The sequence below is a fragment of the Cibotium barometz genome, chromosome 29 (genome assembly GCF_041138505.1).
Source record: "Cibotium barometz isolate CiBa-2024 chromosome 29, ASM4113850v1, whole genome shotgun sequence".
NCBI classification, from domain to species: domain Eukaryota; kingdom Viridiplantae; phylum Streptophyta; class Polypodiopsida; order Cyatheales; family Cibotiaceae; genus Cibotium; species Cibotium barometz.
Genome location: NC_141074.1, coordinates 27,406,684 through 27,549,923, shown reverse-complemented (window position 1 = coordinate 27,549,923; position 143,240 = coordinate 27,406,684). Strand labels below are relative to the sequence as shown.

The 143,240-nt window shown below is 43.0% G+C and overlaps 1 protein-coding gene, 1 long non-coding RNA gene and 1 pseudogene across 7 annotated transcripts in view; all 3 read right to left on the bottom strand.

Annotated features, from left to right (window-relative positions):
* Positions 1 to 7,796, bottom strand: part of LOC147621999 (uncharacterized) — a 45,785-nt gene extending 37,989 nt beyond the window's left edge. The window contains exon 1 of the long non-coding RNA XR_015269629.1: positions 7,619 to 7,796. This is a non-coding gene — a long non-coding RNA (uncharacterized LOC147621999). The remainder of the gene's footprint in view (positions 1 to 7,618) is intronic.
* Positions 7,797 to 29,044: 21,248 nt separating this feature from the next.
* Positions 29,045 to 121,768, bottom strand: DCL1 (dicer-like 1). Of its 5 annotated transcripts, none has more exons than XM_086823033.1 (23): positions 121,538 to 121,768; positions 118,892 to 119,075; positions 118,702 to 118,804; positions 91,905 to 93,055; positions 90,494 to 90,607; positions 90,182 to 90,392; positions 89,603 to 89,997; positions 89,285 to 89,516; positions 67,121 to 67,293; positions 66,885 to 67,007; positions 66,579 to 66,739; positions 66,129 to 66,362; positions 65,668 to 65,818; positions 65,370 to 65,552; positions 53,062 to 53,217; positions 52,878 to 52,973; positions 32,305 to 32,933; positions 32,119 to 32,219; positions 31,757 to 31,950; positions 30,545 to 31,489; positions 30,291 to 30,455; positions 29,816 to 30,207; positions 29,045 to 29,700 (listed from the first exon to the last, which is right to left on the bottom strand). In XM_086823033.1, exons 4-23 carry the CDS (start codon positions 92,979 to 92,981, stop codon positions 29,529 to 29,531), a joined length of 5,904 nt encoding a protein of 1,967 aa, XP_086679159.1. In that variant the 5' UTR covers positions 92,982 to 93,055; positions 118,702 to 118,804; positions 118,892 to 119,075; positions 121,538 to 121,768; the 3' UTR covers positions 29,045 to 29,528. The 5 variants fall into 5 exon arrangements, with proteins under 5 accessions (XP_086679159.1, XP_086679158.1, XP_086679162.1 ...); XM_086823032.1 differs by having other exon boundaries at positions 118,715 to 118,804; positions 121,538 to 121,767; XM_086823036.1 differs by having other exon boundaries at positions 31,757 to 31,947; positions 118,715 to 118,804; positions 121,538 to 121,767.
* A 15,006-nt stretch (positions 121,769 to 136,774) lies between these two features.
* Positions 136,775 to 137,375, bottom strand: LOC147621997 (large ribosomal subunit protein eL28y pseudogene; annotated as a pseudogene). The gene has a single exon (XR_015269628.1). The product of XR_015269628.1 is annotated as a large ribosomal subunit protein eL28y pseudogene (transcript).
* Positions 137,376 to 143,240: the final 5,865 nt, after the last annotated feature.

The following is a 143,240-nucleotide window of genomic DNA, read 5'->3' as shown; positions in this document are numbered from 1 at the left end:
ATCTTCATCTAGGACAGCATCATAGATCTATTTAGATCTCATTGTAAACCCATTCATCTAATATAGCTGCATTGCATTGCATTGCATTGCATTGACACTATTTGTCTATCTCTTAAGCATCATTAAGTGCAGTTTAGTTAGCCTAAGGTTGTGTTTATGACGGTCAATCCCTCACATGTCACATTGGTATCAGAGCGTTACAGGGTAACCAGCCTTAAATCATTTTCATTCCATCAGTCATTCAGTCAGACATCATGTTAATCGCTTCCGCACAGTTAAACCCAATTCTCAAAATCTTGCAGGCCATCCTTAGGGATTTTCCCTTAGGTATGCATTAGTAACCCATCCATCTGCATTCTTGCACAGCATATAGGGTTGCACATGGCTTGCATAGCAGACATCTTAGCAGTCAGTCTTGCATCTGCAAGGCATACATGTTTACCCATAAATTCTCTGGGGAAGAATGACATCCATCATCAAAGGAGTACATAAAGTTTTGGGCTTCAACCGGCAACAGCAGGGGGTTTTCTTCCACAAAAGAAGACAGAAGTTTGCTCCAACATCGCCTCAGGAGGTTCAGAGTTTCAGGAACTACGGAGATGGTAGGTGAAAGGATTCCACAGAGACAGGTCAGGTATTTCCACGCAGTTTTAGTAGCATTTGCCATTCAATTCCCGCAGTAGACAAGTCTATGGCTCAAAGGATTCAACTCCTACAGTCAACCTCAATCCTGTTAGAAGTCATCTCCTGTCTAGTTTTATACACCAGGGCCTTTGTTGTGGGTGTGCCCGCCCTTATGAGGTGTTTTCCCATTTTTCCCCACACTCCGTATTTTTCCCCTATTTTTTCCCATTTTTCTGAGGCTTGGGAGGGCTGCCAGGTGATGCCAGGAGCACTCTGAAGCTGGCCGACTGGATCTACATCAGTCGTGGGCTGTCAGAGTGCTGGCCGACTTGTTCTGACTAGGCGGAGGCATCTGTAGCTGGCCGACTGCTATTTTCAGCAGTCGTGGACATTTTTCTCAGTCGTGGGCTTTCCTGATGCTGGCCGACTGCCCTCTAGGGGAGTATATATAGGTCCTTAGCCCCCATACCTCATTTGTATCATATTCGGGATCTTCTTGTGTATATCAGAGCAGAGTTACACGCCTACATCTCTCTCTTTTTGTGCTGTTTTTTCTGCCTGCGTTTTTTGCTCTTGTGTTCCCAGATTTGGTCATCATCTCCGCTGCATATTCTGACATGGTATCAGAGCCTAGGCTCTAGATAGGTCTTGGGATTTGTGTGAGCAAGAGGGGGGCTGTTTTGTGGCTGATTGGTGGACTGTTCTGGACTGTTCGGGAAGAGGAGAAGCAAGAGGAAGGCGGGCTGATTTGCTGGACAGCCACTTGCAGGTATCAGTTCTTCTTTGTTCCCACGCACCCACCCTTTTCAGAGTACATCCCCGCTATGGCAGATCTGTTTGAGATGGCCGAGAGACATGTGAAGATCCCGACACTCCCCACGTTTCCGGTGGACCGTCAGTTGGACGGGAGCAACTACGGCATATGGAAGGTGATGATGGAATCTGTTTTGGAGTCGTACGACCTCGCCGATTTCGTCATTGTTGGTGTTCCACGGCCGGAAGTAGAGGAAGGGGAGTTACCGTCAATCCGAAAGGACCGGGAGGCCCAGACACAGATGTGGGATCGTGTCAACGCCAGGGTCCGTTCGTTTATTTTCCTCAACTGCACACCGCAGGTAATCAATCATGTCAAGCACATGACGCTGGCCAGAGGTATATGGCAGCATTTGGCCTCACTTTATAACAGGGTATCGCCCATGAAGAGGATTTCCTTGGAAGTACAGATGCGGGTTATGAGCCCTACAAAGTCGTCGACGATGTGGGAGCATATTAACAAGCTGCAGGAAGTTCTTCAGGCTGGGAAGGAGATATCGTCAGAGGACATGGCCATCACGTTGCTGTCACATTTGCCCTCTTCGTACTCAGCATTTTACTCCTCGTTGATTACCAGTGGCAGGCTCAGCACCATCACGTGGGAGGAGCTTGTGCCCATGGTCCTGGACCAGGAGGAACGATTCACGAACCCTCCTCAGGGTGGAGGTTCGGAGGCCTTTACTGGCCAACGGTCGAAAGGCCGTAACTCGGGCAAGGGGAAGGCTTCATCGGAGAAGTCTTCTGAGAAGATGTCCGACGCTGACCGCGAGAAACTGAAGGCAGAGAGGACCTGTAATGATTGTGGCGAGAAAGGCCACTACTGGAGGCAGTGTCCCAAGCAGAAGACCGAGAAGGGTGCAGACTCCTCAGCAATCACGAAGACTCCGGCTTTTGTGCACCTGGAGGTGATGGACACAGATGCGTATATCAGAGCAGAGTTACACGCCTACATCTCTCTCTTTTTGTGCTGTTTTTTCTGCCTGCGTTTTTTGCTCTCGTGTTCCCAGATTTGGTCATCATCTCCGCTGCATATTCTGACAAATCCCAGCAGAAGAAGTCAGAAGGGGGCAGTGGTTTCAGTGGAGAAGGATCACCACAGGAGTCGAAAGGTTGCCAGGTATACCACCTAGCAACAGTTTCGCAGAGGGGAATGTCACGTGCACACCCATCAGGTGTACAAGTGGCATGGCATCATCAAGCATTAATCAAGACATTTAAGTATTATTCAGGCATATATCAGCATAAGCATGTATATGGGCATACAGATAGCATCACGTCAGTTCCAAGCATTCCCTTCAGCGTTTCCTTCCCAGGAGACAAGGGAAAGTCAATGGGACAGCAATTCATCCAGCATATAGGCAGCATATTCAGCATATAGTTCATCATTCCTACCTCCTACATAGAGGGAAGCCGGCATCGAAGGGTCGACCTCAGCATTGGAGCAAGGAACAATCCTCATCTTCAGCATTCAGCTCATCCATCTCATCCCAAGAAGGATCTTCATCTAGGACAGCATCATAGATCTATTTAGATCTCATTGTAAACCCATTCATCTAATATAGCTGCATTGCATTGCATTGACACTATTTGTCTATCTCTTAAGCATCATTAAGTGCAGTTTAGTTAGCCTAAGGTTGTGTTTACGACGGTCAATCCCTCACGTCACAACCTTGTATACATGTATATATGTATATGTATATACATGTATACACACACACACACACACATGTATATATATTTATTTTTATTATTACTTATTTATTTATGTGTATGTATGTATGGTTGCTGCCTAGCACAGTCACCTAGGATAGCTAGTCTTGGCTGCCCTTAGGCTACTCTCTTGGTCAACTTTGCCTACCAAACCCCAGTCCCCTATAGCCTCTATTAGGTACTCGCTACAGTCATACACACATCTAAAACATCAGCAATCCACTTCTTGCATCCCCTCTGACACGTCTACACGTGCAATCCTTGACGCCAACAAAATCCTTGTACAACTTCTATAGAGCATCGATTTGATAGAAAAAGAAAAGATTAGAGGCATACATGGGAAATCCAACATCTACGACGCCTAGACATGCACCCCTCTTCAGCCTCTACATTAGGGTTGCTCTGATACCAACTGTAAAGTCCTTCCCTAAATCACACTAAACACAGCTTAAAACCAAGGTTAGTGACTAGTCCCTCTCCAATTCATGAAGTACCAGACTAGCAAACCTCCCAACCGTAGGATTAGTACTTCGATCCACCCCCGAGCTAGGGCTAGGACTCCCAACACAATCCCATAGGCCCATGTCTAACTTCGGCATCCCATACCACCGAAGCCCGCCCACCACAGGCCTTCAACACACCAACGTACGTACTCGCCATGTGCGTGGCATGAGCATGTTTGCTCTCCTGGTCCAAGCCAGACCTTTAGTGGTGCATCCACACAACTACGTCTCATAATAACCCTTATATAGTGATAACTACACCATTAGTAGCTAGCTCGCTATAAAAGGCCATTACCAAGAACCCTAGCAAAGTATCACCCTGTTAATCCCTAATCTTGGATCCCCCTAACCCCATCGAGATTAGTCCCTAATCCATAGATTAGTGTCTACGTACATAACATCAGTATTGTTGGAGTATGCACAAGCGGAAGCATAGACAAGGAAAGAGAGAGAGAGAGAGAGAGAGAGAGAGAGAGAGAGAGAGAGAGCAAAGAAGAGAGAGAAAGAAAGAAAGAATTTATTAACGTCTTCCAAAAGACCGAACTCGGCCTATGAGACAAATTAGTGTACCTGTGTGGGGTATCCTCTGTCATCCCAACAAAATGAAAAAGTACTGAACTGAAAAGCTAAATCTGGGTGTGCTTGAAACTTTTATTATAGCATGAAACTTTTACAATGGCAATAGCCAGCAAGAGAGTGTTGCAGTTGTGCTAGTAGGATTGGGTGATGGAAGTGAACATGAGGAGGCGCCTTATATAGTGATGCAGGGAAGCCGGCCGACTACATGTAGAGCTCACTGACAACCTCACAACCTACTAAAAGGAGAATAAATGGATAAAACTCATAAAATAGGAATGGGCCTAATACACTGAGATGCAAAATATTCTAACACCCCCTCTGTAGCTCAGTGTGCAAGAGTCTGAAGAAGATAAGCTCATGAAGATGCAACCATGGACCCTCCAATACTGTAGATACCGGAATCATCTTGGAGAGAGCACCCACCGACCTGTTTCCTTGAAACACAATGCCACCACGAACAGCAAAGAAATTAGCTTGGCTCCGAATTCCCACTCTGGTATGCAGGGAACTCCAAGAATAGAATGATTAGCTGCCAAGACACATCGTGCCCACTATCCCCGAACAGTGGACTTTGAACACGTCACGTCCAAAAAAAAACCTCGAACAATAAACTTGGAACAGATCCTGTCCAGTCTCTGCTACACCAAAGCTGACCTTGTCCTACCAGATTTTTAATGCTTGGAACTCTGTCTCACGGTTCCCATGCACCAAAAAATGGAGATACTTACAGCCCGCTCTCCTGCCCACAAGCCTCTTGTGGCTGAAGCACATGGGGGAAACTTCATGTATACTAGAGAAGAACACCATCTTGGTCCTCTCGAGCCGAAAGCGCCCTAAGCGCCCTGGGAGCCCTAGATAAGGCACTAGAAGTATCTGTATCACTGTCATGTGTTGCGTCTTTGCCCTTCTTCTGAGATGAAGACTTGCCCATGGTCTTGTCCTTCTTCTTAGACAAACAATCCTTAGACAAATGTCCTCTCTTCCCACATGAAAAGCAACGACCTTTCTTCTGTACTGAAGTAACTACCTGATCAAATTAAGAGACGCCTTGATCTTACCCTGAGAAATGAGGACGAACTCTTCTTCCAAGAGAAGGGAGCTAAGGTCATCAAAATCCAATTGAGTGGTTGTGACCTGGCACCTCAAAGCCTGAGAAACCACATCATACTCTAGAGAAAGCTTGGTGAGGATAAGTGCAGCCAACTGAGCAGAGGACAAAGCAGCACCCATTGCCAGTAACTGGTCATGGATAACCTTGGCCTTCATGAGAAACGACTGCGTAGAACTGCCAACAGGAAATAACAGACAGTAGAGTTGCCCTTGCAAAGTAAGGGCCCACATCAATGAATCTCGATGCATAGAGATCCTCCAATTTGGGCCATACTTGATGTGCACCATTAAGAGTTTACACTGCCAATGAGACCTCATTTGTAATGGTCCACACAAGCACGAAGTGCGCCTTCGAATCATGATCCTCCCAGTCTTGTAATTCAGCAAGGAATTCATCCTCCTAAACCTAGGTCCACCTCCTCGAGTTCTGAGGACGCTCGGCCTTCTTTTCACTGCCTTGAACAATCTCCCACAAACCCTTATGGATGAACCAGATCCGCATATTCAGCTTCCAATGAGCATAGTTGGTTCCGTCCAACTTGTCCTCCTTATTCGTACAAGGGGAAGCCATATCCACAGCAACAAAGTACACAAATCTCAACACTCCAAGACTCCTCTCAAGCACTTTCCAACGAAGCAAGACACGAGGATCAATCAACCCCCTCTCAAAATAGGCATGGCCCCAATACACTGAGATGCACAATATTCTAACAACTATTGCTCGGCACCTGCATGTCTAGACCACCATATCTTTGTGGAACATACTCCAAGTAATACATCCTTTGATACACTGAAGCAAAAACTTTGGCTATTGTCAGTCCAGTTTCTAAGAATATAAGCACTGTAAAGACACACCCACTCGCATATCCTCCCAACGTGACGACAAACCAGATGATATGTCCTGTGATGCCTCCATGACACTAGATAATGAAGAAACTCCACATAATGCAAACAGCAATAGAGAAGAGTCCTCCTATACCAGCCCCAAAACTAAAACAACTGCCACCAAAAATTCTCCACCTAGTGCACACGAAAACTACAAAGACTCCATTAGAGACCTAGCCAAAAACTTCCTATGAAGCACCCATAGTGTATGCTCAACCTAAGAAATGCAAAAAGCTGAGACAGGCACACATGCATCTCCTTCACACTCATCCTCTAGTTCTAAAGAAGCCTCCTCCTCGGACTGCATCTCTTTCACACTCGTCCTCTGGTTCTAAAGAAGTCTTCTCATCGGAATGCTCCTCCAACTATAGAATATTCTCCTGACCAAGATTTAGCAAAACATCCTCCTGTAGAGAAAACTCCTGATCTAAACACTAGTCACCTATGAAAAATCCACATATGGACTACTATCCTTTGCTTCCCAAAGCTCCACATATGCTTGCAAAGGAATGAATCAAATGGAAACCCACGGCTTTCCAAAACTGCTGCATACACTGTAACTGCCAACAGCTCTGGGCGCTAGTATACTCAGACCAACATTTCCCTACCTATTGGGCACCTATGTTTGGTCCTCCCTATGGACACCTCCTGTGAAGTATACTCCACATACTACACCTTGCGATGCAATGATCCACTGACATGTCCTTGTGTGGTGCCATCTGTGCAGAAATCAATTTTGTATGCAGCCAACTCTGTCCATGGCTGTGAAGAATCCTCTTGGCGAGCCTGCTTCTTAGCCACTATCTGCAATAGAGCCTTGAAATCCTTGCACCAATAAAGTTCCCGATTGGAACTACTTGAGTATAGAAGTCCTCCACATAAAGGAAGCTCCAGCAAGTCGACAGACCCGTAGCTCAGTGGTTTAGGGTGTGGACTTGGTGGGTCAGGGCCTAGGTTTGATCCCCACTGATGAGGAGGACCAGTGTGCATGTGGGGGTGTGTAGATGTAGGAACTTTCCCCCAAAAAACAGAGGCTTCAGCAAAGTAGGTGAAACTAACGAGAGAAGAAAAGCAGCTCAGGGACTGGTAAGCAAAGCATTGTGAGGAGATGGCCATTCAACCTATGGCAAAGTCCTTGGACTGTTCTTCACAAATTGTATAAAATAATCAAGGATTCAGTATCCCATTGTAATGTTGAAAATCCAAAAACCAAAGCGCCGGAGAGCACACATATACACATAACTTCAAACAACCACAATTAGAAGTATGCATATCTCTCTCTCTCTCTCACACACACACAGCGACCGACCTGCATATACACATGACTTCAAACAACCAGAAAAAGAAAAATCTCTCTCTCTCTCTCTCTCACACACACACACAGAGAGACCGACCTGTGGCGGTGCCTAGAGCGCAAAACCACAAGAGCGCCATTGTTCGAATCTCTCCTGACATGGCCGCACAGAAGCAGCTCAAAACGTAATGCGTGCGCACAAATCTGGTTAATACAATGGTCCAAATTGTCAAAAAAATGGCACGAGTGTTTCTTTGTTTATGTGAACTGTTTATTTGTTTGGGACTTCCATCATTAATTTTTTGTTTGGTGTGCATATATATATATTTAGTGTTTTTGTTTTTGTTTTGGTGTGCATATATATATATTCAGTGTTTTTCTCAAAAAAGGGCTGGTATATTAATGAAAAAAGGAGGAATCCAAGATACAATTGCCACGTGTCCAACATGCAGTGGACAAGTGGCTGGAGAGAAACGTGTAGTCGCATGTGACTACACGTGTCATCACATGCTATTTGTCTCTCTACTGGCTATCTGTCACTTCCTCTCAATTGAGGCAACTCCACCCTGCATGCATCCTTATCTCTCGTTCGGTTCTGCGCCTGGGGGTGGCTTGATGAGGCTCATCTCTTCACCCTTTCTGGCGCACAGCTACCTCAGCTCGCGGGGATCTGCCTTCATCACGATTTTCCTCCCGGCGAGAACTTGGTGTACTTTGAGAAGGTGCTCCTGGTGAGGTGGAGGAGGCAAGCTCTCAGGTAATTTTCTCAACTGAAGGGGTTTTCCTGGTTGTTCTACTTTATTCATTATGCTGACGCCTCGAGGGATGGGAGGCGTCCAAGGTGCGTCTCCTTTGTATGGCGGTCTCCCCGGTCAGCCTGAACCTCTGGTTCTTCTACACAGACTTGCTGGTGGGGTGATGAGATCTGCGAAGCCTCCGCTGAGCTGGACCGCTTCTCGTCCTCCTTCCTAGTGTCGATCGGTCTCCTCTCTCTTCTTCCCCTTGCAAAAGGTCTGCCTAACCGAAGGGTCCTTCTTGCACACCACTCTGAGCGACGGATGGGGCTTGCTGGGGAGCATCTTCTTGCTATTGGTATCACTTCCTCTCCCTTTTTTAAACTACTTCGATCCATGTGCAGGAGCCCTTAATGGGGCCAAAGGGGGATCTCCCTCGGTATTGTACCTTCTTTCATCTTGGTTCACCAGCACGGCAGGAGGCGGGCAGGCATCCTCTCTCAGGTAACGGTTGAGCAAGTTCAGGGTTTCTATGCTCTGATTCTTTTCCCTTCCTTGCAGGTGCATCAAAGGGATGTGGGGCTTTACCTGGTTGTTCGAGTTCGTCCCTTTTGCAGGCTCCCTCAAAGGGACGCTAGAGGACTTTCCATCTATGTGGTTCCTTCTTCTTTCTTGATCCACGAGTCCGACTGGAGGAGGAACAGTCCGACTGGAGGAGGAACAGCATGTCCTACAGGTCACTTGCCGAGGCTTATCCCTCATTGTCTCTGCCTTCTTGCAGGGATCTCGTTGGCATTTATATTGTACTTTGATAGCATCCTGAATCAGAAGTCTATTGTAACCTACTGTGGGGGTTCGCATTGAAAATACTGATTAGAGGCATGATAACTGCATGTAGAACGTCTTTATAGACTACAGATTAAGTCAATTAGTGATCTGTCTTTGGTCATGACTAGACTGATTTTTTCTCTGATTGAGTCCAGTTTGAACTTGGTAAAGTCTGAGGCTTTCTTGTTGTATTTGATTTCTAGCTTTTTCTCAGAGCTGATTAGAGAAGGCATTCTTTTAGACCAGTATCTGCTGCATGTTGTGCTTAAACTAACTGAAAGCGGAGGTCCTTTGATTTCTGGATTGTTGAACGTTGCTGCTATTCTCAGCATCCATGCATGCCATAGATATTCGCTTCTAATGACGTTCCATAGAGTATCTGAACATCCTAAGGCTTCTCCCAGTAAAATCTGTTTCCAGGTTAAAGCTTTGCCCCATTTAGATACTATGTTTTGAAGTAGTTTGAAAGATTGAGAGATGTGCTGGCACTGTAGGAAAATGTGTATATCATCTTCTGGGAGTCCACATCTTGCACATTGATTAGATGTCACATTGAATTTAGCTGCCTTGACTTGGGTCCATAGGGCTCTATAAGCAATGAGCCATGCTAGGCATGACTTCTTGGGGTCAGTGTGGGGGTTCCAGAGGTTCTTGAGGATATTGTACCATTTTTTTCGGTCCCACTGAGTGTTCCATCTACGGTTGAGGGGTAGGTGGATGGGTGGAGCTTTAGTCATCTTAGGGATGGGGAGAAGAGGTTTATTGCCTATCCATTGGTAAGCACAGATGTTGAAGGCGAAGGGGTTGTTTAGCTTCCAGGTCTCCTGCTGATCCCATTTCGAGGTTCTGCTTTGCACGAGGTCCAGCTCAAGGGTCCTGCAGTCGAATTTAGCCACAAGTTCAGCTCTTGAGAGCCAGGTTCCGAGATGTTGATCTCTGAGATCTGCCCAGGTTACAATGCCTCTCTTGTGAAGGTTTAGCGCTATTTGGGCTTCCTCTGGTTGAAGGGGTGGGGAAAGGGAGACTGGACCACCAGCAGGAGTCCCAGGCCAGAGCGCCTTTTGAAATGCGGAGGTTTGGGGCTGGGTTTAGGAACATTTTGATGTTATTCCAAGCTTTCCATATTGAGGACACTAGTTGATTGCCTTTGGGAGAGATGGGGAACTTGGAAATAACTATGGTCGAGAGGGGCAGGTTGTTCCATTTATTGAGGCCCGTGATGACAAACCTGGGGGTATCCTTGAGGAGAAGTTGAGCCAAGTCTTCAGAGGGGTTAGCACATGCTCTTATGATCCACTTAGCTGCCATTCTATTGGCAGTGATCCTGATATCCTGAATACCTAGTCCTCCCTTTGCTTTAGGGGTGGTGCAGATGTCCCACTTGACTTTGGGTATGCTCTTGTTCCAAGGGTCGCCGCCCCAGAGAAAGTTCCTACACAGCTTGGTAAAGTTGCTGAGGTCAGAATCTAGTGGCCTCCAGCAGCTGATAAAATAGATGGTATAGGGCAGAATGAAGTGGTTGAGAACCATGATCCTCCCTGCCAAAGTAAGCTGTTTTCTTTTCCATCTCAAAAGCTTGTTGTCTATTTTTTCCATGACCCACTGCCATCTTTGTCTTAGAGTGACCTTAAAGCCCATAGGTATTCCTAGGAGCCTGAAGATCTCACCGTCCTGGATGAGATTGCAGCCTGCTTCCTTAAGCCAGTCAGGTGGTGGTTCTATGAGTGATTTGATGCCTATTTTATAATGGTTGATTGAAGAACCTGAGGCCATGCAATAGATTTGTAAGCATTCCCAGAGAGCCTTTATACTTTCTTCTTCATTAGCTATCAAGCAATTAGTGTCATTAGCAAACATCTGTGTGCACATTTGGTCTCCATTAGGGAGCTTTATTCCAGCTATCTCTCCTTTTTTCATCTTGTCCTTGATGAGCCAGTTGAGGCCGTCTGAGGCTATGGCATATAAGAGGGGGGCTAACGGGCAACCTTGTCTGATGCTCTTTTGAAGCGGGAAGGGGGCAGAGAGCTCTCCGTTGTAGATTATCTTGGCTTTGGCATTGCCGAAGAGGGTTTTGACCATGTGGGTGAAATGGGGTCCCAAACCCATATCCCTTAAAGATTGGAGGATGAAGTCCCAGTGGATTCTGTCATATGCTTTTTCAAAGTCGATCTTTATGAAGAGAAAATCTTGATTGGTTTTCTCTGCATATTCAAAGCCTTCCCAAAGTGCTATGATGGCGTCTAGGATGTATCTACCCTTGATGAATCCTTTCTGTTCCTTATTTATCCAGCTATTCATGTGCTCGGTCAGACGGTGGGCAAGGGCTTTGGCGATGATCTTGTACACACTGTTAAGCATGGTAAGAGGTCTCCAGTTTCCTACGTCCTCCTTAGGGCCTTTTTTGTGAATAAGCTTGATAAGGCCTTGATTAGATTGGGTGGGCAATGCTCCGTATTTGATCGCTTCTTGCCACACTTGGAGGATGGGGTCTACTAATACCTCGCTGAAGGTTTGGTAGAATTCAGCAGCCAAGCCGTCTTCCCCTTGGCTTTTATTAGGTTTGAGAGATAATATTACCTCTTTTATTTCCTCGTGGGATATGTCCCGCTCTAGAACTTTTGCTAGATTTGGAGGAACAGTGACTTCCCTTGCATCTTTGATGGTCTGCATGGCCTTCAGGGGGGTCCTGCTTCAAGGAAGATATCCCTGTAGTAGTCAGTTAGGAGCTGCTTGTTCTCTTCGTGGTTGCTAGCCTTAACTCCATTCTTGAAGCAGAGGAGGGGGAGGTGTTCTTGTCTTTGTTTCACTTTTAGCATCTTGAACATTTCTTTGCTCGGTCTATCTGCTTTGCCTGCCCACCAGTCTCTGGTGAAGAGCTTGGCTTGCTGGAGGGCTATTTCCTCCTCCCTTTTGATTTGAGCTCTGAGCTAGTTAAGATTTCCAGGGTTGGTAGAAGACTCCTGCATCCGAAGCTGCGATTGGAGATTTCTGAGCCTGCTGGTCCTATGGGCTGTAACCTCCTTCCTTACTTGCTTTAGGAGGTTTTGAGTGGATTTGATGGCGAGGTTCCAAGCTTTAGCCGGGGGGAGGTTGTAAGAGAAGAAGGATTTCCAGATTTGGACTATTTCTTCCTTGACCAGAGGTAGTTTAAAAAGGGCTGGATCAGTGTGGAACCAGCCAGCCTTGTGCCTGGTGTCTTGATTATCCATGGTGGTGATAATGGGATAGTGGTCAGAGATGCAAGTCGTAGTGTCAACCAGACATTCACATCTGTTGTGTTTTGCAACAATTTCGTTGCTAGCATAGGCTCTGTCCAGCCTGGCTTTCCTGGTGAGCTCCCTTATTGAATAATTCTACCACGAAAATATTCCTTCCTGGCGTAAGTCTTGAAGATTGAGTTTGTGTTTGACTTTCTCCCAAGCTAGCTTTTCTCTTCCAAATAGGGCCTGACCCTTAGCTTTGAACCTGTCTTGGAGGGCTTCTACCATGTTGAAGTCTCCCAGGATGAGGGTGGGGGCCTGCAGGTTGAGGAGAGAGTTCCAGGTATCAGTCCTTTGCTTTTGGGGTCCGTGGGCGTAGATCCCAACAAGAGTGAAGTTGTTTAGGTAAACTGCTATCCATTGGTTATTGTATCCGATGTGGAATCCCTTCAGATCTCAGAGCTAAGGTCGTGGTGTATGCCCACAGCCAAACCTCCACTTCCCTGTGAGTGCAGGGTGTGAATCCAGAAGTGGGCGGGAGAAATAGTGTTAAGCCTTATGTTCAACTCCTCTCCTGTAGTCTTACTCTCCACTAAAACAATGATGTCCAAGGTTTTAAGCCACTGTCTGACAAGTTGAGCTTTCTTCAAGTCAGTTAGGCCTTTTACATTGAAGCTGGTTATTTTCATTATCTTTTATTGGGGGGTTTGCTTGATCCTCCCTTGGTGGCTGACTGGGGGGTGGCACCGAGCTGAGCTCTCCCTCTCTTGAGCTCTTTACTAATCTCCATATCACTGGGTATAGCAGGCTGTAGAACTGCTCTGTTCTCCTTTGCTGGACTGGAAACAGTACCCATTTCTGCATCGTCAAGGTTATCCACCTCCTTCTCTAGTCTCAGCTTGTTTAATGGAGTACTTTCCACACAGTCCTGTTCCTCTTCAGTAGTCCCTGGTTCTGGAATGGCAGCCAGGATTGAGTACCTGTTAGGCTTTATTATAGGCGCAGAGGTTTTAGGTTTGAAAGCTGGTTTGCGTCTGTTGCCTAATGCAGAATCAGGCTCTTTGAGACTAGATGGCGGAATAGATGAGGAGGGGGGGGACTGGACCAAGGGCTGAGGGGGGGGAGCTTTGTTAGCTAGGTGGGGAAGAATGATTTGAGGGTTCTTGATAGGACAGTTTCTAATGAGATGCCCCTGTTTTCCACAGTGAAAACAGGAGTTTGGTAGGTGCTTGTAGAGAATAGGTTGGGTGAGAGAGAACTCCCCACAACCAATGGAGATCTCTTCCGGGAGGGGGAGAGACAAGTCCAGCTCAACGAGAACTTGGGGGTGCCATGAAGGATTGTAGTCAGTAAAAGCTTTGGTGCCTAAAACTTGTCCTATGGGAGCTAGGATGACTTTGATCCATGGAGTAAGGTGAATGGGTAAGTTAGGGAGCTCTACCCACACAGGGTACACTGAAGATTTTGGGCCATCCGGGTTGAAGTCTTTGGTCCACCTCATAAAGCAGAAAGGGAGGTGCCTGAACATCCATTGCCCCGAGCTGATGACTTTCATAGCCATGCTGGCCTCTTTGAACATAAATATGTAGTACCCTTTGGCCAAGGCTTGCGTGAGCATGACCTCAACCCCTAGAGGTGACCAGCTGTCTCGGATCCATGCTTTCATTGCTTCTTTGGACGGTCGCGGCCAAAGAGTAGGCCAACCAGACACCTTTTAGAGTACTCTTCTACTTTGTTCCTGACCTGCTCAATAGGAAGACTTACATGAACAGACAGGGGCTGAGGGTTACCTTTTTCAGCTGTGGTGTTCGTTTCTTTCTGTTGGGCACCATTAGTGTTTTGACTGTCTTCCTTTGGGGGGATGGGGGCTTCTTTGGGTTGATCACCGCTTTTTGTGGATAACAGCTGCTCTTTAGCTTCCTTGAGTTCTTGCATGAGACGGGAGTTTTCTTCCATTAATGAGTCTATTAAAGAGTCGTCTCCCCAAGGTTTGTCTGGGAGTTGGTTCCACGGGTTTGTTCTAGGACCTTGCAGAGATGAAGAGGGAGAAGCACCGGTAAAGTGACTGCTGAGCATTTGAATGGGTTTTGCAGGTGATGGGAGCTGGGGACGAACAAGGGACGGGCTCCTCCTCTCAGTGCCCATGCACTTGGGAGGGCATCCGCCCGCAGAGAAGGAGAGACGACGATGCAGCTTGAGAGGCGGGAAGCAGGAGGCCTCTAACACTCTTGTATATATATTCAGTGTTTTTGTTTTTGTTTGGTGTGCATTAATTTAATGCCACTCCACATATATGTGGCATGAAATTAATGTGAGGTGGTATGTATAGCAATTATAAAAAGGTTTAAGGGTAGAATAAGCAAATATAATGTAATTTAGAAAGAACAAGTCAAATTTTAGACCGCGCAAGTTTCTTACAAAACGAAAGACGAATATCAACAAGGAGAAATTCTGTACTTTGGTTATGAGAGAATGTATATTCATATATACATCCACACTTGGATTTACAGTGAAAAGCCAATGGTGGCGCGGATGCACACATACAAGAGCACTCCAAGACAAACACAATGTTAATTTTTACATCAATAGCTACACAGCAAACTGTCACTTTAGACAAAACAAGCATCTTCTCTTGGGAGGCCTGTATATCTACGAGTATTAGGCGACAAAGGAACATAGTCCTCGCCATTGATGATTGCTTGTTTGAACCTCGTCGTTTTCTTTTGCATTGAGAAGTAGGTGTTGTTGAAGTCTTCATCTTCATTACGTTCCTCAGCATCCACCACCACAATTGGATTTTACCGAGACAACTAGTTCCTTCCTCGCGTTCTTCATTGTCATGATCATTTATTGAATTGTTATCTTCCCTATTGTTTCCATAAAAGTATCTCCTTCTTGGTGTGTCCATGTAGAAGATTGTTTCTGCATCAATGCATTGCGTCAAGTGTGGAATTTTCCAAATGGTTGAAGCTCTTTTACTATCCATGCCATTCCCTGTTTTGGGTATTATCCATGATGCAGCCGGATAGTATTTCCCACTTTGCATCATTCGAAGGAGATTATTTTCAAGCATTGCACCCAGTTTGTTTGGAATTTAATTCTCCATAAAAACATAGGCTCTCTCGAATACATTGATCGATGATAGTGTTGCATGGCCTTCTTGCCCTTCTTCACCTTCCCTTCCATTTCCTTGTTCGTCTTTCCTTGAAAAGAGGGGATTGATCGGTAACATCTACGTAGGTATCTAATGGCTCGGGCTAAAGGGTCTGCATGACTCCCTACATGGAGATTTGGTAGCTAAAAAGTGGGTAGAAGAGGCAAAAACTAAAGGTTTTATTGCGCTTCTGCAGGAAACACTTTCGTGTTGATCATAGGGGAGGAGCACCTTGCCACATGTGCGGGCAAATTAGGTAGCACCAGGGATTTAGATGGGATCTCTTCTCCACCTAGGGCATGCATGGCAGGCGTGGGAATGGCCATTTGGCACAGGGAGAGCCTCCAAGCTACAGCTTTAGAGAACTGCCTTATGGCAACATACAAAAGAACACACGAGAATCGAGACAGGGAGGAGGCACTTAGCAGGTCACCATCAAAAGGTTACTATTGCTAGGGTTCTTGCTCTCAAGGTAGCATTTTTCCTTCTCCTCTTAGGATGAGGCAAAATTTTCAAAAGTTGAGCAAGCTCTATGATAAATTCAATTATTAACCGTCAAAAGGATGACAAGACCACAAGGTTATATTTCACTTTAACTACACTTCTTGTTTTCCATGCATTTGTATTTTCTCTTTCTATCTTATAAGCAGCAGTTTTTAAGACTATATACTACATGTACTGTACAAGGCTATCCAACACAATGAACATTGTGGGCTCTTACTAATCTCTCAAATTTCAAGCCTTTTACGTGTTGAACACAACAAAATAAGGCAACAAAATTCTCTATGGATAATATTCAGTAATTAAAGTGGTTGCCTTATTAATGATGTGGATATATTACATTATTTAGTAATTAAAATAAAGTGGCCACGTAAATGCTCTCTGAGTATATATATTTTGTATTTAAATTAAAGTGGTTGCCTTATTATGATGTGGATATTTTACCGTATTTAGTAATTAAATTAAAGTGGCCGCATGAATGCTCTCTAAATTAAAGTGGCCACATATGTTTAGTAATTAAATTGAAGTGGTTTCCTTGTTATGTTCTACAGCAACATTTTCTTCATGTTTCTTTTCTTTACTCTCATATATGTGTGTTGTGCTTCAGGCTCTTTTGAAACTCTAAACACGAAAGCTAAGAAATAACGATCCCATCCCTCTATGAGAAACTGCCCCAAATTCACTCCTTCCAAAAAAAAACAAGCTTATTAAGGCCTTGATAACCATAGGCATCAAGAATGGCGACATAGAATGCCTGAAAGAAGTGTTTGCACTTGAGAAAGGGGGAACCCTCAACCACCTTCACTTCCAGATAGTGGTTTCAGTAGTGATGGCGCCATCTTTGATAATTATTGGCAAACTCATTAAAAGATATATGCAATGGGATTTCTTTAAGCCACAAGGAGGGTTAGTTATGTGTAGAGGATTGCGTCAAGTGTGCATGCACACTTTTGAAGGCATGCTACGGTACTACATGAAAGATTACACAAAAATCATTTCTAATTTATGATAAGAAAATCATGGAGTTCGTACCACCCTTGAAATTGCTATAGAGCAGGAGGGCAAGAGAGTAAAGAGTTACAACTTTCTCATAATAAGTAACATGCGAATGATACTAAATGAAACAGTGCAAAAACCTAAGTCAAATTAAATCACTATAAAATAATATTAATATTATCTTCACTACAAGTGGTGTTTTAGCGTACTTATTATTATGATTTCAAGAAGGTTCTCAAGGAGTTAAATAAAAATTGGAAGGCCATTTATGTGTTATAGAACGTGGGTTAGTGATATTGTAAGGAACCAAATTCTGTTATGCTTAGCATTGGAGAGGGAACTTATATGGTGCCTCTAGGAGCACAAAAAGTAAAATGTAAAGCAAGACCTTGAGGATCTTAGTAAGACATTAATAATCCCAAACTCTCAGAGCAAGAGGTTAGTATGAATCAAATCAAATCATTATGTTAGTCTGAATCAAAGTAAGACATTATGCTCTAATTGAAGTTATTAGAATAAATGCATTCTAATTGTGTACTTGGTGTAGATTTCAGGGTCTAGTATTTGTGTTTGCAATTCATTAATGATGCTTACATTGGTGATGTTTTTGATGCCTTCTTCTAGGTAGACACTATGCCTGTGTAGTGTCTTTATTAAAAATAGCCTGTTGGAATTCAAAATTCAGAGTTCAAGTTTCTTAGAGTAGAATCGCTTCTTGGGATCCAAGCCAATTACCTGTAGCTCAAAGAATCTCTTTACTCTTTCAATTTAGCGAACACATTCACAGTGCATAGAAATACTCTTGTAAACTTTTTTATTATTTGAAATAGTGTCCGCTTATTGAAGCCAATGTAATGTGAAAGGAAACACATTATTCTCAAAAATTGTGTTCGAATTCAATAGTAAACTTTTTTGAATCTACTTGAATATTTTAGATTTTAAGTTTTTTTTGCAAAGCATTATAATTGGTTTAAATTTCAAGCTCCAAATTGGAGATTTGTTAAAAACTCCATACTTTCAAGAGAAGAATAATAAAGAAATCAATTTGACATATTAAAGTTTATCCTATGGAGATCAAAACATTTGAATTAGACAATGAGTGCATTTTAAATGTACTTTTTTAACAATTGTACTTTTATGCAAGTTAAATTTTTATCCTATGGCGATCAAGTACATTTTAAATGTACTTTTTTAACAATTGTATTTTTATGCAAGTTAAATGAGCTTGATCATATAGCTTGTGCATTTGCTAAATCCTTAAATAGGAATGAGCTTGATCCTATAGCTTGTGCCTTAGGGTTATCATCTCGCCAAAGAAAACAAAAAGATGTACGATTTGTGTTTATAACGAATTGACGCCATCTGTATGCTGGTGGAGGAGGTCATCGTGATCTATGTGCTACTGAGAAGGTCATTAAGGAGGTGTGCCTTTGAGGAGGTCACCGCCACCGCTGCTGACTGTATGGGATTGTATGGGTGGAGGAGGTCGCAATCGACTATATAGCTCTGATCGTTACATATCATTGGGGCGACATAGCTATTTCCTTCTTATGGTGGTAGTGAGTAGAGCAGTCGAATGCAACCAGCTGGCCCTTCTTGTGTTGCTGCATGTCAAGTGAGCTATGGTGATGACTTGCTTATTCTTCTATGATAAATGGACTGGTCCACCTGTATTCTCATCTAGATGAAGGGGTTGAAATCTCTTCTTTGCCAATTGCTACTTATTGAGCATGAGATGTTTACTTGTTTCTTTTATAGGGAAAATCCTGCCCTCTCTCTCTCTGTCTCTCTCTCTCTCTCTCTCTCTCACATGACCACGTGAAGCTCTCGATATTGTCTACTCTTTCTTCTTTGGCTATGCCACTTAATTTGTAGAAGAAAGGCTTTCTTAGATTGACATCAAGAAGAGTTAAGCTCGTAAACTTTGAAGAATCCTAAGATGGAAAAAGAGAGACAATGAATACTTACTTAATTTAATGCTAATGCTTACTTACACATTAACATGTGTTAATCTAAGCTACCTATACTATCATTTGCTTAATCCTACCATAGACCTATGCACAACTAGCTTTGATAACATGTTAAGATGCATGGATCTAAGCATGGCTATGTGCAAGAGACTCATTAGTAAGACTATGTGAGTAGTGATGATGATCTCGTGTGGGGACCCAAATGCATGACCATTTTTGGCCAGTCAATAATATTTTTGGCACTCCTTCTAGGAATAACTTCACATCTTACTGTAGACATGGACAGTGGACATGGAATAATGGACATGGACACCTTGTGGGGACCCAAACATTGTGGGGCTGAGCATTGTTGGCCAGTGAATAATATTTTTGGTAGTCCTTTTGGGAACAACTTCACATCTTACCTAAAGGAAAAATCAAATTTTGAGAGATCAAGAGCACTAACTATCTAGTCTTCTAAAATATAGCCCAGGAGTAGTTCATGCTAGATAAACAAAGGCCATAACAGGTAAGGCTAGAGAGAGCCAAGGTTCACACATTCAGGTTTAACCAAAAGAGCTAGGGTCAAAAAGGGAGGACAAAAATCTAGGAGGGTCCACATTGGAGAGTCACACACACACACACACACACACACACACACACACACACACACACACACACACACACACACATAGGAATCTGCAGGCCATGATCCCTATTTGAAAGAGACCCTAACAAACCTGGGAGATCTCGAGAAGAACATGCAAAAGAACCCACACCTTGGCATGACAAGAAAAGTTGATTACATAACCGAACCAAGTGTGATATGCACTTTTAATACATCATGGCAAATTGCACACCTAGGGGAGAAATGTTACTACAAACATTGTTTGAACTGCAACAACCTTCCTACACACAATATACAAGCATATAGTCAAATGAAAAAAGTTAAGATATATAGCAACGAAAATTCCTTGTTGATGATGTGTATATTGTGTATATTATAACCGTTCATTGTCGACAAAGGTATTTCATTTATAAATTAGCCAAATAAATATATATGGAGTAGTGGCAAAGATTAGCTTTTATTGATGAGAGGCTAGGTTAGATAGTAATAAGTTAGGCAAGCTTCAAGGGGAATTTATCCACCTTGAATCATATCTTCACTCTACGGGTCATTGCAAAGGAGGAAAAGTCATGAAAGCAACACGTATATCGTTTATTTGTGGAATTTCACAAAGATTTCGATCCACTGGTCTGCAAGAGCTCCAACTTCCACATGACATGATTTGGGGTGTGGTGGTAGTAGTGACTGACTAGAGTTTATGTATGAAGTGGAATCTTTGGGGACATATGTAGTACTACTAATCTCAAATAGGATTGGCCACTCTCTCCTTCACTCTTTAGTTTGCACATCGATGAGATAGAGCCCTTTGTGGATAGCTTTAGAGGCTTAGGCTCACCACTCGCTCATGTAGTGGTGCCCATATTGTTGTATGCAAATGACATTGTCTTGACCTCAGAAGATTCAACCATGGGTTTATAGAGACACTTGGATGAATTACTATTTCAATACTTGTAATGGTTGTTTGAGAGAGACACAAAGAGAATAAGCTTTGTGGATTTATATACCAAAGTTATTATTGAACACTAGAAGCTATTTGAAACCAAAGAAAATCTTTAAGCATATTTGTCATGCAACTTTGTGCAAGTCTAGAAAGTTAAGGGCTTTAGTCATAAGGAGGGAGACTTTAGTGATGACAAGATACCTTGGTTAAATGCACATGTATGTTTGACAAGTTTTTTAACTAAGTATAAATGGTTTAGTGGAGGACTACATAAGTTGGTAGATGTAGCACAATCATTCTTATAGTGTAGGAGTACATAAGTCAGTGGATGAAAAAACATAATCATGAAAAAGTTATATTGATGTCAAGTGGAACATGTTAGTAGCATGGAAGTTGTGCTTGAACAAAAAAACTTTTGTGAACAAGATTGTTGTGGATTGAAAGATTATTTCTAAGAATAGACTTGGTTAAAGCCTAATGTGTACTTCTATAGAGTGAGCAGAGAAATGAGTAGACTCATGTGAGCTGTGTATTTGTCTTAAAATCCAAGTCAATAGATTAGCACAAGGTCACAAAGATGGGTGTAGACTACAAAGTACGCCATGCATATGCCATTTGTCCTAAGTAAAAGGAAGCAAGAAGCCATAGAGGCTCAAGTTAGGACACTTAGGATAAACGACATACGATACCGTTTTTCCTTAGTGTTAGAAGAAACAAGGCTAAAATTACTCTGGAGATAAAAAAGAGGAACATATCTAATAAAATCAAGTTTTGATAATGCAAAACTTAGGTGTAAATTTTTTAGATGTTATTCTATATACTACAGATAACAGTATAGAAGATGTATCTTAGTTAAGGCAGCGTTCTTCGAGAATGATAAATCATGTAAAGGGGGTGAGAATGTTAGGAACCTTATTAATTGGTGGTTAATATGGCAAGCATCACAAGCTGATCATGGCCAATAAATTAACGCTTTGTGCAAGGATCAATCGATCAAGGCCAAGAGAAGAAGCAAATAGCTCAAGAACATGTTGTACAAAGAAGAGCCAATCTCATGGTGGCATGAGATAGTCAGTACCGTCACATATGTCACATGTTTCAATGTTGTCCAAGACAAAAGACTAAAGGACAATTTGGTTCATAGGCTAGGCCAAGCAAGCAAGAGGATGCTTATTGGTACATTATAAGGGACCAATCAATGTGAAAAAGATAAAGTTTGGACTTGTGTGCTCACATCTAGGGTGCCTAGAAGTATATAATGGTTGAGTGGCTAATTTATTTAATGCCATGCTAGTTTCCTCTCTCTAGTTTTGGATCTTTTTCTCCACATATGCATGTCTAGGATATCTTTTCTACATGTGTCATTAGGGTTTTCTTGTTAGGAATTCATTAAAAACATATTTACACATAATTGTTTCTTTTGAGATCAAAATTTTATGTCTTAAAGTTCACTCTAACTCAAGACAACTACTGCCGCAAGATTCTTAGTGTTTCCTTACAAATTCTTGCGCTAGAACTTTATCCTTTATATCCAAAGTGAAGTGCCAATAAATCATTAACTCTACACTTGTTGACTAGTCCTAAAGCATCCTCTTGTTCACCCTCTTGTCTAATTCCTAATTCCCAAATCTCAAAGACAAAAGTTTTGATTCTAGAGTTTTGTTAGGCACTTGTTTATGTTGTGTTTCCTTAAAAATGCATGCGCTATAACTTTAACCTTTATATCCAAAGGGAAGTGCCGATAAATTATTAACTCTATAAAGCATCCTCTTGTCCAATTCCTAATTCCTAATTCCCAAATCTCAAAGACCAAAGTTTTGATTCTAGAGTTTTTTTAGGCACTCGTTTGTGTTGTGGTTTACTTTACAGAGTAGGAGTTGCCAAATAAAAGATTCTCTCTCTCTCTCTCTCTCTCTCTCTCTCTCTCTCTCTCACACACACACACACACACACACACACACACACACGAGTAAAGTTCATTTTACAATTGTGTTTTATTGTATTTGGTTGTAGGTACACTTTCAATATTTTATATCATGTCATGTGCTTTTATTTATTCATTTTAGTTACAATTATCTACTACATTATCAAAATGATCAATTCACATTAAAAAATGAATTATATACAAGTGACAAGTCTTCTCACTAGGCCATCCCAATCTTGAGCTAATAATCCATGTAATTCTTTAGGATGTAATTTAATGCCAATTTTAAATTTTGATAGATATTTTTAGCATAAGTATTGAAAATATATCTTGAATTACATGACTCATGTGAACCATTGTGCTTGAGTTTTACAAGAATTAATTGATGAAAGAGAATCATGGAGGGTTCTACTATGTGTTGGCTTCCTTATGGAGTGTATTGTGAAGACAACAATCACTCATGAAGGAGGAGTTAGCAATAAAACAAATAAAGGACTAGCGTTCTTTAATAAAATAATCTTCAAAGTGTCATGATTATCCTCTTTTTTGATAATGAGGTATTTTTTCCTTACTAAAAATAGCAATTGACTAGTCATCACAATTGATTATTGACTATTTACCTCAAGTAAACCTACTTGGAATATGGGGATGCCAACACCATAGTGTAGTAAATTTAATCATTGGAGATTCTTTAACTAATAATTATGTACTTTATTTAACCAAGAAGGTGGTGATATTTGTTCCCACTAACCAAATGTGGTTTCTTTAAAAACAACATATGGAAAAATAAATATGTGAAGTTTAAGGTGCAAAAACAACAACAATTCTATTCAATATCCAAATGTTATATTGGAGGGCACATGACAACTATGCTCATGCTCTCTCTCTCTCTCTCTCTCTCTCTCTCTCTCTCTCTCTCTCTCTCTCAGGCTCACACATTTGTAGAGGGAATTTAATGATTACACAATGATGCAATCAATTCAAGTGGATGATTACACATGGACGCAATCAATTCAAGTGGTGGGGTTGTGTGGATAGAATATGGCATTATGGCCATGTTTATCCAATCTAACTAGAATCTTAAACTCATATTCTCCTACTATGCTCTAGTCACACACACCAAATTCCCCTTTGACACACCAATTCTATTCAATATAATTTATTTTTCCACCTTTTTATAAGCCCTAATCGAGATGCAAGAGGTTCCAATCAACTCTCCCACAACTTGGACTTTAATGCATGCACACTTCCAACAATTCATCTTTATGGTTCTCATCTTCTTGGCTTCAAGAGTGCTATCTAAATGCACAAAGAGATACCCAACGCAAGCAATGGTCTTTGCTTAATAAATGGAATGTGCATCAAATAACTTAATACCACAAGAGCAATTGGCATTGCATGAGAATAGAGTTTGTTTACACAAGAGCATCAAAGCCAAGAATAATAAGTGAAGGTTGTGTGAGGTGCCTCCTATAGCTACCCAGCATATCCTTGATGATGGTTCCTCCACAAGTGCTATCTACGCATGAGGAGCTAACCAACTCAAGTAGTGTTTTCTAGCTAGTGTAAGGAATGCACATCCAAGAATAGGCATTGTAAGAGAATCAAGAGTTTCGCTATCAAAGTAGATTAAATTATACAAACAAGATAGCTTGAGGTGGAATACTCATAACAATATCCATTATCCATAGTTTACATCATTTTTCTACAAAAAGTGAGTGGTCCTCTCACACCACTTAAAAATAGATCCACCCTTTAGTGCTATAAACATTTGACCTCTATGCATAGTTAGTGACAAGAAACCAACTCGACCCATGCACATTTTTTTACATAACCTAGTGCTGTTCTAAGATTATATGAACTAATTTAAAAATCCCAATGCTAGATTTTCAGAAGAAGTGTGTCGACTAGACTAACATCTTCCCCTTCTTGAAAATATTTAGTCCTCTAAAAATTGGTGTTGGCAATGAAATCAATCGTATGGAAGCACTAATAAAATTGGAAGGGTGTGGATGAAAGTACAAGTCTTGTTCTACAACCAACCATATGTATACCTACTTTCCAAGCATTGGATGATGATATATCACCCAGCTTGAAGTACAAGAAACATGATTGCTATTTCGAGATTATACTTGTTAGGATTAATAAGGAGATTAAGATTTAAAAAAGGAAAAATATAATTGAGTGCCATATTGACACTCATTATGGAAATCAACCAAATACTTTTCTTTGTTCGGTGTGTGTTTTTAGCAAGAGAAAAAGAGAGAGAGCTCTCTCTCTCTCTCTCTCTCTCTCTCTCATTATAGGAAATGAAACAATGTTGCTATATGAAGATCCTCAATTGTATCAATATCTTGCCATATCATCACAAAACCAATAGTTACATAGAGCTCAAAAATTTTTACCTTTTTGATTGTAGAAGCTTTGCAATGCATGCTATATGTAGAGAGGTAAGGATTCGCTTATGAACTAGCACCCTTGCCACATCATCAGAAAGCTCGCGTTACATAGAGCATAAACAAAGTGTACAAAGCTCCATGATCCAACCTAGTAGACTAGACTTAGAGAAATATGGGCCTTTAAGGGAGTAGTAAAAAAAAAGGAAGCTACAACCATTGTGGTAGGCTCACATCCCTTTTCAAGAAAGTATTTCGACATCAAAGAATGAGCCTCCCACCAATAAATGAGAGCTTTACCATTACATAACTAAGTTAAACACAGCTTATGGGGTGCCTGCAAGATGAGTTCAAGACCCCTACCCCTCACTTACATAATTATTTTGTAGAGCTTTAAAGGGATACCAATTTTGCTCACAAGCCATTCATTGCATTCATGGTATACTACGGTAACCCATACACATTCATTACATTCTAAGGTAACCCTTACACACTCATTGCATTCTACGATAACCCTTACACATTCATTGCAATCTTAGGTAAAACCCTTACACCTTTTTAACCCATTGATTAAATTTGGGATAAAGCTATCTGTGTAGTTCTGTATCCTACACACTAGACCCCATGTTCTAGGACTTTGAAGAGCAAGAAATCAAGATAAAAATGATCAAGGAGTTTTTAATGTTCTCTTGGGAGTTTTGAAAGAAATGCTTACTGTTGAGCTACTAAACATCAATGGCAAAGAGAAAGCCCTGAAAAATATACCCTAACTAGGAAGAGCACATGGAAAAACCTATGCGCCACATAGCAGTAGCATAATGCACAAGTTCACACAAAGAAACAAGGAGAAACAAAGCAAGGCTGCACAAGAAGAAATTGGATTCATACATCAAGGAGAATCTACACAACTTCTTGCAAGGCTTTGCTAGATCAAGTAAAAACAAATAACCTTTTATGAAGTTAGGTACCAAATAACATCATTCTCATCAAGGAAATACTGGAGTAGTAGGAAGCAATTGCACAACCCAAGCCCAATACTAAAGACCCCTCCAAGGGGCAAAAAAACAAGGGCTGAGATAACCAACAATAGCCTTAAACACAAAAGGTAGCTCGAATGTCAAAGTCCATTGTGGCACCACCAGCACAAGCCTCTTCATCCCAAGTAACATGAGCTACTTCCTAACTCAAGACTCCCACATGATAGGTTAAAAAGGCCCATTAAGATGGCACACACAAAAAGGAGCATATTCTCTATTATAGATGTGAATATTGATAAGAATAGATACCAGAAGAAGGGTTTATATAAGTGTTTGCGAAACATTTTTTAGTGAACCTGACGTCGTGAATTCTTCTCACCGTGGGTTGAAGAGGAAAAGACAATTTTAAACAAGCATTTTCTTCATTATTGCATTCAATTACTACTATTTTTTTAAAAATTAGAGATGGCATTTTTCCTTCTCTCAGATGAGGTGGATTTAAGTAAGCTCCTAGATAAAGCGAACATGTCCTTTTCCTCAACCCTCGATTATATAGAAAGGAAATGCTTTGTACCACTTGGTCATCCTTCTCAGTTAGCTAGGCATGTAAGTTAACTAGGAAGATCCATCACTCTAGTGTTTTCAAGTCTTTGCGCAAGATGCTCTTGACATTGGCATCACAGCAAAGAGGCCATAAAAGTTTCCCTTGCATTGAACACACGCTTTTTGTGTAGCTTCCCACGCTATTGCAATAGCATCATGATAACATTAACATTTTTGGCCAAATTTACAGTGTAGTTCTCAGGTGGGTCCTTTTTTTCACACTTAGAGCCAGGTATTCTAACCTCTCTCAGGACCATTTTTTGTTGCACATCATCAATGCAACAAAAATGCATTGATGATGTGCATATTACAACTTTTCATTGTCTATAAAAGTTTTTCGTTTATAAATTAGCCTAATAAATATCTATGGTGCAATGGCAAAGATCAACTTTATTGCTAGGAGATTGGGCTATAGCACATCAAGTCAAGCAGCCTTCAAGAGGAATTTCTCCTTGGATCACATCTTCACTCTATGGGTCATTACAAAGGAGGCGAAGTCACGAAAGACATGTATATTGTTGCTAGCTTTTGATTTGGTACTACCCTGATCCTACCTATTAGGAAGTATGCATGAGCTCTGACTCACATGACATGATTTGGAGTGTGATAAGCCTATATGAGGGAGTGACTGGCTAAGTTCATGGACTAGCCAAGCTTGTGCATCAAGTGGACTCTCTAGGACATAATGTAGTATATTACATAGAACCATTACCAACGCCCGTCGAAGTTGTAGATTTGGACACCATTGCTTCATATCTTGAATGTATGACCTTTTGGTGTATCTACCTTGAATCTTTGATATAAGATAATGGTAGTAGCTCTTGTCAACCCTAAGAATGGGTTAATAACCGTCTACATCAAGCATGTATAGACCCTTGCCACATACGCTCTTGAAACGAAAATCACCATAAGTATTACATAAGACCATTACGAATGCATGTCCAAGTTGTAGATTTGGACACCATTGCTTCATATCTTGAATGTATGACCTTTAGTGTATCTACCTTGACCCTTTGATATAGGATAATAGTAGTAGCTCTTGTTAACCCTAAGAATGGGTTAACAATCACCTGCATTGACCATGTATAGACCCTTGCCACATAACGTTGTGCTTGCAGAGTTTAGGGTGACCCAAATCATCACCTACATCTAACATGTATACACTCTTGATAGAGATCACCTTCCAAGGCTAGCACTAGAGTCATCTATGCAACTAATTAAGAGATGGACACGAAGACGAAGATGGTTAGGTTGACTAAACTGCCCTCCACCTTATCAACACCATCGCTATCCTCGCCACCACGGTACTTGGAGATGGTGGACTAGTTTGATGCACACGGACCGTATCCCCCTTTTTCAGGAGTCTCAAATCTCTATGCCTAAACCTCTCATGACAGGAGATTAACAAAATCATATGATTCGGCCTACTATAGCTTTACATACATCACACATGGGTGTCTCCTTCCTCCAAGTTTCGCCCCAAAAAACACAGATTTACAGGATCCACTTCTTAAGTCTCCAAGGATGGTTTCATTGTGATCCACAAATACGTACACATCCATGTAACATGCCATGCGAATCATGACTGGTAACTCAAGGTGTCTTCTACTACCTCAGAGTCCAGAGACGGCAATGATAATGATACCCCACATGAGAATCGGATATGCACAACATGCAACACATGACAAGTGGAAATGAGGCACATTACATGCTTAGTTGTCCAGACTACTATGAGATAAGGGAGAGATTCCACTGCTTCTTCCATGATGGGTTTTGTCCACTCCCATAGGTGATGCAATTTCATGATCAAAGATGCAAGGACATGTACTTAGACACACATTACTAAGAACATATTGAGAGGTAGACTCAACATGATACTTCCGAGAGGGTCATTACAAATCTCTTCAACCGTCATGATATACACAAAACATACATGTGTATGTGTATTTACATATATCTATATATACATGATTATGTATACATACATATACATATAAACATAATACATATATGTATGCATATATATGTGTGTACACATACATACATACATACATATGCGTATGTACACACACACTACATACATACATACATACATAATAATATAAATGTATAAATACATACTTACATTTATGTTTATACGTATATGTATGTATGTATGTATATATAATCATGTATATATATATATATACATACATTTGTGCACACCCAGATATGATATGTCTTTATACGTGTATACACATACATGTACGTACATATAAATGTACACAAATATACACATTGTATGTATACACGCATATTTGTATTTATACATATACGTATGTATATATATGTGCACACACATATATGTATGTATTTTTATATGCATCTCCTAGGCCCCAAAGGGTGTGTTCAGCCAAGGAGCTCTTTCCTTTTGAATCATTGCATGTATTTCAAAATAGCCTTGTCATGGCGAAGAAGTCTAAAAACCTTCCTACGAAACATCTTTATCTCGTTTCTCTTCATCATCAAGAGCTTTATCACTTCGCTTTAACGAAGAAGCCTTAAGGCCATGCTTTAGCCCTCTCTCTCGTAGCTAGCAGTCATGAAATTGGACGCTAGCTTTTCTTTGGGGGGGGGGGGGGGGGGGAAGAAACGAACCAACAGTGCGCACTGTAAATCTCTAAACCTTTCAAGTCTCAAGGAACTAGCGAAAAACCTTTTAGATCTTCAAAGGATCCTGCATTTCAGATATGAATTTAAATAGCAATATACTCATTATATTGCCTGCTATGGTTGGTACTTTTAATGGCAGCTGCCCAATTGCAAATTGACTCTGGCCAACTTTGCACAGCATAACGTGCCACACGTTAGGCCAAAAAATAATAAGAATGCCCTTTGAAGGGTAAAAATCGGCTTCTGTTTCCCTTTTGCTGACTGATGCATGATCATTTTGATCAGCAACTCTTTCAGGTAATTTGTTATGATGTCATTTACATGAACATTTTTCAAATGAACTTTTTCAAACAGGTAAGGACTTTACGCCAATTTGGCTGATTGTTGTAAGAAATGATAGTTAGCATCACTTTCATTTTTGTTATAGCATGCAGATCAGGGCCGTGTACACCCTTGAGAAGCCATTGAAATTGTCCATCTACTCCCCAGGTGCATACACCCTGTGTCTTTGTGATGCAGCTCTGAGGTCTAATATCGCTTTATAATCTGTAACAATAGCTGGGCTGCAGAATCCTTGGCTTTTTTTACACTCGGCATTGGCTCACCAACGCATTCATCAGTCCAACCTAGTTCTGTAGTATGAATGCGAACTGAATAGGTGAACCTCTTTGCATGGGCAGGACCACCTTCACTTACACACCTTCAAAGACAAAGATTGGAGATATAATGAGAGAAGGTACAAAGATAAAACCAAAAGCACTGGGCTTACAACTGTCTGTCAACGCTCAAAACCTCCAAGAAAGCGAAGGGCTTACCTATAGTGTGGCATGGACCACTGTCTTCTTAAACAAGTATCATTTAACAGCTGCCTTGTGAAAGTCTGATTTGCTTTCTTTTTGGCATCTTCGACATCGCCTGTTGCCTCGGCAGCTGCCTTTGCAGCTTCCTTCTGATTGGCCTCTTTTTCCTTTAACTTTACCAGTGCATTGCGTGCTGCTAGCTTTTGGGCCATTTTCTTCTGTGGATTTTGGGCCAAGCCAACTTGTACGCCATCAATGAAGACTTCTACAGTGGCTAAATTACCTGCTCTAGAGGACTTATACTCAAGACCCTCCGCCTGCTGTTGACATCGTTCTTGGAGTTCTCGCACGGGATGCATAGGGAGAGTATCTTGTGTCACCATGGGTTGTAGCAATGGTTCAAAAACCTGAAGAGACAAAAAGAGGTGACTCAATTTGTCCTTTTGCACAAGGAATCATACTTCAGTAGTTTTTATGGTAGCAAACTGACCTGCCATACTTCATCCGCACACAAACCATTGTCAAGAAAAATTGCACCTGCAATAGATTCTACAATATCTCCCAGGACTTTCGGAGCCTTAAAATCTCCCAGTCCAAAAGAGTTGACCCCAGGCTTATCCAATTCAGATTTTATATCTTTGACAAAATCTCGTATCTGCAAAGTTAAGCAGTCCTGATTACCATGAACAATTCACATCCAAAAAAATACACATTGGTTCATATTTTGTAATTTGCACACTTCACCTGTGTCTCCAGAGCCGAAGATCCATGTCGTAAATGTGTATGCAATCCATGTTTCACAGCAACACGAGCAAAATTTTCATTGTTGACTGCAGCAGCTCGAAGATCAGTCAATCGACCTGGTGGAAGGTCTGTGTAGGTGAAAAAAAGATGGCGTGTTATGAGATGGTCCAAAACAGCATCGCCAACAAATTCAAGCCGCTGATAGCATGGTACACCAGAAGCAGGCCGGGATGCATGTGTGATTGCCTCCACAAGAAGGCTCCTTTCTCTAAAATTATAACCAAGGGATTTTTCAAGCCTCTCAAACTCAATACTTCTAATCACTGTGTCTGGAACACTGCAGCCAGCTCTGGCTTTTGTTCCCTCTTCCATGTCATAATGTGATGGGATTCCAATCCAATCCATCAAATGAGTTGCAGCCTTTGGACCACTTTCTACATAATACACCCCAATCAATGCTTCAACCACATCAGCGAGGGTCTTGCTGGATAATACCCTATAGGAACTCAAATCTCCTTCAATCTCACCATCCTCTGTGGTGCTTGTGTCATCATCCCCATCATCAATCTCTTCCACTTTATTCCTTTTGCTTTTCACCTCTTTCTCTATACATTCATCCTTTTGCATATCCACCCGAAATATATTATCTTCATCCTTTGTGTCCTCATCAAAAACAGGAGGCACTCCTGGGGCCGTCCAACGACATGGTGCAAAACGGTCAGCTTGTATGTATGCTTGCAGACCTCTTTGAAGAGCCTTCTGATAAAGGACCATGTTGCTAACATTCTGTTGCCTCATACAAGTCAGTTGTCCCTCGTGCTTTTGAGGAAACTTCAAAAATAGCCAACGACTTACAACCCATTTCAAGTAGGCATCTCCCAAGAGCTCTGCGCGCTCATAGCAAAAGGTCTCTTGACAGGAAGCAGCAGTCAATGCCTCCAAAACCTACACAAGCAAGAAAGAGTCATGGAGCAACTTAAGGGAAACTGCATCTCTTAAAATGGAAGGGAAGGCAGCAATCAGTATACAAACGAACCCTAAACACCCAATTCCATCGTGCTAGTGCAGAACTGGATCAGAAAAACCTCCAAGACTTCTTGAAAACAGGTCCAAAGCAAATTAATGTATGAGTAAGAGCTTTGACATCAAGAAGTTTAATAAATTCTCGAGGAGATTAAATTATTCCAGAAATGTCAGGAAGAAGAAGATTACTCTCAATGCAGGGATCCTATAGCCAATTTCATGCTTGAGTTGTATGGCGAGTAGCATGCTCTCTACCCTTCTCATGATAGAAGGCAGACTTTGGGCACCTCTAACTAAAGGACCTGGTAGAGGATGCACTAGACACAACTCTGCTGGGAGCATCACATAATATGTTTTGTCTTGCCCCTCTTCAATGTTACCTGCTGCTCTTACAAAAAAACCCCAACACACAAAAAAAAAAAAAAACCAAATTAGGCACAAGTAATTACAGTAGGGAAAATTCCAGAAATCTGCCCTACAGTTTTATGGCTCTGATTAGGTGAGAATTATTGCCTACTTTTTTGGGTCTTGATGCTCTTATTTGTGATTACCTTCCGTGGATTCAAAGCGTGGGGAAAGAAGGTTTTTGCAATGTGAAACTCCTCGCCCTCTAATTAAAGGCTGTTTCTTGCACCTCAACTCTCTTCCATACCTGTGCATAACACATTTTGAAAACTAGATAAAAATTAAGAAAAAATGAAATGAAATGAAATGTTATACAGCTCGAGGATGCATACTTTTGTCTGTAGTAATCTGCATAAGAACTGTACTCTACTGGCCCTAGATAACCATCTTTCCTTGGAAAGGAGCTTTCTGCAGTCAGGTCAAAGCGTACGGAGTCTACATAAAACCTCTTTCCAGAATGAGCAGCAGTAAGGATTACTCCTGTCAATTCACTTATATCATGAAATCCATCTGCCATAAGAAGCATGCCCTCTTTGGGAGCAATATCAAATGTGTCCTCAGCTATCTCATTCGAAGAAACCAAACCTGATGCCTGGACTATATCAAACTCTGCAACTGCCCCCCGTTTACCATAAGTGGGATGTGGAGCTTTCTGGCCAATGGTCAGGTTTGAGCGGAGTTTAGCAAACGCATACTCTCTGCGATCTCCACCAAGAGCACGTTCATCTGTGCCCAGATACACATCAGGACGAGCACGCTGGAGTGGATTGTTCCATGATGGATCCTTAAGAGTCATTTCAATAAGAGGCCAGTTGATCTCTGATGAAAAATCTGAAGATCCATAGATAAGAGGAATAAACAGATAGGCCTTTGAAGGATCCCAAGGTGTTGTGGCAGGTTCCACATCAACATCCAAAACAATGCTCATTAGACGAACATGAAAGCTTTTTAGAGAGTCCAACTGCAGAGAGAGACATCCACTACATTAGACTCTCTCTCTCTCTCTCTCTCTCTCTCTCTCTCAAACACACAAACACGCACACACTTTTTTTTTGTGAAACCACTATTTTATCTTGTAATAAAGAACCCTCAAAGCAAGAGTTTCTATTAAAGTACATCTAAAAACAGTGGAAAAACACTTCGTAGTGCTGTTGATCAACATGCCGCAGCTCAAAACTATCATACAATGACTGACGTAATGATTGACGGAAGTAAATATACTTGTTGATCCGAGGTTGTGCAGACACCTCATAATTATGATCCAGCCATATTGTCCATAAAGCCCAATATCTCACCCAGCCAAAGAAAAGAGTGTATTCCTGCAATCTGGAAGGATATCTTCCAAACATCCAAAACATTTTCCTAAATGTCACCACAAGAAATCTTATTCACATATCCTAAGATAGATGATTCAAAAACTCCATTGTGTCACTGCAAGCCCATAGCAAATGATACGTACTCTCCATTTGATGATGGCACCACAAACAATTTGGAGCCGCAATTTTCCGCTTTGGCAAATACTCTCCTACTGGGAGCATTCCTGTGATACTCTCCTACTGGGAGCATTCCTGTGAGGCATCTCCATAGAAAAACCTTCTGTTTTAAAGGCAATTTGCTTGACATATCTTTCCCAAATTGCCTTTCCACCAACCTTAGGATTTATTCGTATGCCACACTTGATCTGCATGTCCCTTTATCCATGCCCGTGGAAGCAGTAATCTATATGCCCTTGCCGTTGTCGGTCCATAAAGAGAAAACTACATAATATAACCTTGTCGGGTGTTTTTTTAGCAGCCAATCATCATGTTTTTGCCCAACCGATATACAGGACATACCACCACGTTCTGCTAGCTGAGCAACAACAAGGCTCCATACAGGGCGGTAATGGGCTCCCGATTGCCATCGGCGTTGTGCTTGTGGAAATGAAAACGGTTTGCCTTCAATTGATATGACATCTCCGACCTTGCAAATTCCTTTTTGTGCTAAAAAAAAAGCTTTTCTTGGCTCAACCATGGCCAGTGGCGTATCAAATGCTCTGCTGCAATACACATTTCCATCTACCAGTGTGTTTCTAGGAGGCATTGGCCTATGTGCCCAATGCAAATGTAGAAGCACAGATTTCCAGTCTTGGAGCATGTTCTTGAAGGGGACAACCGCACATTGGTGGATCGGCGAAAAGACTACCAAAGATCCCATTTGCACTTGGAAAGAGTTCAAGGACAGGTTTTATGCAAAGTTTTTGCCTCCAAATGCAGAGCAAACTCTCACACAACAGTGGGATAGACTTGAGCAGAAAGACAATGAAAGTGTGCAACAATATGTGAACAAATTTTGAAAGGTTTTACTTGAGGTTACTCCCTTCATGCATCTCTCCGAAGATGAGAAGAGAAGGAAGTTTCGCTCCGGGTTGCAACTAGCCTATCGTTTGGGCATCGAATTGAACCCGAAACACACCCTTCAACAGCTCATAGCATATGCTCTTGCTATGAAGCAATTGGTGCTTAAAATTAAGCAAGATAATGGGGGTTTTAAGGGCAAAGAGAGGGCTGTCCAAAAACCTGCAAAAAGGCGGACAACCACCTAAAAGGACTTAAGGGAAGCCCAATAGGGAAGTAAAGCTGAAATTACCTCATCTAAGGACAATAGGGTAAAGAAGAACAAGTTTGGCTTGACTCCTAAGCAAAGGGAGCAATATGCAAAGCAAAGAGCACATATTTGGGCAATGCCCAAACCGCAAGCAAAAGCAAGAGGACAAGCATCCTGAGAAAATCAAGCATCAGCCTGCCTTGTTTATGTTTGATGATTGTGCAATGGATAACTTCATCTCTACACAGATGGCAGCCGTCTTGGGTATAGAGATTGGGGACATGGGACCCCAGATTGAGGCAAAGGCCACCTTTGTTGGCAAAGAGGTGCATGTTACTCCTCTTTTTGGAAAGTTGCACATACACATACAGGGTTATCTAGATCATGAGCACTTATTGATTGTTCCTTTGAATGGATGTGATGTATTGCTTGGTAAGTCATGGCATCATAGGCTTGAGCGTACAAAACAAATAGGATCACTTTTTTGCATAGAGACCGCATGCATGTCATTGATGTTGGCAAAGAGGGGGATTCCATCCCGCTTGTATCACACTGTCAGTTAGAAAATATCAGTTGTGCAATTGGATCAATTATTTATTGCGGCCCTTATGGCTTGCCAATCAAAATTGTCAACGATTGAGATCTTAAGTTCACAAGGCATTTCTAGCATGAGGTGTTTAAGACATTGGACACTAAGCTGAGTATGAGCTCGTCTTGAGTTTGATTGACAGACAAAGCCTGTGCATCAAACAATGTCTTTGCGAGACAATCCGATCGGGAAGAGTATCTTTCCATAGTAGAATTTGCTTTCAAAAGTGCTAAGCATTCTACTACTAGGACGGGCTCTTTTATGCCGATGTATGGATATCAACCTAAAGCCCCATGAATGACTGGCTTATAGAAAGTCTAAGTTGGCGCTCCACTTAACTAGAAACAAAAGCAAGAGATGCTACAGTTTGCTAGAGAGAGTACGAAGTGCACAAGATAAAGCACAATTCCATGCTAACCAAAAGTGATCACCTAGAGTCATGGAAGAAGGCCAACAGGTTTATTTGAGAAGTCCTAAAGATTCACACGTGATGAGGACTGAAAAACTCTATAAATTGTCTCCAAGGTATTCTCGACCTTATCCCATCTTGTTGAAAAAGATTAACAAGGTAGATTATAAATTGTGTCTCCCAGATGAAGTATGTCTGCAGATCTATTCGTTTATGTTCCCCATGAGCCAGTTAGAAATGTTGATAATAGGGAACGACCTCTTAGAAACAGGTCAGTTTCTGAGTGGTTGATTAAATGGAGGGATTGTGTGGATGAAGACAACACTTGAGAGAATGTTGCTTTACTTCAACGCCAATATCTAGATTTTGTCTTCCAATCTTCCTCTTACTAGGAGGGGGAGAATGTTATGTCTCGTGTCCAGACACAAAAAGCCTAGCATAAGGCCGGACAAATTACTTCATGTGAACTAGATTATGGGGCTATGTAGCTTGGGTTGTGGCTCAATATTGCAAGTTTCTTTGTGGGACTTACCCTTGGTCTTCAACTGCAACACTCCCGTCAACTTCCTTTTGCTTAACCACAACTGCTTCTTTTGTCTCCTATATGAGGCAAATAACTCATCCATCGCTTTCATAGCACTGGCAATCCTCTCTTCATATGCCCTTTGCTGAGCTTCTATATGCTCCTGAGACGCATGGAGGTAATCCTCCAAAATTTGTTCCATGATGTGCTGAAAACCCCTATGCCGGACCTCGAGTGACTGACTTGTGCAAGACTTGGCCAACTGTGCAACCTTGGTATGCAAAACCCTAGCGCTACCCTAAGTGCATGGCTGGCTGCAAGCACTAAACCACACATCAATGTTGAACGAATGCTGAAAAAAGCAAATGAATGGCTAATGTGACTGCTGAACTGAATGCATGACCTTATGCGGGTGCTGAATTGTATGCAAAAAGTGATGCAAACCTGCTGGACTGAAAAAACACACATGAATGGTGAACTGAATGCTGAAAACATTGGACTGCATGCTGCAAACAGAGGCACTGATGCTGGCCGACCTGAAACACACTTGCAAACAGCAGACTTGGTGTTGTGCTTGCTGTGGATCAACAACAACAACTGGCCGCAACTGCAAAAGATGCAAACCCTAACTGTGCTAACTAACAGCGGAAGACTTTAGATGAAATTAATGCAATTAATCATAGATTAACACAAAGATGCTTGACTGATTCAATAGACAAGAGAGAGATTCGAGCTAATCTACTAGGCACTGATATGAATGTAGATTACAATGAATGGAAACACAAACCATAGAATGGTTGCTTTCCTAATGATGATGCAAATGATGTTTGTACTCACGTTATGCCAAGTAGCCCTGAAGTCCACGGTTGGCAGCCTGTGTCTCCGAGAATATGCTTAAACTATACATGAATAACTCTCAGCTCTTGCCCTCTATTTATAGTGTCCTATGAACTAGTTGGCTGGGTTTTAGGATTGGTTGGCTGCCAACCCTAAATATAATAATACGAATGTCCAAAAATAATAAAAGTGTCCACATTGGCTGCTCAATGGGCACCTAGACCAAATACAATGAAATAGCTGAAAAGCCCCAAAATTGACCAAGACCCAGCCACAAACACGTCTTCTAAAGTGGCTAAATGGTAGCGATATGTCCACATCACACTGCGCATGTGACATGTAGAGGATTGAGTTTCTGGCCTCTCCAAGAAATGTTTTGTCTGCGTGGGGCACCTTGTGCAATCTTGCCCCCAATGCCCTGCGATGGACCGCTGGCACAACCCCTTGTAGACAATTCCCCAGGTCAACCAGGTGGGGCCCATCCTGTTCGGTCCTCCGGCGGAGCGGACTCTTGTCCTGTTGCATAGTGGACTGGCTGCAGGCCATAGAGGCTGTATACACTGATGATGTGGCGGACTGGCTGCACACTGTAGAGACCCTGTTCTTTTCCCATTTCTGCTGGTTGTACTTTTCTGTGCCATCAACTGACAGTGCCGTATGCCAACATGGTGCTGCTGCTTGCTATCCATAGTCATACTGCTGCTTTCTGTACAGATGTGATTGCTGCTGCTGTTGCTGGGACAGGTAGTACAATGACCGTACAGCCCCCACTTCTGCTCTCCACCTTCATACCTGCGCAAGGGTGATTGAGATCAACACTTGACCATGTCATGTTCATGTCCTATGCAACACTGCCTTGTGATGTTTTCTAGAAGCCATATCACTGCTTGGTGACACAATTCCATGAGCTCAACTAATTAGTTGATATGCTCACATAATGGTACACACACCCCCTGTGTGTGTGTCACTGGCTCAGTACACACAAAGGAGGGGCTTTCAGAGCCTTAACAAAGTGAAGTAAGGCCGCCCCCCCTCTACCACACCCTTCATTAATGATTCATCTATAAAATAAAGGTTAGAAAACACATACCATAATTACTAAATAAAAGTGAAAAAGTACATCATGTTCATGTCCTATGCAACACTGCCTTGTGATGTCTTCTAGAAGCCATATCACTGCTTGGTGACACAATTCCATGAGCTCAACTAATTAGTTGATATGCTCACATAATGGTACACACACAACCCCTGTGAGTGTGTCACTGGCTGAGTACACACAAAGGAGGGGCTTTCAGAGCCTTAACAAAGTGAAGTAAGGCTGCCCCCCCTCTACCACACCCTTCATTAATGATTCATCTATAAAATAAAGGTTAGAAAACACATACCATAATTACTAAATAAAAGTGAAAAAGTACATCATGTTCATGTCCTATGCAACACTGCCTTGTGATGTCTTCTAGAAGCCATATCACTGCTTGGTGACACAATTCCATGAGCTCAATTAATTAGTTGATATGCTCACATAATGGTACACACCCCCCCTGTGAGTGTCACTGGCTGAGTACACACAAAGGAGGGGTTTTCAGAGCCTTAACAAAGTGAAGTAAGGATGCCCCCCCCTCTACCACACACTTCAGGCTCTATCTATATAGATGCGCTGGCTGATTTCATTAACAGATTCGGTGTTCAAAGATCCACCCTGGCTGCCACCCCTACAACTTTGTAACCTACTAGAGGGATCGTATCTAATTTCTCATGGGTACAATTCTCAAACTATTGGAAGAATTTGTTGTGGGAAGAATAAAACTGCTTCATTTGGACGCTAAGTTCACGTCAACCTCTATTCCCTCTTTATTAATAACCAAACACATAGCATGAAGAAGGCGATGATCACTATATCATGGTGTTTTGTAACAAGCAATCCACTCGTGGGGATGAGTACCATCAGTGATGTGATTCAGAACACAACCAAGCACAAAGCTTTTAAGGTGATGCCCAATGAGTAATTTAATGGCCTGTTGAGTTCTTCTACATGAATTTAGATCAAGAACAAGATCTGAATGTAGGGTGCACGCCAAGTACAAGTACAGGAGGCTGACAAGCGCAAACTGGTAAGACCTAGTTATGGATCCATTGTTTGATTGTGCATCATGCAACCTTACAGTCGATAGTTATCTCAGATCTGCCCAGGGAAGAGTCACAAAAAATGCTTCATCTGTTTCGACATTTTATCTTTTTGAAGGTTTCGTTTGTTTCGTATCTCAAGCATAAAACATCAATGAGATTCTCTAAAATATCTTGATCAAGTTGCAAGCTGATAGCACTCTTTCTTGATTTAAGGTGTGTGAGGTTTGGGATACTACTGGGAGAAATGTACTAAGCAAGAATGTTAACTTTTTTGAAACAAGTGTTTGTTGGAAACATTTTGTTTGTTTTGAAACCTTCCTATAAGATTTTTTCATAGACATAAAACAGGTTTTCATGTAACTATGACCTGGACTCATGGTAAGGTGAATTTCACAATAGGGTTGAATTTTCAGAAGTACATACTACAACGGAACCAAACCAAAGGGGTTGCACTTTTTTCCCAAATTAGAGGGCTACCTGGTGCAGCAAATAGTATGGTTTAATAGAACTTAAAGGAGGAGAGTGACACATTTCACTCCAAACTAGCAATACAGAATAGGCAGCAACAGGAGAAGCAAGTTGTTACGTACCTAACACTAATCCCGAGTATGTTACATACCTAATACTAATCCTCATGGTTAGGGCCTAATCTAGCAAGGTTAGGGAGCCCTAAGATAGGGAATGCATGCGGATACGAGTGGCTAAGGTTCATTATTGATAAATCCATGTATATTGGCTATTTATGACTGGATGGTTATTTATGGCAGTAGTTATCACTATGTAAGTGAGTTATGGGTTAGTATCATTATGGCTTTTGACACTTGGTCTGTGTGCTTGCAACCAGAGTAGTCACACTCCCACCGTGGACATGGTGGATCACAGATAGTCTTGCCAAGGGCCTGTACAAGTAGGTTTAGGGTATGGGATGCCACATCCGATTTGGCATGGATCTCTGCGAGTAAGCTTTAGCCCTTGGCTCAAGGGAGGTATGCGGACGCAAGGCAGTTATCACTATGTAAGTGAGTTATGGGGTTATTATCATTATGGCTTGACACTTGGTTTGGGTTTGGACCAAAGTAGTCGTACTCCTACCGTAGACAGACTGGATCACAGATACTCTTGCCGAGAGCTTGTATGGGTAGCCTCTGGTGCTATGGGACCACGGTCGATTTGGCATGGATCTCTAGGAGCAGGCTTTATCCCTTGGCTTGGGGGAGGTATGGGGACACGGACCATGGTTGGCTGTTGAGCTTCCCTACACCCTTCTATGTTGTACTAATCTTGTTTTTCACCTATTATTTAGGTGTTTGCCAAGGAGAATCTTACAACTGGTATCACATCAACCTAAACATGGAAAAGCAAGCTTTGTATGTCTCACACATGGTTGCAACTAAGTCGAGAATCCCAAGTATTTTTCTTGTGGTATTTGCTAGGCTTTTGATCTCGGTTGAAAGGTACCGTGCTTTTTCAGTTTTTGTCACACATGCTTGAAACGTGTGGTCCATAAAGCTAGGATAGAGAGAGAAGGTGCGTGAGAGAGAGGGCGTATGCAGATAGATGTGGTGTCCATGGTCGTTTTTTCATGATGTAGAAACCCCAAGTGCATCAAAACCCTAGAACCGGCTCATGTAGCTGTGCGTAATCGTCATGGTATGCATCATGCATGGACTGCAAAAAAGAAGCACATATGTGTGTAGATATGTACGGCTGCAGTTGTGTATGATTGGTGCACAAGAGATTGACCAAGGGGCTCTGCACAGCATGAGCTGATTCAGGCTGACCAAAGCATGGACAAAACAGCGCACAGCAAGCTGTACACTGTACGGACTGCCACATGGCAGGCGTACATGTGGCCATATTTAGGTTGCTCTGATATCAATTGTAAGATCCTCCCAGGCAATCCCCTGTTTTTTTATTAGAGGCACTAGTATGGAAGCATGCATGTGCAGGTCTCTTACGGAAAAAAGCGTGGAAAAAAACAGGGGGGAGGGGGAGGGGGGTGGGGAGGGGGTGCTTTTTAATGGTGGGGGCACAATCTGAACCAGTAAAAAAAGCTTACATTGTTTTTTTGGAACAAAGCATACACAACCTTTCTGGAGCTTAAAGAGAGTCTCTCTTTTGAATACTCCAATGCAAACACCCAGGGCAGATTTTCAGCCTACAGTTCTCTCTTTCCCTCACTGAGCCAAGTTTTGACGTACATACTGAGGCCAGACATCACACACTTTGTTGAGAATTGCGAGATGGCAGTTCTCCTTACTTTTTTTATAACCCAATGGAGACCCCAGTTAGATTGAGCTTCATATATGATTTGGATCATCACGAGGATCCCCATTGAGCTTCATATATGATTTGGATCATCACGAGGATCCCCAAGGGGAGCATCGGGAGTTGAGGAGACTGGGGAGATAGGAGCGAAGTGAAAGCATACTTTGATATTGAGATGGCAAGCTTTGGAGGAGGAGATGCTTAAAGGAGTAGTTAACTCTCTTGCAGCGAGTGGTTTTAAACCCGTCTTCTTCCGTGATAACTAGTTTCCTTGGCTCTTCTTTCACACCAGAGCCTTATGCGGGTGACAAGAGGGATTCTTGGCTGAACAAATGGAATACTCACTTGGAATTCCACCTTTTCCCAAAAAATGGGAAGATATAGAAGTATGAGGATTCCTCGAGGGGGAGGTCCTAGTAAGGGTTCCTCAAGGAGAAGGCCTTGATTGGGTGGAGAGAATTGTGGGATAGGCCGATTATATAGGCTGAATTCAAGGCTCAGTTCTGGGCTGAATTTCATCAGGTGGAAAAAGAGTTTGATGTGATGGCTAGACTTACAGGTTTGAGCATGTACATCTACTTGCAAGAATTTAGAGAATTGCAATCTCGGACCACGCGTATGGATGATATCCATGGGCTGTCCCGAGATCATGTAATGGAGTAGCAACTTTAATAGTTAGCTTAGGTTTATGGTCATATACCTTAGGTTTATGGTCATAGGGCTCAAATATAAAAGGAGCTCATGGACCCTCATTTGTATCTTTTGATCATATGACTTTGGAGCCTTGAGCTACTATACATTGGCCTATGGAAGGTCATTTCCATCCTTTGGTAAAAGGCTAAATCACTTAGGCATTATGTGCCTTTCTTGCTAATTGCATGCTAACCCACATGATGCTAGGAGAGGATACCAAGGAGTCTCATGAAGTTGAAGAGTTTAAGGATTACCATGAAAGAACACAAGTTGAAGAGTCACATGAGGATCACTCTTTCATAAAAGAGGGTGATACATCTCCATTTGACGCTGGTGGTTGGAATAATGGACACATTGTGGATGACACGACATTTCAAAAGGATACATTTCCATTTGACCCCGGTGGTGGGACTCGTCTATGGGAGAGATGTTCATACTTTAGGGGATTTACTTATGGATGAGGATACATGGCAACCACTTTCTTATGTGCAACAACAAGGTTTATTATGGGGAGATGTGGTTTGACCATTTGGTATGCATTATATGGGATTTTATAACTCCTGCAATGGAAGATGTGCATTCTGAAATTTTCTGGATAGATTTGGCAGAGGCACTTTTGGGAGTCTTTTGGTGATCTCAATGAGCTCTGATGGTTACTATGGTGGTAGTTTATAATATGTAGATGCTTTGGGATCATGCACATGTCATTTAGGACTCATTTTGAAGTGTTTTCATGAGAGATTTACAAATGGTTTCAACATCGACATGGCTTGTCATTTATTGTCCACTATGCTTCAAGAGCACTTTTTTCATAGTTGGAGGGTCTAGTTCTACATTGCTCACGCTATGGATTCATGGAATCTATTTAGGGTTCACACTACTTCGACGTTGCTACTTTTGGAGACCCTGCCATTGTCTAACCTTCTCTTCTCAAAGATGTATATGGGAGATATGGCAATTGTACACATGATAGATTTTGAGGACAAAATCTTTGAGGAAGGGATGGTTTGTAATGGAGTAGAAACTTTGTTAGTTAGCTTAGGTTTATGGTCATATAGCTTAGATTTATGGTCATAGGGCTCAAGTATAAAAGGGACTCATGGACCCTCATTTGTATCTTTTGATCATATGACTTTTGAACATACACTAGAGCCTTGAGCTACCATACATTGGCCTATGGAAGGTTATTTCCATCCTTTGGTGAAAGGCTAAATCACTTAGACATTGTGTGTGTTTCTTGCTAATTGCATGCTAATCCATATGATGATTTGTCCCAAATCTTAGCTTATGGTTGCCTCATTTCATATCATAAGCTCGAAGACAAAAAGAATCATAGAAACACTAGAGGATGACATCAAGTTTGTTAGGATATACAAACAGACAGTGGGTGCAACAGAATTAGAAGAACGTCTTTCAGAGACCTCAAACCACAAGTATCTCCAAGAGGGCTTCCTAGCAGAAACACAAGTTTAAGATTGGAAAGCTTCACTAAACTAAAACCCGACCCCGATTTCAAGTGAATCCAATTTGAAGAAGACCTAGACAAGCTACAAGAACCTTGAGAACATTCCAAAGGGCCGATGTTTCAGTCGCTTTCAAGTGTCGAGTTATTCGTGGGCACAGAACAAGCCAAGGTAGCTTATGTGACCGAGGTGAAAGGTAACCGTAACATTACTTCCATAAATACTACACTTTTATATCATAGTGGTTGCATGAAATGTAACTAAAGATGGATATATTCGCAAAAGTACATCTCTCTAGGGAGCTCCTGTGCTTTTGAAGCCCACGAAGGATGAGAGTTGACGTATGTGCGTGAATATAAAAAGTTGAATAAGGTTGTGATAAAGAGTAGGTATGTCTTTCCCAAGGCGGATGATTTGATAGATAGGTTGCAAAGTGCTACCTACTTTTTCAAAGATTGACCTTCGTACTTATTTTTAATAGATACGGATAACTAAGGAAGATCTCTTTTAAGACAGGATTCCTTACACAGTATGGCCATTACGAGTTCCTCATATTACCTTTTGGGCTCATTTTCTTGGCAGATGATGAATGATCTATTTCAATATTAATTGGGGAGATTCATTTTGGTTTTCTTAGATGGTATTTAAGGGTTTTTAGCCGTACTCTTGAGGAGGATATTGAATATCTCCCGATAGTCATGGGGATTCTATGACGTGAACAATTGTATGCCAAAATCTCAAAGTGGTAGTTCTTTTGTAAGGAACTCATATACATATGTCATCAAATTTCCAGACACTATATGCGCATAGATCTCACGTGGATCCAAAAGGTGTTGGACTAGCCAATTCGTTAGATTGTAAGGCAACTTCGGGTATTTTTGGGATCCAATGAGGAAGTCACTAAGAGATTATAATCTGATTGTTTCTTTCATAGGTCTACCCATAGGTTGGACCATGACACTAGGTGGAGGTTTAGTTGCATCAAGGCCAAGATTGGGGAAGGATTGATCACCTTGACTCAACATTATGGTTAAAAGAAGATTTTGTATGGGGTATATCCTAGTGGTATGGGATGTTGGGATCTACAACATGTAGATTTTCCCAATGTATCTATATTTCTAACCTGGCAGGGTAAAACTTTTGCAAGATTTTTACATGGAAATAAAGTATAAGAAGGGTAGTTTGAACAAATGCCTTAAATAGGATTGGGGAGGTGAACCTTTTGAGTTTCATCAACGTTAGTGCCAACTTATATGATTTCCTAAGAGGGCTACGTCAAACCAATGAGCATTCCAGTCTGTATTGAAAGCAGATCCATGTGGGGAACTCCATAGTTTGAGACCACGAGACTAAGGGGTCATACCACTTGTCAAGGTCGCTAGAAGTCGGTACTTTATTCAGGACAAGTTGTTCCAAGATTATAGAGAGTTTGCGTATTGGATAATGTTGAGATTGGGAGTGAGCTCTTGTTGAAATGTCATGCACTCTTACTGCAAGACATCGGAGATACAACGAACTTATGATTTGGTAAAACAGATGTTGTACTAGCCTAAGATTAAGGAACAAATCCAGGACTATGTGATTAAATGTTCTCAGTGTCAAGTAAAAAACATTGAATGCCTTAAGATTGGAGGATTATTACATCCTCTAGATAATTTCCATGGATTTTATTGTCGGGTTTGTCGGAATGCACAACGGAAATATGAGACAACTATTGTAGAAAACAAAATGTAGAAGAGAGAGAGAGAGAGAGAGAGAGAGAGAGAGAAGCTGTATAAACTCCGGTACAAAAGGTGTGGGGGACCACGGGTGGTATTTATACCACCCTCCTATGCTGGTCGACCAGGCAAAAAACAGCCGACTGGCTGCTGGTGATGTCCACAACTGCAAACAGGCAGTCGGCCAACAAGAGAGCCAGCACAGCACAAGTCAGCCAACATACAACAGCCCCACAACTAGTAAAAATGAAAAAAAAAACATGGAAAAATGGGGAAAAAAGATAAGAGCTCTTGGGTGGGCACACCCACAACAAAGGCCCTCTGTGAGCACTATGGTACAGACAGGAGATGACTGCTAACACCCCCTCTCAACTCCTGAATGTGGAACCAACCCCAATGAGCTGGAGTGCTGCCGGAGCATAGCCTGGGGTAGAGACTTTGTGAAAAGGTCCGCCGCATTGTCCTCCGTCGAACAATAAACAAGCATGATGTCACCAGCCAAAAATTTCTCGTGAACAAAGTGATATTGTATCTCTATGTGCTTGGTCTAGTCATGGAAGACCGAATTCCGAGCAATAGCTATACACCTCTGGTTATCGCACTAGTTGACCATGGATTCCTTTTGTGGAAACCCAATCACGCCAAGCAACCTCCACAGCCACAACCTCGCAAGCAGCACCACAAGCAGCCTAGTACCCTACCTCTGTAGATGTCAAGGTAATAGTTGGCTGTCTCTTGCTGCTCCATGAAATAGCTCCTGAGCCAAGAGTAAATCTGTAGCTAGATGTAGATCTCCTCGTGTTTGGATCTCCTCCCCAATCTGAGTCACTCCAACCTTGGAGTTTGATGCCATCCGTCGTTCCCCCTCTAGTGTCATAGAAGTGTCCAAGATCCTTCGTACCCTGCAGATACCGCAAGATCCACAATCTTGCGTCCCAATGAGTCTTCAAAGGCGTCTACATGAATGAGCTCAACAATCCCACGAAAAAGCTCAAGTCCAATCTGGTGTTCAGCAACCAAATCAATGAACCAACGAGCTTCTGATACAGAGAGGCATCAACCTGCTCACAAGGATCATTCACTGTAAGCTTGGTGTTCGGGTCCATCGGTGAAGTATTAGGCTTGCAGTTCTCCATTCCAAAGGCCTCAAGCAACTCATGAACATACCGCTACTGAGACACAAAGAACCCCCTCACGGTCTCCCAAATCTCCAATCCCAAGAAGAAATGGAGTAGGCCTAAGTCGGTCATCTCAAACTCCTTTGACAAGGCACCCTTCGTCACTGCTATGTGCTCCACATGACTGCCAGTGAGAATGAGATCATCCACATAAAGGATAATCAACATGACCAAACCACGTTCCCGAAAGAGATACAAATTAGGATTTGCAACTGATCTCTGAAATCCTGTCCATAAAAAGAAGAAATCAATCTTCTGATTCCAAGCCTTGGGAGCCTGCTTAAGACCATACAAGGCCTTCTGCAACGTATAAACCATCCCCTTTGATCCCGGAACCTCAAAGCCCGGAGGCTGCTCAACATACACCTCCTTCTGCAAGTCACCATTAAGGAACGCAGATTTGACATCCATCTGATATGTGGGTCACCGCTAAGAAGAGGCAAGGGCAAGAACGGTCCGAATCATGGTCATCCTTGCTGTCGGTGCAAAGGTATCCTCATAGTCGATGCCAAGCCATTGAGCATAACCCTTAGCCACAAGTCTGGCTTTGTGCTTGTGCACCGACCCATCGGACGTATACTTGGTCTTAAAGACCCACTTGACACCAATGACTGGCCGTTTGGACGGCCTTAGAACCAACTCCCAAGTTTTATTCTTCTCTATGGCATCCAGTTCCACTTGCATGGCTTTCCTCCAAGTCTCTTGAGAAAGAGCTTCCTTCACGGAAGTGGGCTCTTTGTCCCGAATGATATGAGACATCAAAGCATAGTTTACCTCTAACAGCTCCGCTGAATGACTTTTGTCACGAACTCTGTGCGATCTTCGGGGTCCGTCCTCTGTGGTCCACTCAGAGGGAAGCTCCATAACACCTGACTCCCGAAGGGTGTCTAACAACTACCTTGGTAGTCGAACAGAACGCGGAGCCCCCTGCTGCTGCTGGGGCTTATCTCCACCCTCGAGCTAAACATCTACAGTTGACTAAGGCTGTCTAGTTGGAACAATAGACTGGGAATCATCCTCAAACTCATCTGTTTCTCCAAGAAGTGGCGGCTCATCAACAATGGAAGCTAGAACATGCTTATCAAAGAGAACACCTCTGCTGACAACAACCTCCTTCCGCTCTGGGTCATACAACCTGTATACAGCCTTTGGAAAGAGAGTTATATCCCACAAATACAAGCTTTTGGGACTTCGAGTCAAGCTTCCCCCTCTACTTCTTTGGAATGTGAACATAGGCATCACTCTCAAACACACGGAAATGGGAGACATCTAGTTTCCTACCAAAAGAAGCCTCAAATGGAGTTATCTTTGGTACTGAAGTCGTCGGAGATCAGTTGAGGATATGGACAGGTGTAGCCACAGCCTCTCTCTAAAGTGGACGAGGAAGATCACGATGCTCCAGCATCGTCCTCGCCGTCTCCACCACAGTCCGGTTCTTTCACTCAACCGCTTCATTCTCTGTTTCTTTCACTCAACCACTCCATTGTTTCGCTCAACCTGTATTGGCCAGCTCCTGCTTGATGCCATGTTCCGCACAAAACCGCACAAACGCATTAGAAGAGAACTCTTCTTCTTTGTTAGTCCGAAGAGTCTTTAGTGTTTACCTGCAATCCAGACGACTCCACCATAACAAGCCACTCCTTGAACCGAGCAAAAGCTTGGTCCTTCTGGGAAAGGAAATAAAAGCTTGGTCCTTCTGGGAAAGGAAATAAACCCATGTAACTCTGCTACAATTATCAACAAGCAGCATAAAGTACAAAGAACCTCCCAAGGATGGGGTCGGCATAGGTCCACACAAGTCAATGTGTACCAACTCCAAAGGTTTCGAAGACCGCCTAGTAGCCTGCTTCGGAAAAGATTCCTTGTGCTGCTTACCACGAATGCAAGAACTACAACATCCCTGCCTACTACCAACATCTGGCAAGCCATCCACCATTTGGTCCCGGAAAGCCCGCCGCAGCGCATCCACATTCAAGTGGCCAAAACAGAAGTGCCACAAGTCATCGATATGAGTGCCTGTCAGAGAAGAGAGTGCTCAGAGTTTGTAGATACCATTCTGCACTCTGCCTTCCCATACAACCTGGCCTATTTCTTTGCCCCGTAGAGCAACCAAATGCTCCTCAAACTCCACCCGAAAGCCAATCTTGAAAACCTCATGCACTGACAATAGATGAAAACCAAATGCTGGGACACAAAGAACACGAGAGGAATGCTTCCCCCCTTTGCCATCGGGAATAATCTCCATCCTGTCCTCACTGTGAATCCGTATAGTGGAATTATCGCCAATGAAAATGCAACCTAACTGCCGTTTAAGATCTTATAATAACTCTCGGGAAGAAGTCATGTGCCTGGAAGCACCACTATTAAGAATCCACTCCCGAGTATCCCTCGCGATGAAACCAACTGCCTCCCTGCTCGAAGAAGATGAAGCATATGTGTCTAAAATCTCCAAGTGCACAAAAGCTGGAGTCTTGGCAGCTGCAGCTGAAGAATCAGCACTCTTCTCGGTACTCCGCTTAGGACATGTCCTCCAATAATGGCCTTTCTTGCCACAATTGTTACAGGTTTGCTCGGCCCTCAAATTATCACGCTCTGAATCCGGCTTCTTCTCAAAAGACTTCTCCGATGAAGACTTCCCTTTGCCCTTATTGTTGTTGTTGTTACGGCCTTTCGACCGCTGGCCAATCAAGGCCTCAACACCTCCGCCCTGTGGAGGGTTCGTAAAACGCTCTTCCTAGTCCAAGACCATAGGCACAAGCTCCTCCCATGTGATGGTACTGAGTCTGCCACTGGTGATCAAAGAGGAGTAGAAAGCTGAGTATTGAGAGGTCAAATGAGACAGCAAAGTGATGGCCATGCCCTCTGAAGATATCTCCTTCCCAGCCTGAAAAACCTCTTGCTAAAGAGCCTACAACTTGTTGATGTGCGCCCACATCGTTGAAGACTTTGTGAGATTCATCACCCGCATCTACACTTCCAAGGAGATCCACTTCATGGGTGATACCCTATTATCTAGAGAAGCCAAATGTTGCCAAATCCCTCTGGCCAGCGTCATATGTTTGATATGATTAATCACCTGCGGTGTGCAATTAAGGAAGATGAAAGAACGCACACGGGCATTGATACGATCCCACAACTATGTCTGAGCCTCCCGTTCTTTCTGAGTAGAGGGTAAAAGCTCCCCGTCCTCCAACTCTGGCCATGGAACACCAACCACAATGAAATCAACCAAGTCATAAGACTCCAAGACAGACTCCATCATTACCTTCCATATGCCGTAGTTGGTCCCATCCAATTGTCGATCCACCAAGAATGTGGGGAGAGTAGGGATCTTCACGTGCTTCTCAGCCACATCTCAAGCAAGTCTGCCATCTCAAGGGTTCACAAGGTCTCGTGAAGGGAGGGTGGGTGGGAAAAAAAATGAAGAAGAGGCTGCAAATAATATGCAAGGTGGCTGTCCAACGGTGATGGCCACCTTCTACCAGATCTCCAAGTCTCGAACAGCCCAAGCAATCTCCAATCATGACCACAAATCAGCAAACCCTTAAGCTCCCACTATCTCCAAGATTCAAGCCACCTCGGGCACACCCCCACAACAAAGGCCCTCTGTGAGCACTATGGTGCAGACAGGAGATGACTGCTAACAAGGTTACCACCGACCAAAAAAGGGCATGGTGCTATCTAAGTGGTGGTAGACACGCTAACAAAGATGACAAGATTTTTGCCCACAAGGATGAATGTAGAAGCTTAGAAACTTTTCAGATTCTATTGTCTACCTTGTGACATAGTGCAAACAAGAACCCGGAGTTTTCTACACTTTTGGGAGCTAGTTTTCTAGGAACTAGAGACTACATTGTTAAGTATGAGTTCCTCTAATCATCCTCGGTCTAGTGGGCAACAAAGAGGGTGAATCATGTTTTGGAGGATATGCTTTGTGCATTCAGCTCCAAGCGAGACCATATGACTTGGGAGAGGTACATCTGTATGGTCGAGTTTGCCTACAATAGTACTAAGCATTTAGCTACTAGTTAAAATCCGTTTATGCTGATGTTTGGATATCAACCTAGATCTCTGATAACTATGGGACTTAAGGGTATTCAGATTGATGCGGCTAGAGATTCCTTGGTAGATGTGTAGGAGATGCTATGCATCGGGATCTTATCAGAAGTTATCATTATAGAGCATGATTTTATGCTCATAGAAAGCATTCACCGAGGGCGTTATCTGCGAGAGAATGCTAGTATATAAGAGAGAACCAAAGAGAGCTAAGACGTTACCAACGGAGAAGGTCGGGAAGTATTCCCTAGGTACTTTGTGGACCTTATCAGATAAAGATTGGTGAGGTCTCCTATAAGCTAAAATTACCTCCTAATGTGCGTGTTATTCTAGTTTTCCATGTGAGTAGGTTCTCAGAGAAACTAGGGACTAAGGATAATATTGTTACTCCTCGAGAACATGTTGAGGTTGAGGAATTTTCCTTCGTAACAAATGAACCGGAGCTCAACTTAGGAATAAGTTGATCACATGTGAACATAAACTAGACTATCCTTTTAGTTTTGCAAGTCGACAACTACACAAGGCTGAGATGAATTATACCACCATGAAGCGTGAAGGTTTAGCAATGGTATATACCATGAAGAAATTTTGACATTACCTTTTAGTTAATAAATTTGTTTTCTACATTGATCATCAAGCCTTGCTATACCTTGTTGTTAATAAAACTTGCTCCACAGGAAGAATCACTAGGTGGGTGTTGATTCTTCTTGAATTCGACTTCACAGTGGTTGTAAGACCTGGCAAAAAGCATGCCATGTGGCTGTTCATCTATCTCGTGTACCTAATAGTGAGGCACCAATTGAAGTAGATGATGATCTACCTGATGCTACACTATTCAAAGTTGAGGCTATACCAGAGTGGAGTGAGAAAATTGTTAACTTTTTGGCTAATGATTTTCTAGAGGGAAAGAAGCTAAGGTAAGATCTAGCAAGGAGGTTGCTTATAGAAGTAGAACCTTACCAATTGATTGCTGGAACTCTTTATAGAAGAGGTACGGATGACATATTGTGATGTTGCCCCAAGGAGGATGAATACTTGTATATATCATCGAACAAGCATACCAAGGGGTAGTTGGTGGACTTAACAACAGATATTATTGCAAGGAAAATACTCCAATCAGGGTATTTGTGGCCCGCGCTCTTCAAGGATTGTGCACTATTTGTCAGAAGATGTCACGAATGTCAACGATATAAGTGAGTTATTGGTTACTATCATTGTGGCTTGACACTTGGTCCATGCTTGGACTAGAATAGGCATACTCTTGCCATGGACATGGTGATCACAAATAGTCTTACCGAGGGCTTGTACGAGCAGGCTCTAGTGGTATGGGGAGACACCATGGCTGATTTGGCTTGGATCTGTGGGAGTGAGCTTTAGCCCGGACGCGGACCATGGTTGGGTGGTGAGCTTGCATGCGCCCTTCTATGTTGTTTGTACTAATCTTGTGTATAGCATGTGATTTAGGCGAATTCTTGTGAGGATCTTACACAAGCCTCCTAATTGGGGCACTAAATGAACATAAGATTTGATAATATTCATCCGTCCCCTAAGCCTCATCAGTGGCTTGGAAACCATGGTGCGTACGCAGGCATGTCCTGGTGCAATGAGGTGACTTTGTCAACCAAAGGAGCATCCTTCACACACCCGAATTTGCAATATTGAAAGAAAAACCTCCATTCATCTTAATCTATCTTTTAGTTTTTCCATAAAAAGCTCAAGGATAACAACACGCAGATAAGCTCATGTAGGTAAGTTTTTACTACAAATGACAAGCCACAATGCTAGACCCAGTAAGATTGTGGTGACAGAGATGGCAAGTCCTCATTCTTCATCTATGTATTGTTATACTTGGACTGAGGAGGAATGGGTCTTTATCTAGCAGCTTAACTGCTCAACCATCCATACTAATGGGATCTCTGGCACGACTCTAAAACAGTCATGGTAAGGTTCATGCAGATACAAGTTCAAGTTCAGGCTGACAGCTTTAGGTTGTTCTGCCTTCTAATGTAGTTGACCATTGAATGCTCGTCTCTGAACCAGAAGCATGCCTATATAGCTTTATGTAAGCATCTCTGAATTCAGGATTGCTCAGTAAGCACGTATCATTTTTCTGCAGACTTACCACTTTGGAAATTAACCTTTGTTAAATTTTCCTTACATTTATTGCTATTAAGTATGGAGAGTGGTCCAATTCTTGTTTCCACGTGTACTACCTATGGAGCCATGTAAACTTTGCAACACATGCACTGGAAAACATCAGCATACAAGCAAATTTCCATCCACTTACTGGCACAAACCTCTCTGTTATAATAAGGTCGTGAGAAAATACAATGCAGCCTAATTATAGCGATACAAAATGTTAGTTTAGAACTTCTATTTGTGTTTCCATTCCTTGAAAGATAAAAATCAGGCCAAGCTCTTAGCAAAATAAATAAAAAGGTGGTGACATATATTGGACCTGTTCAACAGATAAATCCATTGAACCACAAAATTCGAGCGAGGCTTTGGTGGTCATGGTGCGAGCAACAAATAAATCCATTGTCATGGACAAGACCTGCATCCAAGACAGTAATGAATGTCTGAGGAAGTAGTAGGTAGGCTTAACATTCTCATATTCTCATGCATTCCTTTCATATTCTCACCTCTGGGTCAAGCTCCGTGCCAAATAGTACTGCAAAACCTGAGGTCTCTGTCAAAAGGGCATCCTTTGAAAAGCCTGTGTTCTGGCAGTTGATTTTATACATATAAAGAAGCACATTTGTTTGTACAGAATCTTTGTTTGTTAAGATCCATTCACCCTATAAAAGAAAATTCCACATCAATTCAGAACATCTATCTGACATACATGCAAAACAAAAGTGCAGTTTGAAATTTGCTTACAAAATGCATATAAAGACTAATTTCCTTCCACACCTTTTTTAAGCACCTTCTATCACCAGCTTACAGCTGCGACTTCACATTAAAGTAGACTTTCCCAGTATCTTGTTTCTTACCAACAAGCCATGAAATGCCAACAAAGCATAGAGAGAACCAATAGCTTGTAGTTGACCTTGTAGTGTCCAAACTTCTGGTCCAATCTAAATCACAGAATCCTTGAGCTTGAAATTCTAATGCAATCCAAGTTCAAGTGTGACCTCAAAATAACAAGTTACTCTTTTGCATGCTTTACCATGTGTGAAATTTGGTCTGTGCTGATTCAATGTTGAATCACAACACATCATGCATAACTAAATTGAGTTTCGTCTTCATCTGAAGGAAAATTTCTGTTGACTCTGCTTTATTCATTCCATTATATTTCATTTCAGACATGGGGTGCCTTGGTTTGCTGATATCAACAAAAGGTATGACAGGTGCAGTTTGTGAGACATTAGGAGAATCCTGATCTACAACGTGTTGGTTGTGTATTGCCATGTTCAGTTGCAGCAACTGAGTGCAAACATGGCCGCAGGTCATCATCATGAGTAATTAGCCTATATCAAATGACACAATCTGTTTGTGCATAAAGGATAAGTGGGCTGCAAACACCAAATCTCTGCTGGTCACAGTTCTTTCACTGATTGGCTGTAGAGCTGGTATCCTTTATGATTACTGCTTTGACACACAAAAATACAATTCACTCGTTTGTATTGTGAAGGAATAACACCATGTGCCACTGAACCAAATACTCTGAATGACCAATACGAGGCTTGTAAAACCAAACTTGAAATGGAGTCTCGTTTACCAAATCCTTTTAAGTACAGCATCTCTTAAGGGAGGGGTTCGGGCCCCTGTCACAGGTGATGCATTACAGAGATCAGAGATGTCTGGAACTATACCTATTAAAGCTGAGGCACCACAGAGACAGCCTATTGAGGCAGCAACCCGAGAGGCAGGATATCGCTCAGACATCTATCACTGAATTTTTTGGCCCTCACCAGCGAGCCCCGGCTGACTCTCGAGTCTCAGCCCACCTGAGATCTTCTGGGACAGATTGACCAGGACAGGAATAGATGTCCCCACCTACTGAGCACCCCACACACTCCGAGTTTCCTCCGAGAGGGTAGCACAAGTCCTCCAAAAAGCCATGCGTTCCTGGTCCCGAGACCCACACCCTCCACCCTGTGAAAACTCCATACAAAACAATGTAATGCTAAAAGAATAGCACCAAAGCTAAAGCTAAAACTCACGCTTGCTGAACCATTACAATATCAACCTCAGAAAAATATTGAAGATTTGAGATTTTGATGTGTCGTGATGACAGTGTCTAAAGACTCCATGTATTCATGCAGAAACCCATGTGATGACAGTGTCTAAAGACTCCATGTATTCCCGACGGAAACCCGTCAATACGCAAACTCAATGCACAACAATGTATAGTATTTAAGATTTGAGATTTTATGCGTCGTGATGACAATGTCACAAGACTCCATGTATTCATGACAGAAACCCGTCAATGCGCAAACTCAATGCACAGCAATGTTGTGAAGTCCTTCCCAAAATCTGCCCTAAATACAGCTGAAAACCAAGGTTAGTCCTAAACCAAATCATGAGGTAGCACGTTAGCTCACCTCCCAACTGCGACTGGCATCCACCGATCTCCCCCGAGCCAAGGCTAGGGCTTCCTAGACAATCCCATAGACCCGTGTCTAACTCCGGTGTCCCATACCACCAAAGCCTACCCATAGGCCTTCAACATGACAACCTACGCACTCACCATGTGAGTGGCGTGAGCATGTCTGCTCTCCTAGTCCAAGCAAACCTTCGGTGGTGCATCCGCACAACTATGTCTCACAATAACACAAGCACTCACTTATATAGTAATAACTACACCATAAATAGCTAGCTTGCTATAAAAGGCCATTAAGCTTGTTTTATCAATCCAAGAACCCCTAGCCAAGTATCAGCCTACTAATCCCTAATCTCGGGGGCTCCCAACCCTGCTAGATTAGATCCCTGATCCATAGATTAGTATCTATGGTACATAACATTCTTCCTCTCTTCAAACATTTACTCTTAAATGAAATTAGGGAAGCGCTCACACAAACTAGCTACTAGTTCCCAAGTTGAGTCCTCCCCTGCCCTATCTTTCCACTTAATCCTATATTCAAGGATCAACTTGTTCCTCAGTTGCCTTTCCCCGAAATGTATCCTTCTCTCAGGTTCATGTGGAACATAGGACAAGTCCTCAACCTCAAGAAGTTCCTGAGGGGTAACAAGGCTATCCTCATCTCCTAGCAACTCTTTTTCGGTCAGCTGACATGAAAGCCTAGAGAAACTTTCATATTCGGCGGCAACTCTAGTCTATAAGTAACCTCACGACTCTTTTTCAAGATCTTGTAAGGTCCACAGTACCTACGGGATAAATTCCCAACCTTCCCCATATGTAACGTTGCTCAACTCTTGGGCACTCTCAAATAAACTAGCATTCCCTCGGTGAGCTCCCTTGGTGAACGTTGCCTATCAGCATAAAACCAAGCACGATCTTGTGCACTTCTAATAGCCTCTCATGCACTAACCACCCACATCAATCTGAATACTATTACTGGAGATCTAGGTTGGTATATACATCCGCGTAGACGGATTGTAACCAGTAGCCGCATGCTTAGCATTGTTATACGCAAACTCCACCATTGGGATATACGTCTTCCAATCTGATGGTCTCTTGGATACATATGCACAAAGTATATCCTTCAAAACTTGATTCACTCTCTCTATTTTCCCATTAGACTGAGAATGATCAGTGGAACTCGTGCTCAGTGTAGTCTGCAATATGTGGAAAACTAGATATACCAAAAATGTCCATAAAACTTCAAGTCTCTATCAGTTGAGTATATCAAAAGACAGTCCATACAACGTTCCTCCCCCTCAACTCACGTCTATCACATATGTACTTGATCAACTCATGGTCAATCAGCACAACAAACTTGGTTCCATTAAGATAATGTCGCCAAGTTTTCAGAGAGTGTATAACTGCATACAGCTCTCTCTTGAGTGTGCCATTTAACCTAGGTATCATCGAGCTTCTTGCTTTCAAATGCCACAGGTCGGCCATCGTGGAACAACGTCGTGCCTATCGCGAAATCACTAGCATCTGTCTCGACCACAAATGGTCTGCTAGGATCTAGCAAGGGCAATGCAGGTGTTTTCTTCACCTTAAGTTTGAGAGCTCGAAAAGCCTAATCAAGCTTCTCATTCCAAGATATCGAAATATTGGACTTACGTCTTCTTCACTTAAGGAGGTCCGTGAAAGGTATGGTGAACTACGAATAATCCCTCACTGACTTCTTAACGAGGATGGTAAATCCCAAAAACGCACAAAGTTGCCTCAAAGTATGAGGAACCAAAACCTTATGTATCCACTCAATATCTATGCTTATTCCATCTCGAGAAATCCAATGTCCTAGATATATAAGTTCTCTTTTGAAGAACTCAGCATAAAACTTCTCCCATCTCAAAATCCTCAAGACAATCTAGACGTGTTCGACGTGCTCCTCCAAAGTACGACCGCATATCAAGATATCATCTAGAAACACGACCACGAATTTCCCTAAATACTCTCTAAAGAGATCATTCATCATCCACTAGAAATTATCGTCCATCCCCACGATCGTTCATACTTCATCATCCATGACAAACCCAAGATAATTTGCTATTGCTCAAGGAAAACTCGTGTGTTGACACGATGTGCTGCCAAAATCCCACTTGTCCACAAACTCAAGTATCAATCCCACTCTTAGAAGCTAGCCATGTACTTTAACCCTCTTAACCAAGGAGATGGACTTTCGAATGTGAAGAACTCATAAGCAAACTCCCCCTTTTAAACTAAAAGGGCAAGTAGTTTACTAATGTGCTTTTTAATTTTCATTTTAAAAAAACCCCATGTGCTTTTATTGACTTATAGCTTTCCCCCCTTTTTAGAAAAAAGCTATCAACTATTTTAATTAAAACAAAAACCATCTACTTTTTCCAAAGAATATGATGCTTATGCTGTAGCTAATGCTGTTGGTGCTAGTGATGCTGACTATGCTGATGAAGTGTTGCCTATGCTGATGATGATGAAATGTTGAGGCTTCTGCTACTGATGCTGACTCTGATGAAGACACTTTTGATGCTACTTGACTGCTAACTAAGCAGGGATTAAGTATGTTCATGCTGAAGATTAGCCATGGCATGGACGTGCACGTGACATTTCCTTTTTCTAAACTTGATGACGGGGTGGAGACCTTGTCATCCTTCCTCCTTGGGGTTCTATTGAACTGCTACTGCGTACTGACTTTGACTTCTATTGACTTTGACTGATGTTTTTGGTCTGAACACCTTCACTCTTGATCTCCACTTCCAAGTCTTTGATGAAGTACTGAGCATCTGTTCAATGTTGTCCCCATGCTTGCTTTCCCTTAACCTTGACACAGTGGTGGGTCACCTGCTGGAACTGATCATCCTTGTTGCTAGGCCTTTGGAACTGATCTGAGAGCTTACTGAGGTATTGGGTTTGCGTACCTACCCTTAGGGACTGCATCCTCTAGCTTCGCCTGATGTAGACCACTCCATCTGCTACCTTGTTGCATTCACATATACAAAAAATAAGTGAGGTGAGGAGAATGAGACAATATGTAAAATAGTTTAGCCAATATCAATGATGGGCTACGGTTCAATCTCATCCTCAATGAGATCAACCCTTGCCAAACTATCTACTTCAAAATCCAAACAAGTGTTTAGATCTACAAATACATTCAACCCACTACTACTTGTGCTACTCATGTGCTCATCGAAAGGTGAACCTCAACTGTTGTGTGAGGATCTTTCCAATGGCCCCGAGCTCATAAATAACCCTCAAGGTCTCCAAGCTCTACAACTCCTTGAGAAGCAATTCCACCGTGTCTCTCGTGAGCATTGTCACACTGCCGCGTCGCACTACGTGTAATTGTCCCTCCTCTCACCTCACCTCACATCACTCATACACATTCACTAGCATGCATTAGAGAGAGAGAGAGATTAGCAAGAGGATTAGCAAGAGCAAGACTCTATTGCACAATGGGAGAGTCCTTGTATTATGAGAGATATTCACTTATATACATGGCCATAAGTGTTCACACTAACTCGAGAGGTGTGGCACTCGTCAGGAGCTTTGTGATGATATATAGGATGCACAGGACATTGTCTTTAGTTAGTACTTTATTCAGGTTTGAATGTATGGACACTTATAAGTGACTTTAGGACATTTATTAGATGTGAACACTTTAACTAAACTTTCAACCATGAAGAGGTATGTGCATCAACCTCTCATAATAAACATGCAGTTGTAATCAATATAATATCAATGCAATTCGCGGTGCTTTCTCTCAGATCTCAGATCAATCTATTACAATATTCATGTTTCAATGATGTTCAATGCTTGAAGATTAATCTAATTTCTCGCATTAACCATAACGCAGAGGCTGAAGAGGTATGCATGTCTAGGGGTCATAGATGTCGGAGTTCTTGGGTATTCCTCTCATCGTTTTGTTTTTCTATCAAATTTCTCTACTGAAGTTGTACAAGGTTTTTTGTTGGTGTCAAGGATTGCATATGAAATCGTGTGTTAGAGGGGATGAAGGAAGAAGAACGCTGTTTTATGTGTTAGGACTGTGGTGAGTACCCTGTAGAGAGGCCTGAAGCAGCTTGGGTTTGGTTGGCAACACGACCAAGCCTTGAATGCCAGCCAATCAGACAAGTGCAGGCAGCCTTGGGCAGCCAACCCTGGGCTGTGCAGCATGGGCAGCGAGTCTGCAGGCGCCAAAAGGCAGTAGACAAACTTCGCGCACAAGAGGTGGCGGCAAACAGGCAGTGTGTGGGCAGAGGAAACAGCAGCATGACTGTTTGCACGGGGGGAGAAAAGCATGCACCAGCAGAAAAGCATGCACATGCTGCAGTCTAAAGAGCTCAAACTTAGCTTTTTTGACTGGTTCAGTAAAAATATCTGCCACTTGATCATCTGGAGAACAACAAACCAATTGCAGCTCCTTTGCTTGCACTTTCTCACGAAAAAAATGATAATGAACTTCAATATGCTTTGTGCGAGCATGAAACACTAGATTCTTTGCAATCTAGATACAACTTTGATTGTCATAATGAATAGGTTTTGGTCTATTCTGAGTGAACATCAATTCACCAAGTAATCTTCTCGGCCATACACATTGAAATATATTTAGTCTCTATTGAAGATAAGGCCACATTTAATTGCTTCTTACTTTTCCATGAAATAGCACTCGAAACAAGAGAAAAGATATAAGCTGAAATTGACTTTCTATCATCCATATCAACTGCCCAATCGGCATCACAATATCCTAACAAAACAAGATCAAATGTGGAAACATATTCAAGCCCAAAATTATATGTGCCTTTTAAGTACCTCACCACACGCTTAGCTGCTCATCACCAATGAGAATATTTCGGATCAGCCATTTGTTGACTAAGTTTTCCCACCCCATTTGTGATATCTTGCCGAGTGATAAGTCACATAAATAAGACCCCCAATAAGCTAATGTTCCATCAGCATCTACTTCATGGTTGAATGCTGAAATTTTCAGATTTCGTTCCATAGGTGTTGCAATGAACTTACAATTATCCCTATCAAGCTTTTCTAACAGCTTTCTCACATATTTGGATTGAGTAAGAAATAAAATGTCGTGTTGCCTCCATCCTGCAATACCAAGAAAGTAATGTAGTGATTCCAAATCCTTCATGTCAAACTCATTAGAAACATTCACCTTCACTTGACTTATAAAGGATTTGTTGCTTCCAGTGATAATAAGATCGTCTACATATATACAAGAAGCAAAGTAATATGATCTACATGATGAAGTATATATAAATTTGGATCACACTTACTTCAGCTGAAGCCACTTTGTAATAAAAGCTCATCAATACAAGCGTACCAAGCTCTTGGAGCTTGCTTGAGACCATATAAAGTTTTTGATAATTTGCATACATAATGCTCCTTACCTTGGACAATGTAACCTTCTGGTTGTTTGATATATACTTCCTCTTCCAAAAAACCATTCAAGAAAGCACTTTTGACATCCATTTGCATGACATCCCAATCATAATATGTAGCTAATGCCAAGATAGTCTTGATGATGTTTATTTTAACCACGGGAGAAAATGTTTCATCATAATCAATATTTTCTTTTTGAACATAACCTTTTTCCAAGAGCCTCACTTTATGTTTGTCAATACTTCCATCAGCCTTATACTTGACCCATTTTGTTCCAATTGCTTGCTTTGCTTTGGAAGTGGAACAAGTTGCCATGTTTTGTTCTTCATGATGGAGTGGTACTCCTTATCCATTGCTCGCTTACAGTCATTGTGTTGAGAAGCTTCAAGAAAAGACTTAGGTTCTAAATTTTGCAATGCATTGGCCATTAATGCAAAATCCACATACGTCTTCGGTTTTCTCTCTCAAGACTCTCTTGATGCCTTGCTCGCTGCTCTCAGGCTGATCCATATTCTTGCTATCTTCAATGATCTTTAGGTACCACCTTGGAAGCTTCTTCAACATTTTTCAAGCTGATTCAACCTCCGGAACATTCATGTCTTCCCTTGGAGTGTTTTGAGGTGTGTTGTGATGCAATAACACACCCTCATCATAGGTTGGACTGTATATATCATTATCATGATGAGAATTTCCCTTTTCTTCATTATCCTCGTCCTTAAACCAAGAGGATGTGTTGCTCTCCTGAATTTTCCGAGGAAAAACAGCACTCTTTCACGGCTGACAATAACCTTCCTATCAACTAGATCATACAACCAATATGCCTTCTCATTCAAAGCATATCCAATAAAGATGCATTTCTTTTACATTGCATCAATCTGTATCCTCCTCTCATCCCGTACATGAACATATGCATCCTCCTCTCATCCCGTACATGAACATATGCATCACAACGAAAAACTTTCAAGTCAAATATCTTAGGTTTAATACTGGAAAAATCTTCTTGAGGCGTGATACCTTCCAAGGCTTTTGTTGGCGATCTATTTTGCAAGTATACGGCTGTTTGGACAGCTTCCGCCCAAAAACCATCACTTAATGTACTTGCCTTCAACATGCTTCTCGCACACTCAAGTAGAGTACGATTCTTTCTCCGCTACTCCACTTTGTTGAAGAGTATAGGCTGTTGTAAGTTGATGATGTATCCCATGCTCTTTGCAAAATTCATTTAATGCTTTTGAGTTATATTATCCACCTCAATTGGTTCTCAATGCCTTGACTTTTCTTCCTTCTTGATTTTCTAGCTTTGCTTTGAGCTCTTGAAAACACTCCAAGGCCTCTGATTTATGCTTCAAAAAATACAGCCAACACTTCCATGAGTAGTCATCTATGAATTGTAATATAGTATAACGAACCTCCATGAGATAGGGTTGGAGAGGTTCCCCAAATGTCATTATGAATCGAATCAAGCACTCCCTTTGCTCTATATGCTTCATGCTTTGGAAATGGGGATCTTGATTGCTTTAACATCATGCATACACTTGAACTTGAAGCTATCTTTGGAAGTCCGATGATCATACCTTTTTGTTCAAGTAGTTGAAGGTTGCCATAGCTTAAAAGTCAGTATCTCTCATGCCACAATTCACTTTGGTCATCCCTCAAAGCCACCAATGCCTGCTGATCCATAAAGGTGTCCAACTTATAAAACTTTCGATCCTTGAGCCACAACTTTGAAGTTTCTTATCATGTCTTTGATGAGACACTTTTCCTTGTAGAATTCAAACTTCATATCTTGATCTGCAATGGATCCTACAGACAACAAGTTCCTTGCCAACTTGGGAAAGAGCAATGCATCCTTAATGTGTCCTCTTTCACCGGAGGAAATCTGAATTGGGATATCACCATATCCCTCAATCCCTTGAGCAATATTATCGCCAAGTATCACGCTGTTTTTACAGCCCTCATCAACAAAGCTCAAGAACCAATCTTTATGGTGAGTCATGTGAGAAGATGCTCTAGAATCAAGAAACCATTCTCCATCATCATTTGTACCTTCGGTCCCCATGAGAAGAAGCTCATCCTTGGGCTCTCTTTGCCCCACAAAATTTGACATTTGCCTTCCATGATTGGGGAAGCCATGTCCTCTTTCCATTTCCTTGAGCTTGTTGCTTGATTCGGCATTTTGTCTCGATATGCCCATCTTTGCCACAATAATAACATGGACCTTTGCTTTGATTTGCACTATTATTGGATGGCCTGAAGTTTCCTCTACCTCTAGAGCTGAAATTTTGCTTAAACCTCTGAATTTGTGGCTGTCCAAATGAGGTATTCTCACTGTGACTTTGCATAGGACGGTTGGAAGCAAATCTGAAATTGCTTCTTCAACGACCTCGTCCACCTCTTCCTCTTTGGAAGTTTGATCCCATGTTAATATGTTATATGCCTCTTCACTCCCCCTTGACCCCTTTTGGCCCGGGCCATCTCCCCTTGAAGTAAGATACCCGAAAGCTCTTCAAAGGATCATGTAGTTTCCCGAACCATCAAAGCTCTACAACTTTGATAGCTTGGAGGAAGCGCCTTGAACACGATGCTTACCATATCCACATCATCCACACGATCATGCAGCTCGTCACACACCTCTTTGAGGCTTGTCAAGAAGGATGACACCGACTCATGCTCCATCATCTCCAAGTTGTGAAGCTTTTGCTTCATGTAAAGCAAACCTAGTTGTGTTTGTTGCTTCATACATGCTGTGGAGGGTCTCCCACGGCTCTGACGGAAACTGGTAGTATTTAAGTGTGGAATGAAATGATCTTGCACCGACATGCTAATCATGCACAACGCCTTTTGGGCTTTACGATCAGACTCACGTACTTTTTGTTGAATTTCAGCATCAATGGCTGTTTGCCTCTCCTTCTCATCAGGTGTTAGTTCCTCATCATCAATGGATGACATCAATTGCCTTCCTCCTATAGGTCTTCCTTACAGGTGTATGAGGCCTTTTCTCCACACCGATAGTAATCTCCCATAGGTCCTTTAACACCAATAGATTTTTCATCTTAAACTTCCATATTTGAAAATTTTTGCCATCCAATTTGCTGCTGTTCGGCAACACCAAGGCATCCATCTTCTCACCCATCTTCACAGATAAGCTTATTGCAACAAGGGAGCAAGGTGAATTAACATTCCCACAATGTGCTTAAGAAAAGCCACGGTCTCACACCAAACTTGAGGCCAATAAGGGCGGAAAACATAGAGATCTACTCACCTCGTAATTCAGGCTTATTCTTGAGGGGTTCTTTTTGAGTTGTTTCCCATCTCCAAGGCCTCAGGATTGTGCTCAGTGAAGCTTGTGACTAGGGGAGAGGACTCTTGTCGTCAATGGTCACCCTAGCAATGCTGACCTCCCACTCCAGAGGAGTGGAAACCTTAAGTAAAAACTACGTTTCCTAAAAACCCCACTTTTTACTTTTTGTTCACTTGCTGGCGAAGAAAATGCCCAAAAGTAGCTCTCTGTTTGTATTTGCAAGCTTGTAGGTCCACACTCTTTAAAAAATTGGCTGGCCACTCACTCTATAAATAAGTGTATTCTCATTTCATTAAAAACAGTGTCCATGGGCATTGGCCTTTTTTTTTTATATAAGAACTGTGACCGGGCACACCAACTTTTTTTATTCTCTTCTCCCCTCTTTTTTTTTGATCATCTGACTCTGTTTAGCCTTAATGGCTGCCCACGACACCTATGGAGATGCCCACAGCCTACTTTCCGGAAACGGCCATTCCTCTCTCCTTGGGTTTGCCTAAAGTTTTATAGCCTTAGGTAGTTAAGTTAAAGACCTTGCCTAAGCTTTTCAAAGAAGGGACGTCAATGTAATTAGATTGATCTCTGAGAGAAAGCACCACGAATTGCATTGATATTCTATCGATTACAACTGCATGCATATTATGAGAGGTTGATGTGCATACCTCTTCATGGCTGAAAGTTTAATAGAAGTGTTCACACATTCAAACTTGAATAAAATACTAATTAAAGAGAATGTCCTAAGCATCCTATATATCATTATGAAACGCTTGACAAGTGCCACACATCTCTCCATAGCTGATCTGCAAATCTGAGAATAAATGAGCATTATATCCATCAAGGGTTGCTCTAATACCAACTTAGAAGTCCTTCCCAAAACCGCCCTAAACACAGCTGAAAACCAAGATTAGTCCTAAACCAAATCATGAGGTGAGTCACCTCCCAACTGAGACCAACATCCACCGATCTCCCCCAAACCAAGGCTAGGGCTCCCTACACAATCCCATAGGCTTGTGTCTAGCTCCAGTGTCCCATACTGCCAAAGCCTGCCCATAGGCCTTCAACACGCAACCCTATATACTCGCCATGTGCGTGGCATGAGCATGTCTGCTCTCCTGGTAAGCCAGACCTTCAATGGTGCATCCACACAACTATGTCTCACAATAACCCAAGTTCTCACTTAAATAGTGATAACTACGCCATAAATAGCTAACTTGCTATAAATGGCCATTAAGCTTGTTTTATCAATCCATAAACCCGAGCCAAGTATCAGCCTGTTAATCCCTAATCTTGGGGCCCCCTAATCCTGCTACATTAGATACCTAATCCGCAGATTTGTGTCTAGGTACATAACAAATGTAATGCTAAAATAGGATCGACAAAGCTAAAGCCCGGGCTTATGCTTGCTGAAACATTACAACGTGCACTATCCCCTCAGCAAAATATTAAAGATGTGAGATTCGATGTGAGTTGTCATGACTGTCTCTAAAGATTCCATAAAAGAAGCCCAACTTAACCCAGCAGTCCTGATCTTCCCTTCAGCTGTCAATGCAGCCTAAAAGCAGAATTGGACGTCATTTTTGATACCTTTGTGCAATTCATTCTCGCTTCTAAACTGCTATTGTTGGCTCCACCTTGCTTTTTGTAAGATGCCTATAATTCAAACAAAAGAAAGTGTTGTTTCACAAACAAGAACTTACCCTGAGTGCATCTGCAATCCCTTCTGGATAGAATTCTCTATGACGGGCTGTTCCAGGAACAGGCTCCCCCTCCTCAGCATTTTCTATTTTTTCGCCCTCCTCAACGCTTCCCGTGTCAGGAAGAAGGAAATCTGTAATTGCTCCCATTTCATGCAGCTTCTTGCAGGCCTCAAGACAGACATACTGCATCAAGCAGTTGTGAAATGATGTCTCATACTTGGAAACAAATAAACTGATTCTTGAGACATTTTACATCCTTTTAAAAGACCACAATGGCATCCACATAAGGTAAACAAACCTGCTGTGCTAGACGCATGGAGCTGCATAATGGACCCTCTATTTTTTCAAAAGGTGCATTGCAAGGAAGCTGCAATTCACAAGAATAATCCACAGATCCACCATCTTTTTCATGTTTTCGCAATCGAAATTCTGGCCGCAGAATTGAGTATCTGTCATCAGAGTGCATTCTTTAAAATCCTCCATGCAAGGGGATGGGACATTCACAAGTGGTAATACAAAGGGCAAATGACAATAAAAGAGGAGACCATGACTACAAACACTAAAGTGCCCCCCTTCTTCAGAAATGTTTGCAAACAGAGAAATAAGTTAAGACATCAACACCTGTCACTGGGGAGTTGAGAACAAAAGGTAATACAAGGGCAAACGACAATAAAAGAGGAGACCATGACTACAAACACTAAAGTGCCCCCCTTCTTAAGAAATGTTTGCAAACAGAGAAATAAGTTAAGACATCAGCACCTGTCACTCGGGAGTTGAGAACAATAAAAATGCACGAGTCCCACTGCAGAGTTTAAGCTTACAACAGCCCCGGTTCCTTCCACTTGATAAACTGTCCCAGATGCCAATTCAGCAGACAGCAATTTTGTAGAACCTTTCAAATGACTCAAGTCTGATCTTTCAATGGCCTCTTTTCTGAGAGTCTCTTCACTGTTTCTCGCATTTCGCAAAAACGCCTCATGGGATAAGTTTTCTCTGAAAAGGATAACCAAAATAAATGCATGGCAAGTAGGATTCTAACAGGTGTAAAAGAGAAAACAAAAGGGACGCCTCCCCCAAAAAAAGAAAAAGAGAACACGCACACACATAAACACCCCACACATGCACATGCGCACGCGCGCGCGCGCGCACACACACACACACAAAAGAAGCCATAAATTTATCTCCGCTTGCTCAAGGTTGAAGAATTACTTTTCAAGCATTAATATATAATCAGAGCCTGGCTTACGGGCACGACCTCGAGACTGTATATAGGCCAAAACTGTTTTAGCAAGGTCAAAACGAATAACAACATTACACTGCCTGATGTCCAAGCCCTCTTCAGCAACACTCGTAGCAACCAATAATGTGACCTGAAATGGAGCAACCATTAATATTTTTTAAGCTCAAATTTCCAGGGGGTGCCTAGAGTTTGTACAGGCAGGATCTTGAGATAAAAAGTCACGAGGCATTTTATGTAAGTCCAAAAAGTGCTCAAATGCAAAAATCTCTAGATACCCGCCCATCTTTAAACTTTGTGATAGTTTCTTGCATTTGTCGTGTGCGCATGTCTTGATTGTTGTTGTGGCCAATCAAACTTGCACATTTTACAAACTTAAGTGATGGTAGTTCTGCAAAAACCTGTATAAATGGCAAAGTCCTGAAAAACAAATACAAACACAGACCAAGACCCAAAAAAACAAATACAGTTTCAGACCCAAAAAAATGTTTGAAACACAAGTTTACGGGTAAACCTTTGGAAGAACAAGTGCCGCAACCACACGCTCCACAAATATGATTGCCCGAAAATCTTCAGTGTGTTGATATTTCAAAAGAATTTTGATCAAAGACTGCACCTTAGGTGTAACTTTTCCATCAGCAACAGCTGCCCCAAGAATCTCATCAACATGCTCACCACCAGATACAACTGCACATGGAATTTAGAAACGTGGAAACCAAAGTTAACATCTTCACAAATCTCGACAAGTGGATCCACAAGTGGTGGTCGTCTTTTTTGTAGTTCTTAGATAACTGCCAGCACAATGAAAACTTGGTGAAATTTTTCTCCTTAAGTTAAGCCCATTGCAAGCTCAAGGAGTAAACTATCAGGTGATTGAATGCTTGCATAAATTCAATCCATTCAACTGACAATCAAGTGGAGCAGCCACGTTGGAGAAAATATCTTCAACAAATAAACCACCCGTCATTTGATTATAGAATCAGCACAATGTTTACTGATTAGTAATTATTATTTAGTAATTACAATAAGGAGAAAGATGTTTAAGAGCGACAGGATCATGGTACTGACTTTAAAAGCACGGCCTTGCAAACCCTGGTGAAGATTCACATACTACAGCAATAAGCCATCCAAATAATAATAATCTCTCACTAGGTCAAGAATTGCAAAGCTTGGTGAAGATTCGCATACTCTAGCATAAGGCCACCCAAATAATGATATTGGTCAAGGATGCATGCTTCAATTGCATGTTCACACTCTCACATAATTACAAGTCAAGATTGGAAGAAAATAAAATTGGAAAGGTGTTTACAGCAAGGTGTGTAAAGTGCTTGATTTGTGTGCACTGAACTTTGGAGAGATTAATTGTGCTACGAATACAGTACCGGTAGTAGGCACAAGAGAGGATATGGTGCTGAAAACCATTACTTGTGCTTTGGACACACTACCATGTTGGGTATTTTGGAGCTTCATGACTGTGTCCATCTCGTGTGTGACCATCCTATGTGTGTATGAGTCCTTATTCATATGTATGTGTGCGTGAACACCTACTTAGATATGTATGTGTGCATGAACACCTACTTAGGTGTGAACACCCCCTTATATGTGGATAGGATAACTGTGCCACGTCATTAGTGTGTGTGTGTGTGTATGTGTGTGTGTGTGTGTGTGTGTGTGTGTGTGTGTGTGTGTGTGTGTTGACATGTGTCCTATGTATGTGTCAAAAGATCAGGCTACTTTAAAGCCTATAAAAAGCATCGTACTTGGTGAGTTGCAGCATTACAATCAATCAATATCATTAGTCGTGGAACATATTCCCCCTCTAGAGCTTTAATCTCTCTATCTCTCTCTCCTCTCTCTCTCTCTATCTTTCTGCACACACAAAAATCATGGAGATCTTTAGGCCACCATAGCTTAGCATTGTTCCTCCTAACCCTAACTGTAAAATCTATCAAAATGGTATCAGAGCGGGTGGTGATCCTGAGTGCCTCTAACCTTCTGTCAGTCACCATTGTGTTAGACACCCAACGATTCCTGCTATTCCATAACCGTCTGCCTTCCGTCAGCTTGCTCACACATTTCACTGACGAACTGTCATCCATCAAGCCTGTTGTTGCCATCAGATCTACAGTTGCTATCAACTCTACTGTCCGTTGCTTCCATCAACTTCTTCCGTCGCTCATCAATCTCCCACCTTATTATTAAGGTTTTCAATCCACGTCATCCAAAAAAAGAGGCGGTCATTGCTAAGCGCTCTATACCATAGAGAGATGACAGAGATCAGAGCTCAGTTTCACAGGGAGGGTGCGGAGCGACTGGCTCGCTTCAGAGCACACCCAGGCATGTTCTTCAGGGAGCTGTGGACACCCCCTTCACTGATGTATACCATTTTATACCCCCAGTATGGTATAGGATGGAGCTAGCTAGGTTGCATATCATGATTGTATACTCCATGCATATAGCTTTGCATTCTCCTAGTAGTAGAGCTCCATCCCCTGCACACCCAGATTCAGCTTTTTTGTTCAGTACTTTTTCATTTTATTGAGATGACAGAGGATACCCCATACAGGTACTCCGATTTGTCTCATAGGCCGAGTTCGGTCTTTTGGAAGACGTTAATAAAATCTTTCTTTCTTTCTACCCGCCTACTACTCCAACCTTGTGTGCCTGGACTTCCCTAATAGTTGCTCTGATTGGCAGCCTATCGCCGGTGCCCATGCTCTTTGATGTCGCTGGCAGCACTCTACGCCTCAACTCTTGTGCCACAGTGCTGCTGCTGCTGCTCAACACCTACCATCGCCTGCTCTGCTGCTCGACACGACCATCGTCATAGTCAAAGCCTGTCATCAACATTCGTCACACCTCTACAAAAATCCACCTGTGGTAAAAAATTTGGGATTTTTTTTATTTCTCCATTTCTGCATCAAATTGAAGCTACAACATCAGAGAAACGCTGGGGCTTTTACACAAATTGCCCTCTATATCAAAAATAATTGAAGCCTGTAAAATTTAGGGGTTTTTCTCAAATTGGCCTTTTGAGCCAAAATCGAAGCGTCTACACCTTTTGCATTTTGGGGCTTTTCCCAAAATTGGCCATCTGCATAAAATATGAGCAAATTTGAAGAGCCCAAAATGTTCAATTTTTTGGGCTTTCCCAATTTTCTCGCAAATTTGATGCTTCCTACATCAATTAGCATCACCCCATGGGTACCAGAGGCAACAGAACAGCCCTGCATCATCTCGGCAACACCGAGATTCGGCATCAATACTACTCAACCCCACCAAAGCAGCCTTGGCCTTGCCAAGTACTTCCCCACATGTAGCTCCACAGATGTTGGCTTCCTCTGTGGGATCCACATATTGAAGGATTTTTGTCTCCCACACAAAAAATAAAAATAAAAAAATCATGATTTTTTATGCATGAGTCAAGGGCTTTCTGACCAGGTTATCCCTCGAAAAAGATTTGTAATAAGTATGTTTGTGTGCCTTGATGTTATAAAAGGCTTCATGATCTTTTATCCCAGTTAGGAGCAAAGGGGGGTGACGAATAGTTGGCCTTGCTCCTTAAATCACTTGCTAATTGGAGAATTAGCATGGCACGGGAGGTGCGCATGGCTAGCTCGCTCTCTTGCAGCATGTGATGGAGTTAGAAGGCAGTTACTTCCTTTGTGTGTTGGGTCTCACCTCCGTCGCTCCGAAGGGGGGTTTGTTGGGTATTTCGGAGCTTCATGACTGTGTCCATCTCATGTGTAACCATCCCATGTGTGTGTGAACACCCTCTTATATGTGGAAAAGATGAGTATGCCACATGTCATTAGTGTGTCTATGTGTTGACATGTGGCTTGTGTATGTGTCAAAAGATAAGGCTACTTTAAAGCGTACAAAAAGCATTGTACTTGGTGAGTTACAGCACTACACCAATCAATATCATTAGTCGTGCAACGTATTCTCTTTCTAGAGCTTTAATCTCTCTCTATCACTCTCTCCTCTCTCTCTATCTTTCTGCACGCACACACATACAAATCATAGAGATCTTTGAGCCACCATTGCTTAGTACTATTCCTACTAACTCTAACCATAAAATTTATCATACCGATAGTATGGCATGGGGAGGATGACCCTTGTGCCTACAACAATGACCAAATTCCCATCACTCCCATGTCCTTGCTAGGACTCTGAAAGATTCCTAGTAGGAGAATTTAGGTTGGCACATTTGTAACAAAATACAATGTGCTGTGTATGCAGTGTTGGAGAATAAGCCTTATCCAAGTACAAAGTATACACACACTCTTGTAAAAGAGAAGGGATAAAAACCAGAAAGTAACCACAAGGGAAAAGTCAAAGAGAAATCTACCTCTGCAAAAATCAAGAAGCTCATTTAGGGAAAAAGGTGGAGAGAAGCATGGAGCCACCCACTCACACCAAATCTCTCACCTAATCACAAATGTTAAGTTGTAAAAGCAGTATGCCTGGAGTCTATTTAAAGGTACTCTTCTCAATGATAATCAAGAAAGCATTTGAATCATTTTGTCACTCTCATATTGAGTCGTGTTTTCTCAATCTCTCTCTCTCTCTCTCTCTCTCTCTCTCTCTCTCTCATACGGGATCGACATCAGCACCATATCCAAGAGCGGCTAGCTCACTTACACTCACACCCGGAGATCATGCTCCGAGGTATTTTTGCCTCGCCATCGCCTATGTATCACATATTACACCCCCATTATGTTACTAGTTGGAGCTAGACAGATCTGCATTGCATTCTTGTTTACCCTACGTATATAGGTTGCATACTGAGCCTCTAGCAGTAGTGCTCCATCCATCACACCCCCCCACTAGCTCAGTACTTTTATACTTTATTTCATGTTTATTTTGTCCTTTTTTTTCTGGACATCCAAAAGACATTGACAGTTGTACATTGATTTGTCTCATAGGTCGAGTTCGGCCTCTAGTAGACGTTAATACAGCTTTCTTTCTTTCTTTCTTCTTTTCTCTCTCTGCCGTAGCCATGCTTCTCTATGATCCACCGTAGCCTCCACTTAATTTTTTTCCACATTTGGTATCAAAGCTATAGGTTGATTCTGCCTCAAGCATTAGTGGCGCCATCCGTACAACAGTCAGTATAGGCATAAACGGCCCGTACAACCTCCGTACTCTGTCAGTAGCAGTAAGGCGGGCCTAGTCCTATGCATGCGTCCCAACACCCAATAGCGTGAACAAATCAGCACACATGCATCAATCCATGAAGCAACCTTAAAAAAGTAGAAGTCAATTTGGGCCTTTTTAAAAATTTTGCAAGTCCTGCTTAATCAAAGTAATTAGCCTTCATTACTTTGTTATTTAGAATGCAAATATAGTATTAAGGTGTTACTAAAGCATTACTAATCAAAACAACCTTGTTTACAAATCCTAATTTTTCTCAAGTATGATCTGTAGGGAATTAGACACTACCATTGGAAACTCTGCTCTAGTAAGTGTGAGGACAAAAGAATGGAAGGACCAAAAATACGAGAGATCAGAGTAAAACCACAGCATGAAATATGTGAGTGAATATATATAAAAAGGTGAGTGCAGATATGTACAAGAGTCCTCATATGAGAGGTGACTCTGAGCAAAAAGAAGACCAGTGTAGAAGCAGAGAAGGACGCCGGAGCTGAAGCACGGTCGATGACGAAGGCTCGCGTCAATGTGAGGCAAAGCACTCCGAGGTGATAGTGGTAGCGGAAAAAGGTAACATCGATGACGATGATGGTGGTGCAGTCTCTGATGACAACCTGAAGCAGAGAGGGTTGCCGTCCCGAGTGGTGCAAGCTCTGGTGACACGGGTGCTGCATACCTGAAGGAGAGAGGGCTCCGTTCCGAAGTAGCAGAGAGGGCTGCATCCCGATGTAGCAGAGAGGGTTGCTTCCCGAAGTAGGGCTGATCTCAGCCCAGATGTAAGCGCCGAAGACAGGCTAATGTCAGCCCAAATATAAACGCTGAGGTGGTGCCTGATGTAAACGCAGATGTAAGCCTGAGGACAGGCTGATGTAAGCAATGTAAGGCTCAGATGATAAGCGCTGATGTACACCTGGGTCCTCATGTAAACACAGATGTAAAACGGAGGACAGCCTGATGACAAGCGCCGATGTGAGCTGCAGCATAGAGGGGTGCTAGTCGGTCACCATACAGGAGTCAGCCAGCAGCCAAGACAAAAAAACCTCAAAAATATAAAATATAAATACTCCAGAAAATCCCTTTTTAGGGCTGGAAAAGTGCTGTTTCTTCACAGTAAGACCTTCCCACATTCATAGCATATCATGGCTATCCACATGTTCATTGAAAAATTCAATGGAAAAAATTTCCACACCTGGCAAACTAAGGTGACGTTTAGTCTTATGAGGGAGAGCCTAAGGTCTTTCATTGAAGGGAAGAGAAGATGCGCAAGAATGAAGATGTGCCTCACAAAGCATGGAAGCTAAGAGATCAAAGAGCCATTGGCCTCATAGCTCTAGGACTCTCTAATCATTTTATACACCATGTTGATCTCCCAACCTCCAAAGAAGCATATGAAAAGCTGGCCAAGCTTTTTGGGACTGAAGCAACGAACTAAAGTTTCTTTGTAGATAGAGTTCTATGGTCTTGTAATGCAACCACATGAGAGCTTTGATGCTCATGTGAACATGATGAAGTCCTTAATTGTAGGCATATGCTCACTTATGGTAGTGTTGTGTGTGAACAGGGCTTAACCAAGGGCACTTTTTCCCATGTGGTTTTTCCCCTTGGATATCAAGTGTGAAAGGACACTCTACATATAATATTTTGTACTTCTATATTATATGGATGTGACACACATGCAAGTGTTGACTTGCATTTTGTGGCTACCACACTTTTGGCTCTCTCTCTCTCATTTCTGTGTGAGCTTCTCCATCTTGCACCTAACCCTAATGTGCAGGTTTGTGTGTGTGTGTGAGTGTGTGAGTCCAACACCAACAATTGGTATCAGAGTTGGGGCAACTGCAACTGGAATTCCATCAACAGCACATAGTCTGTCCGTCGACGCAGTCCGTCCATCCGTCGCCTGCAGAATTCCGTTGACGAAGCTATTCGCCTCTTCCGCCCAGCCCGGCCAGCGCCACTAGTGCAGGCAGCACCGCCGCCGCCCCTCAGCGCCTCTCGACCGGCGACACTAGTGCAAGCAGCACCGCCGGCGCCCCTCGGCGCTTCCCGGCCGGCGCAGTCCGTGGGCGGCTACACTTCCTTGGCCGGCGTCGCTACTGTGCGCAAAAACGCCACCGCCCACTTGCTCCTCCCACGCCGGCGTTGCAACCTCCGCCTCCGTCTGCTATTCTTGCTCTGCGCCTCCCGCCCCGTGGGCGGGACTGCAGCGCCTGTTTGCGGGTATTCACACCAGCCGGTGACTTCGCCAACCGGCTCATGGTGCCCCTTGCCCGCCTGTACCTGGCCGACTAACGCCTGCACCCCTCAGCGCCCATTCCGTACTATACCATCCGGGTACTGGCCTACAGGTACTTTTTATACAAATTTTTATTGACATGAAAATACAAATTTTGTAGCCATTTCAAGGCAGGTCAGATTCAAACAAAATTCTAGGGGTTTGCCAAAAATTACCCTTTGCCAGAAAAACCTGCAGCTTGTGGTGCCATTCATACTGTTTGGTTTGGAATTTGGGGCTTTTTCAAATTGAGGTCAAAATCAGCAAATTGAGCCTCTTTCAGTTGCAAAAATTTAGGGCTTTTGTGAAAATTGGCCAATTAACAGCACATTGAAGCGATTGGAGTGCATAAAAAATGGGGCTTTTCACATTGGAGCATGTAATTGGGCATTACAGCTATGATTTATCGCATATGTATACACATTGTGTGTAATTGGACAATTTGGTGCAGGTTTACACTTGCTTCAGTTTGCAGGCAAACATTTGCACAGGACATTTGGTTGCCTGGCAGTGCACATTGGTGCTTGGTTTGCTTGCACGTATATTTTGTTGACATGGCTCAAAATGCTACAGATGTATTTGGTGTGCTCACCCAGGAGGACAAGTTGGATGGATCTAACTACTCCCTCTAGAGTTTCATGATCCGTAATTTGCTGGTAGCCAAAGGGCTTTGGGGCATCGTGTGTGGTGATGACACACGCCCACTTACCATACAGCCAGCCACGCCTCAAAGGGGAGGTGCTCAAAGAGCTCCTGAAGTAAAACCTCCTCCCACACAAGAGCAGAAGAGATGGGACTCTAGGGATGCACAGGCCATGTCATTGATAGTCCTTTGAGTGAAAAGGACTATTATTCCGCACATTCGTTCTTGCAAGACATCGAAGCTTGCATGGGACACATTGGAAGCAATGTATCAGGTACGCAACGAGGCAAGAGTTGCCTACTTGTTGAAGAGGCAATTGGATCTTCTTTCTATGGATGAGGGTGACTCCATGGCAGATCGTCTCACCAAAGTGAAAGATTTGCAGGAACAATTGCTCAACATTGATGAGGTTATCCCAGACAGACAACTGGTCACCAACACTCTTCATTCTTTACCACCTTCCTACTTGGGCTTTCACACCTCTCTCAACCTCTCTATGAGAGGAAGTGGTGATCCCGTCACTTTTGAAGAGCTGGTGGGTTTACTCTTGCAAGAAGAGCAAACAAGAGCAAACTTAGCGAGCAACCGTGGTGGAGACAAGGCATTTACAGCCAACGATAAGGGTAAAGCAAAGAGCTTTAAGCATGGGGGACAACACTCTAGCAAGGCTGGTCATGGACAGCCCTCTTCTGGTGGTGAAAAGTCCGACAAAGAGGATGCAAACAAGCCTAAAAAGAAAGGCAAATGTCACAACTTCCATAAGCCTGGACACTACATCAGTGAATGTAGGAAGCGCATTGCAAAAGAGAAAAGGAAAGAAGCAGGCAATGCAGTAGCAGACTCTTCTGATGACAAAGCACAGCAACCAGCTAATGTAATTCAGGAAGAGTACACGTTTTTGGTCACATGCACTAGTGACACACCAAGTGCTTCAGACAATGATATGTCTTGCATTGCATCTGACAGACAGGATGTATCATGGTATTTTGATAGTGGTGCTTCGAGCCACATCACGTCATGCAAAGATGTATTTCAGCACTTGGTTTATGCTTCAAATGGCCGCACTGTATCATGTGCAGATCATACCACATACCCAGTAAAGGGAATTGGCAATGTCATAGTTATTGCAGCCAATGGTGCCAATATATGTATGAAAAATGTAGGCATAAAGAAAAATCTGCTCTCCGTCTCAGCCATAAACGACCAAGGTTTAAAGGTTGAATTTGAAGATGGGAAGTGTTTGGTAAAAGACCCATCAAAGGGTTATGAAATAGTCACTTCTGGAACACGATACACCGCCTCTTGAGTCTCCACCAAGACATGTATGTGAGAGGTGTATTTTGGGAGAGATGCAACGAAAACCATTTCCCAAAGATGGAGCTGTTAGAGTTGAAAGTAAATTACAGCTCATACATAGTGATGTATGCGGTCCAATGCGGACACCATCTATAGGGGGCCATCTTTACTTCGTCACATTCATTGATGACGACTCTAGGTTTGCTTGGGTTTACCCTTTGAAAGCGAAAGCAGAGGTGTTTACATGCTTTCGACACTTTGTAGCAATGGCTGAAAATATGTGTGGGTGTAAAGTCCAAACACTCCGCTCAGATAGAGGTGGAGAATACATGTCAAATGCATTCAAGGATTATATGCTTCAAAAGGGTATCAAACACCAATGTGCATAGTGAAAGCACAAAAGTTTCCTAACAATTTTTGGATGGAAGCTATAATGTGTGCAACTCATGTGTTGAACAGGTGTCCAACAAAAGCTTTGAAAACCACAACACCATTTGAGGCTTGGTATAGCCGAAAGCCAACAGTGGATTATATGCATACATTTGGGTGTTTGGCATATGCACATGTGCCACAACAACTCCGAACAAAGCTAGATGACAAAGCAATGAAATGCATTTTTGTGGGCTACAGCAATGAGAGCAAAGGATACCGTCTTTATAATCCAACTACACGAAGGATTTTTGTCAGTAGAGAAGTGGTATGTGTTGAAAATTCAGAACAGCCAATGTACAGCTTGTATAAAAGTAATGATACAGGCATACAGGACATGTTTGATGGACTATTACCCACTGCAATCAGAGGGGATTCAGATCAGCCAACCCCTGCAAAAGAAAATACTCATGTAGAACATGTGGAACAGCCAGCCATTCAGTCCCCTTCTATGGAAGAAGTGGAAGATCTTGTCAGGGAAGAGCAAACAGCCATAGACACAACCAAGTCGGTGCCAAGATGGTTGTTGAAAACTAAGAAAGCAAACTTGCAGCTCCACTCACAGGTAGAACAAGGGCTACTTCCAGCCATGCATTGAATATACATCGTGGGGAGTCTGCATTAGCCATGGGTGGTCTCTTTGATTCAATAGAGCCTTCTTCTTATGAAGAAGCACATGAGAATGAGCACTGGGTGCAAGCTATGCAAGCTAAAATCTCTTCTATCAAGAAGAACAATACTTGGGATCTTGTGGAATTGCCTAAAGGCAAGCATGTCATTGGAACAAAGTGGGTGTACAAAGTCAAAAGGAAGTCTGATGGTACTATTGACAAGTACAAAGCAAAGGCTACTCCCAGAAAAGGAAATAGATTATGAGGAGACTTTTGCTCCTACTTCGAGAATGACCACAATAAGATCAGTGATTGCATTGGCTGCACATAAAGGATGGAAAGTACATCAATTGGACATCAAAACTGCATTCTTAAATGGGGATTTACAGGAGGAAGTATATGTAAATCAGCCCATTGGTTTTGTAGTTCCTGGTGAGGAACATAAAGTATACAGATTACACAAAGCATTGTATGGGTTAAAGCAAGCTCCAAGAGCTTGGTATGATAAAATACATGCTCATCTAACCAGCCAAGGATATGTGAATAGTCCAACTGAAAGCACATTGTATGTGAAGAAAACCGGTGCCGATATTCTCATAGTCATCTTGTATGTAGATGACATGCTCATTACAGGTACTAGCAAAGCACAGATTTCAGTTTTCAAAGCTGATTTGAAAGCTGAATTTGATATGTCAGATTTGGGGCCTTTACACTACTATTTTGGCATATAGTTTAACATAAAAAGTTTGCTAAAAAGGTTTCACATGGATGAATGTAAGCCCATTTCTACTCTAGTAGAACCAGGTGTACGGCTTACTATGCATGATATTGGAGAGCCTTTTGAGGCCGGCATTTACAGCCAGGCAGTGGGATGTCTCATTTACTTGTGTAACACAAGGCCAGACATATCTTTTGGGGTGTCTTTGTTGAGCAAATTCATGCACAGCCCAGGCACAAAGCCTTGGCAAGCAGTCAAACGAATTTTTCGTTAACTTCAGGGTACCCTAGATCTTGGTTTGTTCTATCCCAGGGGGGGCAGCTTGCAGCTTTATGCATACAGTGATTCAGATTGGGCTGGTGATTATGATACTAGGCAATCCACCAGTGGGAATTGTTTTTTCCTTGGTAGTTCATGCATATCTTGGTTGAGCAAAAAGCAACCCACTGTTGCCACATCTACTTGTGAGGCTAAGTACAGGGCAGTCTTCACAGCTACAGTAGATTGTGTATGGTTGAGGAGATTGGTTTAGCAAAAGCGAGGCAACATTATCATCTCTCAGCAAAAGTACACAAGGGAGATTCTTAAGGCATTTCACATGGCTAAATGTAAGAAAAGTGTGCTGCACCTTGATGGGGGACCTAAAGTTGTTTGTTGAACACACTTCAGACCTTGTGGATGAGATCTAATACAGAATCCAGTTTGGAGTCTAATTTTTGCATGTAATTCTAGTCTAAATACTAGTTTTACTATTGGTGTTTTGAGCATGATCTCTCTTAAGCCTTGACAGGATTATTGGAAAGCAGTTATGTGGCTGTTAAGATACATCCAAAGGTATGCGCAACATCACCTATGTTATAGGTGAGGTCCTCAAAATGTGCGGATGATTTGGATATTGTACACTTGATTTGGATTGTTTTTTTCTTGGTTCGGAATGTATTTTGGATCAGCAAGAAGAAGCAACCGTAGTTGTAGTCTCATTGATGGACGCTTAGTACAAAGTGTCGTGTGAGGTGTTATGGTTAAGGAGGATTATGTTGGATATTGAAGTGGTCGAGAAACTCTTACCCTACATTGTGACAACGAGATTTGCATGTGCGTTACACGGAAACACATTGAAATTCACTATTACTTTGGACATGAATTGGTCATATTCTAAGAGGTCAAGATGGTGTAAAGTCTAATGTGGATATTGATGCTCCACACTCATATTGTAATGTCAGGCACATGCTAGCTCATGTATGCATGGCTTCCATTACGAGAAGTAGCCATGGTTTAGTAACTCGGGCACTCGGCGCCACACACTGCAAAGAAGGCTACATGCTTGGGTGGACCATTATCCTCATAATTATTCACACATGGGGTTGATAGACTTTATTCTTGGACACAATTGCCTAGATAGTTCTTGATGGGATTGGAGGCTGCATGGGTCTTATTTGACTACCATTATTGGTTGGTGGACGTGGAAAGGCCATATCAACCTAATCTGCACCTACCACATGGTGATTGCAAAGGGTGGTGTGTTCCGTACTCAAGCCTACGGCCTCCAATCTCAACAATTTTTTATCAGCTATTGAAGCTATTGATATGATAGATGGGGCTTCTGGCCATCTATCATATCAATGTTCTCTATTTCCATTAATTTGAGATTAAGCTTTATATTGTGAAACATCCTACATTTGTGAGTGTTGCTTACATGTAGCAAACAATGAAGTGGAGGCTATGGTGGATTATGGCTTTGGCTATGGTATAAAAAGAGAGAGAGAGAAAAATAAAACATGACTCAATATGAGAGTGATAAAATGATTCAAATGCTTTCTTGATTATCATTGAGAAGAGTGCCTTTAAATAGGCTCTATACATGTTGCTAATATAACTTAATATTTGTGATTAGGTGTGAGGGGGTTGGCTCTATGTTTCTTTCTAGCTTTTTCCCTAAATCAGCTCCTTGATTCTAGTAGAGGTAGATGCCCGTTTGACTTTTGCCTTGTGATTACTTTCTCGATTTTATCCACTCTCTTTTACAAGAGCGTGTGCACATGTCTTTATGCTTTTGTACTTGGATAAAGCTTGTTCTCTGACACTCCCCCTCAAGCGTTATCTTAGTACACACTTCATTTGGATAAATCTATGCTTATGATATAGTTTCACTAGAAATTGTGTTTGGTTTTGTCCTTGGAATAGATTTCATGGTAGTCAAGCCAACTTCTTTGTAGTAGACCTTTAGAAGGCCCATGAATCTCCATGAGTCTTCATACTCTGCAAAGTTTGCATCTTCTTTGTACTTCCTGTGTGACATTGGTGGCTTGTGCTTTCTTGATCCTTCTCATTGTGGTTGTTTTTTCCACAATGTTTGCAAGGCTTCTTTGCATAGTAATCCTTCTCTACATGATGTTTCTACCACAAATGGAAAACTTCTCACCTTTGAAATTCTTTGTGAAAGTGTTCTCTCTCCACTGGTTTGTTCTTGATCTTCCTTTCTTCTTTCTTGAAGAAGATTATGATCCCTTTCAAGGCAAGGTTTGGCAAGTTCTTCAGTGTGGTGATGAGGTTCCCGCAAAGCCCTTCATGCATAGACTCTATGAGCACTGCTAGGGCCACATCTTCTTCCACATTAGCTTTAAGACCTGCAAGTTGGTTCATTAATGTTGGTGTTGGACTCACACACTCACACACACACACAAACCTGCACATTAGGGTTAGATGCAAGATGGAGAAGCTCACACAGAAATGAGAGAGAGAGAGAGAGAGAGAGAGCCAAAAGTGTGGTAGCCACAAAATGCAAGTCAACACTTGAATGTGTGTCACATCCATATAATATAGAAGTACAAAATATTATATGTAGAGTGCCCTTTCACACTTGATATCCAAGGGGAAAAACCACATGGGAAAAAGTGCCCTTGGTTAAGTCCTGTTCACACATAGCACTACCATAAGTGAGCATATGCCTACAAATCCCCCCTGTAGTGGAAGTGTGAACATGTATAAGGTAGCATATCACTCTCTGTATAAGAGTAAGCCCAAAGCTTTGCGGAAAGCTTCAAACTTTTCTCGAGGTAAAGCCTTTGTGAATAGATCTGCAACATTATCCTGTGTAGGGTAGTAAGATAAACTAATCTCCCCTGCATGTAACCTCTCTCTGACATAGTGATAATGAATCTCAATGTGCTTGGTACGTGCATGAAATACTGGATTTCGTGCCACGGCCATAGCACTCTAGCTATCAGTGAGAATGGTGGTGGGTGTCTGCTGACACTCACGAAGATCAGCCAATTCAATCCCCAAACCATAATGCATAAGCCTAAGGTCAGTCATCTAAAAACTAAGCACTATGCATTTGCGATCTTATTTTGGTGATCCATGCCAACCTGAGGTCATCAACATAGAGAACAATGAACATATACAGATTCTCCTCACAAAATACATAAAAGTTTTCATATGAAGGATTGCTTGGAAGAACACTCTCAAAGTAAGCATCACCCATTGATGACACGCTCATAAGACCTGTTTTAGCTCATAAGAGAGTCTTACGTAACATCCCTACCTTGCTTTCAAAATTGCAAACCACAAAACCTAATGGTTTCTCCATGTATATCTCCTCCTTAAGATCTTGTTGAGAAAAGCGCATTTCACATCCACTTAATAGGCACACCATCCCCTAAGCTAGGACCATGCAGATTATGGTCAATTTTCCTACATAAGTAAAAGTCTCCTAAAAGTTGAATTCTTCAATTTGAGCAAAAATTTAAGCAACTAATCTTGTGTTATACTTCCCCAAAGTATCAGTAGACAGGTTTTTTGCGTTGTAAACCCATTTAGTGTTAATAACCTTGTGTTTCAAAGGACAATCCACCACATTCTGAGTGTGGTTTCAAGGATGCAACCATATTCAGCTTCCACACCTGCCTTGCATAAACCAGCCAATTCTGTTGTGTACTCCTAAAGCTTGAGTACACAAGATTTTCTAAAGCCTTGTTTTACTCCTCAACATTTTGAGCAACATCCTCAATAGCCGAAGTTCCACTCCATTGAGAAGCTGCTTACACCATTAAGCGAATGGCCTATCCCTTTGCGGCATATCACACTTCCGTCCTTGTCATAAGAATCCATAAAGACACAAGAGAGCCCCTGCTGCACCAAAAAAGATATCGGATAATTTTTTCCATCGAGTATACTCCTTGCCATTTCAATAAAAGCACAATTCTTGTGATTTGCGACACTTCATGACTCTTTATTTGCAAAAATACAAGAATTCATGAGACATGAATTCTCCTTCTTGGTCTGTCATGAATTTCTTCAACCTCGTTCCTACCTCAATTTCAAACATGGCCAACAATTCTTTACTCCCTATTCAAGAGTAGGGAGAGTGAAGGATTGCTCCTTCATGACTCTTAATTTGCAAAAATCCAAGAATTCATGAGACGTAATTTCTCCTTCAATCTGGTCGGCATGTCATGAATTTCTCCAACCACGTTCCTACCTCAATTTCAAACATGGTCAACCATTCTCTAAACTTTCCAAAACCCTAAGACTTTTCCTTCAAAAAATACATATGTCAGACTAAATAACAGAAAGCACACCCTTTCTAGATGCCTAGAGCATCTGACCGGATTCAAGGAGCATGGAGTTTGAAAGAGTGCACAGAGCGGAAGCACATAAGCACTAGAGTGTGCCGAGTAGAGAGTGCAAGAGAGAGAGAGATATGGAGCATCTGACCGGATTCAAGGAGCATGGAGTCTGAAAGAGTGCACAGAGCAAAAGCACATAAGCACTAGAGTGTGCTGAGTAGAGAGTGCAAGAGAGAGAGATATGGAGCAACTATGCTGAATGTACTGAAGTGATACAGTCCCAAGCAAGAGACAAGAATAGTCTCATTAGTGAGGGAGCAAAAGATAGACTAGGCAAGATGAAAAAGTGAGAGGCCAGCCCACCTATTTATAGGTAGGAAGGGTTGGCCGACTAGGAAATTACATCCAGGCTGGGAAAAATCCCAAAAAAATATATAAATAAGGGGTGGCCAACCCACAACCAAGGGCCATGAAAAAGGGACCAAAAGGGACACCAAACATGGGCAGAAACTGGGGATGAATGTACTAACACCCCCTCTCAGCACCAGATGCTGAACATACTCCGAGAAGCCGAAGATGAGGAGCCAAGGAAGCTTGAGAAACCGGCTTGGTGAACAAATCTGCAACATTCTCCGCTAAAGGACAATACTCCAAACGCAAATCTCCAGCAAGAACCCGTTCACGAACATAGTGATACCGTATCTCAATGTGTTTCGTATGAGCATGAAACACAGGGTTCTTGGTGATGGCGATGTAACTCTGATTGTCACACCAAAGAAGATAGATCCGGTAGGAGGACAGACAAGCTCCTCCAATAATCTCTGCAACCAAATCGCCACACATGCAGCATAACAAACCACACGATACTCCGCCTCTGTAGAGGAAAGCGCCATAGTAGGCTACTTTTTACTGCTCCATGAAATGGCTCCAGACCCAAGTGAAAAAACACAACCAGTGGTCGAACGCCGAGTATCTGGATCTCCAGCCCAATCTGAAGACCATCCAAGACGAGTGCATCCTTGGCCATAGAAGATGCCAAAATCCAGAGTGCCATGCAAGTACCGAAGAACTCTGAGAGCACACCGTCAATGCTGCTGATGGGGTTTGGATGAGAAAGAACTCAATAAACTAACTGGTGCGAAACACACGTCCAATCGGGAGTAGGTCAACCAAACCAAACAGTCGACGAGAACCCGATACTCTCCCTGATCAATCCTTGGAGAAGCATCAAGAAGAGAAAGCTTCTCACTAGTATCCATAGGAGAAGATACTAGTTTGCATCCAGTCATCTGAAATCTGTCAAGAATCTCCCGTGTGTACTTCTGCTAAGAGAAGAAAATGCCCTTCGGGGTTTTGCCAAATCTCAAAGCCAAGAAAATAATGCAAAAGGCCAAGATCCATCATCTCAAACTCTGTCTCCAAAGCATCCATGACTGAATGGATCCGCACATAATAAGAACCTGTAAAGATGAGGTCATCAACATAGACCACAATGATAACAATCAACCCCCTCTCAAGGAGGATATAAAGGTTCAAATCTGCATGAGAACGGCACAGGCCGAGCTTCTGAAAGAACTCATCAATCTGCTAGTACCAAGCCCACGGAGCCTGCTTCGGACCATATAAAGCTTTCTTCAGCCGGTTCACCTGATCCTGTTTGCCTAGAACAACAAATCCCAGGGGCTGATCAACATAAACCTCCTGTGTAAGCTCTCCATTCAAGAAAACCGACTTGACATCCATCTAGAATACGGGCCATCTATGATGTCCTACAAGAGCAAGAACAGTGCAAATGGTAGTCATCCGGGCAGTCAGAGTGAAGGTCTCATCGAACTCGACTCCAGGACGCTGAGCATAACCCTTGGAAACCAACCTCGCCTTGTGCTTGTCCAAGCTACCATCAGCTCGGTTTGAAGATCCAACGCACACCAATCACCTTACGCTGCAGTGGCCTAGGCACCAAAATCCAAGTGCCATTCCGTTCAATAGCATCCAGCTCAGCCTACATAGCACAACGCCAAGGCTCATGTGAAAGAGCCTCGTCCACAGAAGTGGGATCAGAAGTATCATGAATGATAGAGGACATATGAGCATAGTTAACAAACATGTTGCTGAATTTGTTTCCCTAAAACTCTGGAAGATCGCCTGAGAGAACCAGGCAGAGGAGCAAAAGAAAGTTCACGTAACCCAAAATCACGAACCGTCTGATAGTACCATCCAAGCACAGATCTGCTCGAACTCGCTGGAAGAGGAGCGAGTTATCATCATCTGACTGAGAATCCACAGCTGGAGGTGTAACAGAAGCAGAGGGAGGAGGAGGAGGAGACGGAGACGGAGGTGGAGGAAGAAGAAGCTCACCACTCCCCTCTGAAGATGTAGGAGTCTCGTCCAACACCACATCACGGCTCACAACTTTGCCGACCTGAGGATCATAAAGACGATATGCCTTGGACACAGCGCTGTATCCAAGAAAAGTCATGCACCGAGACTTCGAGTCCAACTTGGAGCAATGCTCCTTTGGGACATAAACATACGCCGAACAACCAAATATCTATAAATGAACAACAAAGGGCTTCTCACCATGGAAAGCCTCATATGGAGTTTTATTTGGAAGAGCAGCGGTAGGAGACTTGTTCTGAATGCAACAGTAGACACAGCCTCAGCCCTAAGCTGTCTCCGAATGCCATAGGTCCTACAGTATTGCTAAAACTCCTGGGATGTAAACTCACCCCCGCTGTCGGTCTTGAGAGCCTTGACTGAGGAACCGATCTGTTTTTCCACCTCAACTCTCCAATCACAAAAGTGCTGAAAAGCCTCATCCTTGGTCTTCAGAAAGAAAACCCAAGTATATCTGGAGAAGTCATCCACCATCACGAGCATGTACAACGCCTTACTCAAAGACACGGTACTCACACGACCACGTAAGTCTCCATGAACAAGAGCAAGTGATGTCGAACATCTGTGTGTCGCCTCCTTCGGAAAGGCGGCTCGGTGTTGCTTCCATTGTAAACAAGAGAAACAAGCAAAAGATGGAGCCTTGATGGTCAGTAAACCGTCAACCAACCCATCCTTCGAAGCTCGCTGTAGAAGCTGATAGCTCAAATGGCCAAACCAAGCATGCCAAAGAGCAGAAGAAGAACCAGAAGAAAGCAGATCGGTCAACTTGTATAGACCACTATCTTGGACTCCCTAAGCCAAGATGCTACCAGTCTCCTTATCACGAACGGTAATCTCATAACGAGAGAATATCATCTCCGCACCTTGAGCTGTTAGAGCACTCACTGACAAAAGATTAAATACCAAATCTGGAATGTATAGAATGTCAGAGAAGTACCTCTTGTCCTCGGAAGAGCGGAAGATGGGGATGGTGCCATGTCCATGCACTGACACGGAAGAATAATCACCCAAAGTGATCTCACCTGACCTGGCACTAAAGTCCTCGAACCAATCTCGATGGGGTGTCATGTGAGCAGTAGCACCGCTATCCACAATCCACGATCGCAACAAAGAAGTCACAAGAGCGAGTATACGACGAGTACCTGCTAACAGAAGAATATCATCATCCTTCTTGGTTTGAGACACCGTTGTAGAGGAAGAGTTCTTTGCTTCTTCATCCCGCTTCTTCTTGTGACATTGGGGCGATTTATGACCCTTCTTGCCACAATAATGACACTCAATGTCCTTGTTTTTAGAAGACTTGCTATTGTCTTTATCCTTGGAGTTCTTGTCAGAACCCCCTTTTCCTTTCTCTTGTTGATTCTTCCCTTTATCTCATGCAGCCAAAGCTCCATGAGAACCACCAGAGGTGCCAGTCCGCTCTTCAAAGCGAGACTCAATCTGCATAATGGAGGGGAGAACTTCCTCCCAAGTAACTGGAACAGGGCGAGGAGAAGAAACAAGAGACTGAAAATAACCATCAAATCTCTCTGGAAGCTTGGAGAGAAGCCGAATAGCCATATCCTTTGTAGAGATATCCTTGCCACAAACAGCAAGCTCGTCCCGAAGATCTTTCATCTTCGAGATGAAAGCAGATAAAGATGGAAAGGCAGAAACAGATAAGTTCATAAGCTACTTTTCCAATGCCAAAATCCGACTCGGAGACTTAATCTCGTAGAGATCTGCAAATGCCTTCCAAACTTCATGTGCAGCATCTGCTCCATGCACATGAGAGATAACAGAATCCTGACAGTTCAACATCAGAATGGAGAAAACACAACAATCATTCGTCTCCCAAATATCAATCTATGCCTGAGTCACACCACCAGAACCAAGGGTGGGAGGGGTGGCATTGGTAGGTGTAACAAGCCAATCCCAAAGATCCACGCCATGCAAGGCTGATTTTCACCTTCACCTTCCACAAGGTGTAGTTGGAACCATCCAACTTTGCAGACTCAAAGAACATATGAAGTGTGGTCAAGGCAGCCATCACAAAAGCTTGGGCTCAATCTCAAAAATATGCACAATCTCGGAAGGAGTGTCCAGCACAGGTACCAAGGTTGCCACCAAAGCCCGAACCACCACAATATCCCCTCTACAAAAGGGAATGTCCACCGGAGAGGAGAACGCAGCCAAAGAGGGGCTGCTGTCCTGAAAAAACAGGCCGCCTAGATCCAAACTCCAAGTAGAAGAAAAACGCTGATGAGAAATTACCTTCCGGCTGTAAACGATGAAGCCAAAGTGAAGGGAAAGCAATCAGCAGCAGCTGTCCAGAAAATGCAGCAACCAGAGGGCTGCAAATCTGAGAAAAACGCAGAGGTAAAGCGGCTGTAGATAGGGCTGAATTTGGGGCAGCAGAGTGAATCGCTGAACCGGGAGCAATGATACCATGAAAGAGTGCACAGAGCGGAAGCAAATAAGCACTAGAGTGTGCTGAGTAGAGAGTGCAAGAGAGAGAGAGATATGGAGCAACTATGCTGAATATACTGAAGTGATACAGTCCCAAGCAAGAGACAGGAATAGTCTCATAAGTGAGGAAGCGAAAGATAGACTAGGCAAGATGAAAAAGTGAGACGCCAGCCCACCTATTTATAGGTAGGAAGGGCTGGCCGAGTGGACATGCAACTACTCGCCGACTGGGAAAATACATCCAGGCTGGGAAAAATCCTAGAAAAATATATAAATAAGGGGTGGCGGGTGGCCAGCCCACAACCAAGGGCCATGAAAAAGGGACCAAAAGGGACACCAAACATGGACAGAAACTGGGGATGAATGTGCTAACAAAGTCACACCGAGCTAACCTCTTCCATACTGGTGCTCGGGCCCCGCCCTCTGTCGAATCTCACATTGAGAGCCATTACAAATCCTCAATGTGGCTTTTCTCACCCCATCTTGATGTAGCCTCCCTCTAAGACTAGCTAGCCATGGAAAATGCTTCCCCTCTTGTGATGTTTTGTATATATAACCTCCTCGAAGAATTGTGGTCCATTCTTAAACGGACGTATATCTTTTTTCTACTAATCAAAGGATCTTTTCTTGAAGAAGAAAAAAGCACCTCCTAGATCAATAGTACTCCTCTTTCCATCAAGATCTACAAGCATGAGCTGCTTTGGTTCTAAAATTAGCCTTCTCTGAAAGGGATGTTTGGTGCTACTTGCCCATCATTCAAGCTTAAAATACATCCAAGGTATTGAAAAGTTCCTAGAGGCCCTTTTCATATTCAAATTGCCATTTTTAGTATATGCTTTGCTTTTTTCTCCACTCTTGGGCTAAGTTTCAACTCCTGTTATTTACACTTTTTCTTCTTATCTGTAGAGCTACTTCTTATTGGTGTTAGCAGAGAAGGCCTCGTCATCATGTTGCAACTCTGTAGCCACATCCGAAGTAAAGAGCTAAACTCCTCAAAGGTGAGAGGAGACATGCGTCCCAGGTGTGAAAGATGTTACACGTCTTGTATTTACAGGATTTCCCCAAGGACAGGCATGTATTTAGGGGTCTAGAGGACTTAGCCAATGCTGGGTTGGCCAATGTGAGTTAGAAAGGCCTAAGGGGACCAAAGGCATTAATTGAAGGATTACGGTGAAATCCCAAAGAGGTTTGCACCTTAGAGAAGTAATTGGCAACATGGCAAGCATTGGGCAAAAAGCTGTGTGACCCAGCAAATGGTAGAAGCACAATTTGAGGAAATACGGATTAAGGCTTCAAGGAAAGTGTCGAGAGCGTGAAGAAAAAGGAGACGGTACGGATGGGTGGTTAGGAAAAGGGAGAAGCCCTCTGCTCATTGTGATTAATTAAGCTTTAATTAGTCTTCTCCTCGTTACTTAATTGCTGAAAATCAGTGATTAGGGTTTGCATACCTTGCTTATATTGATGCTAATGTTGATTGGAAAACCCAACTAAAGGTTTAGTCTATTCCAATGAAATCACTGATATTTGAACTATTTTTCCATATTCTACAATTCCTAAATGCCAGAGGCAAGGGGGAGGGACAAGGGAAAAAAGGGCAAAGAGGGGGGACCCTAAGCCACATGTATGCACACGTTAACACAGATTTGTTCATAAAATGTCTACTAACAATGGATTAGTAACTGTGATACAAGTGTGAGCTTATAAAGGTCTATCAGTCCAAAAGGAAGAATTATGCTATCTTTTATCTTTGAGAGTTTGACTGTGATCTTGGAGAACATTTGTTATTATTGATTTGCTTCATATGAAATCACCTGTTTTCATGACACAGAAGCACATGGAAATCCATGGACTAATTTTCTGCTGTATCAGGGTTTGATTAAAAAAACACAATCTTGGCCCCGCTGTGATATTTTATCGAGCAAGCAATCGCTTACATGGAAAATCCAAATAACTTAAGAAAGAGGGCACTTCCGAGAAAAACAGGGGCAGAAAAATACAAGGCATGAATTAAATGGAGGGTGTTAGAATTAGCACCTGAATGTAACTTGAGTTATGCATTTCACTAATCCAAACTTTCAACACTATTGATTATCTTTGTAAAAGAACAAGGACTCAATTCACTGACAGTATCATGGTTACCTTGTGTATCAGGCAGCTCACCCTCTTCCACTTCCATGGCTTCACCTTCTTCTAAGTCAACAGACTTACAAGGCTCCTCATCACCTTCTCTTGAAGAAACAACAGCTCCCTCTGTAAGGTGACACTTTAAGAGAGCCACCAATTTTTTTAGGTATGATTCTTGAAACTTGACATCCAACTGGTGGTTAGCGCGCTCGTCGTTTTGGAGAGCTGTAAGAAAGGACAGGGCAACCTACAGCACAAACAAAAATCTATTAAGCACCTAAAGCATGAAATGAACCTGACAAGAAAGATTGCCATGATCAGTTTGGAAAATACCTTGTAAGCACACCATTGGCCCAATTCTTCAAGTGCATAACACACAGCTCTCAACTTCTGAACAAGGTTAGCAGCTCCATCGTTTTCGGTTCTTTCAGAAACACCATAAATAAGACGTAATTCCTCTTTTGCTCCAGCATCCCGGGCACCCATGAACTTCCATTTACTTCTCTTGGAACTAGATGCAGCAGCTTCCTCGACGGTACTTTCCATCTGTTTTATCTGCTCCCACAAGGACACAAGTAGCGCAGCTTTATCATACACAACAACAGTTTCAAGTGGCATTGGTACATGCTTTTCAAGTTCCTTTCGATCTTTGATAGTGCAAACGATTGAGTCAAGCTTGCTCTCCAGGTTTCGAATCTTTATTGCACAGTCTTCTTGATTGGAAACACCTGAAAGTGAATAACTAACACTTTAGTGGCTAGGCGAAGTGCCTTGTGACTAAAGATAACCAGGAAGAAGACTGACTAGGATAATACTAGCCCAACAGAAACCAGTTTGGTAACAACAGTTGTCAAAATGAAGTATCTTATGAGATTGGAGATCTCCTCCGCAACCAAAACAAATCATGTTTACCTTTCAGATTCACAGGTGATGCGGTCATTCCAAACACAGCAGGTCTTCTGTCCTTTGGAGTGGTGTGATAAAATTCAGACATTACTAAAGAGTAGGGATGCTTTTTTACAGCATGGTGGCATTCGTCCAAGATGAGCAAATGGATTGAATCCATCTTGACAATGCTGTGTCGCAATATGTTTAAAAGAATCTGTGCAGTCATGACAAGGACCTACATATAGAGGAAAAAGATTTACAAAAGCAGTGTCAGAAAAACCATTTTGATCACAAAAAACGACTTCTAGCTTGAAAAGATTAATGCTGGCAGTCTACATCTTTGGTCTCAAACTCGCGATGCCATCTCCGTGCATCCCAAAAGTCCTGGCCCATTTCTCCACAGTAGTGACCAACTTGAAACCCGGTTGTCTCACGAATCACTTCTGCTTGCTACATATATGATCAAACAAAGAAAAGTCTTTAGAAGTATACACAATGTAACTATGGACATAACTCAAAAAATGAATATGTTCAAATAGAAAATGAGACCTCTGGCACTCAAACAGCCCCTGTCCATCATGTGGCATGAGGCCTTTAGACCAATAAGTTATATTTTGTGAGAGTTTGGCAGAAATGAGCTTAAGACGTTTGCTGCTATTTTAAAACTGAACTTCACTTCCTTTGGGCATAAAATGAAATAGATGTAGCACAAGTTTCCTGGCCCAGGTCGGCCAGGTTCAGCAGCCCACATCCCCAATGTTATAGTGCTTCTCTTCACATCACAGGTCCAAAGAGCACTTGCTTGTGTGCGTGCCCTGGGCAGCCCACAAGACAAGGAAACACAAGGAGAATAGGGTTGGAAAGGAGGCGACATAGGTGCTGTCCAGACTGTACAGCAGAAGGCGGCTTCTTGTTCACCTTCACGGATCTGCAGGGATCCCACGCAGAGGTTTTGGTGCTGATTTGCAGCCAATAGTCATTACTCATTCAGCAATATAAGCAAATACACCTTCACGTGGGGCCCTTCAGAGGGTTATTTGGGACCCGACACGGTGTACTCTCTCCTACTCTCTCTTTCATTTGTGCATATGAAATGGTCATGTTTAGGTGCTGAATTTGTGCTCTAATCAAGTTATCGATTCAAGTCTTCCACATGTTACACAGCAGGCTCGCCACCGTTTCTACTCAACCATTTGCCCTTCCACTTCTACTTCTACCCCTCCTTCCCACCGATTACCCCTACATCCTCTCCATTCTCTTCCAACCCGCCCATGCTAGAAAGACAAATCAGACTATTACAGCAGACTCCCACCAAGACAGGACAGTGGGAGAGGCATGGCATTACGAACTGCATGCAGCCTTTTGGACACAGTTACAACAATCCAATAGAAGAAGGCAACTTTCCCTCTTTTGTGGCTCTTTCAACATACATGTCCCCATTCAGTACTTTCACAGACGGATTTGGGAATGCAGAAAGATATAATTGGTGTGGCAGTGTGTAGGCCATAAGGAGGAACATGTCAGCAACATAGAAATGTGTCTTGTAAGTGTTTATATGTAACTACTTACAAAACATACAGAAGTCCTCGTCCTGAATTACTATTAGAACTTTTAATTTCTTTACTACTTAGGCGAGGGGTTGCTTCCTATTCTCACATAATATATATTCAAACAGGGATCTTCTTCCTATGCTGGGCTGGGGGCAGGGGGGGGTTTGCAAAGAACAAAAAGGTGCTTTTTGACATACCTGGTAAACTAGTGGGACTTTGGGAACGAGAAAAACAGCAAGCATTTTCTGATCCTGATCGCGCATGTATGTATGCTTGCTTTGCATCAACAAAACTGCAATTAATGTTTTCCCAGCACCTGTCTCCAGAAAAGCTATTGTGTTCTTCGCTTTTGCTTGCTCAAGAACTTCGAGCTGATATTTTCGAGCCTGCTGCTCTGCTGGTTTTCCTTTGGTTTGATCTAGTGATTTCTCTGTGCTCTTCCTTTGTTGCTCTTTCTCTCTTTCCTTCCTCCACATCTCTCTCTCCCACTCTATGTCTCGAAATCCACGCCGATACACTATTCGTCCATTTCTATCCCTTTGCACATACATTCTTTCTTGATCCCTTTCCCAGCAGCTCTCTCTCTCCCGCTTGCGCTCACTCCGCATTCTCTCTGATGAAAAATCAGACCGCCTCCCCAAAGAAACTCTAAACCTTGCATCTGTTTCACTTTCTCGGAACCTTTTATATCTTTCATGTCTATCTGAAGCCCGTTCCATTGACCTTGACCTCTCCCTCCTGCGTGACACAGTCTGCCTTTGTCTTCTTTCACGCCTTTCAGTGTGTCCATCTTTTCCTGACCTCTCCCTTTCTTTCTGCCTTGCATCCTTATCCCCTATCCTGCATCTTGCCTCCCTCTTTTCAAGTCTCTCAGAAGAAATCATTTCCCGACTTCTTTCCCTATGCCATTTTGAATCATATGTCCTTCCCTTTTCCCTAAACCCTTCTACCTCTTCTTTTTCACTTGAGTCTCCTCTGCCATTGGACAAATTGGATTTTGGTACCACTTTAGAATCATACAGCATTTCCCTGAACCTAGGTTTCTCTTTCTGTGCATCCTTCTCCCTATCCCTTACAAACACCTCCCTTTTTTTGTCATATTTAACTTCTTCCCCCTCCCTTATTGCAATATCTTTTATTTCACCTGCATTTACTTTAAAGCCAGCTTCTCCCGAAACCTTACAAGTCCTACATGGGACATTCATTTCTATACCATCTGCACATTGAGCTTCAAAACCAGGGACCAGATTTGCCACTTGCACCACCATCTCCATTAAAACTCTTCAGATGTTTGTATGTACACTGTACTTGTGAACTTGTTAAAACCAAATACCAAGTTAAGGTAAACCTGCAAAAACAATCGATACTTCTTTAGAACCTCTCTCTCTCTCTCTTTCTCTCTCTCTCTCTCTCTCTCTCTCTCGGATGATCCGCAGTAAACCCTCCGTCCCACATGACATTGTCCAAGCGGAGTTTGCCGCACCTCCTATGCTAATAGAGGCCCTCTTCCAGACAATCTGCTTCATACAGAAGGATCAGAGATATGCCATCAGATCGACTCTCACATAGAGCTTTTGAGGCGTCCAGGCAGCTCACAGAGAGTGGAGATAGGAGATCATGGTACTCACAAATGATACAGTGGTTCACTCAGCATGGTCTGAACATAAATCACCTACCACCTTTCCAGTATGATATACATGCACCACACATCCAGCTCTCTCACAGTGAGTGGAACAGAGTCCTTCGGCGGGATTTATGGTAGCGATACACTCAGGAGACTTGGATTACACCCAGCCAGCCTTTACCGCCAAAGATGCTATACCCAGCCAGCCTTTACCGCCAAAGATGCTATACTACAGAGATCAGTTTATGCCTACTCAGCAAATGGATTCATTCAGCGACCCAGATATATGGATGTGTACATGCCTCACAGTGCCCAAGTGGCGATTGGCCAGCTCAAAGTGTCATCACACCAGCTTGAGATTGAGGTAGGTAGGGCAGCACGGATCCCCAAAGCAGAGAGGATATGCAGACTATGCCAGGAGGAGGTTGAGAGTGAGGAGCATTATGTATGCAGATGCAGAGCATATAGTGACATTAGAGAGAGATACACCACCATCTTCAATGGACATCCCTCACTCCGCCAGATCATGGAATCCGCAGACCAGCGCAGATTTGGCCAGTTCTTGCTAGAGACACAGCGCCACAGAGAGGCACTACTACGGACTCATACCACAGGGAGAGGTGGGCGACAGCTCCAGCTCACTGATTTCTTCCAGAGATCTATCCCAGTGCCTACCCGGACACAGGAGGGGGTTACACTTCAGCGCGCTGAGGACCTCCGAGCTAGACGGAGACCGAGAGCACCAGCCTACCAGACTCCCAGACTAAATCAGAGGGAGATCACAGAGATACGGGCTCGACATCAGCACCATATCCAGGAGCGACTAGATCACTTACACTCACACCCGGAGATCATGCTCTGAGGGATTTTTGCCTCGCCATCGCCTATGTATCACATATTACACCCTCATTATGGTACTGGGTGGAGCTAGACAGATCTGCATTGCATTCTTGTATACCCTACACATATAGGTTGCATAGTGAGCCTCTAGCAGTAGTGCTCCATCCATCACACCCCCCCCACTAGCTCAGTACTTTCATAGTTTATTTCATATTCATTTTGTCCTTTTTTTTTCTGGACATCCAGAGGACATTGACAGTTGTACATTGATTTGTCTCATAGGTTGAGTTTCGGCCTCTACATTGATGAGATCTCGAGCTTCATTGATGGATTAGGCGGGGCTGGTCCCACACTAGCAGGCATATTGATCCCCATAATACTTTATGCAGATGACATCGTCCTCCTCTCAGACTCAGCCGAAGAGTTTCAGAGACAGTTGGATGCCTTACATGACTTTTGTACTCAGCGGGACACCTCTGTTAACCTTGGTAAAACCAAAGGTAATGGTCTTCAATACCTCTCGCCCCGTCACATCCAGATTGAGCTTTACATATAGAGGGGATCCCGTGGAGATTGTCTCATCCTATGTCTACCTTGGTGTCACTTTCAGTGGCCCACGCTTTACCATGCTTCCCGTAGCACATGCTAAAGTGACGCGGGGATATGCAGCCTTGAGCTTACTTCCAGGCACATTTCCAGGAGCCCAGGACGAAGGGCTGGCTTTTTGACACCCTCGTCACACCAGCCTTGATGTATGGAGCAGCTTTCTGGGGGCCAGATTTATCCGATGAGGATTGGCAGTGAGTTGAGAGGCCCCAGGTCATGATGTTCTCCCCTATGATCCGCAACAAACCATCAGTCCCACACCAGATTATCCAAGCGGAGTTTGCTACAGCCCCGATGGTAGTGGAGGCACTCTTCCAGACAGTCACGTACCTTGATCGCGTCAGTCACATGGATCCCCACAGGTACCCAAGGCTTGCCCTGGAGTCCTCCAGACAGCTAGCACTTGAGGGGCCTTCTTGAGTATGGTATGCACTAGTTTCCACTTGGTTCTCAGTACATGGGCTCTGCATGGACCGCCTACCCCCCCTTCAGTACAGTTTGGACTCCCCTTTTTTCCGGCTGTCTCACGAGGATACCAACCGGGTTATCCGGTCAGATCTTCTTAGCCTCTACACACATTGCACATGGATCACACCCCCGGAGCTCCCCACGAATTCCTCACTCACTGAGGATGGATTCAACCAGCAGTCGGGCTACTTGAGTGTTCACATGTCCCATGCCATGCGGATTGCAATTGGCCAAATACGGGTTTCTTCCCACTGCCTCAGAGTGGAGAGACAGGTAGAGCTGAGCGCATCTTCAGAGCCGGGAAGCTCGTACAGACAACTAGAGAGGAGAGGATATGCCGACTATGCCACATAGAGGTTGAGACAGAGGAGCATTACATATGCCACTGCCCAGTATACTATGAGATCCGCGGGAGGTTTCACTATCTATTTCGTGAGGGATTCGGTCCACTCTCCAGGATCATTGACTTCCAAGACCAGCGTTGCCTAGGCCTCTTCCTGCTTGAGCTCCGTAGACACAGGGCCACCTTCTTGAGACACAGGCCCCAGCCACCCCGCCCCCTCCCTTAGCAGCCAACCATCACCAGTTTCTTCCGGACCCAAGAGGTGGAGGACACCAACATAGTGGATCTTGTGGACCCTCCACGGGCTTGCTCTAGACCTACCTCGCCCAAGAGGAGTTACCTCGGACCGAGCCTCTGCAATCCTGCGTGCCCGACGCCTCGACCCCCCGTTGGCCACGATCACCTCATCAGCTCCAGATCCAGGACATGCTCCACCGCCATCGTGCTACCTTTCCACAACATAGCTGAGGGAGACCTCTCGGCCATACTCGTCAACCCCATGCTTGACATTTTGGAGAGTGGTATACCATCTACTCGGAGCTATACAAAAATGTAATACAAAGCAAAGGTTGCATGACCAGCTATACAAACATGTACATAGAGGCCGGCAGACCGCACACAATAAAAGGCCACATGAGGCATGCCCGCCGTATGAAGAGCATGTAACCAGGGATCAGCTTGCGCGCTAGTGATAACATGTGCATCGATCAAAGAAGAAACTTGCCAAAGTAATAGACCACGAATGCACTGGACATGACCTTTCCCCCTAATTGTGAATCAAAGATGAAAGCATTTCACATGAGCCAATTATGCTAAAGACCCAACCATCGAAAGAAAACAAAGAAGACCTCATGTTGCTGATTGTTCCACCCGGGCTGATCATGTCCAAATACCCACGGCCTGGGTGACAAAGTGTGTCCAGTCACCATTTGCCACACCGAAGAGATGAACTCCCATATCTAGTGAGCCACCAGGCAAGAAATAAACCTATGCTGACTAGATTCTAGACAAGTCTGGCAGAAGAAACAGTTGCCATTCGAAAGTCTCCGTCGCCGAAGGGCAGTGGCCAAAGGCAGGCACCCAAGCATGACTCGCCAAATAAACACTTTGCCCAAAAAAGGAAGCTTGGAATGCCAACCACATAATAGGATGCGCTTCCACAAGGAGGCCGTTTTCTTAACATTCCATACTTTATTAGCTTTTGCTGCAAGCCATCTCTTCTCTTGGACCAAAAGATGATATACAACATTAGCGAAAGCCTTCAACAGCCTGGTCTTGCAACCCAACACCCAATGTCACGTGCATCCCACACTTGGATGCCACATAGACATATCTGTACAGAAGGTGCAGGACCTGGGATGGTGAACTGGTCCCATGTGAGCCCAATCCGGGACAAGTCAGCCAAGGATCCATCTCAGTGGTCCGAGGTCAGGTGTGCATTGTCCTGCACAGGAGTCCAAGGTCAGGTGTGCACTGTCCTGCACATGAAACAGTGCCAGTCCGCGCTGTGAGTCTCCCTTTGGAATGATGTCAGGGATTCTGTGTATCTGGTATGGTACCGGATGCCAGATCACTGAGTAGCTAGTTAGGGTTTGATTATAGGAAAAGGGGCCAGCCCATAGGGCTACCCCAAGTCTTAGGGTGGGCATGGGGATGGTGTGAAACCACCCCCCATGAGGGCCAGGAAGGTCCTGGCTGTACCCACCAGCCATGGGTAGCCTATGGAGGGCTGTAGGACAGCCCTAGGGGCAGGCCAGGGGTAGCCGATTGGTTATCCAGCCCTAGGAGGGGTGTAGGGCAAGTATGGGGCAGCCCATACAGGCTGCCCAGCCTCAAGGTACTTGAAAAATCAGTGCCCAGCCATCTAGAGAATGAAGCGCAGTTTTTTATGTGTTATTTTCAGCATTTAATGCTGATTTTATAGTCGTGGGCAGAAAGTGAACTGGCCGCCTGGATTAATGCTGGCCGACTGCTCATCCTAGAGTAGTATAAATAGATGAGCCACAATCCCATTGTTTCATCTGATATTTCACCAAGAGCCAAGGCAAACAAGGGCTAGACAAGCCAAGGAGTTGCTAAAGCAAAGGGGTGAGTGAAGGACTGCAGGTCAAGGGCAGAGATTTCTCAGCCAAGAAAGGTCAAGATTTCTGTATTTTCTTTTCAAATTCACATCATTCTAATAAAGCAAATGCACCATCCGTGGTGGGGGGGCCTACATACGGTATTTGGGATCCAATACTGTGTCCTCTCCATCTGTCCCTCTCTCTCTCTCTATTTCTGTACATCTTCATTCAGTTTTGTGCGTTAATTCCGTCATGAAAAGTGTGCTGATTTCTCAGCATTGAAGTTACCGATCTTCTCCGAAGCTTCCGCATGTTACACCCAATCATCCCATGCATGAGAAGAATACATCCTAGGAAGGTGCCCCATAGACTGCAGTTGCTGCAACTACAACCAAATACACTTGTAACCTCGGGGCACACGAAATCTATGACGAGCACAGCAGAATGATAACATTCGCAACCGCCCAACCAACAAAGTATCAGACATCCTCACAACACCCAGTCTCGCCATACAATTGAATTGCCGTCTACAATTATTCTTCTCTATCCAAGTAATCACATGAGAGGTCGCCAACACCTCCGCAAGCAGGGAGTTCTCATCTCGATAGGAATCTAGAGGTCTCCAAGAAGTGAACCGTAACACCTCCTACCATGATTTAACAAAATGATCCAACAGAGGAGAAGTAAATACACGCACAGATTGTGAAGCATTTAGAACATCCCACCAAGATGCGGCACTCCGGGTCTTCCCATGCACAATACCCACATCCTCCAAAAATGCAATAGTCATGTCTATCCATGGCTGGGAATCAACACACGTAGCCTAAAGTAAAGTCTACCTATGGGCAAGAAGGTGCACCCAAACATCCAACAGAGCTGCCCCTCCAATCTCTTCGGGCTGGTAATATGCTTCCATGAAACCCAAGTCAACCCTGGATTATTGCCTTTCTTTTCCCAATCTCTTCGGGGTGGTAATATGCTTCCATGAAACCCAAGTCAACCCTGGATTATTGCCTTTCTTTTTTCACAACATGAATCGAAGCGGCTGGGTGAGAGCTGTCAAAGCCTTTCGAGCTACCTTTCCACGTGACATAGCTGAGGGAGACCTCTCGGCCATACTCATTAGCCCCATGCTTGATATTTTGGAGAGGGGTATACCATCTACTCGGAGCTGATGTTGCTCTCATGTTTCTATGTTCTTAGTATTCCGTGATGAGTTTCCATGGACAGTTTTGCATCTACTATCACCCCAGTGAGATAGCTATGTTTATGTTTTCTTTTTGTTTTATTTTCCATTCCATGATGCACGGTCTACGAGGTCACATGGATGACGCTAGCCATATTGGAACTGCAACTGCACTCTATGGTCTGACCCAAGAGGGATAAGCAAGACCCTCATAGGAGGGACACCATCTTCTACACAGACACAGACCAGAGCCCCGAGAGGGGACTACCATATATAACAGGTTACGTGTGGGAACCAGCCTTCCGGGGTAAGACCCGCATGTCAGGAGGAGTACAAGGCTCAGGAGGCGTTGTGGTCCTCTACATATCACATCTCAGGCAGATTCTTAGCAACGTGTGGAAGAACAAGGAGGCATGGTACCTATGGGTGCGGTTACAGCTAACCGGAGAGAGAGCTATCCATATTGCAGTATGCTATTTCCCACCAAGCCACTCCCCTTATGCTGAGAGCAGCATGGCCAGTCACCTTTCCTACCACTCTACAATGATATCATGGAGTTCTCTTGCCTGGGTAAAGTCCTCCTATTGGGAGACCAACACCAGGACCGGGAACCACCAGGTTCCTCTACTTGATTTGGATGACCCCATCATACTGCAGGAGTTGGACATCAATGACACGGGCCTCATGAGATCATCACAAGAGAGAGAGGTGATAGCATCTGGGAGATATTTCCTAGAGCTCGGAGCTGCATGTGGTCTCATTATTTATAGCGGGATGCCCCACTGGCCCTTCTCAAGCGCCTTCCCCTGCTTTTTTTCCACACCGAGGCGGCTCCAGCACCGTGAATGCTTTGGCATGCCTCATCCCCGACTTCTCCACTCCACCATTCCCCGTCGACACCAACCACACCATAGTAGAAAAAGGGTTGTTTCCGGTTCCATGGGAAAGGAGAAGTGAAAGGCTGAGAGGTTGAAAAGCTTATAGGGTGGATGAGAAGTATATGGTGAGGCTAATCTTGCGGCAGAAATGGGTCGTGGACAAGAAGTTGCCCAAGCCCATTTTTTTATTAGGGCGCACAGGAGAAAAAGCTAAGGGCTCAGTTTTAGTTAAAAAAGCATCCACTTTTTATAACTGCCAAAAAGCTGCTTGCATAATTTACTTTATATAGGGCACACTTCTTACATGCTCTTTTCAAAAAAAAAACGTTGGTCGCCTCTGCTATCAACACACGTCCTCTAGTATAGGCGGGCTCACACATCCATGAACCCCCCTTCTGCTGGTCTCTACATGCGAGCTTCTCCACGCTTTTTCTGGCGTGCTTTTTCTTCGCACACACGGCCCTTCCTTGCCAGCCTTCTGCACCCCATTACTGGCCACTTTTTCCTGCTGCCATTGTACGCCTACTGGTTTGCCCCCTTCTGGCTGCCTATATGCCCCTCTGCTGGCCGCCCATGAGCACATACTCGCTGCCCTCTTCCGGCCATGTCTGCAGAGGTGGACCAGCCTGTGGGTACCTTGCTTCAGGGCTGCCATGAGACTGTACATGGCCACCCTAAGGGTTGTACCCTTGCCCTCTGGCTTGTACGACCAGAAACAGAGATTTTTAGGAGCACCATGGCCTGCTGTTCAGCCTGCACATCTTGTGCTTTTTCTCCTAATCCCCATTCCTTGCACATCCATGCAAATAAACCCTGTTCCTTGCCTCTCTACTCATACAAGCAGAAGAGACTTAAGGCTTTACCTACCATCATGCCACGTATGGTGTACTAACTACTTATGCTTCTTGGAAAGCATATACTCAAAACCCCACACTCCATAGGGTTCTTAAACTTGTTAGGTCCGCTTTGATACCACTATAAGGTCTCATAGACCCAATCCCTAGTACCTATAGAACCTACTGAGGATCAAGGCCTAAGGCTCACCAGAGTCCATCCAGACTCACCCTCGAGCTGGAGGCCTTAGCTACATCTTGGACCCTATTCCAGGACTAGCTGTCTCATACCACCAAGCCACACCCTGAGGGTGTCCTCGCACCAGGCAGTCCTGATGGGCCATGCACTACAAGGCAGACTTGACAATCGTGTCTCACAACTAAGCCTAGGGCATGCTTATATAGACCTCTCGCCAATAACTTTAGCCTGGGCCTAAAAATAGCTAGTAAAACTATTATGACTATAGCTACAGCATAAGCCCTAACCCAAGTGGGGTTATCTCCTGATCCTAGGTTAGCCTAACCATGCTTAACCTGTGGACATAACACCATCTCTCAAGCATCTCCCTGTACAAAGCAATTCAAGTGCAACAAGCTAGATGCCCGAGACTCACTGGTCTCCAAGGAGATGCTCAACTCAAAAGCTTCAGATACGAGAGATCCTCCACAAAACAGGAGTGCCCCACCAGAGGAAGAGCCTCTATACAGCCACAGATGTTGAGGACCCACTTTGATCCCATCATACATTGTATCCTTGAACCACTAACTTCTACATGGTTGTTTTTCCTCTTATGATTCTCCATGATTCAGTCACTTTGTGGACATTTTGTAACACTTTTGATCTCATATACCCTTTGGTCTACTGTAGACTTTAAAAGAACTCTCTCTATCTCAGTACAACCTAGACTCCCCACACCTCGACCTCTCACAACTGGAGATCAACCGATCATATGTTTGCATCTACTCGGCCTACACATACGCTAGACTTGCGTGTCATCATCAGGGATAGGGATGAAATGTGAGTTCTACAAATAGCATTTTTTGAGACTCACCAGGGATGGATTCTTTGATATCCTGAGGTACATGCAGATCCACATGTCAAATGCTATGCCAACGGGTTTGAGTATGGAGAGAAGCCCTGTACCCACAAGGTGAAGTACACATGGGAGCCCCGTACTCCAGCATGGCTCGATAACAAGGTCCTCTCCGCCAGGGTATCCATATCAAACTCAATCCAGATTCCGGACGTACTTGTTGCTTGGAAAATGGACATCCACCACAATACAACCCTGTTCATCGACTAGTGCTGCATACTTGAGGCCTCAGGTCTGTTCCTGGGCCAATCTGCTGCCAGGAAACTTGCAAATCACAATTTTGCATAGTCACAGGGGACGGAGGGGACGGAGGCTGGGAACGCCGAGACGGTGAAACAGGACGGCGCAGGGACGGGGACGGACGGACGGACGGACGGACCCTACTGGACGTTTCTCACAGGGGACGGCGACGGGGACGGCGCAGGGACCGGGACGGTTGTCGGGGACGGCGCTGTGCGGGGACGGCAGAGAGCCGTTGCGCCTGCCGTTGCTGCCGTTTTTGGCCGTTGCGCCTGCCTGCCCGTTTCTAGCCGTTTATGGCTGTTGGGCCTTGGCTCTTCTAGCCGTTTATGGCTGTTGGGCCTTGGCTCTTTGAGGCTTGACCCTCTCTCTCTCTCTTGCCCTTGAGGCTTTCCTCTCTCTCTCTTGCCTATCTATATAAGAACAAGCCTCTACAAGGCTACAAGCACACACAAGTTCACAACTCTCAAGGCTCAAGCTTCTTGAATCTTCTCTCTTCCAACTTCCAAGTTCCAAACTCTAGGGCCTAGGCTCTCACCTCTCCCTCAAGCCTCTTGAGTCTTGACTCTTCCAACTTCCAAGCCTCTAGGCTCTCTCTCTCTCTCTCTCTCTCTCTCTCTCTCTCTCTCTCATTCCTCAAGGCTCAAGAGTCAAGCCATCTTCAACCATGGCATCCTCCTCACGTGCCGGGGCTTCTCGTAGAAGGACAACGGGATGGACATGGTGCGAGGAGGTTAACTACACCACATCCGTTCATGGAAGCGGTTCTCGGCCATGGGTATGCAAGCTTTGCCCGTACCGGCGAATGGGTGGCGCCGACAAAGTGCGAGCCCACCTCTTGCATGAGAGTGGGCATGAGGTGAGGTTTTGCACGAATGTCACGCCCGAGAAGAGACGGGAACTTCTTGACAAGCTTAGCGTCTACGAAGCGGTCGAAGCGACAAGAAGGACACCACGAGTGGCCGTGGATCCCGCGACGATGGGGAGAGGAACTCAAGCCTCTACAATGGAGTCATGTGGTGGATCGGGATCGTGCACACCATCACCTTCACCATCAAGTCGGAATGTTACTCCATCCACAACACCGGCACCCTCCATCTCCACGGCCTCTCAATCCCACGGCGACAATCTACACTTGGGGAGAATTGGAACCCCAAGTTGAAGGAGGAGGTGGATATGGCGGTGGCCCGCTTCTTCTTCCACGACCACATTGCCTTTCAAGCGGCTAGGTAAGTGCAATCGATCATTGCCAATTCATCATTCATGTTTTCATCATCCTAGTTCCCTTCTCATTAGTAAATTACTTTCTTGAATAGGTCGGAATACTTCAAGGTCATGGTTAAGAAGATTGGGGAGTATGGCTCAACCTATACGCCCCCCTCATCCGAGAGCTTGCGCACTACATTGCTCGACAAGGAGAAGCGCATTGTAGAGCAAGCGGCCGACAACACAAAGCGGCAATGGGAGAGGAACGGAGTCTCCCTCATTGTGGATGGATGGAGTGACACCCGCAAGAGGAGTATTCACAGCATGGTTGCATATTCCCGCGGAGAGATGTACTTCATCTCATCTCATGATGCATACGGCACTGGGAAGAGCGCGGATGTGCTTGCGGCGGAGTGGGCTACCACCATGGAGATCGTTGGCCCCGAGCATGTAGTGGGCTTTGTTGCGGATGGGGAGCCTTCCAATAGGGCGGCGGGAGCTATTCTCCAAAGTATGTATGGACATGTCACGGTGTCCTTTTGTATGGCTCATTGCCTAAACAACCTCCTCAAGGACATCGGGGCATTACCATGGATCAGCCCGCTCATTGAGGAGGCCAACACCATGGTCTCCTTTGTCCTCAACCACCAAAGACTTCGGCATGAGTTCAACAAGAGGTCCTGTCTCTCTCTCCTCAAATATTCCGACACCCGGTTTGCCTACAACTTTCTCATGTTGGGCTAGTTGAAGGATTGTAACGGTGCTTTGAGGGGGCTTTTCCTTAGTGACGAGTTTGTCACCATGCAAGAGTCCCATACAAACACTGGCCAAGAGTGTAGGCTACGGGCGGATGAACCCTCTTGGTGGGAGCGTGTGAAGACCACAGATGCTATGGTGAGGCCCATAGTCCACCTATTGAGGATTGTAGACGCTATGCAACCATGCATAGGCAAGGTCTACGAGGCCATGGATCGCATGATAGAGAAGTTGAAAGACTTCGTGCCTGACGAAGACAGATACGAGGAGATCCATGCCTTGTGTCTAGGAAGGTGGAATTCCTACTACTCTCCATTGCATGCAACAGCTTATGTGGTGGACCCAGAATTCCAAGGCAACAAGCAGGAGAGCGACCGGGAGGTGAGCGCTCGATGGAGGATCATCTTGGATCGTCTTGTGCCTGATGCATAGGTTAGGCGCAAGATCTGGGACCAGCTTTCAATGTACAGGTCATTTCATGGCTCCTATGGCTGTCATGATGTACAGGTTGACCGCTCCAAAGTTGGTGCTGCTCTATGGTGGGAGGACTTTGGTTCAGATGGACCGGAGCTGCAGCAGCTTGCCATCCGCATACTTAGCCAGGCCGTCAGCTCCTCTTGCTTGGAGCAACTTTGGAGTACCTACAGCCACATTGCCTCTAGGAAGAGAAACCGACCTGGGGTAGAGCGTGCCAATGACCTTGTCTTCGTCAGCGCGAACTTGCGAATGCTTTGCAAGAGCGTGACCAAGAAGGCAGATTCCTTCACCGAGTGGGAGATGAGTCAACAAGAAGAGCAACAAGAGGATGAGGTGCAAGAGCAGCATGCCAGTGAGGATGAGACTGAGGATGAGCTTGATGCTTCTTTGGCACAAGCTACCCATGACCATGAGGCGAGCACTTCACGTGGATGATCATTCATGGATCATGATTCATGGGCCTTACTACTTAGCTCTAGCCTCTAGCCTCTAGCCTTCAGCACTTTTTTGTCATTGACTCATTTGAGTCCGTCCATGTATTTTGCCTCCTTAAGGCTTAGTCCTGACTCCTGAGTCCTGACTCGAGTCATGACTCATTTTGTATCTACTTAATTATTAATATGACTCAAAAGCTTACCATTTTAGTGTAAATTTGTGCTCATTTTGATGTACTTCCAAAGTAGAAAAATTTAAAAAAAAAGTATTTTTTGAGTGCCGTTCCCTCCCCCGTCCCCGTTCCCTACTTATGGCCGTCCCCCGTCCCGTCCCCGTCCCCGTCCCCCGTCCCTTGTGACTATGCAATTTTGGCTCCATGTGAAGCCGCAGAGGAGGCAAGGAGCTGGACGTCCACTTCGGAGAGTGGACACTTAAGGGGAACGTAGGACGGGATGGATGGAGCGGTTTCCATGGAGTCCTCTGAAGAGGGAAAAGCCAAAAGCTGTCGACCAACTGTGAAGATGAGCAAAGAATTGTTGAACAAGTCTGGCAGCCATTGATTGGAGCTGTAGCTATGGGAAAGGGCTCAAGGGTAACACCAGAAAGAAGTGTAATGAGACAGGTTTTTGGAATACCACTTTGTGCTAGGCCTTCTCAAGATCATGCATTGGATACATCCAACATAACTTGTTTCCAGCCGGAAGCAACAGTAGAGCTGCCCGGAGTGGAGTGCTATCTTTTTTTCCCTGGTCGGCTGTAGGTGTTTTGCTGGCCAGGAGGAGCAGACCGTGTGCTGGCCGACTAAGAATATTCTAGTCGTGGGCTCTTCTCATGGGGCTGCTGGCCTGTTTTGCAGTGGCCGACCAGCAGCCTCTGGCCATATATATCGGGCACTTTCCCCCCACATCATTGTTGTACTGGATATCATGTATATAGTAGAGTTTATACAGCGCTTCTCTCTCCCACACTTCTGCGTTTTCCTCTCTCAAGTGTTTGTCTCATTTCCACTGCTCATTCCGACACAATCACCCCCTTCGTGGAGGGGTCAGACAAGGACCCACGACTACCTAAAATGGGGAAATGGACTGAGGAAAAAATGGAGAAACTCACACGGGCGGGCACACCCATAACACTGGCCCTCACTCCTTACAGTGTAATATGGTACAGACAGGAGATGACTGTTAGCACATTCATCCCCAGTTTCTGCCCATTTCTGGTGTCCTTTTGGTCCCATTTGTATAAACCTTGATTGTGAGCTGGCCACCCCTATTTTACATATTTTTCTGGGACTTTTCCCAACCCTTTTGGTATTTTACCAGTCGGCCAGCTCATATGCTCGAGTCGGCCAGCATATTCAGCTCCAGTCGGCCAGCCCTCCTCACCTATAAATAGGTGGTGCTAGCCTCTCATTGTTCATTCAGTCTTGTACATATTTTGCTCCCTCACTTATGAGACTTCTATTGTCTCTTGCTTGGGATTGTTTTGCTTCAGTATATTCAACACAGTTTTCTCCATATCTCTCTCTCTCTCTCTTGCACTCTCTGTTCAGCACATTCAAGTGCCACTTTGCTTTCGCTTTGTGCACTCTTTCATGGTATCAAAGCTCCCGGTTTAGCAACCTCTTTGCTGCCCAGATACAGCACTGTTTTCTGCACCTCCTTCTCTGCGTTTTCCTCGTGGACTGCACCTGGTCACTTTGCCTCTGCGTTTTTCTCTCAGATCTGCAGCTTCCTTTGCTGCGTTTTCTGGACTGAACTGGCTGGTTGCTGCGCCCTTCAGTTTGGCTTCATCAACACAGCCTTCTGGTACTGTTTGACCAGTGTTTTCTGTTCCACGTGGAGTTTGGGACATAGGCGGCCTGTTTTCTTCAGGACAGCAGCTTCCTTTGCTGCGTTTTTCCTCTCCCGTGGGTTTGCTCCTTTGCAGAGGGGGTCTTTGGTGTTGCAGGCTTTGGTGGCACTCTTGGTACCTGTGGAGGACACTTCTTCTTCAGAGTTTGTGCGTTTTTCTTGAGGAGAGCCCAAGCTATTTATTGTCGTGCATACTTCTCCTTGCCAGGATGATATCTCTGGTAATGTTTTTGAGGAAGACAATGGGCTATCTTTGCTCACACCTTCTGAGGGGAATTTGTCTCCTATTGCTTCGCCTCCGATTCTTTCTTGGTCTACCAGTAACCAGGATGTGTTGCTGGTCCCTTTGCCTTCTATGGAGGAGCCTGCTTCTACGCTGTGTGATGCTATTGAAGAGGCTACTACTACTTCAGTTACTACTACAGTGGATGTTCCTCGTATGTGAGGATTCTCGATTGTGGTCACGTGTGTCCGTGACCATGCTTGGGGCACAGTGGTACTTCCAGGGATTGAAGGATTGGGATTTGGATTTGGTTGGGCCTGTGGAGTCCCAACATCAGTTTTCAAAGGGGGCAGTTGAGTTCTTACATCTGGCGATGCCGACCTTCGAGAAGGGTGCTATTATACAGCATTTGGCTACTCTTGGTATAGAGTTGGAGCAAATGGACTCTATTTCTTTTGAGGGTATTATCTTCTTGGAGCTACAGGCTACTTGGGATTCCTGTGACACTGTGTTTATATTTGGGTTTGGCACCGATATTTGGAGCAGCACGATGCAACCTTCATGGTTGATTTATTCTAGAAGAACAGTGTACCTGGCAGCTTGTACTGTTACTTTTGTAGCTGAGTTGCTGTGGAGATTGCTTGTGGAGCTTTCCTGGTACCTAATGTTGCTGCTTTCTTTTGTCTTTGACAGAGGATGACTTCTTCGGCTTCTCGGAGTTATGTTCAGCATCTGGTACTGAGAGGGGGTGTTAGCACATTCATCCCTAGTTTCTGCCCATTTCTGGTGTCCTTTTGGTCCCATTTGTATGGCCCTTGATTGTGGGCTGACCACCCCTATTTTACATATTTTTCTGGGATTTTTCCCAGCTCTTTTGGTATTTTACCAATCGGCCAGCCCTCCTCACCTATAAATAGGTGGTGCTGGCCTCTCATTGTTCATTTAGTCTTGTACATATTTTGCTCCCTCACTTATGAGACTTGTATTGTCTCTTGGTTGGGACTGTTTTGCTTCAATATATTCAGCATAGTTTTCTCCATATCTCTCTCTCTTGCACTCTGTGTTCAGCACATTCTAGTGCCACTCTGCTTCCGCTCTGTGCACTCTTTCAATGACTGCTAACAAAGACTAGCAAGATGTCACCAGCCAAAATCTTTTCACGAACAAAGTGATATTGTATCTCTATGTGCTTATGAAAGACTGGGTTTCGAGCAATAGCTATGCAGCTCTACTTGTCGCACTCGATGACTGTGGATTCCTTCTGTGGAAACCCAATCTCGCCAAGTAACCTCCGCAGCCACAACACCTCGCAAAGCAGCACCACAAGCAGCCCGATACTCTGCCTCACTATAAGACAAGGCAATAGTTAGCTGCCTCTTGCTACTCCAAGAAATCGCTCCTCCGCCAAGGGTAAAGCCGTATCCTGAAGTAGATCTCCTCCCCAATTAGAGTCACTCCAACCTCAGAGACTAACTCGGTTCTTCGTTCCCCCTCTAGTATTATAAAAGAGTCCAAGATCCTTCGTACCCTGCAAATACTACAAGATCCGCAATCTTGCATCCCAATGAGTCTTCAAAGGTGTCTGTATAAATGAGCTCAATAGCCCCACTAGAAAACTCAAGTCCAATTTGGTGTTCAGCAACCAAATCAATGAACAGACAAGCTTCCGATACAAGGAGACAAACCTACTCACAAGGATCATGTATAGTAAGTTTGATATTCGGGTCCATCGAAGATGAAATAGGCTTGCAGTTCTCCATCCCAAAGACCTCCAGCAACTCATGAACATACTGCTGAGAAACGAAGAACCCCCTCTAGGTCTGCCAAATCTCCAATCCCAAAAAGAAATGAAGTAAGCCTAAATCCATCATCTCAAACTCCTCTCACAAGGCAACCTTCGTCACAGCTATGTGCTCCACATGACCACCAGTGAGACTAAGATCATCCACATAGAGGATAATCAATGTGACCATACCACGTTCCCGAAAGAGATAGAAGTTCAAATATGCAACTGATCTCTAGAAACCCTTTCTCAGAAAGAAAAAATCAATCTTCTGGTTCCAAGCCCTGGGAGCCTGTTTAAGACCATACAAGGCCTTTCGTAACCTGTAAACCATACCTTTTGATCCCAGAACCTCAAAGCCTGGAGGTTGCTCAGCATACACCTCCTCCTGCAAGTCACCATTCAGGAACACAGATGTCATTCACATCCATCTGACACAGCGGCCACTGTTGAGAAGAGGCAAGAGTAAGACCTGTCCGAATCGTAGTCATCTTAGCTATCGGTGCAAAAGTGTCCTCATAGTCGATGCCCAGTAGCGAGCATAGCCCTTAGCCACAAGTCTAGCCTTGTGCTTGTCCACGGACCCATCGGACGTATATTTGGTCTTGTAGACCCACTTGACACCAATGACTGACCGTTTTGACAACCTCGGAACCAACTCCCAAGTTCTATTCTTCTCTATGGCTCCAAGTTCCACTTGCATGGCTTTCCTCCAAGTCTCCTGGAAAAGAGCTTCCTTAACTGAAGTAGGCTCTTTGTCCCGAATGATACGAGACATCAATGCATAGTTCAACTGTAAAAGCTCCTCTTATTCACTTTTTTCACGAACTCTCTGTGATCTTCGAGGTCCATCCTCCATGGTCCACTCAGAAGGATACTTTGTCACACCTGACTCCGGACAACCACTTTGGTACCCGAACAGAACGCAGAGCCTCCTGCTGCTGCTGTGGCAAATCTCCAACCTCAGGTTCAACCTCTACTACTGACTAAGACTGGCTAGCTAGAACAATAGCTCGGGAATCATCCTCATACTCATCTGGCTCTCCAAGAAGTAGTGGCTCCTCAACAGTGGAAGCTGGAACATGCTCATCAAAGACAACATCTCTATTGACAACAACCTCATTCCGCTCTCCAAGAAGTAGTGGCTCCTCAACAGTGGAAGCTGGAACATGCTCATCAAAGACAACATCTCTATTGACAACAACCTCATTCCGCTCTGGGTCATATAAAATGTAGCCTTTGGAAAGAGAGTTATATCCCACAAAAACAAGCTTCTGGGACCTGGAGTCAAGCCTCCCCCTCTGCTTCTTCGGAATGTGAACACCAAAAACACGAAAATGGGACACATCTGGTTTCTTGCCAAAATAAGCCTCGAATGGTGTCACTCTAGGCACTGCAGTCATCGAAGATCGGTTGAGGATATGGACAGTCGTAGCCACAGCCTCTCCCCAAAGTGAACAAGAAAGATCACGATACTCCAACATCGTCCTTGCCATCTCCACCACAGTCCTGTTCTTTCGCTCAACCACTCCATTCTCTAAAGGAGACCCTGTATTGGCCAGCCCCCTCTCGATGCCATTCTCCACACAAAAGCATTGGAAGAGAACTCTCTTCCTTTGTCAACCCGAACAATCTTCACCTGCAATCCAGACTCCTTTTCCACCAAAGCATACCAATCCTTGAACCGAGCAAAGGCTTAGTCCTTTTGTGAAAGAAAATACATCCATGTGAACCTGCTACAAATGTGATATGCAGCGGAAGTCTTTGTATTGGAAGATCCTGTCACACAAATGCTCACACCGTCTTCTATATCCTGAGTTTCGTGAGTTTAGCAATCCACTTTAATACTTCAAACTTTAAAGAGATATGAGAACTGTACACCAGATTGGGTCCCAAATTACCCACTGAAGGGCCCCCTATCCCGATAACGAGATAGTATTTGCTTTATTTCTTTAGAGAGAATGACTGTGGCCTGTAGATAAGCCAAACGCAAGATCTCGGAGGATCGGAGATTGGCTGATCTGTACACGGCTGTAGAAACACCTCGATGACCTCATCTCGAGCCTATGCACTCTTCCCAAGGGCATGAGGAAGGGCTGCACACCTGAGGCTGAGAAAAGAAGATGGTGGACTGTTCTACGCTATGTTAGAATGCTGTAAACACTTATGAATGCTGTGTTACCTTCACCAGATGACTGCTGCATGTATGGATGATGCACAGAAGGCTGGATACTGATGTAAACTGCCGATTCAGGGCTGGAAACTGATGCAAACTGTTGATTCAGGGCTGGAAACTGCTGTGGACAGAAACGCAGACCGGTAGGGAAGCTACTGGACTGAAATGCACGTGTACTGATGCTGCTGGACAGAAACGCAGGGGTACTGATGCTGCTGGACAGAAACGCAGGTACGCTGCTGTACGGCTTGACAGAAAACACAGATCTGCTGGCTGAAACCTGGCGTTGAACTGGGGCTGGTCTGTATGCTGAATCAAGGCCTGAAGTGATGCTGAATGCAGGCTGATTTGATGCTGATGGCAGGCGCCTAGGGCTGACTGAAGCAAGGGGTTCTCAAGGGGCTGGAGAAGCAAGCTTATAAGCTCCAAGGGCTGGATTAGTCTAGGGCTGAAGGCAAGGATACTCCTAGGGCTGAGGAGGAGAGCTCTTAGCACAATGAAGACTGAATGAGAAACTAAGCCCTATGCAAGCCTATTTATACTAACTGGAGGTTGGTCAAGTTGGCCGGTCATTTAATAAAGTTTATATTTATAAATGACAAATAATGCAAATAATGCTAAATAAATACTATAAAATATGGAAAAAATACCAGATAAATCCTAGTAAATTCCCTAAGGCTTCTGGGATGTTCTAAATGATGCACAGGCGTATGAATGCATATTATGCAGGATGCAAAGTGCTTTCTGATGCAAACCCTAAGGCTTCTACTGACTCTACATGCATGAATGATTCGGGACTTGACTGACTGACCGACCCGCTAAGACTGAGGAATGACCTACGTAGCTCATGCCTGACTTATCCTGGACTGAGGATGTACAATGGGGTCACGGCGTACGACAATTATCATCCTATTGGGTTCTAAAACTATACAACTGTTGCACTTCTGATGATGAGCCATCTTGTCACCATGCACTGAGTGCAGAGTGCATGTGACATTCCCTCCTGATTAGCTTGGCGGCAGGTTCATGGCTTCCAAGTAGTCCGCCAATAACTGGGGGTACTCCTGGAAAAACTCCTCGTCGAGTCATACGGCTTCATGGGTACCTCGATCTCGAAATTTCATATAGAACTGACGAATCCGTCGACCGGAACCACGCTTCCATCAATGAAGAAGGATCTGCTCAGACTCAATCACTTCTACCTCGTCTACCACGTCTGGCTGCTGTTCATCTGAAACATCAAACACTTCTGGACCAACATATGGTTTTAGCCAAGAAACATGGAAAACATCATGCATTGTCCAACTGGCAGGCAACTTTAATTTCATGGAGACATCACTTAACTTCTTAAGTATTGGAAAAGGGCCAAAACTACGAAATGAAAGCTTGGGACAACGTTTGCCCACTTGTTTCAATCTCTGCTTCATGATACGCAAATAGACCCAATCCCCTTCCTTGAAGTGGACATCTCGTCTAGACTTATTTGCCTGTCTGCTATATGCTTCCTGAGCTTTGGTCAAGCGGTCCTTGACTGACTCAGTGATCTCGGAAAATGCTTTCGTGGTTTTATTAGCCTCTAAAGATGGAGACACCATTCTCATCAAAAGAGAAGAAAAACGGCGACCAAAGGCTGCTTCATATGGAGTCCGTCCGACACTGGATGAATGAGTGTTGTTTAAAATAGCTTGGACCAATGGAAGATAGTGCTCCCATTTGGACTGCTGGTCATGACAGTATGACTTGAGGACATCAAAGGCCAACTGGTTATAAATTTCTGTCTGGCCATCTGTCTGGGGATGGAATGCACTAGACAACTGTAACTTAGTTTCGAAGTTTTCAAATAATGCCCTCCAGAAATGCGAGGTAAACTTGGAATCTCTATCTGATGTTATGGTGCTAGGCAAACCGCAAATTGGATACCAATGCTTAAGAAACAGACGGGCTATGTCCTCGGTTGTGGCCGTATGCTTGCATGGGATGAGCATGCAGAATTTACTAAAGCAATCCACAATGGTAAAACACGGAGTGTTACGGGATCTAGTGGATGCTGGTAGAGGCCCTACAAAGTCCATAGATATGTCGATGAAAGGTCTGTCGAGAATAGGCAAAGATTGAAGTAAACCTCCCTTCTTTGTATGGGGAACCTTGACTTTTTGACAAATCTTACAAGCTTGTACATGTGCATAGACATCACGCCTCATCTTTGGCCAATAAAAGGACCGTTCTAATTTCTCGAGGATACTGTTGATACCCCTATGTCCTCCAACTAAGGAGTCATGGGCATCGTGGAGAAGAGCAGAACGCTTTTCCCGAGTAACACAGAGACGGTTCTTGTAGAACAACCAACCGTTCTGTACTGAATAGTGGCCAGGCTCAGAAGTGAGGGCCAAACTATACTGAGTACCAAACTCAGGGGAGTCGACATATTGGTCTTTCATACTATCCAAGTCCTTCCCCGTGATTTCGAGAATGGTAGCTTCTTGGACTGCCTAGATGCTGGACTTTCGACTGAGAGCATCTCTACTGGGTTGTGCTTACCAGGGATGTATTCAATCATACCTCCAAACTGTTGGAAGATTTGACTCCACCTGGCCTGTCGATCACTCCACTGGGCACTTGGCATAGTCTGAAGCCACTTAAGTGCTTGGTGGTCTGTTTTCACTGTGAAAGCCTGTCCATAAAGAAAAGGCTTCCAATGTTTGAGCACTGTGATCACACCCAAAAGCTCTTTGTCATATACCGAATAATTCTTTTCGACGACATCCAACTTTCTGCTATAATATGCCACGGGTCTATTGTCCTGCTGGAGGACTGCACCTATGGCTACATTGCTGGCATCGGTGATGACCTCGAAAGGTTCGTCCCATGATGCTAACTTTAATACAGGTGCTTCTGACGCAGCTTTCTGGAGTGCACGGAATGCATCAAGTGCCTTACCTGTAACTGAGACTTTCTCCTTGCGAGTCTTCAACCCCTTGAGCAAGTCGGTAAGAGGTGCTGCAAGGTTGGAAAACTGATGGACATGTGTGCTATAGGCCTGACAAAGACCTACGAATGAACGGATTTCTTGGGCAGTCTTAGGAATGTTCCAATCTAAGATCTCCTGAACCTTTGATGGGTCCAGTCGAATCCCATCGAAACCGATGATATAGCCCAAATACTGAACTTCCTTAACACCAAAGATAGACTTTTCGGCGTTTATGTAGAGCTGATTATCTCGCAAAAGTTACAAGACTTTCTCCACATCTTTCTCATGCTGCTCCGCAATGGCTGAGAAGACTAGTATGTCATCAAGGAATATGAAAACACACTTCCCAATGTGGACTGCGAAAATCTTAGACATCATCTTATTGAACGTTGCGGGTGCATTTGTAAGCCCAAAAGGCATGACTACGAACTCGTAGTGACCACGCTCTGTCCGGAAAGCTGTTTTTGGAATGTCATCTTAAAAAATGCGGACCTGATGGTAACCACTCTTGAGGTCGATCTTAGTGAAAAACTTAGCACCGTCTGAACGCTCCAAAATGTACTCTATCCTGGGCATAGGAAACTTATTCTTGATAGTGAGTTTGTTTAATGCCCTGTAGTCTACACAAAGGCATGCAGACTTGTCCTTCTTTTGGACAAATAGGATAGGTGCAGCAAATGGGGAGGAAGAAGACCGAATGAATCCGGCTCGGAGAAGCTCAGATAACTGCTTTTCTAACTCGCCCTCTAAAGTCTTGGAAAGACGATAGAGAAACCTACTAGAAGGATCTGATCCAGGGACCAAATCAATGTGATGGTCCTCAAGGCGAGAGGGTGGGAGATTGGGCGGGAGATCGTCCCTAAGCATAATGTCCTGGTGTCTGGATAGGAGGTCTGCTAACTGAGGGACTGAAGATGTAAGGGATGCTACTAATGAGGGAGGGGCTATTTGAGCACGAACATAAAGGAGTGCTCCTTCTGCTCCCTTACGGATAGCTCGTCTGGCCTGGAGATGTGAAATCAATGGGATGCCAAGAATGCTTCTACCCCCCCGAATCATGACAGGCTCAGGAAAACCTTTACAAATAGTAAAAGTGTCCTGCCCCCAATTGGGAATAGGCTCATACTGACGGAACCACTGAATTCCTAAGATCATGTCACACCCCAACAGAGGTGAGACGATGAAATCTCGTTGAAATGAGGCCTTCTGAACTTCAAAGGCAAATTGCTGTGCCTTCTGGGAAATGTGGGTGCGAAGACCAGGTGTAAACCCATCCACATCCAGATGATATGGGACTAATGTGCAGTTCAATTTATTAGCCAACTGGGGAGAGATGGCGTCTTCAGAACTACCCATATCGAAAAGGACTACAAACTGTCGACCCTGGGCAGAGCCATAAGCTCGGATGAGGCTCTTCTGAGCAGCATCGCTCTCACCCTCCTGCTTAGCATCAAATACCACGGATGGCATAGGATGCATGGAAGGTAAAAGTTGAACTGCATTTGAGGTAGTAGGCGGGGCTGGAGAAGTTGGGGAGGCTGTGGCAACTGTGGCAGAAGGAGCTTTGGCGGCTTGTGCCGCTTGCCATTTGTGGCAATCCTTCTTACCATGCCCTATAATATGTCAGAAAAAACATCTATTTTCTGACTGGTACTTCCTTTGCTCCTCTGGAGGAAGATAACCTCCAGTAATGCCTGCTTTAGCCTTTTCATCAGGGGTTTTCTTAGGTTCTTTATCCTTCTTACCCCCTGAACTGGAGCTATTACTGCTGTCCTTCTTAGCATCTTTAGAAGACGCGTTATCTTTCCCTCTCTGTGCAGCTGATTGCTGCTGCTGGGGTTTGGTACTGGACTGAGATGCCTGCTTGGGCTTGCCCCCGTTAAGCTTCATTTCTTCATTCTGAGCGAGAGTCAAAGCCCGGTCATATATACTTGGTTCAAAGTTACGAACTATGAACCGAATGTTAGAGTCCAATCCACGAATGAATTGCTCCATCTTGGCCAGCTCAGATAACCCTAACTGCTGTGCTAAAGTAATAACCTTACCGGAAAACTGAAGCACTGGGGATCCGTTCTGTCTGAGTCCATAGAACTCGTCTTTCAGACCGGTCATGTACTGGGAGACGGGAGAATTCTGGTCTTCAGGTCATGGACAAAGATGTCCTAGTCAAAGGCTGTGACACCTGTGGCCTGGTCTGTATGAATACTAGACCAATGCTGCCACCAAGTGACTGCCTCACCAGTGAGATGGGGAGCCGCTAAGTGGACTTTGTCTTGTGGGTCTGTGATCCTAGCTAATGGAAAATGAGCATTAAACTGATGAATAAATTGATTAACTGATGAATGATCACACTAACCATCATACTTACTGAAGTTTGGTTGACTGCGAATGATGGTGGTTGATGCTGCTGCGGGCTACTGGCTGGTGACACCTATGACTGGGGAGACTGAGGAGAGCTGCTGATACCTCAAGTGTATGGCCTCCTTTTCCCGTTGGTGTTCGAGTAACATACGTTCTCGATCAAGCTCACGTTGGTGTTCCCGAGCGACGAGTTCAGCCTGACGCCGATCTTCGTCGATCCTGCGTTGGGCTTCCTCATAGTCCCGTCTTTCTTCTTTTTCTCTTTTCCTTCGGGCCTCGTCCTCTCTCCTTTGTTGTTCCATCTGAAAGAAGAGGGAGATGTAGTCGAGTGCTGCTGGAGGTGTAGAAGGACGTGCTGCTGCTGCCTCCAAGAGTTGGAGAAGCTCCATGAGCAGCTGGTTCTGAGCTCTAAGAAGAGCTATGGTGTCCGCTGTAGGCGGAAGAACGAGGTCTCCTTCGGGGGAGACGTCTTCCGGCTGATGAGTATACTCTCCTGTAGACATGATGCTGAAGTCGGTGGTCGTGCCGGAACGCAATCTAACCATCCAACGATGCCCCCACGCTAGGATACGGTGTGTGTGGACAATCTGAATCTGATACCAATGTGATATGCAGCGGAAGTCTTTGTATTGGAAGATCCTGTCACACAAATGCTCACACCGTCTTCTGTATCCTGAGTTTCATGAGTTTAGCAATCCACTTTAATACTTCAAACTTTAAAGAGATATGAGAACTGTACACCAGATTGGGTCCCAAATTGCCCACTGAAGGGCCCCCTATCCCGATAACGAGATAGCATTTGCTTTATTTATTTAGAGAGAATGACTGTGGACTGTAGATAAGCCAAACGCAAGATCTCGGAGGATCGGAGATTGGCTGATCTGTACACGGCTGTAGAAACACCTCGATGACCTCATCTCGAGCCTATGCACTCTTCCCAAGGGCATGAGGAAGGGCTGCACACCTGAGGCTGAGAAAAGAAGATGGTGGACTGTTCTACGCTATGTTAGAATGCTGTAAACACTTATGAATGCTGTGTTACCTTCACCAGATGACTGCTGCATGTATGGATGATGCACAGAAGGCTGGATACTGATGTAAACTGCTGATTCAGGGCTGGAAACTGATGCAAACTGTTGATTCAGGGCTGGAAACTGCTGTGGACAGAAACGTAGACCGGTAGGGAAGCTACTGGACTGAAATGCACGTGTACTGATGCTGCTGGACAGAAACGCAGGGGTACTGATGCTGCTGGACAGAAACGCAGGTATGCTGCTGTATGGCTGGACAAAAAACACAGATCTGCTGGCTGAAACCTGGCGTTGAACTGGGGCTGGTCTGTATGCTGAATCAAGGCCTGAAGTGATGCTGAATGCAGGCTGATTTGATGCTGATGGCAGGCGCCTAGGGCTGACTGAAGCAAGGGGTTCTCAAGGGGCTGGAGAAGCAAGCTTATAAGCTCCAAGGGCTGGATTAGTCTAGGGCTGAAGGCAAGGATACTCCTAGGGCTGAGGAGGAGAGCTCTTAGCACAATGAAGACTGAATGAGAAACTAAGCCCTATGCAAGCCTATTTATACTAACTGGAGGTTGGTCAAGTTGGCCGGTCATTTAATAAAGTTTATATTTATAAATGACAAATAATGCAAATAATGCTAAGCAGTCAAAGCCTTAGAATCTCCGCCCTGTGGGGAGGGTCCAGAAACCGCTCTTCCTGGTCCAAAACCAACGGCACAAGCTCCTCCCAAGTAATGGTGCAGATCCAGCATCCATAAGCCAAGCAAAACAGAAAGGCTATCTTGATATGAGACATAAGCAAAGCAATCCCCTTGCATACTTTCTCTGCCTCAATATAACCCCAAATACAATAAGGGAACCACATCTGTTCAGCACCTGTGACAGTTTTCCTTCCCATGTCTAGTTTAAACATGGTATCTTCACTCTCCAATGACTGTCTCAAATATTCATTATCACAAAGTTACTAAGGTGCTAGTTAGATCTTGAAATGGCCATGGCATCACAAGAAAAACAGTCTTGCAAATTGGCCTCTGGAATATAGATTCATGCTTTAAATCATGGACTGAATTTTTTGCATTCTGCTCAGAAAGCATCCACCCATTAAGTTCACAATATTTTGCAAAGTTCATGATATTTTGCAAAAGCCATGGGTCACGGCTTACCTACTTGCATAATTAGACCCCTCACTTCACAGCTTGACAGCCACAGCTGACCACAATTCAAGCAAGTCCTCAGCATGGACAGGTAAAATCTTGCAATTTATCCCAGCACCACTGACCAGCCAAGACAACATTTCATTAGGACAACAACAATCCTGCAGCATACTCACTGCTCAAGATAGATTCTATGCGTGTAGTATCCCCACTGCCTTAATTGCTATCAGAATTGGCAACTGCATATTCCTACAAATCTTGGTCTATTTCAACAGCCAGATCCCCCCTCTCCTCCTCGAAGCTCAAAACAAACACATTTGACATGACGTGAACAAATTACTAATCCTTGACAGAAGTAGAACAGTCCAGTAGCTACAAACATGACCACCACTCAGATGATTGCCATAGATTACACCTGTTCCACAAACCTCAGAGTCTTGATACTACACAGCACCACTTTTTTCACAATATAGACAGCTAAAAATGCCCATGCAATCAGCCTTCATTATCCTGCATGACTGCAGCAATCACAAATCAGGACATGTCAAATAAAGGGCCAAAAGGTAAACAGAGTAGATAAAAGTAGAAAGAACAAGGCCTCAAACTTGTAAAATGAATTTGAGAAATGACATCGAGCTTGGTCTTCTGCTCCATAGAGTGTTCTCTCAAAAGCTCCTCGTCCTGTCTTGATCTCCACTTGAAGCTTGAATTCAGAATGTCTTTACCTGAGTTCAAGCTTCAAGTGAAGAAAGCGACAGCATTGATTGCTGAAAAACAACTGCAATCGTTCTGCCAAGAAAACAAACTGTGAGCTTGTTTCCAAAAAGTACAAAAGGTTTTTTTTTTTTTAATCTCACTTTGCATCCATGCTGCATAGAAACTGCTGGATGCAAGAACCTAACCTGCCCTCAAAATTGCTAGCAACTTATGACTTGCTTTCCATGCAAGCTGCCTCAACATACTCTGACCCACAAACCACTTGCAACTCAACCCTTGGTCCATGGCAGATTGAGCCACAGAAGAATATAGCATTACATGACAAATCAACAAAAGTCCCCACAAGTTTTTTAAGATCAAGAGTCATCTATGAAAAGATCTGAAACGTGAAGAGGGGAGACAAATGCGTAATGTGAAAAAGAACTTGCTTTTTGTTTCCCATTTTCCAGTGGAGACCTCCAGAGTTAAAGAAATTGAAAGATAGATTAGAAATTACAAACATTAAAATGGGCAGACAAGTATGTACCCACATGTGAGAATTAATAGAGAAAAGCAGAACATGGACCTGGCCGACCAGCCCCTCCTATCCCTATTTAAAGGGCGTTCAGGGTATTTGTTGGATATCTCACAATTGCAGGAGTCCTATCAAGAGGAACATAGTCAGTATTTGACCTAAGGGACAAGAGTCCATAGCAGCATTAGGGGCCAGGGCTGAGATCAGGAAGATCTACCTTTTCGTTACATTTTGCACAAAAACAAACACTCTGTTGTACGTACGTGTAAGTAGGGTTACTTGTGAATTCTTGTGTTGTAGCCTTCCATTCATTGTCTATGGCATTTTCACATTAGCCTTGCAACGCCTTTTACACCCAATATGGTGCCTAATTAAGTGTCCAAACAACTCAAAATCAGGTTTACATGGCTCTAACAAGATACAAACTTTGTTGCTATTCCTGAGATCATGGCAAACACATCACATCCCAGCAAAGATATAACCAAGGGATGTACTTAAGCCACAAAACCTTAGCATATGCACCATTTGCCAATCACTGGTAACTTGTAAGCAAAACCAAGGCTGATTTGAACTTGGTTAGTCCACAAGCCTTGAATCAAGTTTCATTCCAAGAACACACAGTCCTTGCATCAGAAGTTCATGCCAACAATTTTGCACTACTATAATGCTATAGAGGACATGGCCCATATAACCAAACATGTTTGCAAGTTGAAGTCGCCACATCCTTTGCAAGCACATTCCTCTTTCTAAAAACTTCCAATAGCATCTTATCTTAGGCACTCTAGCTTACACATGGTATAAACATAGCTGATCCATCCATACTTGCTTTGCAAACAATGCATCATCTCCCATGAACTACCGGATATCCTGCATATCAAGGCACATGTAAATAAGTACCAAAAAATCACCTGCCTTGCATATTGCGAGGCATATGTTATGGAGAGATGAGAGACCTAGGCAATAGCAAAACGAGAGCCAGAACTCCAACCAATGGTCAAAATCGTCCCTTCCAAGGTTGGTCTACTTCTCCGAAGGCTCTTCCACCTTTGCATGCTGCTTGTGCGTGAGTGATGGGTAACCCCACATGATTTGTGGGCTGCCCACCCACTTGAGTGGGTGGCCCTTTTAGCTTGCACCCTACACCATAGTAATGATTCAACTGAATCGGATTTACACTTACCAATGCAAAACCCATGTGATACCACTCTTTAGTTCAATGCAAGGTCAAGCATGCATGTTCTAGGGTTCCTAGGTGTCACTAGGTCCCATGGACCAAAACAAGCGACAAATCTTGGCAATGTCCACGATGGAAAATAGTTGCAAGCACACTGCACTTTTTAACAACAAACTAACAGAAAGTAAATAAAACACCCAAAGAATACAAGGACATAAAGAAAAAAAAGGACAAATGTCTTAAAAGTTTATGCTCAACAAATAGAGTAACTACTAAGATTAACTACTAAGATTAGAAACTTGGGAGAAAGAGAACGGGTGCAAGGTGAAAAGAGTGGACGCCGCAACTTTGAAAGGCAAAAAACTAGGCTTCTGCAAATTTTTGGTTAAGGGATTTTAAGGGATTATAAAGCAACAAATGAAGTGATTCGCTCTACATTTACAGAAAGGCAATTATGTTATTTTAACTATATGAAAAAAAGACCTTACAAAAACTCAGCTTTTGCTCTTACCAAAACTGATTTTTGGAAGAGTAGCACTGCAGCAACAAATTTTGCCACTGTATTGCAGAGAAATTTTAGCTTTTGGTCAACAAAAACACCTTTTAGCCACTCAATTGAGGCTTCTGCCACCGTTGGTAAGGTACTCTGTGCTCCGCTTTAGAGCCAGCCATCTCTTTCAAGTTTGCATCGCTCTAATGAAACCTCCGCTAGGGTTGCAGCAAAGCAGAGGCAAAGGCGAGTGGTGCAAATTTTTACGTGTTGTCATTTGAAGAGTTCCGCTAGGTGAACAAAAATCAGAAGAAATAATAGAAGCAGAGACAGAGAGAGAAGGTGGAGCGGCCTACCAGGCGAGGAAGAATTAGCCACTTTGTCATCACGAAGACACTCGTTCCTAGGGCAGAGAGCGCACGGACTGCAACAACAAGGCCACGGGATCTCTCTGTGTTGTCTCTCTCACTCTGTGTGCGTGGCCATGGCAATGGCAATGGCAATGGCAATGGCAATGCTTTCAGCGTTAAGTTTACGCCTAGAATTCATCAAAACATGAAATATATAAATGATAAATGATATGTGTGCGTATATCGCGTATAATATATACTTTATATCCATATATTTTATACATGTTCGTAAGGCCAATTTTATATTTATGTTCAATTAAATAAAATCTAGTACTAGTGATCATCTACCATTCATTCATTACTTCTTCTTCTTTTTTCTTACTAGAAGGACACGCACGCGACACAACTCCTGTACTCTCCTCGTCTCGCACTCGCACACCCTCAGAACCAAACCACACTCACCCCTTTGTAGACGTTGTCACAAGTTAGTAAGTTACATGGAGCACAAGGAGAAGTTACCAAGCGTTGTAACCCCTATGCACTCATAACTCTTCTCTCTCTTCTTCTCATCAACAAGGATTCACACCATATTTTGGACCCTTGCTAATCTACTCTCTTTTTGCAAGGAGGGCTTGTTCCTTTAATCACCTTGCTAAACTTTGTAAAATCCCATGATTATGGTGCACTGAGAGGGAGGGTTTGTTTCTTTAATCGGGTTGCTAAACTTTGTATAATGCCATGATTATGGTGTGCAGAGAGAAAAAGAGAGAGAGAGAGAGAGAGAGAGAAGAGGGATTCACTTTCTAACATTAAATTTAGAATGTTTAAAATAAAATCTAAAACCAATTACAATCATCGATAAAGTTTAAATCCTTCCACACAACATCAAAGAATATAAAAAGGATGACATGCACAAATGAGGTGAGCACGCCTTTAAGGGTCGGCAAGCCCATTGACTAAAGAGAGTTTGGGTTAATATTTGAATTAATTATTGAAATAATTTCTCATGAAGATCACCCTGTAACTAGAGTATTAAGTTAGGTCATGATTTTAAATCCTTCCACACAACGTCAAAGGACGACATGCACAAATGTGGTGATGAGCATTCCCTCAAGGGTCTACAAGCCCATTGACTAAAGAGAGCTTTCGTTAATATTTGAATTAATTATTGTAACAATTTCTCATGAAGATCACGCTTTTTAAGTAACTAGAGTATTAAGTTAGGCTAATTAGTATTTGATTGCCCTCTCAACATGCCAAGCAACATCACAAGGGAGAAAAGTTCCCATTGCCAACATCTCATCGTTTAATGATTGCATCATTATCTGATTTGCACTTAGCAAATCGTGCAATCATTATCCGATTTGCACTTAGCAAATCCTTAATGTATTTGATTGCCCTCTCAACATGCCAAGCAACATCATGAGTGACAAAAGTTCCCATTTGCTAACATCTCACCATTTAATGATAGCATCACTTAGCAAATCCTTAATGTCCTTTTTAGTCACACCTCCTAAAATTCACTACATCGTCCGCTTATTGACGTCTTGACAAAGGAAAAATGATTTCAGTGCCTAGTATAAGAGGTTCACAAGAACCTCCATATATGCTAGAAATGGGTAAGGAAGCTAGAGGGATGAGGGGAGAGAGAGGGTGGAGGGGGGGCAAGGAGGGTGTAGAATGAAAATTTTAGGTTGTTGAGCACATAAAAGCACAGCTAAAAGCAATGATAGATAGTTTTGTAAGAAAAGGTATTTGTAATCATGACAATGGTACTCACAAATGTATTTGGTAATAAGTACTAGTGCAATCACATGATGTATGACTAATAATACACAATAATAAAATTTATTCATGCAACTTCAGTTAAAGAACATGAAGCAAGGACAATAGCACAATGGGTGCCTCTAAAATTTATCACGCTAAGAGATTGTAGTAATAATAACTATAATACTTCTTGAAGGCTATGAGCATTCTACACCATAACCACTATAAATAAGCATCATGAGAACTAAGGGGTAAAGACACATATTTAAGGGGGTGGGGGTGGTAATGGTAGAGTGAAAATTGTAGGTTATTAAGAGCACATAAAAGAACAATCAAAATCAATGGTAAATAGTTTTGGGAAGATACTTGATAAAAGATCAAAATCAATGGTAAATAGTTTTGGGAAGATACTTGATAAAAGATAAATAGTTATGGGAACAGTAAAAATCAATGGTAAATAGTTTTGGGAAGATACTTGAGAAAAGATAGTTATAATGATGACAATTGTACTCACATATGTATTTAGTAATAATAAATACTGGTGCATGCACATGCTGCGTGACCAATATGAATTTTTTAATGTAACTTTGAATTAAAGAACATGAAACAAGGACAGGGCAAGGACAACACTCACTAATGCATAAGCACTTCTCAATGGGTCAAGGAACTTATTTCCCCTAAAGTTTGACACACTTAGATATTGTATTAACAAGAACTATAATTATCTTAAAGGCTATGAGTGGAAACCATAAAAACCACCATAGACGAGCACATAGACAAGCATCACAAGAGCTAAGGGATAAGAGTAAGCAAGACACGTGCAATGCCTCACCAAGCACGCCTAGAGGCAAAACGTTTTAAAAAGAACTCATATGAACACCTAATCAAAAAGTATGGGTGTACAACTATGAATGATTTTCTTAACATAATGCAATACAAGAACTCCTATTACAAAATTAAGTATAATTTTCAATGTAAAATTTTGTGTGAATGTTGAATAATGTTGTTCAAAATTGGCATCCTTCTTGTTTTTTCTCTTCAAGTGTAGTTCTCCACATCATCCAGTGCTTTACACATCATCAGGTGTAGTTCTCCACATCATCGAGCGTAGTTCTCCACACTATCTAGTACTTGCACAACATCAAGCATGGTTCTCCACATCATCCTATACTCAAAATCCTTTGTTGTTTTTCTCTTCAAGTATGGTTCTCCACATCATCCAATACTTGAAGTTTACCACTCTACATGAAGAGGTGCACATTGACCCATATAGTTTTCCAAAGAAGCTTGCTGAATATCCTAATCCTATTGGTTAGGGCTTGCCACCTAGGAACAATTTCAAAGAGAACCCCTTGCAACTACAGTTATAGAAGGACCTCTCATTCAAGAAAAAGAACAAATTGTAAACTCAAAAAAGAACTCATTCACTCTACGATAATTGAAAATATAAAGTGCTGAGTTTGGAGCTTGGATTAAATTCATTGTGCATAGGGCTAGACACTCCCTATTCTAAGGTCTTGGCTAATGATCTCAAAGAACACCTCTCAATAGATGGGCCAATTCCAATTCCACACACCATTACAAGACCTAAAACTAGTCTCAATGAAAACACCTATACTCTAAGAGACAGTGCATGTATCTTGACTAAATTGGCACCTTACTACAAGAAATCCCAAGCCTATGGTGAGACTTAAAAGTTTTGATGGACAAGATACCGAAGGCCAGGATAGAAGAGCAATCATAACCTAACTTGTCAAATGAATCCAAGGATGAAGAGCCTCCAAAAGTTAAAAGACACCCATCATGCACGTGAACAAATTAGGCTCTTACTTTCAAAGTGATGAATTGAATGTCGCACTTCCTTTTACTTTTGATGGACTTCAAATCATAGCCATCCTTAATGGTGGTGTACAAGTAAGTATCATAACCAAGAAATGGTAGGAAAAATAGAGAAAGCCACCTATGGATGACACAACCTTGGTTATTAAACTTACTGATGGTGTTACTAAATAGCCCATGGGCTTTTGCGAGACTTGAAAATCAAAGTCTTAGTAACTCCTTTGTAGCGATAAACTTTTCTGCCTGTTTCAGATGATTGCATCCTAGTAGACCTTGCATGGGAGACACAAGAATGGTCCATGATTGGGACACGGATTGTGTTTACATCCGAAAGAAATACCACAAGCTCAAGATAAATCTAAAAATTTGAAAAACATATTTAATGAGCGTAGGGCCCTTTGTGGAAGATTCAATGATCATTGCATGTTCCATAGTAGTAAGTATGCGTCAAACTTGTAAGAAGCTATTGGAAGAAGAGTGTGACACTTTAGAATTTATGCCACTTCTTAAGCCGAAGGACTCTCACAACTAGATGCACATTCTTCCTACCATGGGCAAAGAAAACTAACACTAGATATGTCACAACAAATATGGTAAAGAAATCACATCTCTTTACATTCTGAGTACCATGGCTATGATAGATATACCAGATGATGATTTAAGAACAACTAAAAGAGAAGACAAGCCATAAGGCCCACATCGTAAATCTCCTAAAATCCCCTTATAGGTTATAGGTGGAAAAGGACAATGAAGAGGCTTACGTCTTCAATTTAATACATTGAAGCTATTGATCCGCTAGTAATTCCTTTCATGTCTATACATAGAGTTTAATCTAGGGCTAATCCAACACAATATACGAATAGCTTGTACCAAGTACAAAAGGTTACAAAAATATAATTTTTTTATAAATAAAACTTTATGTTATTTAAAATATATAAATATTAGTTATTTGTATAAGAAATAAATTTATAATATTATATATATGTATATATGTATATATCAATAGCTTGTACCAATTAGATCTCAAGCAAGGGGTCAAGCAAGTAACACCACACAAAGTATCTTGAAGATAATTAGGTTAAGTAGCCACTTCTAGATAAGTATCTAGAAAAATAAGACAAATCTACCTCTTTGAAATCTATAAAAGGGGATCATGTCCTTACTTGTAGATTTTATACCTTCATTCGATTGGACAATATCCAAGGTTATAAATTGTGAGAATAATTGCACTTTTTTACAACAAACTAGCAGAAAGTAAATATAACACCAAAAAAGGTATGCAAAGAATACAAGGACATAAAGAAAAGAAGGACAAATGTCTTAAAAGTTTATGCTCAACAAATAGAGTAACTACTAAGATAAGAAACTTGGGAGAAAGAGAACGGGTGCGAGGTAAAAAGAGTCGACGCAGCAACTTTGAAAGGCAAAAAACTAGGTAGTTCTCTAGCCTGCCTCTACAAATTTTTGTTAAGGGATTATAAAGCAAAAAATGAAGTGGTTCGCTCTACATTTATAGAAATACAAGTATGCTATTTTAATTATATGAAAAAAGTGGCCTTACAAAACTCAGATTTTACTTTTACCAAAACAGATTTTTGGAAGAGTAGCATTGCATCAACAAATTTTGCCATTGTATTGTAGAAATTTTTTTGCTTTTGGTCAACAAAAACACCTTGCACTAGATTTTAGCCACTCAATTGAGGCTTTTGTAACCTTTTGTACTTTTTGGAAGAGAACAAGTCTTTGTGAGCTCACACATTGTTTTCTTAGTAGAACAATTGCAGTTGCTTTTCACCAACCAAGGTTGTCGCTTTCTTCACTTGAAGCTTGAACTCAGGTAAAGACATTCTGAATTCAAGCTTTAAGTGGAGATCAAGACAAGATGTGGAGCATTTGAGAGAACATTCTATGGAGCAGAAGACCAAGCTTGATGTCATTTTACAAGTTTGAGGCCTTATTCTTTCTACTTTTATACCTTTTGGCCCTTTATTTGACATGTCCTGGATTTGTAATTGCTGCAGTCATGTAGGATAATGAAGATTGCATGGGTATTTTTAGCTGTCTATATTGCTAAAAAGTGGTGCTATGTATCAAGACTATGAGGGTTTGTGGAACAGGTGTAATATCTGAGTGGTCTACTGGACTATTCTACTTCTGTCAAGGATTAGTAATTTGTTCCCGTCATGCCAAATGTGTGTGTTTTGAGGTTCAAGGAGGAGAGGGGGGATCTGGTTGTTGAAATAGACCAAGATTTTTAGGAACATGCAGTTGCCAATTCTCATAGCAATTACGCAAGTAAAGTGAGGGGTAATTACGCAAGTAGGTAAGTTTTAACCCATGGTTTTTGCAAAATATCATGAAGTTAATGTGTGGATGCTTTCTAAGTAGAATGCAAAAAATTCAGTCCATGATTAAGGCATGAATCCATATTCCAGAGGCCAATTTGCAAGAGTATTTTTCTTGTGATGCCATGGCCATTCCAAGATCTAAGTAGCACCTTAGTAACTTTGTGATAATGAATATTTGAGCTAGTCACACTGGCGAGTGATAATACCATGTTGAAACTAGATGTGGGAAGGAAAATTATCATAGGTGCTGAATAGATGTGGTTCCCTCATTGTATTTGGTGTGATATCGAGGTAGAGAGAGTATGCAAGGGGATTGCTTTGCTTATGTCTCATATCAAGATAGCTTTTCTGTTTTGCTTGGCTTATGGATGTTGGATTTGAGTTTTTCCATGAGGCAACCATATATGCCTAATCAGAGGTACAATAAGGGTTATCACCTTTGGATTTGGCTCCTAAGTAATCTTCATCACACTTCCTATGCTGCAAGGAGATTGTAGGGAGTTTGATTGCATGGTAGATTTAGAGGTCTAATTGTACAGAGTCCATTCACGGTAACAAGATATTCCGTTTATCAGCTTTTTGGTCAACTATTACGCAGGGTCTTCATCCATCTAGAGTAGGGTTCAAGGATCTTCCAAGGCAACTGAGTATGTATGAGTCACCACATATTATTTGTGAAAGACGTGGCCAGGGATTGCTCATAGAGCTGACAATGTGAAATTAGATTAAGCAGGAAGACTCGAGCTTGTGAAGTGAGACACAAAAAATCCCAAAAAAGAATCAGCTGAAAGCATTGGTCAAGAAAACTCGTGTCAACACAATTCTGACATTTGTGTTGTTTGCCTTGTGGAATTCATTAAGTTGAGTCTGAAGTCTATGTACTACATTTAAAAAAAATGCTGATCAAACTTGGAAACATTCCTCCTCCTTGTCCTCCTTAAGCGTAGCTCACCCCCTAGGTTGTGGGTTAGTCTTAGCTGCGGGTGCCATGGTGAGCTGATGCATTTTCTTGTTTTTTTTTTCCGTGGAAAAAATGATGCAAAGCCTTGGAAGACGTTGGGATTTATTGAGCAATGACTTTATAGGTTTTGTGTTGCATGTGGAAAAGCCCATTGTCACCGGAAAACCTCATGGACATGCACACGTGTAGGTGTGAATGGGATGTAAGGAGCAAAGATCTACTTTTGAATCACGAAATCAATGATGCCCAGCCGCCTTTTGTGGAGGGGTTGCGCAAGGACTCTCCATGCCGGCCGGGGAGCTCTATCGTAACTTCCGTCTTAAAGCAAGTTATGGATGGGATCCACCACAATGCATGGTGCCTAGCAGAAAGTGAGATTCCACATGGAGGCCACGAGCACCGGCTTCACCCTACCTGCAAGGCCCCCACAGTGCTCGTTCAATCTCCCCCTTCGTAAAGGGATCGGGGACTCCAGGCAGCCATTCCAGGATCGGGAGAAGGCCTAGCACAAAGTGGTATTCCGCCACAACCACCCTTCCTGCCAGGAGAGTACACTGACAGCCCATCCCCACCAGAACACTCCAGCCCATCCCTACCAGAACACTCCTGAAGTGCTCGCTCGATCTCCCCCTCAATGAAAGGGGCATCCATCCTTTGCATATGCCTAGCGAGAGATGACGGTCCTCATGTGCTGCCAGACTTGACCAGTGCAACAAGGGAGGGTCCACCAAGAGAAGCTAGCAGAAGATATCAAAGGTAATCGTGTGCGCATAATCTTGAGGGAGCCGAATCCACCATCCCATCCAGACTACAAAGTTAGTCGACTCCGTCTTTGTAGTGGCGACGGTTAGATGTAGCAAAGAGTTCCCTGTCACTCTGTCGCTTGCCTGGGTCCAGAAAGACGCTGTGAGGCTAGAAAAATGAAATGAACCAGAAAAAAAAACAATGATTAGGTTGCACAATATCAAGTAGAGAGGTTTGTATCTAGAGAATGCATCTTTACATTGTTGTTTATATAGCATTATGCATGGTGTGTGGAGGAACATCATGGCTAAAGTGACGATGATGAATTTGTTTAGAAGTTTCCCTTGAGTTACTAGTTGAGATAACCAAGGTGTCACCTTTGGCTTATTATTAGTTAGATAATGTATGACACCTTGGCTTATTATTAGTTAGATAATGTAGTGGTTTTAAGGCTATATAAGGTTATTGTCAAAGGATATTGAAAGGTTGTAATATTAAGGTATTAATTACCTTAATATTAATAACACATTGAAGGTGTGCTGGGAAGATCAGGAAGCTCTAGAACACTGAGAAAGACCCACGCGAAGCCACTGGAAATAGAAAGAGTATGAAGGAGGCATAGAAGTTGTCAGAAGAAACAAGGATACGCATGTGCGAAAGCAGCACCGCCGGTAGCAAAATTGGAGATGAAACTCAGTCGCCTCAGGAAAGTTCAGATCATGAATATTATAAACTGACGGATCATTTGGTGTTAAGGGGAAGCTCTGAGATATATAATGAAATGCTGCTGCACATACTCTGTTCCGTGATTTCTGTGAGCGAACACTCTACGCAGAGGCAATCACTACTGATCACTGGTGGTGGTGATCTTGGTGTTCAATCCAATGGTCTTGTAGCTGAGCACGGAGTCCCTGATCTTGGAGATGAGGAAGTCGGCTTCGTTTTCTTTGAGGGGTGTGACCGAGGCACTCAGCAGGCGTAGGCTCTGCAGTCCTAAACAGCGCTTACTCTAAGCACATAGGCTGCGTAGGCAACTATTACTAGTAGTTCATACATTTTAATAGTGTCTGTTGCAAATGGCTAGGGAAATCTTGCTATCCTTTATCCAAGAAGTGATGGGCGGGGAGACAAGGGGTATGCTGTGGTGTTTTATGGGGAGCTCTCCTGACAAGCTTTACCCATTCTAGTCTCTGCATCAATCTTTTTATTGATTGATCCACTAAAAAGATTGATCCACATAAAGCTGGTTCTATGTTTAAAGGAGAGGCTATTTTCAACACTCTACTTCATACTAAATCAATAATGCAGAATATCTTGGAATTGATGTGAGCAAAGGGTATCTTATGTGCATGAGAGTTGTGTGAATGTGTTGTGAGCATGTTTCTCATTGGGTTAGTCATGGGTGTGAGATATTCAAGGGTTGGTAGTATTGCTATATTCAAAACCTTGTAACTACACTTTATACCAAGGTATATTGTATGGTTGCACTTTCGCAAGACACTACTCATGGTATCACACTAAGGGGTTTTTGAGTGGTCAAGGCTAAATTCAAAGGTTGAACCTAAGTTAGATTTCGATCTCATTGAACACTTAAGTTGTAACAACTCAAGTGTTATATACTATATTAAGTGTGGGGAGATAACAAAGAATTATCACCATGATTCTCTCACTTGTTCTAGAACCCTGGCTACAAGGCATAACCAATGAAGGCTTCCCACTCAATATTGTAGGTTCTTTTCGCAAAGAGTACGAGTGGTTTGTTTTACTCCAACTACCAGAGTAGGATTGACTAATATTCGTATTGCTAGAGATCTTCCTGACTAGGTTATAGATGCAGTAATTGTAGAAGAAGAAGCAGTGGATAGGAATTAACTTTGGGTGAATATCTTGTATCTCTTTGTAAAACAAAATAATGTATCCTTTCTGTGGTTACACCCAACAATGTTTCATTGTGTAAAGCCAAGTTTCCTTGTTATATATCAAGAGAGTTTGTCTTCATTGGGAAAGTATGGTGTTACATTGGTTGTCAATCATTCTCATGAGGTTTCTTGTATGAGGTTAAGAGTGGTGCTTTTCCTATTCCATTTAAGTGAGCAAGTCGTTGCTTGTTAGTTGGGTGTGCATCTACCCAATATTCAACATTTACCATATCCACTTCTTTGGGATACCTGAACATTGTGAAATCTTTTTGAGAGGGTTATGTTGGTTCAACTTTTGTAGGTCATGGTCGTTTGGGATTTAGCAAAGAGTCTTAGGGTGTTCCTCTCATATATTTTAAGAAATGGAACCTATCAACTTGTAGATCTAGATGGGAAGTGGCACAAGAAGAGAGTAAATGGATTTAGATTAAAGAAGTACATAGCCCGTCTCATAACCATGATAAAAGATGTGCTATGTTGGGGCTCGCATGCAGTTGAAGATTTTACTCAATATGAGGAAGAAGGAGAATTTGGCATATGTACCTTATTTACTATTGCTGAGAATGAATGCTCTAGCAGTTTAGGGAGAGGGCAAAGTATGTGAGGCTAGAAAAATGAACAAGAAAAAACATGTATATTTGTAAAAACTTTGGAGTTTGTGAGTTGTTACAGCTTTTTTTAAATATTAAGTGGGGCCTCGAGGGGTTGTATCCAGAGAATGCATCTGTACATTATTGTTTATATAATATTATGCATGGTGTGTGGAGGAACATCACGGCTAAACTGATGATTATGAATTTGTTCAGAGGTTTCCCTTGAGTTAAGAGTTGAGATAACCAAGGTGTGGTGGCATTAAAGCCTCACCTTTGGCTTATTAGTTGAGATAACCAAGGTGTGGTGGCATTAAAGCCTCACCTTTGGCTTATTAGTTAGATAATGTAGTGGTTTTAAGGCTATATAAGGTTATTGTCAAAGAGTTGTCAAAGGATATTGAAAGGTTCTAATATTAAGGTATTAATTGCCTTAATATATTAACAACACATTGAAGGTGTGCTGGGCTGGAGGGTTTTCTAGAATGCTGAGAAGATTAGGAAGCTCTAGAACACTGAGAAGACCCAGGCGAAGCCACTGGAAATAGAAAGAGTATGAAGTAGGCATGGAAGAGGTCAGAAGAAACAAGGATACGTATGTGTGCGAAAGCAGCACCACCGATAGCAAAATGGGAGATGAAGACTTAGTCGCCTCAAGAAAGTTCAGATCATGAATATTATAAATTTGACGGATTAGTTGGTGTTAAGGGGGAGTTCTGAGATATATAATGAAATGCTGCCAGGTTTTTATCTGAGCTATACATACTCTGGTATGTGCTTTCTCTGGGCGAACACTCTACGCAAAGGCACTCACTGCTGATCATCACTAGTGATGGTGATCTTGGTGTTCAATCCAATGGTCTTGTAGTTAGGCTCTGCAGTCCTAAACAGCGCCTACTCTAAGCACATAGGCTGCGTAGGCAACTATTACTAGTAGTTCATACATTTTAATAGTAAATGTTGGTGTGAGGCTAGGGAAATGTTCCTATCTTTATCCAAGACTAATGGCTTGACCTCTTGGATAAATGGCTTGACCTGTCCTTGACGCGAAAGAGTATTCTTGTATGTATAAAAACGAAGGGCTTGTCCTTGTCGGCCGCAAATTAGTGCAATAGAGAGAGGTGTTGCTCTTGAGTCCCAAGGTCACGGGTTCAAGTCCTCATTGCGCAAGCGATGGCATGCATGGGTGTGTGTGTTGTGTTGCACTTTTTAATTTTAGCCAATTCCAAAATTTAAAAAATGCTCGTCCTCGAAAGGTAAGTAGAGATAAGCCTTATATTTGAAGCCCATGATGGGCCCCATGGTCCTTAACTTACCAACCTATATATAAACACACCATGCTTGTCATATATATCCATGTAGAACTCTTAAAGCACTTACATTTCTTTATATAAAGCACCAAACTTAGCGCGAAGAAATATACAACTAGCATTCCAACCCAATATAATGTCGACAATCTCAACACACTTGAACAAAGCTTTAAAACAATCTTCGGGCAACTGGATTATCTTTCCTTGGAAGCCTATACTCCTCACCCGCATCTGGCAAAATAAATTTAAGAAAAAAAACATTAGCTATTGCAAGATATAATTTTTAAAGAAAAAAAGAAAATGACAAAATCTTACAGAACTCATTTGGTGGATCAATATTTGAGGTGACTGGGGTTTGAACAAGCTTGTAGATAGCAAATCGAAAAATTTTGTATTGTCCAGTGCCTATGACTCGAAAATCCAACCTATCAGGCTTTTCATAGTCCACAAACATTACATGTTAACAATATAGATTTATCAAATATAACGCAAAAGCTACATAAAAAGCAGGTTTCTATATATACCATAAAACATCGATGCTCTCTAATAGCTCTCGAGAATTAGAGATGTTGCTCGTCCTTCCCAAAATAGAGGGTCTACAATTGAGCCATGAATATTAAATAGATTATAGAAAATAATAATACCTATATTATAGCAATCGTAAAAAAATATTACCTTCAATATCTTGTCTATCATCATAAACAAATGAAAATGATGTCCTTTCCACAACAAATGAAAATGATCTCCTTGCCACATCCATCCTAAGCAATATACCCCTGATATCAAATATAACACTTATTACACTAATCATTTACATAACACTTTAAGCTCTCTCTCTCTCTCTCTCTCTCTCTCTCTCTCTCTCTCTATATATATATATATATATATATATATATATTCAGTATTTTATGCCAAGTAAGTGCAACTTGGATTCTTATAAACCTACTATACAAAACATACGGCACAATGTACACTACAAAGTTAACGCATGTACTAAATACATGCAATTCAAATCACAATCCCACTTAACCTTTTGTATACTTTAAAGGCAACATTCTAAGAAACTTTCACCTTCCAAAAAAAAAAGTTCATACTTTTGCTATTCAAATCCTTTCACACACCAATTTTTTTTAAAATACTTTCACCCACAAACGCGCGCGCGCACACACATGCACACACGCTATTCAAATTATTGAAACATTTAAAACACTTTCAACTTCAATAAAAGAACTGTCTCAAACATATACAACACACACACACACGTTCACACACACACACACAAAGTTTCAACTATCACTCTTTCTCTCTCTCACACATAGACTTAAGACATAGACTCTTTCTCTCTCGCACACATAGACTTAAGACACGCCAAAATAACTCTCCGTCTCTCTCTCTCTCTCTCTCTCTCTCTCTCTCTCACACACACACACACACACACACACACATACACACACACACACACACATGCACACACTACCACACACGCTTTTCCCATTTGGATAACCAAAATATTTTGAAAGACTTCCACTCTCTCTCTTTCTCATTTGAATGACCAAAACATTTTTGAAAACTTTTAACATTTTTAATGTTTTTGTTCTTGCTAAGTATATGCAAACACACACACTTTTGCTATTCAAATAACTAAAATATTTCAAAATACTGTCACTTAAAAAAATACACTTTCACTAATATATTTATCGCTCTCTCTCTCATACACACGACACACACCCACACAATTTTGCTATTGAAATTAAAAAAACATTTTCAAAAACTTTCAACATTTTTAAAAAACTCTCTCCAACATTCTCTCTCTCTCACACACACACTCACGCACACCCATATACTTGCTATTCAAATAACTAAAATATTTTAACATACTTTCACCTTTAAAAAAACACACACAAACACACTTCCTATTTGAATAATTAAAATATTTCTCTCTCTCTCTCTCTCTCTCTCTCTCTCTCTCTCTCTCTCTCACACACACACACACACACACACACACACACACACACACACTTGCTATTCAAAATTCAAAAATAATTTTTTAAACTTTCATATTTCTATAACTCTCTCTCTCTCTCTCTCTCTCTCTCTCACACACACACACACACACACACACACACACTTGCTATTCAAAATAAAATAAAACATTTATAAAAAACTCTCTCAACCAATAACAAAAATATTTCTCTCTCTCTCTCTCTCTCTCTCTCTCTCTCTCTCTCTTTTTGAGGAAACACAGAGCTATATTACTGAGTATGAAAATTTTCCCAAAGTGCCAGTGGTGGCCTACTGAGGGGGCATACAAACTGTGCAGTGAGAGGCGTGTAGCCTGTGAGCGGTCAGTGCTACATCACGGTGGATGATGTGATGTGTGCAATATGAACCACTGTGGGGAAGTGTACTCCCATCTAGCATGTCCTCCAACAATCCTGAAGAAGAGACCCGTGCGCCCCCATCGTCGAATGAAGGCCTGGTGTCTGTCCTGAGCTGTTGTGAAGGCCGACAGGAATCATCATACATGGAGCGCAGTGCACGGATAAGATCGAGCCAAATCAGGACTAGAGTATCACGTGTCGATTGCCGCGTGTGACTAAGGACATGGAGACAACGAGCTCTCCAAATGTTCCACATTGCAATCGCAGCAATCACCATAAAAACATCATCCCTATGCCAATGCTCCATCTGCAAGGCGTCTGGTGGAATCATACTAAGGTACCCCCGCCGATACCCCGTCTCGCCGTAAGCATGAGCACAGCATCGGTGCTGTTGCGTGACGAGTGAAGATCAATGCAAGGATGCAACAAAAAAAGACACTTAGGGCTCTTGTAAAGAGTTCCAAGTTGTGGATGAGTGTGGGAGTGGGTTTGACAATAATCCCACATGGGAACTTTTGGGAGTTTTTGTATAAAAAGTGGCTCATTTGAGAGCATGGACACATTGGGCAAACTCATGTTTGAGCTCTCTTGAGACTAGCTCTCCCTCTTTTCCCATAGAGGTGCAAGCTCTTCTCTCTCCACATCTACATTGTTGTAAGTTCTATGTTTGTTGATTCAATGCAATGAGTTGATATTTGTCTCTCTTCTCATGTCAATTCTCTAGTGTGCATGTTTCTTGTTGATAGCTTCAAGGGTTGTGTGCATGCTAGGGAAATGAGTATTTGAGAATGAAGAATGCTTTGATCTTGTGTATGCAATAGCTAAGCTTTCTTCTTGTTTGGATGCATGGATGAGTGGAATGTGGAGATGAGTGAGCAATAGCAAGATTGAGCTTGTGTGTGTGTTAAGTCTATGTCAATAGTAGTAGTAATCCTAACATTCTCTCCATCAAATGGATAAGCTTTTGTGCACTGGTACGGGTTGAATCCCTAGCTCCGAAAGGGATGCAAATCCCATTGGATTGAGCTAAGTGTGGATCATACTACTCTTGCTACAAGTGAGAGAGTTTTCCGTCTCTCCATTGGCGCCGCTGCCGGGGAGAAGACTCAAATCCGGTTGAGAGTGTGTGGAAACCACCACTATTTCCTCTTTTGGTTGCAAAACCATTGAGTGATTAGGTTAAGTTCGGGTGTGCGATCCCGGTGAGAGTGGATAAGGTTAGGATAAGAAAAAAACCATTGAGCGGTTGAGGTTTCTCCCGCATTGTTTTTTAAGTTTTATTGCTTTTATTCCTTTTCAAGTACCGTCATTATGCTTACATTCATTGTTTTTTTTCTTTTTTTCTTTTTTTTGGAACGAAAAGTAAATTTGACATGAGCAACGCAAAAATCAAATCTCTAGTTAAAAAGTCGTGAGAAAAAAAGTTATCCAGTCCTTGGTTGCTTCAATGTCAAGGCTGACAGACTATCTTGAGGAGTTAGTTTCTAATGGATTTCCTTGATGGCTTTGAACTCTTCTTTGTTGCTCCTGCCTTTGCTGCTCGCAGGCTTTTGTGCACAGAGCTCAGCTTTGCCAAGGCAGCTTTCTTTAAATCAGGGCGGTAGCCATTTTCACCAACCTGGTTTTCAAGAACCTTGGCCATGCGCCTAAGATCTCTCTTGAGGAGGGACCTGTTGATGCAATCTTTGGGCTTGTAGCCCTTTTTAGTCTTCGAAGTACCAAGGACAACAGAAAGGTCAGCATCGCCAACAATGGAGACCGTCTTCTTGTTGGCTAAACCTGAGTACTTGAAGGTGTTGAGATTGTAGAGCTTATTTGGCTCGCTACTGAACTGCACAGAGGAACTGCAGTTGCCGTTCCTTTTCACCAGGAACTTGTTGTCTTTTTCACCAGTTGCCATAGCAGATCGGGAGAAACGCCAGCCATTCTAATGAGCAGTGCAGAACGAGCGTCCCCGGGCAGAGTTAGAGAGACGCGAACGTAAGAAGGGTGATTGGCCGGCTATAGAGGAGAAGTCAGCGGCTGGCGACTCAGAGGAAGGCAGGCAAGCACCTGCAGCCTGTAGTAGAAGGCGTTGGCAGTAGGTGTTGACGGTGAACGAAGAGGCGGCCGGCAGCAAAAGGGCATCGAAGGTGGCGTGGCTAGTTTGAGAGGCCGCGTGGAAAAGAAAGAAGCGTGCAAGGAAGTGACTGGACTGGAGAAGAAGTAGCTGCGTGGAGGCGGAAGGCGCTGCGTGAAGGAGAGCCTGGTGTGCAGCTGTGTAGGGTTGGCTGCAGGGCAGACGGGAAGAAGGCGGGGTGTGGGGGGCGTCTTCATCGGGCGTAACAGCCGCAGAGGCCGTCGAACAGCTGGAGAGCAACGTGGAGAGCAGCGTGGGCGCATTGAAGAAGGCGCGTGGGCTGCTGTGCAGGGGAATCTGGAGCTGATAAGGTTAGTTCCTTTTTTTTGTTTTTTTAAATTATTTTTTAATTAATTTTTCATGTTTTTGTATTTTAAAAAAATATATAGTAATAATAAAAAAACAACAAAACAATTAAAAATATAATTTTTTAAAAAAAAAAGAAAAAAAGGAGAGAAAAAAAAGAGAAAAGTAAAAAAAAATAAAAAAAAAGAGAGAAAAGAAAAAAAGAAATAAAAATAGAAAGAAAAAAAATATAAAAAAACAAAAAAAAAATTTGTGTTTGTATTTTGAGTCCACTTTTCATTTTTTTAAATTTCTGTAAAATTTTACATAATTAGTGTAACTTGTATTGTTTTAAACTTTTGTAAATTTTGTGCATAATTAGTATTTTTATTTAATTAGTTTAAAAAAAGAGAAAAAATTAAAAAAAAAAGAGAGAAGAAAAGAAAATAACAGAAATAGAAATAGAAAGAAAAAAATCTGTAAATTATGTAATTTTTAGGAATCCAAATTTTTTTGCATATTTTGTAACTTTTTATTTTCTTAAATTTCTGTAAAATTTTGCATAATTAGTGAAACTTGCATTGTTTTAAAATTTTTGTAGTTTTGTGCATAATTAGTATTTTTTAGCGTAATTCGTATTTTTTGTAATTAGGAAAAAAAATAAAAAAAAAGGATAGATAGTTACACCACACATACTCATTTTAGTTGCATTTAGTGGTTAGGTAGGGTAAAATATATATATATATATATATATATATATATATATATATATATATATTTATGTATATATATATATATATTTATGTATATATATATATACATATATATATATATATATATATATATATATATATATATATATATATATATAAACAAAAAAATGACCTTATGCACTTGCGGTCGGGACGTCTTATAGATTCTGCCATAGGGCCTAGGGCACCTTTTAGAGTACCTACGCAGGAAAGTGGGACCCAATCGGTAAGAAATTTGGCAGATATTGCTGAAACCCTTTCTGAATCCCAATCCGATACCCTTTCCTCCAGAACAACTAGCTCATTGTCCATGGACAATCTAGGGCCGTCAAATAGTCATCCCTTAGCCCCAAATAGAACACCCACAAGATCTTTTAATCCATTTGAAGCCGACACCATGGGGTTAACACTCAATGTGAGACTCCAATATGTCTACACAAATGCTCAAGGAGCTGAGATCTTTAGGGATCCACAACAACGGTATCTTGTTAAGATCGCCGACTTTTTCTCAGAACTTGATAGAGCACCTCTAGTCAATGACCAGGGTAACATGTACATGGGTGGAGATGGTGTTCGCTACGAAGTCACCTACCATCCAGAGAATGTAGACAAATTAGGGGAGCTCTCTAAAACCGAGTTCTTAGACTTATCAAAGCTTTCCAGAGCAAGGGAGTCTAGAGATGACTGGCTCATTGAGCCGGACATGCCAGGACCATCCAATGCCCCGTCCTCAAAGCCATCCATAGATGATTTACTTCTTGTAGATCTAAATTTGGAAAGGGATAGGAAAGGCAAGAGCAAAATGGATCAGGGGGCTGAGAACCAATGGGAGTTTGTACGACAAATTCCAGTGACAAAGGTCTTACAAGATGACCCACTTCAAGAGGTCTATAAGGACTCTTTAGAGGGATATTATGCCACAACTAGATTGCCAGAGCTAGATCTTCCTCTAGCACTGGTGGTGGTAGTTGAGAAGCTTGCAGGACATATGAACCGAATAATTGATAAATGGGCCAATGAATACCGAACCTTAGATTGGAAGGAGATTCGGGAGCTCACGTGGAAAGGACAACCATTATTCATGGAAGTGTTCTCAACAAATACAACTAAACCAGGAGAGACAGCCTTTCTTGGAGAAACTGTTGCTCCTCCCCTATGAGAGTTCACTACAGAGGGACCCTCAACATCAAAGTGGACAACTGCTAGTAGCCCAACTCTAGCACCAAGATATTGTCCTACGCCAAAAGTGCGACCTCAGATCACACCACAACGTCTTTCTCACTATGACAATCGGAGGGTAGGGGAGCCAATTCGGCCTCCCATAAATGCACCTCCTGAAATGCGGGTGACAAGATCTTTGGAGGGGTTTGGTGAGGCTGGTAATAGGGGACCCACACCAATTTGGGATGCATGTGGACCATCTTACCAAAGAGAGGAACAATTCCCACTGAGAGTGAGAGGCCGTAAGCCCTATGACGAGTATTCAAGACAAGTAAGGCCATCAACTCTTCAGAAACTGGTAAAGAAGTACGAAGGGTCGGGAGATCCATACGACCATGTAGCAGCATTTAGGCAAGCAGTTCGAGCTGAGCAAGTGGCTGACAAGCATACTCAAATTGAAGGATTTGGGCTCACTCTTGAGGGAAAGGCCCTTGCTTGGTTTCAGGCACTAGAGGCTTCAGACAAATCTTCTTTACGAGTTTTGGAAGAGAGATTCATTGCTGCTTTTTTCTTGATGGGGATTCAACATGACACAGTAGCAAACATCTACTCTTTCAAGCAAGGCGAGACTGAGAGTGTTAGAGACTGTGTAAATAGAATGAAGCAGTACATTAATCGTTGCCCAGATGATGAGAAGCCCGCCCAAAGTCGATTAATTTCTCTCTTCTTAAAAGGACTCAAAAATTCAACACTGCATACACATCTCTATGCAAAGAAGCATACAAATTTCAATGAGTGTTGCCATGATGCTATGGATTTCACCGATAACTTCAAATTCCAAGATGGTACTGGCCCTGAGGTGAAACCTAGAGATCAGTGGGGTGATGACCAAAGTTCAGGGTCTAGCGCGCTAGTAAATCCAGACCAGATAGCTAACCTAGTACTAAGGAGATTAGGACAAACCTATCGCCCACCCATGCAGCCACAACAACAGCAGCAGCGAATGAGGAGTGTACTACCTATAGGTCCTCATCTTTGTGGAGCATGTGGCGGTAACCATAAAACTGAAGAATGTAATACCTTTTCTCCTCTAGTCACAAACCAACCCACAAAAAAGTGGTGCCAAGCATGTGCTTGGAACTTTACCCATACCACACAGGAATGTACTCGCATTGCAAGAATGAGACAGGAACGTGAGCAGCCAAGGGGTCGAGTGGCTCCACAAATGTATCAACAGTATACTAATTTTGAATGTAAGCCACCGATGGCACAAGAGCAAGCACGACCTGTTCTTGGTGCTCAACCTCTTGCTCCTGGGACTGCTCCTGTGAGGGTTGTTGACTACGACAATTCAAATATGTGTAGAGACTTGGTAAACCCAGGCTATGTGGAGGAGGAATATGCATCATATTCATCCAAGGAAAATCTCTTTGAAAGTCCCGCATACCCAAGCCAAGCACTGGAGGCTCAACCAGGGGAATAAAATTCTTTGATGTTGCTAGGCGGCTACCAACCTAGGACTCCAGGCCCCTCAGGTCAATGGCAGCAAAGGAAAGTAGAAGCCAAACTAATAGGCCCCTGTTATGAGTGCGGAGAACCCCATTGGGCTCGTGATTGTCCACATTGCTCAAGGCAAGCAGCTCGATCCAATACAACAGTACAACAGTTTCCACCAATTGAAAGATATTGTCTAGGGTGTTGTGTAGTACACTTCCCAAAGAATTGTTTGCTGAAACCACATGAGGAAGGTACCTCTCAACCAAAGGTCTCACTCAACCTTGTAGGGCAGTTCCATCACCACCTTCATCTGAGAATGAGGATATCGTGCCACTTAGAGTCATGATGACTAGATCACAGACACGAAATGCCGAAATACAGACTGATGAGACACCTCGAACTAGGGATGCAAAGGCAAATCTAGTGGACAAAACCCTACATTCCAATAGAAAAAACCCACTAGGAGGAAAAAGAACCGCAACAAGCGAACTAAAAGTGCATCCACTAGTTCTCAAGAAGCCTCTAAACAAAACATGAGGGATAAAACTTTTACATCCCAAGAAGTGCATGAGGAGCATCAACCTCAACTGGGACCTAGTGCTAAACAAGATGAGGCTAGTACGACTGAGGATAGTTCTGGGGGTTCTGTTTTTGTGGATAAAGTGAATGAGACTCTAGATGCCATCATTGATGCTCATAGAAGTCGCATTGCACCTTTATCTGAGCTACCCAAGAAGCTTCAAGAATACCCAAACCCTCGTGTGAGGAGAAGATCAATCTAGCTGTACATCAACAACTCATTAATTAGGGAAGCTCAGTCAATACTTGAGGAACCACCACCACCTATTCCTCGGGGCCCAATCTCTCTTAAGCCAACATTAGAAACCATACCAGAAGTGTCATCAAGTCGGGAAATGAGAAGTGAGCTCATCTCACAATCTCATAGCGAGAGGTCTTCACCAATGGACACCCAATTGAAAGGAGGTATTCTGCCACAACCTAGCCATGCCTTCCTATGCAATGATGAGGTTATTGATGCTAACGAGGACATGGCAAATGAGATGTGGGCCGCAGTTCATGAGAAAGTTAATGAGAACGTGTCCTCTATTAGTTCACCTCCATTCTCTGAGGTGGATTTTACCAAGGGCACAGAAAACAATTCTAGACGCCCAAGCATCCAGGAGGAAGTTCAAACAATTGTTTCTCCTAGAAGTAAGCATACAATGAAAACCTTACCATCATATCTGGGAGAATATGAGAACTGTTCTCAAACCTTGAGGATACCCTCCATGCATAAAAGGTTGACAAAGGAGATGGATATGGGTATCATGCAAGCTATTTTGTCAGCACCAGCAGTGGCTTGTACCTTACCTTTGCTTGATTTGATAAAAATTCGATCTGAGTTGTGGAATGATATTGCCACATGTTTGTCAGAGCGGGTATTGCTACAAAAGGGTCACCATGAGTGTACCATACACCCTGAGACAAAGCATGTTTTGCCAGTTCCTATCAACAAAGTAGAAAAATTTTGTGAGGACGATCAGGGAAATGCTACCCTCCCATTAGAAGTGCGAAAAGTAGCTTCAACTGCAATACTTGATAGTGGTGCAGGAGTGGGCATTGTGACAAGGTCCATTTGGGAAAAGTGGGGCAAACCAGCTATTAGGAGTACCAGGATGCGCTTGCAGCTAGCAGATGGAAGCTTAGAACATCCCCTTGGGCTGCTTGAGAACATATTGGTCACCACATGTGGGATTGAATATGAGCACACCTTTGCAGTAGTGGATTTTGGAAAACATCCAAACTATGAAGTGATATTGGGTAGACCATTCATGCGACAATTTCAAATGATTCAAGATTGGGGATACAGTTATTTGTACCTCCGACATGATTCTGTCATCACAAGGGTCAACCTAAGGAATCACTCATATCGTGATGTAACAAGGTCTCCAATAGATGAGTTTGATTTTGCTTCATCTGAGGGCTCAAGAGTTACATTGTCAGACGAGCGAGAAGATCTGTGGATGTGTGGAGCC

Bases quoted from the DNA above. Each gene is read 5' to 3' on its own strand.
- DCL1 (XM_086823033.1), bottom strand. From the start codon at position 92,981: ATGGAGATGGTGGTGCAAGTGGCAAATCTGGTCCCTGGTTTTGAAGCT. The intron at 32,220-32,304 runs GTATGCATCCTC...TGTTATGCACAG, and splicing joins GCAGATTACTACAGACAAAA to GTATGGAAGAGAGTTGAGGT. The intron at 29,701-29,815 runs GTAAGCCCTTCG...TTGTCTTTGAAG, and splicing joins TGGTCCATGCCACACTATAG to GTGTGTAAGTGAAGGTGGTC.